Raw genomic sequence first — 128,213 nt, forward strand, 5'->3', positions numbered from 1 at the left:
AAATGAAACTCTCTTTTGTTATTTTTTTTTTTTTTAAGATTTTGCAAATTATACCGTTTATCGAAAAAAAAGAATGAGATTATATAATTTAAAACTAACATTTTACTTGTTATAAAGTTAACTTACGTGAGTTGAAAATTTGTAATTTAACTTATGTAATTAATTCAGATAGAGATTATTATTATTAAGTTATGAATTATTTAGATCGGTTAATATCTAAGTTCATACGATAACCTGAAAAAATATTAATTCTTAAGTAGATATTCATAGAATGGGAATTTAATAATGTAGAATCCCCGTTTTACACTTAATTAATTGATTCTATCGCTAACGAGTTTCCGTAAATCGAATTCTTGTTTCCTGTAGGTTTTGTTATAAATTGAAGTTTTATTCTTAGAAATAACAAAAATTTGCGACATTTTATGAATCATAGCAGAAAATTATATACAGTAAGCGTCAAAGTTCGTACGTACGTACGAATTTTGGAAAATTATAGAAAAATAGCAAAAACTATTCGATATGCGAAAGTAAAAGGGAAAGGAAATAAATCAGTTGTAAGATTATTACAATATTTACATAATAGCAAAAATTTTAAATAATTTTTATATTTTTAAAATATCTATGGTGTGTAAATTCTTGTTGCATTGGGAGTATTTTGACGCATAAATTAATTTGTTATAACACCAGCGTTAAACAATATAATTTCGTGCGTATTAACGCGATATTAGCGTATAATTATGCAAACGAGCTGCTGCTTGATATGCGTCGTCATGAAGAAGCTTTCCAATGAGAAGAAACTCCGTATTGTGGAAAAGTTTTTCTGTTGAGAAAACAGCATTAGAAATTGATGTTGGGAGTTAGAGTGTAGTCAGAATAAAAAATTGTGAGCTATATCACGAAAATTTAAGAGCTGGCAGGAAGAAAACGTTGAGCACCAAAACAGAAACGTTTGATAACGAATGGACGTTGCAATACATCATCACAAGTAAAGAGGGAATTGAAACTTGGCTTAAGAACAGAGGTAAATACTTCGACTAAAACGTAACAATTTGAAAGCCCAAGAAGCCTAAACTTACCAAATTACATAAATAGAAACATCTTAATTTTGTCAAACGCAAATGAATTCAAAATGAATGTACAAATGAATCCAAAATTAATAGAGTTGGTTCAGATGAGCGAAAACGAGTATGGACTAAATAGATGAAGTCTACAACGGAGAGAGAAGCATAAATAACATTGAAATTTGCTAGTGGTAGTCTTATGGTCTGGGGCTATTTTGGGCCGGGAATGCTCTGTTTTATACCTAATAGAATAGATAGCGTTATTTACACTGAGATACTTGGCAATTATTTGTTACAATCTGTTGATTATTACCACATTGATAGCTCTTTTATTTATCGGCAAGATAATGATCCAAAATATACATATAAGAGGGCAATGTCATGGCTTCGGGATCAGAATATTAGCCTGCTTGAGTAGCCATCTGAATCTCCTGATCTCAACCCGAGTGAACACATCTCGTCCCTTTAACGTCGCTTGTCTGGCTGTGCAGTTTCGCCCGAAAGCATCCACCAATTATGGGAACGCGTACAGGATGAGTGGAACAAAATAACATTGCACGATTGCAGGAATATTATTAATCCTATGCCCTATCGCATTAGGAAGGTTTTAAAGGCCAGAGGAAGTTATACCGATTATTGAAGTGAACTTTTTCCACAAATATGATACAGATTTTTGTCTGCGTCAAAATCCTCCCAATGCATGTTCTTTGTATTTTACTATTATTAATAAAATAATTACGTTGTTCAGATAATTATATTATAATTACATACGTAAACATATAAATATGTATTAGAAGATGCAAAATGTCTTGTATTTGTCTCATTATTTTAAGAATTTGTAAAGAGATAAATATTATAATAATGTCTTGATTTCATTGAATAGTCCTATAAATAAACCTTAATGAAATTCGTTCATGTAATATATAAATTTTTAAAGCGAATTAATTTGTCCGTAGACACATCTAGTTCAAGTTACAAATATATACAATTATTGTTAGAAAACTAATTTATATCATCAAATCTTACTTAAAGTATTAATTAATAAGGTGATTGAGGTAAAACCTGTCACTTACCGTATTTTACGGATTATAAGACGCACCTTTTTCTTCGAAAAATTGCCTCCAAAATTAAGGTGCGTCTTATAGTCCGTAAAATACGGTATTTGACGATCAACATCTAAACAAGTTTAAATCGTCCGCACATTCTGCACGCACATTTCTTTACTATATTACATCATTTTCACTTTCACTTTGAATCGGGTAAATTTGGCCGAGAACGCTTTGTTTCTCCGCATATAGGAAATAATATGTGAAAGCAGTTCGGCCATGTTTTCATTCACTCGGCGCACGTTAAATTTGGCCGAAGTGGCTAAGTTTAAACTTATAACAGAAAGAATTAATCAACTGAAAACCGTTTAGAAGTTGGAACAACTTCTAATCATTTAAGATTATATTTAATCTGAAAGAAAATCAATTGATGAAAGACGAACGTTAACTTAGGTATTCCAGCAATTGTTTTTTTTTTTAACAAAATTTCATATAATGTCTGTTAAACCAAGCCAAACCAAGTTTACCTGAAAGTAGAACCAGGCCAATTCAAATCCACCCATGAACTAAACACTAAATTCTCACAAATACTTTCAGAATTTAAGAATTAAATGATGATGTTTTCTTGGTTCCCGAAACATTAAGTAACGCAAATTATTTGTACATAACGACGTAGTTCTTATTTCACATTTGGAGCTTTTCTATCTGTTTTTTCTGCTTTCTCCCTTATCAAAATCGCACTTTTCGTGAGTGGTTTGCCAAACTTAGTGCGAAATGTTTTCACGTAATTTACTGGCAATCGTTAAATGAAGCGCTATTAGTAAGGGGCTGCAAGGGCGTAATAGAAAGTGTTAACTTTACCAGCATATCATTATACTAAAGCGTGTTAACCTTAAGTGGCCAGGTTTTACATCAATTACCTTAAATATATTTTATCTGAATTTTTTTATAATTAGATAACGAAATTATTTAGTTAATATTTTTTTCTTTTCTTTTTACTTCGAGACGATAATATCAAATTCTATTAGGTAATTTTTAAATGAAGAAACAGAATTATATATTTTTGTTCTGATATATTTAATAAAATCTACACATTTATTTTTAATAAAATATTTTATTAGATAAATAATGCAAATTATACATAGGCCTACCCAAATACTTGTTCCCGAATTGATTTCGATATTAAGTTTTCATTAAAAATTGTAATGCGGTGACCGAAATGAAATTAAATGAACTTTGTACAAAATCTGATAAAATTGCTATCATTAATTAGAGTCTATTTTAATTAAAATATTCATTTACAGATGAAAATTTATTCTGAAAATTAGAAGAGTCGATCGCATACACTCTCTTCAAACTTATCTTCATTTGAATGAAATTTTGATGATTTATTTATGATCAGTTCGTATTAATATCTTTTTTTTATTGACGTTGTTTTGTCGGATAATAAATAAAACTAATTTCAGTATCCAACAACGTTGCACCATTATCGTATTTTGTGATTGAGCCATTCAATGATTAGTTACAAAAATTCCTTGTAAAATTAATAATAATACATTTTGTCTTCGGATTCGTTTAATAGTTAACGACGTCGATTTTCTTGTTTATTTTATGATAAATACGTCTTGATTTTTCCTTGTGATATGCTATACGTTTATATGATATATTGAGGATCTAAATTGTTATTGCCGATCCTCATCTTTTATAATAATTTAAATGATTATTGTCTTCGTTAATCAGTTAACGTAATATATCAAAGTAATGCAATTTCATCTTAAAAATAGAATATATCATTTAACGAAATTATTCTACAATAATTAACCGACTATTTATACATTTATTTAACAATGAGCGTGCATTGCGATATGCATTTTGTCCGTGATATTATTTATAATGATATTAAATAGCCATTTCACTGGCTGCGTAACTTCTCTCATTGCACACAAATGGGTGTCTCTCCAACCCACTGTCTGTCTTGACAGTATAGTTTATTGATTCTTTCATTTTGAAATCTGTAACCATAATTGCATTTATATCGCACTGACATATAAAAACTGTCGGAAGATGATGAATGTTTGTGAGTTTCGTATTTCCAAACAATAGAATTGGGTAACATAGGTGCTCGTAGTGGGTAAGTAATACCGTGCGAAGATTCGTGACAAGTGCTATCGAAAGCGGAAGTTCTAGGATCGAATGATCGCAATTTGTGATGATCGTATGGTGCGTTAGGCGGTTTGTACGGACGAGATTTTCTTTCCACAACAGAATCTGCAAAATAGTAGTAACAACAATTAGTTTTTCCATAGTCACAAATTAAACTCTAATTTTATTATACTCGTATATAGGATACAATTTCCTTACCTGTAATTATTCCCCGATCGGTATTGGCGTTGATTTTAATTTCCGGTTTGTGACGTAATTCTTGAATATGTTTTTTGTTCTTTTGCCTATTACGATTTTTATTACGATTTTTATTTCGTTTTTTCTGCCTTTCTTTGAATAAGCCTGGTTTAGTGAGTTCGGCTGGAGCCGGAGGAAGAACGACTACATCGATTGAGCCATGATAACGACCATTCACTGATTTTTGAGTATCACTTTGAGGATACGTTGTGTAACCATAGCGTTTATTTTTTACTTCTTCTAACTGTTTCTGCCTGAGCTCTGCAATTTGCTTTTCTTTCTCAATCAACTCTTCCACGCTATTATCGGTTCTAGTTGTCGTTCCAATAGAAAGAATGTTTTCTGGTTTTCGAGAAGGTGCCCAAATTCCATTGATTAACGGTAGTCTGTTTTCTCTGTCACCGTAGGGAGGATAATGAGGTTTATCTTCCCAGTGGAACAAAGGTCTTTCGGTTGATGTTCTGTCTTTTAAATGAGATTCTTTGATACCGGGTCTTATGGTATAAGTCGTTGCTCCTCTGAATTCTTCATATCCTGTTTTATAATAAAGAAAAACCTTTATAAATCGTTTAAAAGTTATTATTTATAATTTAAAATGTCTACTTATACTAGAAATATTTCCTTTTAAGAGAGAAATACGAGATTTAAACAGAGCACTGTTATATTAAATATTATTTCTTAATTATTGCTGATCACAGAAATATTATCATCTTAAAATAACTGTTTATTATTATGGAAAACTAATAAATTATTTTTATCTTCTCGGAAGAATGAAAAAAATTTCCGATAAAATTTCGAAAATTGCATTTTAATGCGATGCTTAAATATATCAAATGTCACTATCACAGCTTTTATCGAAATTGAAAGTTCCAGATCTTATGAAATGTAAAGATGATATTTAACTGGATAGAAATAAGATATTTTTATTCAATGAATGCATTATACAAAGAATTGACTCGATTTCGTCTCATGTTTATATAAAATGAAATGTCTCGATATAACAAAGCAAAGACGTTTTTCCAAGATAAAGTTTATTTTGCTGATAACGACTTTTTGATTTTGTCGTAAACGTCAAAGTCAAAAAGTGGAAGAAATCATGTGTTAATATACTCGAATATCTCAGAAAAAATAAACAAAAGAAAAATAACATTATGAAGACATTGAATGTATAAGTTTAGTAGTTACGTAATTATAATAAAAACAGGTTCGGAAACGTTCATTGGAGAGAAACATGCGTATGTTTCTCTCGATTATCTGATACTATTCTTTATAACCAGATGGTCATATCTCTCTACGCGATAATAAATATTAAAAATCATAAAACGATTTAATTAGTATCAATTATATTAAAACCATGCAGTCGATAGTTTTTATTAACTCTTTACTGCTATATTATTCTTCGGTTTTCTTTTGTTATTCTGTTAAGAAAGATTTATTTCAACATAACAATATACATTGAGCTAAATTGATTTATTATTTTTTAATTACAAAGTTCATTTTATTAACTTTAACTCGACTGTCGAATTAACGATATCTTTTGCTAATATGATACTTTATGACAAATTGGACACAACTGTTTGTTTTTAAGACATTATTATTTTATTTTCAATTATCTGTTTAATATGTATATATATATATAGATAATAAGAAAAAGTTTATTTTTAAATTTATAAACAATAACTTGATATTATGAAAAGAATACATACTATTGAAGTGAAAGTACAATAACACATGTTTTGAGAATTGAAACAATGCGAAGAATAAATTAAAAGAACTTAACAATGGAAATATGAGAATACAAAATGTAAAATATAATAAAAATCCTCTTATAACAAGCGTAATTAATTTCTCTTCGTGAAATAAAATGCAGGTTATTCTATAAGCAAGCTAAGCGCTTGCTTATGATCTAAATCTTAAGGATCCTCTAATAGAAATACTTGTATACTAAATTCATTTTATAAATATTAAAGGGAATATTCAAAGAATGCCAAAATTAGATGATGTTCAGGACTTCCAAATATGTTAGTTTGCCATTGAGAAATATAGGCTAATTTTGTCTCTTTATGAAGCGTTTAAATATTTTGTTATTTATGATTATATACCATGTAGTGGACCTATACAGTATATTCTACATAGTCTATTATCTACACGAATTAAACTAAAAGCAATAAAATTATTAATTAAAATTATAATATAAGTACTAATTTTATCCATTTAAAGTTTTAAAATTAATTTCCAGACATTTTATTTTTTCAATTTTTAGTCAAGTTTTTAATGTAGGTAGCCAAAGTTTACAATTAGCAGACACGGTTTACCGTTGTCATTATAACTAACTTCCATTTCAATTTAAATCTTTGAATGAATCTTAATTTAATTTTAGCAGAGGATAAAACATGTCGAAATGTAAATTATTTTCTCTAAGAAATGCTTACTACATTATATTGGCAATGTGACTAAAATGCAAGAATGGAGCTCATTAGTTATTGGCAGGAGTCTCGAGAGATAAAATTGCTTTCAAACGATCCAGAAAAATAAGATAGCTTTCACATTAAACTAAAGGTTTTAAAAGATTGAAAACAACTTCTGCTTTTAAAAATAAGCCCGGAGCTAAATCGCATAATGATTCTTCGTTTCGAAAGAAATTCCAATGATATGTGGTAAGAATAATTTTATTTGGATTTGGATTTTTCAATCTTATTTAACGTTAATATTAAAGAGTATCTACTAGAAACGTTTTTATCGTGAATAAAGACAATCTTGTACAGATATTTAAATAATAAAATTATGTACCATTTTTGTTTGGTACATATTTCTGTCATAATAACATGTAAATATATTTTTTAAATTAATTTCAATTAACTTCTATATATTAATAATAATGATATTCAAATAGGAAATAACCTAAATCGAAGATGCTGTACACACCACCGGAACATTAATTTATAATTTTTTAAACTAAATATTCCAGAATAAAGATTAGAATAAAATAAAAACCAAATAAATTAACTTAAAATTTTATGCAGCTAAATCCTATAACGTAAGATCTACAGGATTTAAATTCATAATAATTTTTGGCTATGAATTATTTTACAAAACTATAAACTTTATAATATATTACATAAATACAAATTTTACAATTATCATAATTATTTCGATTAAATGTTAATTATTAAATTAAAAGAAAAATAACTGTATAATAAAATATAACATTATTTGTTTGCTTATTAAAAATTACGTACAAATTAACCTAAAATTTAAGAAAATATGCAGTAATTTATTTAATTAATCTGCCAGTAAAATTTCTTGTCTGTGGGACTTAGTAGTAAAATTTTCATTTAAAATTATAAATTTGCTTGATATTGGGTTTAATTATATAATTCAAAATACATTGGAAAAAATAATAATATGCTGATTTCTTTTTAGTCAGTAACATACCTTTATATGCTAACATTTTTCAAATACAGTAATTTTTCGCTGTAGACCAATCAAGATTCTATAACCCATTAACAATTTAATGCATGTAACTTTAATGCGTGTTTCAATATTCTTTGGAAACCTGAGAAGCGTAATTTCGTGTTAATTAGACTAAGTTTTAATCGTATTAATTAAGTACATTTAGAACCCTGTCTAGAAACACATAAACAATATCTGAGAACGTGTTTTTCGAGTATAAGAGCAACTGTAATAAAGTGTTAAAATTTTAAAATAAAATCATAAAAATGTAAATGTTTAATCTAAAAATATATTAATTAAATTAGTTTCAATTTAGATATTATATTTAATTCATTTGAAACTAATACTTGATTTTAAATATTTCTAGCATGAAAAATAGAAGCGAATAACTTTTAATAATTGATTTTTGGCAGATAAATTTGTAAATCAAAATATCAATAAATATAATAAAACCTGTTAACTTATTTTATTATTATTATTTTGCTGGCTTTCTTATCATAAAATTTGAAACTAATTTCTACTCAAGTTCGTTTATCATTTTATCTCGGTAGATTTCTATTCTGTGTATAATCTCAATTTCTATTCGTTATGAATTCGTCTCACGCAGTCGCAAATCTATCAAAAGTTTGGTTTAAATTCATATTTTAAGTTATTCAGAGTTTTATGGCATAATGCATTATAAATGTTTTAAAATTTTGAATAATGGAAACATTGTTTCATATCGTACTACTTTATCTTGCTAAAATTTGAATATTTTGCAACAAAACCTAAACATTTTTTCATTCTGTATTTTATTTAAAACAAAATACGGTACAAAACTAAAAATATAACCCAATAGAGAAAATAAAAAGTCTGTTTAGTATTGATATAATGGTCATTCCACTTAATCTAGTAACAAAAAGTACATTACGATTAAATTTATTAGCTTGTCCTTGTTAAACATGTGCTGAAATATTTGTGTTTTTATATGTTTAACGAGATTAAAATGACGTGTCTATACAGATTTTTCTTATTCTTCTTAATGTAAGTAGTCCTTCATTTCGCTCAAAAGAATTCCAAAGCATCCGACTGGTATTAATATTACTCTAGCAATTCGACTCAGTTTTCAATACTTTCCAAAGACAAGATGAATAACCGAAAAATATTCTTTGATTATTATTCTCTCGACTTTCAATCATATCCTTAATAGGATACTACACTGTACTTTTAAATTAGTTTAAAAACATCACCACCTGTATATTTAAACGGGAATACATATTAATTATTAAAATCGTATTATCATATGTATAGCGCTTAATCGAATAAGGAATTATAACTTTAGTCTTTCTAGTGAAGTCGTTAAATCCCCTAAGGAAAAGCGAGAATTTACACAAGACGGATTGTATGCAAGAAAACAAATATGATGAAGCGTCGGCGGCTCTTGATTTTTTACGACTTCATAAATGTCAAGAACAAATGTGGTGTTGGCCGCAAGTGTGAAAGCGGCTCCATTTGAAACTGTCGTTACTGCATTCCCAAGACATAGACTAACTGCAAATGCAATTTTCCGGAACTAACAATAACTATAAGATAACATACCAATTTTTTAAATATATATAACGCAATTTTTAAACAATATTAACGACTATTTACCCAAAAAAAAGGGTTTAAATATAAATATTTTGAAGGATTTAAATTTATTACAGTTAGAATATTTTTAATAAAATTTCATTTAAAGTAATTAAAATAATCCACAGTATTTGCCGATTTATTTTTAGATGACATATTTCTTTTTGATATAATGATAACTTAGTCAAAAAGGGGAAGTTTTTTTATTTTTATTTTTTGCTGTATATCTGGTGATGTTATTGTAAGAAACCACTGGCAGAGAATATCGAATTGCCGATAAAATAAAAAAGAAAAAGAAAAAACATTTGAGTCAAAATTATTCTACGACCTCCGGCAAATTACAAATAATAATCATTTGATAATGCTAAGGGTTGTTTAGAGGTTGTTATCTGATAAAAGACACTTAAATAAATGCTTTCTCGGTGCTTAATAAAATAATTTCCTTTCAGGTCTGACCAAAATTCTTTTACAGTTCTTTAAAAAAGAAATAGGTCTTGCGCATGCTGATTATTAACTTAATGACCGAAATCCAAAACTTAATTAATAAAACAGTCGAATCAAACATCAAGAGGCCAATTGCGATAAAGGTAATAGCAAAACTTAATGAGTTTTCCTATTTAATTGTATTAATACGATAGGATTTTCCCCGTACGAACAAAACAAAGATGGATAAAAAATGTGAAAAAAAAAATAAATTCGATATAATAGTTTAATGATATTTCCCTCGATAAAGAAGCGAATTACACGAAAGAAAACTTTTATAATTGCAACTAGCAATTGCTTAGAAAGAGATAATTTTTAAAGGACAGATTAATGTTGTATAAGTGAGGTCGGAAGCGAATGCAAATGACGTCTTTCCTTAACGAGTGACGACAGTAAGAATTTATTAACGGGCATCGTAACTAGCTTCCTGGAATATTTCGACCAAACGTGTATCAACATACATTTAAATGAATCGAAGGAATCTGTCTAGCAAAATAATGGCATTTCTGCCAAGATATTTTTTATTTTTTTTCTTTCACAAAGACGCTCTCTACATCGTTTTTATCTTTACGATGCGATCTATTATGTAACGACATAATGTTATTGTTACAGGCAAGGACGAGGTAAGCGTCCACCGTGCCGTTTCAAGGACAACGGTATTTTACGATCTCTTAAAAGGAAATCGTTTCCTTATAACGTCTTTTAAAATTTTTGCTCTACGGTTTAATTTAATGTCGACGTCTCACGTTACCAAAAACGCACAGTCGAAACAGATGTGATTATACCTACCGTTATTGGGCACGCAACGAGGAGTGTTGCTATTCCATCTATTGTTGACGCAATAAGCGTAGTGTCTTCCTATCATCTTATAGCCCGGGTGGCACGTGTATTGGACTACCTCTCCGTCTCTAAAGATGAAACTGAGTCCATTGACGGGGACCTCGGAGCTGGACAATGATGATTCCTCCAACTTGCTTTTCCCACTGAAAACAAAATATTTCCATTTTCGTATTTATCTCATAAAATAGTAAAAAAAATCGAGTCAAATTATAAAATTTCAATTGATTTATAACGTATAAAATTTGTTTTTTCTCCCTACTTAAAAATATTTTATATTCTCTCTATTCAAAATCTAGTTTAAGAAACTCGTCTGTTGTTCTCGAAGAATAAATTTCTAATATGTTTATTCATTTTTTTAAATTCTGTATCTTCGTAAATCTGGCTTTCAGTTTCATATTAATTAATTCAAGGTTCAAATCGTTAAATTATAAACGTATATCACCAACTAAAATAGATAAATTCCACTTGTAAAAGAACAAGTGAATTACTGAATCAACAGATGTGTTTTGGCTTTTCAAGGAGAGTTCCATTATTTGTATGATTAATGGAGTCCAAACACCTCGGTGCATTTCGAGGTACGTATCCGCCCGAGAGAACCTTGAAATAGTGAAAAATCGAATCAGAACTCGATTGCACGTTCACGGGTTGTTTATGTATAAGAAATGGCACTAGTTGGGTCAGAGAACTGTGACGTCACGAAACCAGTTCAATAAGCAATTATTTTTGGTTAAAAAAATATGCACAAACATTCTTGTGACGGTAAGAATCGATCGCACGACAGCGACGACTCTTCTTGTAAATTAAACCGATCATTCGCGACTCCGGACGTCACACTCCGAAAGGTGACATTGACACCACTTTAAACAGATCCACCCAACTCACGCAAAATGCAGCCCTTTCGAAGGAAGGGGAGATTTCGATACGAAGGAAACGAATAAACAATCTGGTTTTAACTAAATTCTTATAAGCCTACACGAGTGACATTCCGTCCACCGTCGAGACGAGTCTGCCGACATTCTAAATAGTTGTTGCCTAGATGTTAAAGGTTAAAATAGGGAGATCTATTCTAAATACAAGTAGTTATCATCGGCAACACCGACTCTTACAAGGCGAAAATTAAATCTAAAACGAGTTTGTCCCGAATTCAATAAATACTTGGAATATCTATCTATTATTAGACCTTTTCTTTTTCTAGGAAGAGAATGCGCTTTTTGTATCCGATAAAAAGATAAGCCTACAATAGTTAAATGGCGTGTAGTGTCTTTTATAAATCACCGTAATAAAGCTGAAGCTAAATAACTAAATACTTTATTTCCCTAACTTACTGTAGATCATTGATTTGAAATTTTATCGAAGATCGTTTTTGGGGCACGAACCTCGTATCATATTTCGGGAAACGATTACAAGTATAGAGGAATTTTATTAACTTTCGGCCTTTGTATAACGTAAGAACTACAATGAAACGACTTTTACTAATCCCGTTGCTCAACTAAATAAACGTTGCCCTCTCGTCTTTGAACTTTCGAACGAAAGAAAAATTTTGTTATGGCCAAGAGAAACGAAAGAACAAGTTATTTAATGAGTCAGACGCTACACAGGAAGTGGTATATATAAGAAAAATAAATTTGCCGTCATTTTCTTCGAGACGAACTCCTTAAACCACTTACGACCGCTACTATAAAAAGAGAGACGGAAATAGGTCAAGATCCCGCTTATTTTGTTTAATTATTACGTTTGTACCAGCATCCGGTAACGGTCGAGTACTCGCTCGATCTTTCACATTCTTATCAAGTGATTCGAGGTACTGTACCTCATCCCGTTTCTACAACCGGGTCCAGTTACGTTCCATACCGAATTTACAATCCGTGGGCGAAAACGCGCAACAGTCGCGTCCGGTCATCTTCCACGTTAAAATATTTGCTTTCTAACGTCATCCCGACTCCGACTAGTTTAAAAGTAGAAATAAATACTAACAAAAAATAATAGACATCGCTCATCACCTCTCGATAATTTAAAGATTAATCAAATCGGGTCAACGAGTCCTTCCCGTTGACCGAATTTTGTCAGTTGATCCCGTGTTTCCTTTAAATTTCTGCCGACCGACTTACAACACAAAAGAAACCTTGGAAACGATAAGATATTAAAAAATAAAATAAAATAAAAAAGTAAACGAGAAGGCTAAAGGAAAGCGCGAAGAAAGAACGGAAGCGGAGGAGAGAATAATGGGTAAGCTACCATCACGTGTAGTAAATGACTTACCCGTCATCCGGCAGGCAGATAGCAGCAGTATTCCCAAAGCGGTCCACATCGCCGAGTCGTCTGTGCCTCGACAGACGTGACACCTCTATATAGAGCACGAGGGCGCTGGGGTGGACCGACCACTGCCCACACTCTCACACCGCCCATACAATCGATTAAAGGTGAGTTTTGACAAAGGCCGAGCTGACACTTATCCTCTTCCCCATTGGATGCTTACTTTTTCTATTGCGCGCTTCATCACAAAATAAATGTGCCAAAATAGAATAAACGCTACTCGTCGACCATGTTTACCGATGCGCGATAATAACGAATTTTGACGATTTTTAGAAGGAAAGTCGAGTTTTGATAAATCCCGTTTTATGAACGACGAACAAATAATTTTTATCCTGTACGCCAGGAAAAAACACTCTTATACATATATATATATATTTTAAACTATATCGAAAACACTTCGATCAGTATTCAATTTTTAAATGAAAGGTACTGTACTTTTAATTAATAAGCAGTTTGCATTTTAAGTTTAAACAATGGATGCAAGAAAGAGAATTATTTAAGTAATTATTTACGGAATGAGTGCGAAGAAAAATGAATAGTTTAGAAGTTTTCTGATGAAGATTTTAACGGGCAAGCTTCATAATAGATTTAGATTTAGTAGGTTTGTAAGTGGCGATGGTCCATTTACCAATGACCGGTCGACGTGTGCGAAGTGGCAAAGGTCGAATTGGGCAGGAACCACACTCGCTATGCTGTTGTGCAAGCAATAAAAAGCTGTTGTTTTGTAATCGGAGAATGACAACTGCTCTCTTTTGTAAATGGTTTCGGTATGTTATGAAAGAGTGGAACGTCACGACCGAATACTTTATTGTAGGAAACAGATGAAAATTGTATTATTCCATTGTTGCGCATCAGTTCTTACCTATAATTATACATCTTTCTTGCAAAACTTTTGTTTTACTCGACCTATAAACCAAGGAATTAAAGTAACTATTTATTATGCATCTCTCGAATCTATGCTATAAGTTCGATTTTTAATGGAAATCTTTTAGATGTTTCGTATTCTTCAGTCGGTAAATGATTTTTGATGACTGTTGTTACAAATTCTTTTATGGAGATAAACTTTTTTGACAATTCTGTCACGTTTCGCACCAAATAAACCAAGTATCTAATGTTATAATTTAATAACGGAATTATATCTATTCTTTTTCGCGCTGCGTCATTCTCTGCAATTGAAATTATTATCGGAATGGCATACGAGACTTTATTCTATGAATAAACCATTCTTTACAAATACTTTCAAAGTCATTGCCACGTTTTCTATCGAACTCGAATAGTCCATTATGCGACGTGACAACGCAACTATTGCGTGTTAGGCGACAACGCGCCGATCAGGCTTTACACTCCTCGCATTTCTTTCGAGCTTATACTCTTGGTTCTAAGTTCTTATCTGTAAAAGTACTTACGAATCTCTTAATGGAGTCACGCAAAGCATTTTAATAACTTAGCTAATAAAGAACGTTAACCAGACATTTAAGTTTCGAGCGTACTAAATATTTTATCTTCGTTTAATCACAAAATCGTTGTATAAAGAACAACTGTTTATAAAATTAAGTAGCCAATATGGTAATTAAATGTCGAGAATAATAATTAATCCCGTGTGAATCTCTTAATGAATTTTAGTAGTAGATCAAGTAGATTCTCGTAGGAAAGAGATTTTTATTCGATATCTTTAATAAGTGTTACAAAAACGCATTTATCAATAGTGTTTTTGTTATTTGAGGATAAATACGTTTAGGGCAGATCTAATAAATTTCGAATTGAAATGCAAATGGAAAAAAGGGCCGTATCTCAGTAGAGCAAACGAGTGGGCGAAGGTTCTACCGTTTGCAAAACGGAACCTTGAGCGCTGTTTTGACAACCTTCGCAATTTGCCCGAATTGTGTGGTAGTCAATCTCTTTCTTTTGGCTCATTACCTGGCTGAATTCTTTTCGAATATCTTCTGTACGAGTCTTCATCGACCGATTCTAGTTTAACTGGTCGAATCTTATAAATTTAAAAGAACTCGTTATATGACTTTCGATAAAGGTGGGAGTATTGATATTTGTGTTTGTTTTGCTTATTATCATTTTTTTTCTACCGAGTGAACTTTCGTATGCAAACTTTAACGTGTTACAATCTCTTCTGATCGCTCCAAAAACAAGCCCAACGGATTTCGCAAAAGAATGAAAACGAAATAATTTATTCATTTAAATTACAGTTGAGCTCGGAACAAATGCCGATGAGATATTGAGCGAAACGTGGATTTCGTAATTAAATTGACCAATAAAATGATTTATTAAAACCTACGTGATTTTTGTATCCTAATACATTTAAAACACAAATCATATTTACATAAATAGTCTTCAAATGACTTAAGTCATTGCCAATTTTTATGTAGAGGATTTGTTAAAACATCACGGTTCTTATTATTATGGCTATCCTGATGGAATTAAGAATGATTAAAAGTCCTTTACGTCAATTTATTATTGTAAAATTTTCGAATTTTTCCGAATGTTTTCTTAATGGAAAACTTTCAGTTTTAGGATAATTTCTCTGTAATAAAAAAAAATGAAAGTTTCTTTTCAAGCAAAAATACGACATGTCGATTCGAAATTGTATAGTGGAAAGAAGGAAATAAATTAAATTATTCTGTGAAATAACTTTTATTAAAGAAAACTGACAAACAGATATGACGCAAAATTTTACATTCATTTTCCCAGTTTAAATTTAATTCAATTTAAGAAATTTTTGTGTTACTGAAACAAGGAAGCTGTTTTTGAAACGAATAAAATGAGTCGGAATAAATCAAGTAAAAAAAAAAAAAAACAAGTATTTATCCAGATTTATTTGGCCTGATTTTAGATAATTTGAAGAATTCCGATTTAACGGCTGGTAAATAGAAAAAGAAAAGGTAGAGAATACTTAAGATACTCTTTATTTTTTCGAATAAGAAGTTTAAAAAATGACGAATTAGTAATAGGAAAAAATGCATTATTATTCCATTAATCAAGATTTGCAATTGATTAAAAAACAACAACAGAATTGCACGTATTGAATATCGGCGATTTCTTTGAGAGAAATTCGATATCTTGTAGACAGTAGTTTCGTTTTACATTTCTCTGACATAGTTTTGATATTAATCTTACAATTTACGGTTCATTGTCAGCTTTGGCCCTAATTTGCATTCGTTCGAATTGGGTTGGTAATCCCGATATCATCTATCAGATATTGCATATAACTCGGGCCTCCTTTCCTCGGTGACTTTCAATACGATCTCGATGTTATACAATCGAGATTTCGCTTTATTATTCTATAAAATAACATTTTGACCCGTTTGACGTAAAGTTGCTTTCGTTAAAAAAAATTGTATATAGGCTAAGTCAGTTTATTTTTGACGGATTCGATATAGGAATGATGGATGACCTAAATGTTAACTAAGTCCATTATATTTCAAACCTTCAATCGGTGAATTAACTAACCAAAATGTAACAAAAACATATTTCGGAATCGCAAATATGAAATGGTCACTTTCATTTTATTTTTTAAGTTAGTTACCAAATAATCTAAGACCAAATTTCACTGATAAATTAAAAATTTACGTGACCTTTAGGCCTATATTCAATGAAACGTTTTTACATAAAATACCGAAGATATAATAATTAATCAACATTTTATACTGATTTTAAATTATCTTCTTAATATTTCAAAAGTATATTTTGCTATGATAATATATATATAAAGCTTATCGTTAAAAACATATTCATATTTTTTTTTACGATAGTCTTTATATAGACGATAGTTGATTTATTTTATAAAAGGCCTAAAAGCTTGGTTTATTGATTTGTGTTTTTAATTTTAAGAAGTAATTAAAGTTAGGGAGTAATGACTATCTTTTATAGCGGTTAACAGCTTTTTGAAAAACTCACAAAAAGCGTGTTTTAAGCTTTAAAAGTTAAGTTAACGTTTTTAATTGAAATATAGTAGAAAAAAGTTGAGAGAAAAATGTTAAAACACGCTTCTATCTTATCATGTCCGCTTCATTACATTCATATATTTACAATCGAAGTTTATTTATAAAATAAAATTCATCGTATCTTTTATTTTTAGAAATTGATATTGTATCTGTTGATTGAAGCATTGCATTTTATAAAGAAACGGCGCGATATTGTTTCGGCCGCAATGACGCAGAGTGATTAGTGACATAAACATTCTTGACCTCGACTCTCGCACCAATTATTAATAGATAAAACTTGTTCTTGCCCGACAAAATAGGAAGTGCTTAGTTTTTCAATTAGAAATGCGTGAGAACTCGATAAAACACAAACCCGTATTTTCCAGCAATTAATCAAAAAATTCTGTTTATCTACGTGAACGGAATGAATTTATTATTATTATTATTATTATTATTATTATTACATTTATAGGATTATTTTATTTATAGACTCTACTAATTATCTGACTTTTCGTTTAAATCAAAAATGTAATTACAATCCTCGTAATAAGATCTGTTCAAAGTGCAACAACTTTTTATAATTTATGTTATATTTCTCGCCGGCAATAAAAATAAGTTTTAATTTCGTATAAATCAAATTTAATTGTAGACCTGACATTTATTTCTGTGTAAATATTCGAAGATTTTAGTAGAAATTCTTTTGGAATTAATTAGTTTTGACAACTCGAATCGGAATTCCTGTTGCGATGTTTTTTTTTACAAGTAAAACATATTGAAAACATACATTTCTCTTCTTTACAATAAAATCTCGTAAACAAGACGAAGTGATCAAATTTGTCGTAGGATCGACTTGCAGTAGATATAAATACAAATTAGTTCCATCTGTGGAACAATTAACCTTACGCAATTCACCACTTGACGTCTTTTCGAGCGATTTCTAAATAGCTTCTTAGTAAACATTAGAGAATGGATGTCTTCATTAACTATTCATAAAGTCGATAATTAAAATCTCCTATGTACTGCACAGTACATATATCGATTTCCTGGGAAATGCAAGGAAGTGCGTAGCTTCGACTGTCGCAGTTTCTATACAAAGCGATACGATTCGGCTTATTTATTCAAAAGAATAGGCGCTACTGCAACAGACGTAATATAATCCAAAGAATCGATTAACACAAGCTATCACTGCTTCTGTTTTTTTTCCTTGAACGACGATTAAATAATGGTTTTGTCGAGTAGAAACGATAAGGTAGACCTTGACTCTAGTGTAATAAATGGACTGACTGGGCTCTTAATGTAGATAACTTATAGATTGAGGGGGTTCGCTAATATCATTATCGTTAGAATGTCATAAAAAATAAAGAGAAGAGTTATTGCTCTTCTTTCAAATTGTTTTATGTTCTATATGAAGAATGTGATTGATAGCGTGCTAGCAAACATCAAATTTTAATTAATTTTGTCATTCTCTTAGGATGTTCAGAATCTGACAAAAATATGCAGAAAAATTTGTATAGATTTGCAGAAAAATACATTACAACTGGCCAAATAGTGAGAACTTTTAGCTAATGAAAATCCCACGGTTAAAATTTGACGATTTTAAAGAAATAAATAAGTTATTAATCATCTTTTCAGAGTAACTATAAAAGGGATTTCAATAGGAATAATCGAAAGTGATTAATTTTTTTTTATGACAAGAATATAAATGCAGAATATAGTATTTTCCATATTATCAATTCAGTTAACAAGCTATTATTGAATTGTCACCATTAATAGATGGCATTTCAGCTATTTATGAAACCAGAACGATTTTAATATCGAGCAGCAGATTCGTGTGATTTAATACGGTAATTATTGAAGAGTATTCGTACGTAAGTTTCGTTGTATCCATTTAAGACGTGGTATATCATGAAATGCATGGATGTTTGTCATTTTTGTACATAGTTTAGTATCCATGCAACGAAAGGCACGTTATTTGCTTGGCAAGAAGCCCAGGCTACGATACTAATCGTCAGATTAAATTCCAAGTAGTATTGAGAAATTTTCGCGTAATTAAAAGTTCGCTCGCTCGGATTTATTTGGTTTCAATCAATGACCAAACTTGGATAAAGAATTCGAATATGATTGCGCGTCTAAAATTAACATTATACACAATTCTACTACATATTTTAGACTTTTTAAGATATAGAATATAATTTAAGAGATATTAGAATAAAATCGCACTCTAAATTGTCTCTTAAATAATTAAATATTCTAGATAAATACTATCCAATGGTATGTATTTCAGAAAAGAATTAAGATGTCGCTGGTAAAAAGAGGAATTTTATAGTCATTTTCAAGCAGTAAGGTATTGTAAAGTAACTACATCTACTTCTTTAGTATTAACTGACTGAATCGAAATTCCATTGATGAACAGGGTATAAAGTGCAACGAATAGTAGTCGAATGAAAATGCAAATACAAAAATTGGACTTTGAAATTATTCAGCGAATGTTTTATGAAGATTATTCGGATAGGTATCATTTTCTGTTCATTTTATAAATATTGTTTAAAAAAAAGAAAAGAATTTTCGTTACATAAAAGCAAAGGATAGGATTTAATATAGAAATTTAAACTAATATTATGTTCATAAATAACAATAAATGATATTTAAGTCGAATAAGTAACATTTTACGACATGATTTATGTTTCAGGGAAATTTATTTTTATTTAGCCAATGAAAATAATGAAATTATTGACAAATGGTTTTCTATTTTTATTCTCTTAAAATCAATTCATATTATTTTAATTCCGCTAGTAGAGATAGATGCTGGAAGTCAACAGATGTCAAGGTTGAACTTGGCATTGTACCTCGTCCGGCTGCGCATTATCATTGGTGTGCAGTAAGGTCAGTTGGCTGCAAGAAACGATTTGCCAGACAAAGATCGCACTAATTAGGATGCAGAATCATTAAGCTACAACATTTTATCCTGGGAACTAATCGTCTTTCTTAATACTCGAAACTTAGCCTACGTCCTTTACGACTTTATGTTTCGTTTAAGGAGATGGTGGGTGGTGCATTAAAAAATGATTTTAAAGTAGTCGCCAATGGTTATGTAACAAACGTGATGCATATCGAGAAGAATAAACTAAATATAATGTAAATAATATATTTAAAATCGCGTCGTCTAGCAATACAACACGTAATTTGTTTTTTAAATAGATAACACGTCCTTGCAACTACTTCCGCCTGTTAGGAACAGTACAAATTCCCGATCTATCGAAGTATTTATCCTTTTTTAGTCATAATAACGATGTATTGTGAAAGTTTGCTTACTAATTAAGTGAAGCCATCTGGATGTTTTTCCGGTCTGGGTCTGATTGCACCAGATAGGAGACCACCTCCGTGCACCCTTTAGTCATCTGCGTAGCAAAACTAAAATAGAATGTGAATAATCTACAATAAAATGCGTACTACACACCTTACTCTACCGCAGAGACTAACTTTTCCGGAGAGTTATTCTCAAATTCTCATTAAAGCGACTGCGTTTTCTACGGCGTAGAATATACGAAACGATAACAATAATTGAAACAGTTTAAATAACTGTAGGTAGACCGTGTGCCAGAGATTGTTATCGAAACCAAACAATGTTCTGAATTAGGAAAACAAAGTAGCTGAACAAGTTTAAAAATCATCAATCATGCTACGGCTAATTGTATGGGCTTTACGCTTTTACAATATCAAGTTGATTTTCTGGGATAATCTCATTATTATTGATTTAACAATAAACACGATACATAATAAAAAAGACAAGTCTTGAACTAAATAAAATGACGCTAAACGAACGCGTAATTATTTCGGAATTTTGTATTTAAAAACAAAAAACATCAGCATTTAAAACGGATGACGAATAAGAATGACACGATGACGTAGTGTCGTAAAAGTCGGTCTGATGATTCACGTAAATTCAACGGGCTATTTCTGCGAATTCGAAATTCAAAGTCAATGTCAAACTCATCAAAGTTTTAAATTAAAGAAAAAAGAATTCGCGCCCATACAAATTCTAATTCGAATTTAATTATAATCTCTAAAGTCTGTATGAAGTGGAAATTCAATTTTAATTCTTGCAAAATTTTGCGGGGAGGGAAGAGGCGAGACTTATTAACGCGTGAGAGTGTCACGTGTTCATAATAAATACAATTGACGAGGCCAGCTTTTGTCAGCTGCTAAAGAAACGTCAATTCTTCGATTGCCATCAATGATAACTATTGTGTAAATGCAGCTGTTAACACACTTCGAACATTAAGAATTGTAAAAAATGTACCGTATATCATTCGATCTACGGGCGATGACCCCGAAAGGCCTTCACTTCACTTCACGTATCGAATTTCTTTTTTGTAGAGTCATTGATAGTTACAAGGTCACAATTTTTGCGCTAAAACCGAGTGGCTAAATGCTAAGGATCCGATTAATTTTCGAAATAACGTTGCTTTGCCCGCCGGATAATGGAATTTTGGAAGAACTTAACTCGTCTATTGTGTTTTTTAACTCTGAAATTTTACACATTTTTCTTTCAGCTCAGAAATGAATAAGCGCATTAAGAGTTTAAAAACCTCATTAGTTTCAAAGAAGAGAGTTTGTTCGTTTAATTAATGAAATATGAGTCCAAGTTTAATCTTTAAACATTGGAATATGAATCAAGAGGTGAGATTAACGACTTTTGTATCACTAAATGATGGCAAGAAACTGACTTTTGGTTTAGAATAACTAATTTATTACACAGAAAAAGGTTAGTCTCGCGTAAATGACAAAGTGTTTAGGATATGCTGACAACGAGTATAACTGGTTTTCTTTTCATTATTATCAAACCATAAAACTCTCTAGAATTGCCTTAAGTTGCATTATAACAAGTTAATATGTCAAAAAATCGTGAAAATAAATTAATGAATTGTAAAGATAATTTACTTATGACCGACTAAACGATATTTTATATTCGATATCTCTATCCTGTTAAAATTATCTTTAAATAATAAAAATTATTTTTTTTTTTACCGTAATCTGCTATTAGCTATTTTTTCCTTCGCATTCCTGTTTTAAAAAGTAATAAACTTGGACTTAATGGATTCGTTCTCCATAAAAAAAATTGGAATTGCCTTCCTAAAAAGGAATACAGGTACGATCTAGTCCCTAACATTATACGTTTTTTATTACATAACTTAAAATATAGCCTATTAGAACTAATGTATTAATTGCCTACAGGAAGATTTACCAGGAAATAACTGTTAATATTTATTAAATACTAATATTTATACTTATTATCTTAACGCATGATTTCTTATCTTGTAAAAAACCAGAATAAATTCCAAAATCACACTATAAAAATCGGAAAATTGATTGAAAACGGCTCATCAGTTAAGCGAATGATTTAGTTTATCGTTTAAAGTTTCATAAATATATCATACCATTGTTTTAATTTATTTGGAGTATTATTAATCAACCGAACGAACTTATTATTATTATTGTTTTTTTGGTGAATTTAATTATTTGAAATGCAACCGCACGAAATCGGGAATTTAAAAATAAAATCGCATTCTCTACTAAACTATACTAAACAGAAATTAGGTTTTTTAGTCCGAAGCAAAATGGGCATTACGAAAATTGGTCAGACGATGTCAGGAGTCTCACCGAGAGAGAAGCTTCAATTAGGATAATTTTGTATTTTGTATTCTCGGGTTCCGCTATGTTGAAGAATGCGGACAGTACGCTCCTTCGTGCTCTTTTCATAAATTCAGGTTCTGATTTGGATTAATTTTTCAGGACAATGTAAGTCGCCCGACGTTCTGGCGTCTTCACTGCTTAATTTGTGACGTTTCTAAACAAGAATCGACCTTGAATTAGCTGAAAATCCTGCTTTTTCTAAACGAGCGGATTTCCTGTTTTCGAATATTTAAAAAACTAGAGCTTATATTTAAGTTTTTAGTTAAATATATCAATTTAAAAGCGTGTTCTTTAGATTCTAAGTTTTGACTTTATCCTCAGTACTATACGCTTAAGTTTCATTATTATCCTACAGTTCATTGGCTAAAACTGAAGCTCACTGTTTGATATAAGATCTTTAGGTGAAATTCGACAATATCCTAATCCGAAGTCAACGCTCCTTGCCCTGTAAGAAGAATCGATGAAAACTGTAAACAACTTACGTCATTCAACTGGGTCACGATTATTCTTCCGATAGTCAAAACCTGAGATTGTTAATCCGTTAACTCTGTCAAAACAACTTTCAAGATTATATTTTACAAATTTAAAAATAGTTGTGTAACATACAGTAATGTATATCTGTTATGATTGAATGACATTCTAATTACTGAAAAACTCAGTTTTATCTGGAATAAAAAATAAATTTATCACGTGTTATTTAAATCTCGATATATATAATAATATCTTAATCTTAAGCAAATTTTCAAGGAATGTTTTTAAGTAAACAATAAGGTAATTTTAAAAACTTAGATGTAAAAGTAGATAACATTCTGTGTTTTGAGTTACAAGCCTACATATGTTAGTGTCAATGACCCGTGTAACAAACACAGAAAATATATAACTGATGTGATAATTCAATAAATACCAATAAATGAGTAGGAATTTAAAAAAAAAATTAACGTTTTGTACGTGTAATCGATAATTAAATGATAAGTACAAAATGTAGTTCGAAATTAATCATTGTTAGCCTATTCATACAAATGTTAAATGTTGCAATGTATAGGCCTACTAAAATGTTATTGTAACAACTGAAAAAAATTGATCTAGATTGTTGATATTTTAATAAACAGGTAGCATTCAAAGTGTGAAGCTTAATGTATAAACCGCATATTTATGAAAAACAGAAGAGAAGAGGAAGAAAGTTTAAGCTAACTCTGGCTCAGTTTGTTTGTGGCAACGCAACACTTGGGCGATCTGCCTTGGGGGATGCCTTCCGGGAGGTCTTTTTAAGGGTAACTGGCCCCTATTCAGGCGTTACAGATGTGGAGAAAACCCAGAAAACTCCACGTGGCTAGCTCGTCCAGTGTTCAAGGAACAGAACCGCTTGGCCACTGGAGGACCCTTGTTGGTAGTAAATTTGAGAATTCACTCTCATCTTCAGTCATGTTAAATGATTCCCACTGCAATTCAGATCTGCCCATAATAAATTCGTAATGCCCATAAGTTCGGGCCATTACGAATTTGGTCTATAGTAAAAAATTGGATATTTTGAATAATATATCCAATTAAATATAATCTTTAGTTAAATCAAATTTTATAATTATTTTAAAATTTATTATCCACTTTCAGATGTTATTAAAATGAAATGAAATGATCATTTAGCCTTTTCAATTAGTGCACAATTATAAAATTTTAATAATATATAATCTGACAAGATGTTATGATATGTATTTATTAATTTATTATACTTTATCCATGCATCATTACGTGATTGAAGTTTTAAATGGAGTAGGCCCATTATGACGATCGATGAGTAATATTCAGATATTAAAGTTATTAAGTGTCTTCATAAAAGCTCTATAATTACTGTTTTAAAAGATATAATGTTGTTTATATTATAATATAAATATTATTTATAATGTAACTAATATAATGCTCTTCATATTATCAATAAAATTGATTATTTTGCAAAATATTTCTTTAACAAATTCTTTGTTTAGTTTTAATTAAATGACACTTATTATACTCGTATCTATATCGTTTAATTAAAAAAACATTGGGAGCGGCTTTAATACAGTAGGGCAAGCGAGTCAATGATAGTTGCATTTGTACTCTCTTAATTTGCCGCATTAAAGTTACTTTTACCAGTTCAAGCCAATTTATTATGACAATTCGTATAATAAACCAATATGCCAATCGTGTCAACGAAATAACAAATACTTATTTTGTTATCGCGGGTTTTGTATTTTTAATCGTAAAAAAATGATATATATTCTAAAATAAAATAATAAAAGCTGATAATATTTCTATATTATCAGCTAACAATATTTTAATTATTATATAATTGGAATGTCCAGATTTAAAAAAAACTGCAAAAAAGAATATATAAAAAGAAAACAAGTGTTATTGATTTCTCTTTTTATCCTCATTAAACTTAGACATAGGCCTCTATGATGTTATGAGCGGGGCATTCCACCCAGTAAGGGTGGTTTGAAAATTATAAAGGACAATTGCCCTTTCTACCTCCGCTCTCTATGTCATAGAATGCATTGACATGGGAGTAACACACAATTCTGCACGGATCGTACAACATCCAACCAGAAAACAACTCGTAATTGTACAATATCCGTTTTAAAGTATTTATTTATTTTGAATTTTAATGTGTATGTAAAATTATCAATTCTGTTATGCGACTGCAAGTTAGAGTTATTTCTATTTTGGAAGAATATCACTTTAGTTTGATAATAGCGAAGAATTAAAACTTTTTGTTTACTCATTTGACTATTGTACGGATGAAATACAGTAATAGGCCTATATAAAAATTATCTTAACAATTCTTTCAACAAACGAAAATATTCTTAATGATAAAACAATACAAAAAAAGAAGAAAATATTAAGATGAATATATTTTATTAAAATGTATATATTAAGGAACAATAACAAAGCAAATTACGATATCCAAAATGTTAAAACTATTTGAAAATAAGAGAATATATAATAATATTAAGATTATAAGAAGCAATATAAAAATATAATTTTCTTCTTTGAAACGAAAGGGAATTTTATATATTTAAAGGCAAGTTTAGAGGAAATTGTCTACGTAAAAAGTAAATACATATATTTATTTTATTTAAAAAAATAAACAATTTTGTCTATTTTGTATAGCGGTTAAATCGAATGACTTTACTTAGTTTTAACAAAATCTAAATACATTTCATTAAAATCTTTTAGTTTATTCAATTAAAAATTTATCGCAAAAACTCGTTTTTCTAACTTCTATTTCAGTTGTATTACATAAATTAATATTTTAGACTTCAACAACTTTAACATAATATTTGTTTGATCCAAGCTCGACTACTGTCCGAACCCATCAGTGTTCTCTTTATCTCAAATTATAGTTCTTACGATTGAAAAATAAAACAAAACATTTGTTACAGCAAGTAAAAAATACCACATTAAGTCACATTCAACATCAAAAATGATTTGCTGGGATAATGACATATCAAGATCCATGTATTTAAATATAGCCTATTATGTAAATTACATCGGTCTAAATTTAATTTTTTTGAGATTCCTAAGAATCAATTAAAGTCGCATTTCTTCTGAAATGTAATATTACGACTCGCGGGCAACATTAACTAACACATTAATTCAAGATCCAGCAGGCTCTCTTCTTTCAGTGCATTGCTGCTAGCAATTATTTAGGATACATAATGATCTAGTGAAAGGTTAATGCTTTTGCTACATTTGTTTCTTTCTGATAATTTACTACGCGTAGACTACAATGCAATTATGTTCAGAGGAAATACGATAATTACTGTTGTAAACAATTGACAGTGTCATTATGATTGAATTGTTATTAGTGACATTATCTACAAATATTTTTATATATTAATATTCTTGGTTTATTTTTATCATTGTTACCCAAATCCAAAGACAGTCAAACATATTTTTAGTCTGATGTTGATTCAACAATTTTATTTAAATATGCATGATTCATGGATCACGTGGAGTCTTCATTAATTATTACGCAATGCTTACTTATGTAATAATGCATTAAATTTATATTACCACAAAGTATCAAAGGAATGAAATGGGAGGTGTCCGGGTTTCGTAGTAGCCTATATTTCCCACATAGATCAAAGGGTTTAGAAGCGTGTAGGGAGCATACAACAGACATTCTATTATAGCCTATATCTTTGATATGTAAATTGACTGCATTTTCTTAATTTTGTTACGATGCCGTAAACATTGTAACGGCGTAACATTGTGAACATTTTCATTCTTTAGCATCATTGTCTCGAAATAATAATTTATTTTCAGAAAGTCCTATTTATCCGTTTATAATGGATTGTTATTATTAACTAACAGCTTCTCTCTCTTTGTTTATTCAAATGCCATAAAATCTGCTATTTATATAGTCTAATAAAAAAGGTGAAAGAAAATGCCAAAAATTATATAGAAAACATAAAACGTTCTGCTAGACAGTATTCATTTCATTGACTCCATAAAACTATGTTTATAGAGCCAACGTAAAACACGATCTAATAAACAAACTCTTAGGAGTTTAAAAAAAAAATTATATATTTAAAATGAAACGTAATTTACTATATCCTAATTAATAAAATTAGCGAAATAGATGTCTTTTGAAGTAATTAATTTCTATTTGAACCTTACAAAGTGTTTATTATAAAATAAAATCCTAATTTTTTTTATCTTCTATTCATAGAAGTTATTAAGATAATAAAAGTTATATAACCATATTATGCTGGAACTGAATGTCAGAAAATAATATTTCATCAACAACAATTATTGCATAAAGTTATCGAAAAACATTCGATTTTATTTGATTTGTAAATCTCTAAATTTCTATTTATGTTCATTAAATTCCTTTCTAAAAGTTATCTAAATAAATAAATATATATATATAATGTACGTTTTTTCTTGGACTCTTTCAACCTATGGGCACTAAGGCATACTCATTATGAGTTCGGTCAAGCCCACATTGAAGGCGGCCGGTTGGTGAGGGAAGGAATTCGATATATCCGAGATAGACAACATTCCGAAAAATTTATAGGGTTATTCGATCCACCGGATTTGATTCCAGATCCCCAGAGCGATGCTGATTAACCGAGCCAGCCATCCGGCCGGCCGATATATAACGTATTGTAATTTCGAGCCGTATAACTCGCAATAGCTTATACTTCGCAAAAATTGCTAAAATGTAAAGAAAAATCTTCGAATAATCCACAATGCCTATACTCTGCACATCCAAAAGGACCTCTGAAAACGTTATACATTACTAATCACTACACAGTTTACAAGATATAAAATAAACGGGAGAAAAGAGCCAAATAAATATACCACATTTCCTCGATTAAACTCAGAGATTCAAGTAAATCCCAGGGAATAATAGTGCTGTTAAAAATAAACCCTAGGTTGAAAGCATGGAAGAAATGTTGAATGTACAGCACCGTGTAGGAAAATGTAATTCACAGTGGTAGGTGAGGAGTTTAACTAAAATTCTACTCTTCAAATTGTTTAGAGTAGGACAAACCTTCTACTCCAAGGTTCCTTCCTGGCTGATATATATAACAGAAGGAAAGAACGGCGATTGGTAAAAAAAAACGATCCTTCAGATTTTTACATTTTTTGGATTCAGGAGACTTTGAAGCGTCGAGAAATGCAAAAAACTCGGGGATGGTAGTGTGTGTGTGGGTGAGGGGAGCACGGTTCTGTTCACCCCTATTTGAAGCTTAATAACTCCTGTGCTTTTTGTTGGAAATTTTTGAAATTTTGCAGGGAGATTTGTTTATGAGGGGGATTGATGCTATTAAATTTGGTGATTAAAGGTCCCGAGAGTGGGAAGATAAAAGGGGTCGTGTGTATCTCCAGTAGGTGGGACTTAATAATGATTTTACTCGTTATTACCATTTACAATTTTTTATAAAATTCATTCCTACTCTAAAAATTAAGCTTTTTGCCGTTTTATAATGGATAAAATATAAAAAGTTTTTCAATAAAATAGCGTAACAGATGGCACCACCAAATGTTGCCGGGAAAGTTAAGCAACTCGTTGCTTCATTTTTTGTATTAAAATTACAGTTATGGAATATTGAGCATGAGAAAGTCGCGATGAAATTCATAAGTTGAGGGGTAATCAGGGAAGCTCGAATTAGAAAGAGATAGTGAGTTTAACCAGATGGTAATCGAGATTGTGATTCCTACAACGACATAGAAGCAGACACGAATAGAAACTTAATAAACGAATTGAAAGACAACGAATCGTGTACTGTAATTATTTCAATTGTTGAAGCTGTAACCCACAAATACAGCCAATAAATGATAGTTCGGAATACGCTGTATAAATAATATATATATTTATTTTCAGTATACCAAGCTCAATCTCTATATAAAAGTCTAAATGCAATTTACATTCAACGCTTGAGAATAAAAAATGATTTAGACTTGGTTATATAAATCACTTTATTTATTATTCTGTTTATTACATAGGAAATACAGTCAATAAATAACAGCTGATCGCGGATCAACCTCTTTTATAAACTAAATAATGTGTGTTAACACGTTATTTACTTTATAAAAAAGTAAATAAAACACGCTTCTCCATCGATTTGCAGTATCAATTATATCTCAAAAAATCGAATAATTATTCAATATCAAGTTTTACATCGGAGTATCGGAAGACGATATTTATTTAATTATTTTTCTTTATATTTTTAAAAAGTGGAATAAAATTACTTGTATGCATTTCTATAAGTTAATATACGTTATTTAAATTTTTCTGTCAAGGATCACTTCGTGACTTGTTTGTTTACATACCCTTATAAAAGAATTTAGATGTTTAATAATAAAATAACTCATAGCAAAAACCGGTGCGAATGTCATTACTCATATTTTGTTTTTAAGGAATTCATTTTCTAGAATATAGGTCTCATTAAAATGCAGTTTAAACACAATTATTTTAAGTTTAAAAATGAAATTTATGGAAACAGTGGGTCCCCACTGTTTCCTCGCTTCTGTATGCTAGAGTCAGAGAAACTTTTTGTTGTTAGTAGCAAATATCATTCAATAACAAATCTTAACAACAGGAGCTGGTAGCTAAATATCTATTTGAAAGTCAATTCAAATCTGTTGTTTGTACGAAAAAGAAACATCCAATTCATTTTCAAAAATCTGTCACGGAAAAACTCGAAGATAAACTAAAATTAAAATACGTATTTATAATGAACGAATTTCGAGACGTCGAAGAAAATCAAAACTCGTTGCAATACAAATGGAGATTCGAATATTCGAGTTTTTCATTTATTACACGAATTGAAGAATTGTAGATTACATTTAAATAAATTTTCTTTTCATTAAAAAAGAAAGTTTTATAAAATATTTTATTCTCAAAATAACGTAAATTGAATTGCTACAAATAAATAAATATTGATCGAGTATATAAAGAATTTCATTTAAACTACGTAAAAATAAATAACATTCGTAGGATATCGTGACTTATAAAATTGATTATTTCGTTTCTTTTATATTCTACCTTTATTTAAAGAGTTTCATTAATAAGAAAAATGTAATCTGAAAAGATTTTTGTAATACTTACTTTCTTTAGAAGCTTAGTAATTATAATATAAATTATCATCGATATTTCTTAATTAAAAGACATTTTAAAAATAAGATAAACTATTCGCCGTGTTTACGAATAAAGGAATACGACGATAAAGGTTAGCAAATTCAAATTACAATGTTTTTAAACCGCGCCAAAAATATAATCTTGGATTCATTGTCGGATTAAACAGAGAAAACAGCTGATTTGTATGGCTATCTCCCTTCGGCAATATAGATGAGCTAACAGATTTTTCTTACAAGTTTATAAATAATCTGTTTATTGGCCGTACAACCTTATCCTGGTATCAAATATTTAAGAAAAAATATAGCAACTTCAGCACTTTGTAGCGTGCCATCCGGTATTTACGTATCAACAGTAGGTCTACCAATTGTGTAATCAATCAAATCAACCCACGCAAAATATAAACATGTTTTAATATTGTCAGAAACGTAATAATTATTTACAACACCGAAAACTAATTTTCTTATATTGATATCAAATAGATGCATTTAATAAATTTCAGATACGGTACAAGATTGATGAATGAAGCCCGAAAACAATACTTTTCGTGAATAGTGTCAAAATAGATGTTTTGGTTAGACCGGGATAAATATTTTATAAGTCAACAGATGGGAAAAGGCGCCAGTCGGCCGTGTTGATGGACCACATATGGTGTCTATAAAGACAAGTTGACGCCTTTTGTCAAATCTATTCTTTCTCTTGCGTAATATAACATCTATGAAATATTTACATCCGAGCAATGCTCTCTTCGCACACATTGTATAGCATTTAATCCGACTTTTATTCATTGAACAGGATTATTCCAGTAAAACACCTAAATTCTATAAATATTAATAAACGATTCGCAATAGTTACGTTACAGTCTTTCCGGGATAAAACACGAAGTTTTGTTGTTACAATAAATAAATAAATAAATAAATACGAGCTTCATCACACGCATAAATATAAGAAATTTAAAAAATAAAAAACTTATATTTTAAATAATATTTTTATAAAATCTAATTTATTATTATTATTATTATTAAAAAGCATTTAATTACAAATTAAATAATTAGTATTTAATTATTCCTTAAATAGACTTTTTTTCCGGTTTTATAACGCTACTATATCATATGAAGTTACAAATGAAGTCGTCTTTCTACAAGACGAAGACGTGAGTGTTGAAACCAAGATCAAGTTTTATTCGTTAAACATGATATTTTTAAATACAATTTGAAAAAGTATAAGCATTTTCACGTATAGTTTATAACAGATATTAATGTAATTAACCGATTATTCTCATTTTAATAAAAATACCGAACACTTTAAACCTTATTTCTCATTTAGACATTCTTTAATCCTGAGATTTAAAAAAGAAAAATTTACTTTAAATCATAATCAAATCATAATTTACTGTAAATAGTTCTTGCACAAAATTACAAATCTTATCTTCTTATAACAGTGTTAATATATTGGCCAGAACAAAACTACTGGAAGAAGGAAAATTAAATCAACTTATTTACATTTCGTCTGTATATTTGGTGATGTTCTCAGATTTTCTCGTCGATAAATTATTGGCAGTGGAGAAAATCGATATTTGGGATATTATTTCTCATTTTTCAATCGAAATCCTCACGGAAATCAAAATTTTTACGAGTCGAACTTCCCGATTTTCGAAAACCGGGTCAAACAGTCAAGGAAAATAGATAAGAAAAATTATCCAAAGAAATATTCGATTTTTTTTCTTTCTTTTTAATTCGAGGATACAATTTTAAACCAAATAAATAAACTGCGATTAATTATATACAGATAATATTGACACGCTGTGATAAAATTTTAAGGTAACGTTCTGTTCAATTTATTTATTCAGGTTATTGCTAATTGGAAACGAATATATAAAACGATTGTTAAATATCATTAAAATTGTTTATTTTCAAATATAATTTATTAATTTCTTAAATATCAAATATATATATAACTATTAATAAAGCAGTCCGAATTGATCTATCTTATACATTTATGTAATAAGGTTTTACCCCTAAATAAACTTTTAAACTAACTTTTCTCTAATAATTTTCTCAGAATAGAGATTAGAATTTGCTTTTTCTGTTAGTTCTATTCTAATAGAACAGGTTAGAGTTTAAAATATAAAAAAACTGTTTTTTATTTGTACACCTCCGCTTAAAAGCTAACTTTGTGACATTTTTTCCTGGTGTTTGTAACACCTTTTTGTTGTTTCTCCAGTGAAACTCAAATTTCTGGATTGAATTTAGGCCTGTATTAAAACGGGTTTTAGAAAAGACTTCTTTCCTTTATAATCTAATAAACTTCTAACATTTTTTTAATTAAAAATTTAATTATTATTATTATTTGTTGAACTAAAGAGCGTTTAAGATTTCATAATGAAACTGTGTACAAGTTCTATTATGAAAACTGGACAAATTTAAAGCGGAAAATTTCTATATATTCTGATTAGTTATATAATCTATATGTAATATACAGAGAATAATGACAAAAAGTCAAAAGTAAATAAATTAGATAAAGATATAATTATATAAATCTTTAATTATATTTCCAATAGTAAATAAATACATAAAAAAATGGAAACGTTCATAGAATTCTCAATAGCAAGAGATAGATAAACAAATAAAAAGAATCTGTTTTAGTACAATTAGGAACATGTTTTAAAACCATCACATAATGATTTATTTTTGCCGGCAATCAAGTGGGTGACATCGTCTTCCTCATTTGTCTTTTTCAACTGCCATCGACATCTAAGTGGTCTCGAATGTGTCTGTTCCTACGACGATTTTTTCCACTTTTTTTTGTCTTACAGTTGGAAACTTCCTAACGATATTTGTGTCAACGACAATGTTAATAAATACGCAGCTAGATTTAGTGCCCTAAAAGCGCACTAAATATAGGACTTCGATATTAATGTAAAAAGATAGAAACAAACAACACCTACCATCTTACGATGATAAAACAAGAACTGAATTGTCATTGAAATAAAAATAAGTAAAGAGTAACTTATTAGTAGCTGTTTAAATATGATTTATGGTAAAATATTTACAGTATTTAATGGTGTCTAAACAGTTGATAAATCCGATTATGGAGGATCTTCAGAATAAAAAAGAAGAATGATTATTTCGAGTCGTTTCGTGTTCTACTATAAAGTTGACGACATTTTGGATTAGAAAACAATTTGAACTACGAAATTAGAATCTGTATGCTAACAAGAAGATATTAATAAGTGCATTTTTAAATTTTGCAGTAGAATTAATAAAATATTTAGAAATATCGCTGTAAATCTCTTAATGGAATTAACGGTTACAATTATAATTCAATGTTATGTAAATTTAAGTTATTCAATGTTTTTTTTTTAAATATTAGATTATGTAATGAAACTTTCAGTAAGAATTAGTCGGGCGGATAGTTAAACAATAATGATATATCAATGGTCTGTGCTGACTTCGAGTCTAATTTTAACGCTCGTTATTTCTCGTAAACGGGTCAGCCGAGAGGTCGCACTCCGTCTTTATCAATAACAACTTACGCTATTACGGATTAGACCACCCATAAGCACCAAAATTTAAGTCGACACATGTTACAGAAAGAGTTCAACCTATTTTCTTGTTAATCTCTGTATAAAAATTAAGTGGAATTTGGAAAGTTTTAAATAATAGAAGAAATATTTTTTCAATCGTAGGCGTTTTCGGAGCGAGGTGGAGGGCATCTCTTCCTTTAACTAAAAAGCATAAGTCTTTGTAATCTACTTACAAAAGAGTTTATGCACAAATCTGTTTCCGGTGACCTCTTTACAATTATGTTCTCAATGAGAGGGAAAAACACGTGATTAAATTTGCTAATTAAAAAAATAATTTCATTTTAATTATTTTTTTTTTATTTGATGAATATTTCTTCTTTTGCTTACCCAATTAATATACGTATTTACAAACTTACAAACTGATATTGGTACACTAAAATTATTTAAAACGATAGAATAACCGTGCAATTATATTGTAAATATTTATGGAAACGTAGAAAAATCATTTTCTTAATTTAAAAATATGTAGACACATTCTAGTTCCTAAGTTTTAAATTTATACTAACTTTATGTTTCAACAACTATAAAAACTAATCGTTATTTGGAAACTCCGGGAAGAATTTATCGATTAATTAAACTATAGAAAATCGATTTTGTAGTTATTGCTCATTTAAACGAATTAATGACGAAATTATATATAAAAAAAGTAAATGCATTTCAGTCAATGATCAGTTAACGTCAAGGTTAGAGATCAAAATTCCTGCTGATAACCACACAATTGGGACATGCCCTTTTCTGTGTTTGTAAATGAAACAGCATGCTGGAAGGATACTACACACGTGCCTGTGAGCAATAAACATGTGCGAGTTGCGCAGTGACCAACATCGTGCATACTGTTTACACGTGTATCTAAATGAACACGTATTTCTGAACGGGTCATTAATTTAAATTGACAAAAATGGTCCAAGAATGGAACAGCGGTTATCAGCGAAACGATTGTATTTTAAAGTAATACAGTTATTTCTTTTCACAAAATAAACTAATTTAGAATTGTTGATTAGATAAATATAAACTTTTACTTGTTAATTAATAAAAAATGCTTAAAAAAACGAAAGAAGACCAACATTGTGTTTTCTATCTATAACAAGTAAAGTAAAAGAATTTACCATCAGTCGCAGTTAGTAACCAAGCCTAAGTGTTGTATATTGAAAAATTAAAGTTAATAATCTTTATAGTACGACCTTCAAAAATTTACTTTAAATTTTACAGTTAAGTTTAATAACAGTATTTAAAGTACAGCATATAATGACTAAATTTGTTTTTACAATTTGGATATTTAATACAGTAGACTAATTACGAAAGAACTTACGACTTAAATGCCTTTTGTAACGTTATATAATAAAAAAAAGGTAGAAAATGTCTTTAAAAAAGTAAAATGAATGAAGATAATCCGCGAATCTGTAAGACTTAAACCGTTCAAGGTCAATTTCAAGTATCTCGTATCGCCTTTCGCAACCTATTACGATTTCTAATTAGAAGTTCTTTAAAGAGCAAAAAAATGAAAAATGATGTTTAAAACTTTAATATGATTACACGACGTTTTGTAGCTATTAAGTTTAATGGTTACAGTTTAGAAAACGATTTATCATATTTCGAGCGTTAGAACATTTTCTTAGAACGCCAGACAATAAAAAAATATTTATAGAAATTATTTTAAAAAAATCATTTTTAAATGTATTAAATAATTTCGAATAACATGTTTATTTATCTCTTTTATATTATTGTTATTTTCAAAATTTTAAGGAAACTTTTATGGGTTTATTCAAGGCTAACAAGTTCCTAGAAATCAATCCGAAAACAGTCAGAGAGAAGAATTAAATAAATTCGATAACAAAACGTAAAAATGTCTTAAAATTTGATTATATTTTTATAAATTGTTACTTTAGTTTTAAAAAAAGTAATCATCATCAATCATGTACAAAATATATCATCATCAATTCTCATTACGTAGTATTATATTATTTGGGTCGACGCGATCACAATTATTTAATTTTTCTTTTTTTTTGGAAAATATGTCAGAGTGCCCTTTATAAATATAAATAACACTCCTTCTCTAATATACTATTATTTTTAAGTCTAGATTATTATTTTACATTCAAAATATAGAAAAAAGACTGCACGTTCTAATCATTCGTTTAATAACCATAATTTTGATAATTTTTATTCGGTGTAAGTTAGACAACATTGCGACAGGTAAATCTAATTTTGACTATGAAACAATCAAGTTGTTATTCTTATCATTGTAGAATTTTAAAATCAAGCATTCATTAAAACTTGTTTCTCATAATTGCATTAAAATCTCAATGATATAAGAATGCCCATAAATGTTCTTTCCCAATTTTTATAGAGTTAAACTTTCCAAATTTAATAATATAATATTTTATTGAAATATATAAAAAGTATAGTAAATAAATCTTTTTTATTTGTTATATGCCTAAATATCATTTTCATTTATTAATGAAAAATAATTGTTTTTAATTTATTATAATTTTTTTCAGCTCTATTTAGAAACTACACAAAATTAAGATATTTCTTTATTTCAGAATTATTTTCTTCAATTTAAAATATTAATAAGTAAACCTATCAGAAATAGAAATGAACTTTCTGGACACCAGATACAGTAGATGCCGTTTATTTTAGTCACTTTTGGACTGATAACAATAACCGAATGATAACACTATGCGGTGAATATAATTCGATCACAATTAGTGGAAATTCTGGTTTTATTGAATAAGATAATTTAAACACGTTGAAACATTTAAAAACGTTTAGAAATAAATTTAAAGAACAACTTGAAAGTTTAATTATAAAAATAATTGCTCGAATTGTCCGAAATCCATCTGAATATTTCTCGTATAAAACGTTCATATTCGTGTTTTCGAAACCCAACACATCTGCACTGTACTCCAAGACGAAGTATTCGAGGAGCTTCTCGCATCTAAATATTTGACTGTCTTCGTGTTGATTTTTTTCTTCAATTTCATCAAATAATTCATCAGAGCTCTCTTCATTAACAATTTCTCGTATTTTTGATGATGGATCGTATCAGAGAGAAATTTTCTTGTCAATTGCCAACTATTTAAACTTTTCTTTGACATATCTCCTGGAGTATTATTTACGATCCCTTCAACAGACGGTTTCATTTTCATATCTCTCTTGCCTATTTTTTTTTTTTTTTTTTTTTTTTTTTTTTTTTAACAATTCTCAGCGCCCTTCTCAGACACTTGATCCCGCGACATTGCCAAAAGATGTAGTGCGTCAAGTAGGAAAATTCTTTTAGCAATAGCGGTCATTCAGTTCGTGCTTGATTATCATCTAGCTTCTAAAATTTTTGTATACATTTCACTTCTGTAGTGTACCTTTTAAAGAACTAGATATGATTTCTTGACTGAATCAGTGATGTATTCGCAGAAATATTATTTTAATGATAATATTGTTAAAACATGGACGTGCTGTACAATTGTCTACAGTACCAAGAAAATAATCCTTCGTTTTAAAGTTTATTTGAACAGTAATCCACTTGTATATAGTTAAATATTTTACACCCTTAAAACGTCTAGAATTTTTGTTTTTTCCAATTACTAAGTCTTTATTTCTGGTCTTACATATTAACGTAACAAAATACAATATGGTTCCTTCAGCACTTTCATGTTTAAACATACAGGCTATGTAAGTTCAGGCATCGAGCGAAAATAAAATAATGTTTCGTATGTGGTATAGATATTCCTCGATGAATATTTAGCAATAATTTTTGGCCATTCTATCTTTATCCACAATTCAGCTGACAAAGAAACAGAACTTTTCCTCTCACCACCAACACGTTCTCTCGTTTTGTTTACTGATTCAATCAAATCTTTCTTTTCCATATTTTTTGTGAATTCTTCTTTACGACTATTAACCCGAGCATTTTTCACAAGCATCATTAAACTTCAAAGCTAATTCAACTTCCCTATTCTTTCCGATTCGATTTCTCTTGAGAATCAGGTTTTCATATCTTTCTGTTGACATTTCCATATTAACTGTTTTTCAATTTTTTTTAAACCCTACAAAAGCATTGTGCTGATTCATTTTAGCAACTTAATCATAGCATCACAGCATTCTAAACTTTCAAGTTCATCTTTGACAGAAAAATAAATTTATTTGCTTCTTCCATTATGCTAAGAGTTATATAAAACAGTACTGTACTTTAAGCAGTAATGAAGACCAAATTTTTCAACAGCAAAGAGCTAGCGTATATATGAAGTATTAAGTGCCAACAAAAACCCGAAATTTAAACTACACTACTGTATAGTCAATGCCATAACTAAGCACATACAACCAGTGGACACGCACAAGGCCTTATGTGGAGGGCCTAAGATGGGGGTATCAAAAGTGATCAGTATTATGTTTTTATCTTCAGATTTCAAATTTTGTCGCCAAAGGAAGATTCCATAACGTTTTTGGTTCAAGTTAAAAAGTAACCGACCATCTCTATATAATGCAAATATTTATTGACATGGTCACAATGCTGGGCTGCAATTTTTAATCATATTTTTTAATTTAAAATATATGCTTTCCACCTCAAATTAATTGTCTCGTCCCTGTATATCTTACAATACTTTTCCTATTACAATAGTCATGTTGGTCATCTAATACTTTACAGGGGAAAATTTTTGAATTGAAATAACGTGACTTCCGGCTTGCATAGAAAGTTCGTATATAGTTAATCGGGGCCTCCTGTCCCGATTAACTATATACTATGTATGTAACTCCCGATTAACTGTATATTATGTTTTATCTATGTAACTCCGTTGTCGAGATTAAGCAAAGACAGACGGACGACAGCGGGAATTTATAAGTCTAGAATTTTTTCAAATTGCAGCCCAATAAAATGTATTACACATTGTAATACAGTATAATTATATTTTATAAAATTTATTTTTATGTTATATATAAATAATTTATAGAATTTTCATTTATATTATTAAATAAATAATATATTTCTTTCTGAAATAAATTTATAAATAATACCTAAGAATAAAAGTTAAACTTTACAAAAAATGCAAAATTTATTTTCATAACAAATTATTTAAAATACATATTGATTAATTAACAATATAAATATTTTACAATAATTTTCAAATATTGAAAATTAAGTTTGGTCAAGACAACTCCATATCTGACATATTTTCTGCTAAGTTATCATTTACATTTTCGTTTAAAGCCGCTTGTTTCTCTTGAAGACGTCCCATAGATATTATATATTCTAATGAATACTTGTTGTAATCACATCTAGAATAAAAATTTTTTTTAAATTAGCATAATTTAACAACCTGTTATGTTTTGTCAAATAAATGAATAAATAAATTAAATAAGTTAATGTTATAGTATAAAATAATATATATTTCCTTTAATATTTCCCAGTTTTCAAAATATTTCTGTCTTCTATTAGTTGAAATCTCAAAACGCAAGATTGAAAGTAGAAACATACTGCTATTGAGTGTGTCATTTAAATTTAAATTATAAGACTAAATCAATAGGGAAAATCAGAAAAAATTATCATCAAAAACTAAAAAAATGTTACAAATAACGTATACATAAAAAACATTTTTAATTCACTAGTAAATATACATTAAATTTTTAAGTTTTTACTTATCAGTTTAACATCCAGGAATGATGGAATTTATCACTAATTAATTAATTATTTAATTAACGTTTATGTAGAATAATATAAATTTAATTTAATTTTGTGTAATATATTTTTCTAAAATAAAGTATATTTACTTAGTTTTTCTACGAAATATAACAAATATAAAGAAAATCTGAACAAGGTCATATAAATCTGCTAAAACAATTATAAAACTGTCTTAATTATTTATCAAATAAACACAAAATAACATTTACCTTCCTATCAAATGTGTAATCATAATGATTAATTGAATGTTTCCTGATAAACATTAAAATATTCAAATAATTGAATATTCAAATTAGATAAGATTTCATGACATATACATCATAAAGAAAAAAAAAATAGAACTAACTATTTAACAAACAACAAATTTCAGATTGATTAATGGCTCTAAAAATTATATTCATAAAATAAAATCTTATCGGATTAAATTTTTGGCATTTTTTAAATGAATAACAGCTTATTAAGTATCTGAACAATGTATGTGGCATGATATTGTCATGCCTGGTATTTAACATTACTAACTGTTACATGAAATAATTTCTATACTCAGGTAAAGGTACAGTACAGTACATTTAAGAAGGCTAGATTTACACACAAGCTAAACAAGTTACTACTTATAGTAGTAGCACTCACATATCTAATGAAGCTTCATTAACTGCAGAGCATTCAATTTTTGGAATTTATTGTTATTTAGTAAAAAAAACAGGACCTCTTATATGTTAGTTTAAAATCAAGTCTAAATCCAACCTTGTGTCTAAGATATTAATAATGTGAAAATAAATATCATGAAATATAAATTTTTCAATATAGCTTTCACAAAATTAATGATAAATATTCTTTTAATTACTTAAGTTAAATTAAGTCTAATATTTTAAAAATATTTTTGTACAGAATTAAATTACTTTTAATTATTATTACATTTTAAAGGTACTGTATATAAAGTTGACTTGATGTGAACTGAGAAGGTGACAAGTTATCAAAAATGAAGTTTTATGGCATAATGATGATGCTACTCTAAATAGCAGAATATTATACGTACAAATTCATATAAGTATCAACTATGTACCAATATTTTTCATTTTCAACTATGTTATTTTCATTTGCAGTTAAATTTTAATTAAAAAAACTATTCACTATTTGGTGGCTACTTTCAAGCTTGACATTTGCATCATGGCATTTTGCATAACATCTTGGAAAAAGGGCTATATTCTTTGTTAACACATGGAATTGATGCTATTATTGAGTTTTACTAGTGAAGAATGATAACTTATCTGATCCTAGTGTTAAGTTATAGAAGTAAAAATTAGATTACATGTATTTTTTTCTTTCAAATGACACAAGTTTACAGAATGTTGAGTTATCAAGAGTTGACTTTCTGGGACTCTTCTGTATTAAAATCAAATTATCTGATTTTTTCACTACTATTATTTTTTATACTGATTAAAACTAGACTATACTTCTCAAAGTTAAACGTGAAAGGAAATAAATATGTGACTTTAGAAGAATATAGGAGTAACAAAGTTTTAAAAAGTATCACAGTTTTTGGGGGGGGAAAAAAACAATATATGCTATAAAATCTAAAGTAATTACTAAAAATAAAATTAATTTGATATATGTAAAAGTTATCAAACACTTTTACTCTTCCCTATTAATTAGACAAAAGAAGCAACAAATGGCAAAATTCTTAGAACTAGACAAAATTTAGCAATGCACTATCAAGAACAACAATTAATTTCTAAAAACAAACTACATGTACTTTTTAAATAAAAAGTGAAAAGTTTACTGTTAGTGTAAGTTAACAAGTGTTTAGTGAATTAGTTGGTTAGCAAGTGGTACTGTACATCCTTGAGAAAAGGACAATTTAAAACACATTCTGTAGGTACTGAGTATTTACACATTTTTCCCTCCAAGTACTATATACACATTTCAGTGTTTTCTACGTCTTCAAAGCATAAAACACTTAAATTGAATGAGATATGTTGGAGGACTCTTATGTTAATGGATAACCATTTCTAAAAATGAATTGTAAAATTATTTCTTTTTTTTTATATTAATAAAAACAATCTTCTATAAAATGGAAACCTGCCAAATTGGAAAATTCCAGACACGTTTTTATTGTGATAATATTTAAGAATATTTCTATGATTTAAATTTTTGCTTATTTTTTGTATTTTTATTAAAACAGCCTTCTTCTGTTGTTTTCAATTCAAATTTAGCAAAGGTTTACATAGTTTACAATTACTTATCGGCTTATCACAGTTTTTTCCTATTATAATTAAAAATATTTCTTATAAATATTATTTGCAATGATGTACTAATGCTATAACAACCTAAGGGCAGTGGAAAGTAACTAGGCATTGAGAAATTGCTATAATTTCTATATTTCTAATGCAATGATGATGAAATTTACTTGATATGTACCAGTACCTTACTAAATGGAAATACAGATGTGTACCTTAAAATTTAATGTAGGTACGTACAGGTGCCATCCGTCAACAACACATTTTCTTCAGAATGTTTAAATTGTGATATGGATGAAAGACCACTTCTGCAACTGAACCTGTGGCGATTTTAGTTTCAAATGACAATTCTGACTGTTTATGGATGGAGTATAGCATGATGTCCCTTCACCTTAAACCACCATCTCTGTGCAGCAACCACTGATTTCCACACTTCATAGTGTGCAGTAATCTGCATTTGCTCCTGAACAGACAAGCAGTCAGTATCTTTTTTGCAACTGTGCATGCAGCCTGTCTCAGTCACTGACCACACCACAAATGGGAGATTTTAAAATTTCATTGATTGGTGTACATGCACACACACATTTTATAATGATTGCATTATTATTACAAAAATAATGGTGATTTCTCAATGCCTAGTTACTTTCTACCCATTGTGTATACAATTTATACCGGGGTTTAAAAAATTTAGTATTTATATGGTAGAAACTACATACCATATTGAGTAAAATGAACTTTAGTAAACATAAGCCAAAACTCAATGTTTTTCTGAGATATTAAGAATTTTGTATGTTAGTAATATTACTGGTGGACTTATTGGTTTCTAACTTATATGTTGCATGTGACATGAAAAGAAAGTAATCTAGCCAAATCTTTACCTCAATATTTACAGGTATTCCATATGTACTCATTCTATTTTCATGCTCTTTTGGCATCATTTAACAAAATCACAAACTCTTTCAAAAATTCCATGTCTTTGTTGGATTATTTATTTCAAACAGTTGAGTGATGAATTTCCATTAGAAAGCCATTAAAAAGGAACATTATTTAAAATTCGAATATGTTTATCTGATGATGTCTTATTAGGCATGCGCACTATAGAAGGTAGCTACTGACAATAATTTATAGTTCTTTATCCATTACCACTTGCCATGCTATGGACAGATTTAATTCTTTGTGGTTAATACAGTTGTTGTTAAGGCTGTATTTGTAAATATATATGGCCTCCAACCATCTTAGATGTTCTATGTGTGGTGAGGTGAGGATAATTCTTGCCTGGTTAAAATCCGGCTCTATGTCGGGGTCACTGGCGTAAGTGGCAAGAGCAGTGGTGTTCCTCGCGTGCTATATGTCCGCTATGTGCTCTTTTATTCTTATCCCCAAGAAGCGCTTTGTAGAGCCGATGTAAACGAGTTCTCTATTGCATCTGTGATCTTTAATTTGGATGTTGTAGATTCCTGGGAGTCTGTCCCGGTTAGGAATGTCCTTTCCATTACGAAGGATGTCAAAAATGGTTGGACATCTGTTTGCAATGCAAATGTGGCACTTCTTAGCTATCTCCATATATATTGAGTTGAGATATGGGTTGTAAGTGACTGGGATCCTTTCATCATCATCAGGTCAGGCTTCATCATGGGATGTTGGAATGTTTCTCAGGAGCAGTGAAACCTGTCGATTAGTTTATGGGTGAGCTTGGGGTATGCATGGTCCATAGCTATGAGATGAGTATGTCTCAGTTTGGCATGAAGAGCTTGCTGCGTGGATGAGTGAGCATGCACTTTTCTAATTAAGGCATTATAAGCTGCAATTTTATATCAATGTGGATCAAAATATATACTATACTAAAATCCAGAATTATCTGACAATTATGGCCAAAGTACAGTATATAAAATTATAATCTTAATTAATAAATTGTCTATGAGTGTTTCAGATTTTAAGAAATAATTATAGAACAAATATAAAAATGTTTAATAATACACGTCATTGGGGTTTATACAAAACCTGACTTTTTAAAAAACCGGGTTTCGAATCTCAACTTTTCTACGAAACCGGTTTTCAAATTTTTATCCTGAGAAATGGAGATAAGGGATATTTACAACTTATTTTAAAACTTTTTAACTTGTTTAATATTTATAAAATTTCAAAAATATAACAAAATAAAATCAACCATCAACACACACACACAAAAAAAAAATTTAGATTATCACATTAAACTATAAATTTACTCCATAGAAAACCATAAAGAAAAACGAGCAACAATGAATGTCTATAAAATATTATTTTATTTCTTATTTTTCAAGAAAATATGACTTTAGAAAGCAAAGAACGTCTATAGATATATTGCTCAACCGTGTCTTTATTTTGCACACAAAATTGCCAGAAATAGAAAAAAACTCTCTAACTTCCTAGTGAGCTTGGTTTAATTGTTTTTAAAGCACTAAATAATAAATCTAAACTTTTTGTTCTTCTATTTGTACCCTCTGATACTAAAAACTGTTTCATTAGTGTCTTAGGGCTGGACAAAGTCACTTTTTCAGGTTCTTGAAGATATTTATGTATCGATTTTTCTATAGCAATTTTAAAGCTATGGCTTGATTTTCTTCTTTGCCACTTTTTTCATCATCATAGTCATCTTCTGTAGATTAATTCGAATATAATCTCGATAATATTTGTCCAGATAACTTCATGATATCAGATTTTATAGCTAGTGGAAGAAATACGCTAGATGACTTTGTCCAAACGTTTTGTGAATTTTGTAAATAAAGAAGTGTTACTGATCCCATTTGCCTTTTCTCTCGAATTTGTATATCTACAGCATGTAACAACTTGGAATTAATTTCAGTTTTCAAATTTTTCAATTCACATAACAGAAATTCAAATATGCCTTCACTTGTTAATAAATAGGATGACGACAACAAGATTTGCATCTTGTCGTCCTAAGGCATCAGCTGCTAAACGTATTGGTCCTAAAACTTTAAGGAGCTCTACAATTTTACAATACTCTGCTTCATTCCACATGTGAGAAGCACCAATGTCATTCAAAGCTAAAACAGCGCATTCTTTTAAGTGTACAAATCTTTCTACTGTTTTCCTGTTGTTGCAAGATTTCTCCCTATTGTAATGAGAATTGAACACTTTTTAGACATGGGAGATTTTTAAAATTTTTGTAGTTAGTTTTATAAAACTTAGTGTTTAACAACAATGCCATTTTATGCCAGAGACAATTTTGAGTCAAAATGTTGATGTTTTTAATGGAATAATTAATTAATTTTTATGTTTAAATCTAGACTCAAAAACTGGTTTTATTAGTTGGGAAATCCTGGTTTTCAAATAACTGTACAGTGAAAAATAATCCTTGCTTTTAATTGTTAAGGTTTTGATAGCTTAAAAACAGATTCAGATGTCACAAGCAAAGCAAATTTCTTTATCTTCAGTTTTTCAAACAAAATTATTGTAATTTCATGTAAAGATCCAAAGATACAATTTTATGCAATACCTATAGTAGTACAAACCAGTGTTTTGGAGCAGCGTGTGGAGCTGGAACCTGGAACACTGAACAATGGATTTTTGCCTAGAGCTAGAGCACAGATAATTTTAAAGCTACATTGCTCCAGCCTTTTTTTATTAATATTTTTTATTTGACATTTAGTGTGTTATAATGCAATGATCGTTAATTATTTGTGCAATGACTGCTAATTTGACATCTGGTAACATTCTGGCCTGTTTTTGTCTTTGCACCAGGTCTTGGTGTTTCATTGCTATTTGTGTAGCAACCAGTAATTTGAAACACAGTTAATTTTTCCTTTGTTGATGATGATGCCATAATTGAATTCACTCGTGTTGACTATAACAATGAATACAAATAAAAACCTAACATGTTATCCACACACATATAACATACCTAGTTATAATATAAATGGATTTATATTCTTATTAAATATTCCACTTTTTATGACATTCTGTGAGTATGTGACTGTGAACAATCACATGCAGGTTGTTGAGGATTCTTGCCTCATACTACTAACTTAGCTGGTTAAAGATGATTTGAAATCAAAAATCAAGGTGATGTGATGCGACATACCTACATTTCAATTGCAATCTGGGATGGCTTAACCTATCCCATGTTGAAATTTTTCTCCGTTGCATGTGGTCGCCATGTTGAATTTTTGTCGATGTTAAGCCTAACGAAAATTTTAAGTTTTTAAAAAATTAGCATGGCCGTTGTATTGTCCGAAATTATTTTTTTATTTTTCACAAACAAAATAGATATATTAATAAATATAAAAACAAAAAAAAATTATATTTTGGAAGTTAGTTTTAATATAAAAATTATAATGACTAGTGACATCTAGTTCCAAAAACATACCGATACTCTAATGAGATATCTCAAGTCAAATGCTCGAGATCAGAAGTCATGACCCCGAGAATTGTCGGGAATAACACAGGACAGGTTAAAGAAAGAACATGCAAAAAACTTTGTTGAAAAATTTGAAGTTGCTGTCAAATTACAAACAACAAATATTTGCAGTATTTTACTTGCATTATATGGATTAACTCAACTACTGGACACTAACTGATTATATATCACATATAAAATAATTGAATAGTTTATTGTTTTTCAATCTTATTGTGAACAAATAGCTGCTTCTGAAACAAGAGAACTGAAGTTAAGCAGAGCTGAATGGGAGGAGATGATGTACTTGAAAAATTTCTTGGCAAAGCCAAACCACATAACAATCACACTTCAAGCTACTGATGTAACTCCCAGATGTTTCATGAAAGAGTGGCATGAACTCACTAAAAGTTTCTGAGATAATGCAGGAGAAGATGCAATGAGAATTTCATCTTCCATGAAAAAACACAAGGAGAAACACTTTGAAAATGTATATTTTTCTGCTGGAGTTTATGTCAATCCATGCTAAAAGATTTTACTGAGTCTACAGCAAATAAGAAAATAACTTTATTAATATATAACTTTATTAATAAATAAGAAAAGCAAAATAACTCTTAGATACAGCCCAATGACTTAAAAAACAAAAGATTTTTCAACATTTCAGTACAACACAAATGAATGAAGGATTCAAATTTTCAACAGAAGCATCCTAGATAAGTTTTCAAATATCACAGCAAGAATACGACACTTCAAAAAGCACTTAATAACATAAGATGATGATTTCAAAAAAGAAGACTTCAAACAACATTTTTGTGAATACTGCAGTACAATGGAGAGTATGGGCAAGCTCAAAATAAAATTGGTATTTGAGGTGATTCAAAATTACTCAAAGCGTATTCAAGCTGCTTATTGTATTGCATTGTGTATGACCAATACTAGAGTGTTGAGTGATTATTTTCTGCTGTAAAATTAATATTAAATGATGACTGACTAAAAATGAAAGATGATTTACTTTCTGCTATTTTATTTTATAGAATGAATAATGACATTGTATTACTATAAAATAAAGTTTATTAATTTTTTTAATTTTTGATGTTAAGTGTTTCTTTTAAAAAGTTTTTCTTTGGAGAACAGATCGGATATTTTAATGCCAGAGCAGAGCAATAAAACAACTGAAATGTTTCAAATGTATGGTACAAACTATTATTTTGAACTACTCTGAATATTACATTTCTTCACTTTAGTTAGTTATAGGTTTTGATTTATTTAAATTTAAATCACATTATATAATTAGTAATTACAATAGGGTCTTGTTTTATGCAGGATTAATGTATACAGAATTTGTCTTTACAGATAATGAATGGTTAAATTAACTGTTTGATGCACAGGAGTAATTCTTACTATTTTTATCATGAAATTCAGTACATATAGCAAAAACATTAGTAAAATGTTTTAAAGAAATTTTACAATTTTTCTGTTAATTGTAAATGATTACATAAGCAATCATCTGGGATTACCTTCAGTAAAGTACAAATTTATGAATTTCATTTTATGTAGTACTGATATGCAGTCCTCACATAAAACCAAGACCATACTGTAAATTTATTAAATAATACAGTTAAATATCTTGTATGAATATGAATAAATAAACTATGTTCTTCATATTCACATTTCAAAATTGATATAAAAATGACTTTTTATTAGTTACAGAAAAACTTACATTTTTCCCAGATCTTCAATATATTGCATACATATTTTTTGTAAGGTACAAAATGTAGATGACATTTGGGATGATCTTTCTTTCAACAAGATTCCATGAGAAGTGAGAAGTTCTTTCACCCATGTCAAATAGAATTCAATATGTTTTGTTTTATCCAAATGATCAGCAAGAAAGTTTAATAATCTTTCAACATATATATGAGGCATGTATTTAGCTATGACTTCCACTATAAAAGTAATAAAAGAAAAATTTTAAAACTAATCTACAGTAATATTAAGAAATAAAATAACAAACTTACTGACCATTATTCACAGGAATAGTTTCCATAACTTCAATTATTATTGAAGATTTATTCAATCGAAGTGCATTTATAAAGGCATCAGAAAAATTTTCCTCTTGTAACAATTGTCGTATTGAGGAAGGGGTAATATCTTCTTCAAGGTTAAATGGTTCAAATACAAGAGTACAATCAAGAGAATATATCAAAAGACCCTCTGTTGTAGTAGCTGCCCATGAACGACCTAAAAATATAATATAAATAATCTAATAAAAATCTTTTTTTCTGTTTTAAAATTAAATTTTTGACACAACTTGCTATTTATAAATTATAAAATTAATTTCTAATTTATAATATATAAAGACTACAGCAAAAAGAAATATTCAACCTGTTCCTTTTTAATTAAAATATTGATTCAAATTTTAAAATTTAGTTGTATCTTAACATATTATCTTTTAACTAGAAGAGAACTTAAAATTTGAATCATAGTTCTAATTAGAAAGAAATGACCAGAAATGAAATAAAAATGAAAAGTTTCAAAAATATCCAATCTCTTTTAATCAAAAATAATAATTCTTGCAAATTTATGAAGATTAATTTAATAATATTTTTGATTTAAGTCATTTCTATCATTTTCAATATTTATAAACAACTAATACCATTTAAATACACTCCATTTCCTTACAATAAATAAAATAAAAATTACTCTAGTGTTGAAGCCTTAATAATTTTAAATAAATTGATATCATCATCATGAAATACAAGACTATACAACAAAAGTTGCACAGGGATTTCATGTACTTTTATTATAGCAATTATTATAGCTATAATTATTTGTAAAAATCTAGATTCTGTGAAAATATTATATCAAAATCAAAAAAGTTTATTAGAAGTATTTACATTCTATGAAACTATAAAAATGATAAACAATGGAAAACAGTTTATATCTCTCAAGGTAATAAATCAAAAATATGTATTCTTATAATAAAAATTTAAATCAAGATGCACCACAAGATGACAAAACTAATAATTTTTATAACATATTCACAAAATCACAGCTTTTGATGATTATTTTAATATTTATTATAATAAAATATAAAGTAAAAGAAAAGTTAAAACTACTTGTATCTTAAAGACACATTGGTCAATAGTTAAATAGACATAATTTATGTGCCTGATTAATAGAAATAAATTCCAAAATGATTTTCATCTATTCAAGACTCAAGTGCCATTGCTAACAGATGTTATATTGCTTTCTACAATTTTTTATATTTTAGAATATCCATCAAGAACAGTTAAGCAATTTGTACAGTATAAGTTCCACATTTATGCAAGTTACATACATACATTTTATTATTTGCAAATCATTTTCCATATTCACAAATCTAAGATTTGCTTATTAGCAAAAAAATTAACAAAAGTAATAACTGCTAATTGGTATTGTTAACTATTAGACTTCATTATTGGATACGATCTTGTATTTCTTGCATTATTTTAACTTGTTTACTTAAGCAAATTATAAACAATATATTTTATATTGATATGCATTATAAATGTCAACATCATGTTTTACTTGTAGATTTTACTTTTGGTTTTTTAATCTGTACATAGCAACAATGCAGGCCTAGGAGTGCTATTTCCCCTTTGATAAAGTGAGAAAAGTGAGTTGAAATACAGAAAAAAGTGAATAAAAAGTGAGTGCAATAGTGACAAAACAAAGTGAAAACACAGAAGGAAAACTCATCAAAATAGCGGTAAAAATTGTTATTTTCTTTTTATTCTGTTATGGTTAAACACATTTTAAAAATTTCTGTATATACTGTAATATAGTAGCCACTCGTTATATCGCGTTTTTTTGGTCCCCCAAATTTTAAAAGCATTTGAGTCAATTAATTTTAAATTACCAATTGCCACTGAATTTCTATTTGCAACGAAATACGAGAAAGAGCTAAATATGCAGAACAGGTGGATAGATCGATTGTCATTTGTTTCCTTTTGATATAAAAGTTGTTTATTTATTAGTTTTAAGTACAGTCTCCTCATTTACAAGTTTCTGTGAATTCGAAATTTCATACCTTTATGTGAATTAACGGTATTGCGTCAATTCACATAAAGGTGTAAAATTTCGAATTCACTGCATAATGTGTAAGGAAACGATCTCTCTAATTCTGAACGAAAACTTTAAAATTTTTATACAGTAGTAACTTTATTTTGCTTTTTAGAGAATTTTTACTCTAATTTTATAAGTTTTGATGTTCTATTATATATTCAATATTTATTTTTTTAAATTTTCAATTACAGCATTTATAATTTTTATTGAAAAATATAAACCACACGAATTTCTAATAAGCGATTTATATAGTACTGTATAATAAAATCGCAATTGATGTTTTGTTTTTATATCGACAGTATTTGTCTTTCAATGTCATTGTTAAAGAAACAATAATGCTAAATGGGCGTTCATGGTTTCGATGTTTACGTAAACGTCAATTAATTCGATATAACCTACGAATAAAATTCAGGATTGAAAAACTAGGCTTATTTTATATCAGAAACACTTGCTGACGAAAGAATAGCGATTCCATAGCATGTATAATCTGTTCAGTAAAAGCCCAGAATTTTTATTACTCGGTTATATCGCGTTTTTTTTTCTGTCTCCCGATAACCAGTGGCTTCTGTATTTCAAGTAAAACATGAATACTTGAAAAGTCTTTGGCTTCTGTAAATAATCAGTCATGAAAGATGATGTTCTTTTATTAAGATTATTCTGCATGTTATCAGCTTCCTTCTTTTTCGCTTCCTCTTGCTTTTGAACACTTAACACTAATAAGCATCACACGTGCTGCTTGTACTTCATTTATGTTCTTGCTGTTAATAGCCTTCTCCAGTGTTTTTGTTTGCTGCTTCTAACAAAACTTGGCCTGTTGCATGTATTTCATTTTCTTCTACATTTTTCTGGTTTAAACTCAGCTGCAGTTCCGTAATCTTCATGTTACAAATAGCTTTCTTTTGTTGTTCTTCAAAACATTTCTGTGCTCTTTTTTCCGTTTCTCTTATTCTTTTAACTTCTTTTCATTTTCCAATCGTTCTTGATAATTTCTATGCACCGAGGAAGCTAATTTCAGTCGTCCTTTGTAATAGGTACAAGGTGTGGGCTTTGGTCATACATGTTCAGTCCCTCCTTAACAATCAAAAGTGAATTAAGCATTCTTTCCAACACCGATGCTCTATCAAGAGAAAGTGCCCGGCATAAAATTGATCCTCTCTTTCATGGGAACGGGATTTTCGATGCTGATTTCACTAATTTGGCTATTCTCGGATATTTATCATTATCAGAAACTGTTTATTTTTTAATGCTTCGAGATGTGTAAATATTGATTTCAAAATAAAATAATAAATCTGAAATAAATATACAGTACTCCAAATAATATAAGTAAAATAATATTTTATTAATGGTTTCATAAATAACAAGGAACTTTTTCCTGCAGATGAATAAAAACCAACATCGTTGCAAAGTTGTTAACCTTTGGGAAGCGTATGAAAATCTTTCTCACAAGCAATTACGTGTTGTACTTTTTACAACACTTCGAATATTTTAGGCTAATTTATTTGGTAAATTTTATATGTAAATATGAATTTACATTTTCGTTTACTTTTTTAGTTTCTCAATTAATGCACAATTATAATCGGCATAAGAGAAGATTAAAAAATGGATATTTCACAAGGAAAGTAATCACACATTTTATGAAAATAACACTTACTATATGGAATAATTATACTTGTAGTCAATTTAAACATACATTTATGGGAAGATGTAGATGTGATTTAACGTTAACAATATGCTATGAAATCATTAAAGTAATTTTATTAAACTCAAGTTTATGAAATTATTTAAAGATAAATCAAGTAAAAAAATATTTTTGTAAACGACAACTCCATAACCCGATTGTTAATTAAAACCAAATAATCTACCAAATTATTGGGCTATAACCAGAATAACTAAATGGTCAGAAACGAAATCTTGTTTAGTGGTAGGAGGTTACGCTACTATCTCGTGTTAATTTTAATAATTATATATTTTGAATTTAAAAGCGGCAGCAGTGTTGTCAGCTTGAGAGATTAATCCCTCTGCGTAATGTGTTTTCCGCTGCAAAAGGACTTTAGTGATTTTCTTAGAAAACAGCCAAAACCGCAGGGATGCTTAGAATACTTATTTTTAAACTCTGTAGAAGGAAATGCAATTCGGATAAGGTAGATTTTGGCGAATAATGAAAATATGGCATGAATACATAAGTTTACTCAACACTGGCTTCTGAATTTGTAATGAGAGGGATTTTTTAAGTGCATAAAAGATTTTTTTAAATACGTTAAATAAATTTTTGTTTCCTATAACCTAACGACACTGAGCGGGCAGTTGCAATTTTGAGTCTGCTCAGGGCCGCGTATTTTCTTCTAAAAAATTCTATTCCGATAGTCTGATAATTCGGCAATTCGTTTGGCTTTAAAATTATTTTTGGTTTGTCCCACATCTTAATTAAGCACGTGAAAATGACCAAAAAAGTGAGAAAAGTGAGAAAATGACCTGAAAAGTGAGAAAAGTGAGGATACTTCAGAAAAGTGAGTACAAGTGAGAAAAGTGAGCGACTCCGAGGCCTGCAATGTCATGTTTTACCATTAGTCTTCTTGTTCACATCAAAGAATGTGATGATCTTTGAAGATAAACTAGATCACTTTTAGGGAGAAAATTCAGCAACTATGGTTGTTTGCATTTTCTTCATAAACATACCATAAAAAAAAAATAAATAAGAGATAGAGATCAGAAATGTAATAGAACTTTTCTTCATTTTGTTGATCATTTTGTTTTTTCTTCACAGAAGTCAGTATACTTATATGTCTAGAGCCAGGTATTTATAACTCAGCTGCTCCTAACATGGAGAATGGAGAACAAATGCTGAACAACATTTGTTCCCCATGTTAGGGGCAGCTGAGTTATGAAATACAAATGAAGGCAAATAAAGTAATGTCTGACATTACTTGTAGGTATCACTGTTTCATAGACTTTATAGCACAAATGGTTCTGGAAGCTTGTGCTACCACCAGCATGGCATTAGAATTCATTGAAACTATTGAGCTCTCTCATCTTGACAAAATTATAATTATTGGCAGAGTTATTATTTCTGATGATTAATGCAGTTTTCTGTCTTAAATATTCTGTTTTCTTTTTTCCATTTTGTTGACATTACAATTACATCAATATTTAGTAATTAATTTAGAAGTTTCTGAAAAAAAAAAGGATCAATGGAGTATAGTGATAGCCAGCTGAATGACATAGTGGGAGTTACAGGTAATGGGTGCTGGAGTTGTCTGCAGTTGTTGTCATGAGAAACCAGTATGGTTTTTTTTTTAAACTCCTTCCGCCCTATGGACACTAAGAGGGCCTCTTTTCAGCAGGCTCATTATGGGTTTAGCCAAGCCCACAATGAAGCGACTGGGTGGTGAGGGGTGGGACCCGACATATCCGAATGGACCACCTCCAAAAAATTCCAGGGGATTTTTTGACCCATCTGGATTTGATCCCGGGTCTGTCAGAGTGGTAGGCTGCCACCTTGACCACTTGGCCATCCGACCGTCTACCAGTATGGTTATATCTAATTAATAGTTATGGAAGTGAAGATTGGATAGAGGTTTGGGTAGTGTAACTGGCAATACATCTGCAGGGCAAGCAGAAGTTGTGGGTTTTAGTCCTGCTTCAGGCTAATTATAATTACATCTATAATGATTACTAATGGGGGGGGAAAAAAAGGAATAGGCAATTCTTCTTTTACATTTAATTATTATGCCTTTGTGTCCTTTCTATTATTTAAATTTAATTTGTATACTAGTACTTTTTTGTGAACTACATAAAAAACATTATTTTTAATCTGTAAGACTAAATATATGCATCCATATTTTCCAGTATAATAAGTCCTGTTCATATATAAAAAGTACTAGTATGCAAATTAAATTTAAAATCTTCTTTTACATCTTCTAATGCATATAGATTAAGAAAAACGTTTTCAACAACAGAATCAAAGATGCACAATATACAACAGTGTGAGTTATATGATGATTTTGTTTTTGTTTTAGCAATTTTCGTGTGCTGTATGCCAATGCAGATTATATGCTGGAAATTGTAGTATTCAAATTTTATTTGTTTGTTTTGTATTAGTTTTGATTTTTATTTTAATATCTAATGTTTGTTCGTTTTTTATTGATTTCTTTGCAAATTATAAAATTCAAAACTTTACCAGTTGGAGAAAATTGAATTCCTGAAACTTTTATTTCTGGTTTAAATGCTCTTGCAGCCATATCTCCTTTTCTCACACCTGGAAGACTTATTGCAACATTTGATTCATCATCTCTTTCTTCTATCAGAGCCTTATTTCCAAATTCTGTCATCTTTCTTTGACTGATAAAAGACTAATCGAACAGAAAAGTATAAAGTTAAGAGATTAAATAATTAAACGAAAACTTAGAAACAGTTTATAATACTTACTTCAATACCATCAAAAGAATGGTTACCAGTTATTTCAAATTTTTTTAATAAAATCTGTTCCTTAACATGATATATACAAACATTTTTAGATTTTCCAGCAGCCAATAAATAATTACCATCTCTTGTATAACACAAAGTTGTAAAAAAACTAAAATATTAAAAACAAATTAATAATAAATTTCTGTAAAACAGTTATATATAGTAGTTCCTAAAGCTAATTAAACTCAGAAAGCATAAAAATCATAGATATTATTTTAAAATCTGATTCTCTAATATTTATTCAATATCTTTAAATTTGTATCAACTGAAAAATTAAATAGCATGTCATTTTACTCCATAATAAAAAAATAAAATACAGTACTTTACACAACACAAATTTACATGAAATACTCTGTTAAATATAACAACATATATACATTTAATGTTTAGTTCTTTGGTTCAATACTTACGCTGCTGCTTGTAATTTTTTTGCAGTAATCAAATCAAAATCCTTGCGGCCAACCTCTAAATCTCTACTGTCAATACTACCAACTTGAGTATTGGATTCAGTATTAAAAAATGAAATTTGACCATTAATTGTTGCTGCAGCAAACTCTTGGCCATCTGGTCTAAATTCAACTGCTAAAACTAACAAAGGAATAAAATGTTAGAGTAAATTTATTAAGATTTTACTAGTTGAATTAAATTAATATTCATAACATTGAAAAATATGTTTATTTATATTTTCATATAGACAGACAAATCAATATATCTTTACTTCTACAATCAATTATTCAACTAAATTTCTTTTTTTCATTCTTGTAAATAAAATTGAATTTATCTCTTTACTGAAATTATTATTGATAATTCTTAATTATAAAAACTATTTTATAACCAAAATTAGATAAGTGCTATTAAAATCAAAATTAATATTAAAATTTCACGGATTTATCATCAAAGTTAATAAATAGCATTAGCCATTCACAAGATATTAATCAGGTGATTCTACATGTTTGAATTGAATCAATATTTATTTTTCTGTTTGAATTTATCCATAGAGAAAAACTACAAATATTCTGATCAGTAGACCATATAAATACATTAATTACAGATTAATAACATTATGTATTCAAAAAACAATAAAAAATTTTATTTGCATAAGAAATAATTTATTTATATTTTCATAAAAATGTATTAAAAAATATCAAGAAAAACAAGAAGTTTATATTAGTACATTGTTTAACTACAGTATATAATAATATTTATTGGTTTAAATGAACAGGAAAACTTAGGATATATCAATATGTTTAACTAAATTTTTAAAAATTTAGATGCTAATATAATTAAAGGTTTTCTTTTTTCTAAACATATCAACAGCATCTATGAAAAAATAAAATGAAAAATCCTTTATGTACTACCACATCTGCCTTTGTGATTTTTCTGGAAAGCAAACATTTACTTATGTCCTCTCCTGTTTTCTGTACTTCAACTGTCACTTTAATTAATATTATTGGACACTTACTTAAATTTCTATCTTGAAGGTTGATAAATTTATAGTGATTCTCATTTTCTATATAACAACTCTCAGAGAACTGTTTAAAAGTTAATTGTCACTTTAGTTTATATTAGAGGTCTACAGTGAATAAGAATTAAACAATTGATTCTCAAATTGATATTGTAGAGTCAGTGTGAAAATTATTTTATTTATCCTCATTTACCACTTATTTATCTCATAAGGCAATCATTTTTGCCAATACTAGCCATTCGTTTTGAGCCAGATGACTCTTCAAGCATCCACTATATTACAGACATTACTACTTTTAAATATTTTTCTATTTAATTTTTTTGAATGTTATTTCAGTATTTCTTACTACTCATCATTACTTGTCAAGTAAGTAATTTGGCCTAATGGCTACCTCTAGCCCAAATTACTTGACATTTAATTATTAATAGCAATATTAATATAGCCTGATATAATCCAGTAATCATTCATTGTAATCATCATTATATATTATTATTATTATTTAATGAATAAAACCAAAATAAAATGAAACAATAAAAAGTTTTATTGTTTGGTAACCATTTTCTATTTTCAGCACTTAATATAGCTCAAATATTGTTTTTTCCAATTCACTTATTTTATAATTACATCTAAAATATATATTACAGATGGAAATAAAATAAAAAATGAGATTAGTGGAAAATTTGAGACAATACTTTCTAAATTGCATACTAGTTACAGGGTTCATACTCAAATTTTTGTTTTAAATTCCATGATTTGCCCTGACCCTCATATCTCTTACAGTATGGCACATTGACAAAATAAGACAGTATTTGACTTACTATGCACATATGCTATTGAGTCTCCAACATTTTAATCAGTTAATTTTTCTAATTAACAGTTATATATTTTTTATAATTGCTGAATTATTATAACTAAAATAAAATGTTTTACTAAATTATAGTAGTTCATTCTGTTATTAATCCATAACCATAAATCTACATGGCTTTGAAAATAAGAAAAAAAAAGCAATTATTTATTTATTATTTATTAATAAATCCTGTATAATCTATGTATAAAAGTATATATTTATTCCTAATAAATTTCCCAAACTATAAAATATTAATAAATTGGAAAAAGTCAAAAATTGTTTTGTTATACAATCAAAATTATTAAACTAAAAAATGATAAATAATACCATTTAAATTAAAATATTTATCATTTTTTTGTACTTTGTAAATTTTTGGGGAAATTTTGTGTATTGTTGGGAGAAATTTTGGGTTCTGAAAATATTCTGCACCCCTTTTCATAAATTGTATTGCACCACACTTCTTCATGCTGGCTGTAGACAGCTACACTTAGTCAAGCATATTGTCAGCAAAAAATCAACAATTTAAATTATAAAAAATGTTTAGAATTTATTAATATATAGAATTTCTTCACTTTTAATATAGCTTTCGTAAAAATGTATTCACTTAGATTTTTTTACTCCCAGTTTTTAATAAATTATGAAGATGTTATGATCTAAAATTGTTAAACAATTATTAACTACAATCATTATACATTTATTTACATAAAAATTAATTAAGATATATAATTACCATCACATAACATTGTAATTGCCTCTTGTCTTCCTTTTCTTTCAAAAATATCCCATATACGAATAGTGTTATCTAAAGAACCACTTATCATAATAGATTGATTTGGACTAAAAGATAGTGAACTGATTGGTGCTTCATGACTTGCCAAAATCTGTAATTGAGTTAGAAATTAATTTACAGTTAAGTATGTTAGATATACCAAAAACTAAACCCATACATTTATATGTACTACTTATATGTAGAAAATTCAAAGAATGCATTTACCCATTTAACAAATTGGTAATAAGTTGATAAAAAGTATACCCAAAATTAAAAGAAAATTTCCAATTTGAACAGAAACTGAAAATATTATTTTAATCTAATCATTTATATATAGATGTTTTGATAAAGTTCATTTAATCTTGAAAATTTTTTTTTATAATTTCCTATTACTCATAATAGAATTAATATTTATTAATTGCAAAAAAATGAGAAACTTTAAACTAATTTGGCTTCTTGTACAATTCAAAGCCATTTTATAACAACAGTAAATAAGAAAAATAACTAATAACAGTAATAAATGTACTTACATCTAATAAATGACCATTCTTTACAGACCACACAAAAATTTCAAATGAATCTTTTGAACCAGCACATATTATTTCACCAAGTGGATCTACAGCAAGACACACAAATTGATTTGATTTGGGTGATGTACATGTTCGAAAATTACGATACCTAAAATTAAAAAATGCTATTTTAAAATATTTTATTTAATGTCAAAAAACTGTAATTATGGAAAGTATGTTAGATGATCAGAATATATGCAATTTTAACCCAAAAAATATCAATATTTTGATATCAATAAAATGTTCTCAAATTTCTCAGAAAAAATTAATTGTAGTATTCCATGCTACAATTATTATAGTTTGTTTTCCAGAAAAAATAATTTTCTCCTTTTTCTGGAACTAATTAAGTAAGAAAAAGCATGATTAAGTAATCATGTAAAACACGTACAAAATTCAACACCATTTTTAAATGTACAGTTGATCTATGAGTTTATTAAATACAGTAGAGCATCAATTATCCAAACACTGATCAACCAAAACATTGGTTAATCGAAAGTGTACCAGTCAGACTGTGTCATGGTGAATCAAATGTTTTTGATACTAGATTAACTTTTAAAGTATAATTTTTTTTTGTTTTTATATTTTTCAATATATTTATTTTGTTTGTACAAAATGAAGAAATAATTTTTACGATACAATAGCCACGATTATTATTATAAAAATTTTTGTTAGGCTTAACATCGACGAAAATTCAATGCAAAGCGACACGCAATGGAGAAAAATTTCAACATGGGATATATTAATATACTATTATTGAGATACACTAATATACTAATTACATGGGTTATACTAATATACTGTATTAATAATGTATTTTTTCATACATAATCGAAAAATCAATTTTCCAAGCAACCCCAGTCCCCAATTGATTCGCATAATCGATGCTCTACTGTACATCAAAATCTTTCATTACTCTAAAAATGTTTTCAGCCTTTATTAGACTATCATCAGCTACTGATACATTTGAATCTCAAAATGAAACAAGATGGAATATTCTATTTTGTTTCATTCTAAAGAGTCGATAAAGACTGCATTTCTAGATTAATGAATCGTTTCAGTATCTTTAATAAGCAGATGAGTTCTCTTTATATTTAATACGACCCATTTTTACTTTCAAAAGATAAGTCTAACATTATAACTATTTTATTCCATGGGTATTTTTCTTTTACTAAAAATTTTAATTTTAATTATTTTTAAAATTAATTATAAATAATTTATCTTAAAACAGTTTTTTATGAATTTTGATGGCAAATTTCTATAAAATTATTTCTAATCTCCATAAATATAAAATTTAAATCATCAATACTAACATCTGTACTAAGAGTTAAAATAATTATTGTGAAGAGCAATTCCAGAATATTTTTGTTTCTTCGATTGAAAAATCATGGTATTTATCTAAAAAAGCTACTGATATAAAACTCAAAGAGTAAAACCTAGTTCTCACTGGTGTAACAATGTGAATAATGTCACTTCAGGCATAGAAGCGACACTCAGCATACTGCTTGACACGTAAAAAGTAGAACACTTGTCAACTTCAACATTGACATCAAACATTGCTTCTGTGTTGGAAATGACAACATTCATGAACATTTTTATCATTTTTTACACTAGTGAGAACCAGACGGCTGGACGGCCGAGTGGTTAAGGTGGCAGCCCACTGCTCTGGGGACCAGGGTTTGAATCCAAACGGGGTCGAAAAATCTCCAGGAATATTTCAGAAAGTGGTCCGTCCAGATATATCAAGCCCCATCCCTCCCACCAGGCTGCCCCATTGTGGGCCTGGCTGAACCCATAATGGACTTGCTAAAAGAAGCCTTCTTAGTGCCCATAGGGCAGAAAGAGTTATAGGGGGAAAGCGAGAACCAGCCTTAACTTTGAAAAAGCTATAACTATTTTCTGTAGATTTATTTTTAAAAATTACCTATTTTATCCTACTTGATTCTACTATAATAATATGCTGTAATCTAAATGATATAATGAAGGTAATTGTCATTAATTAATTTCCCAAATTAAAATAAACTTTTCAAGCCTCTTTTAGTTAATTATGAATTATGATAAATAATTATAAGTGGTTAAATAAATTACCTGTGCAAATCAAATAATCTCACTGTTCCATCCAGTGAAGCTGATACTATTGTTGTACTTTTATTTGTGAATGTAATACCTGTGATTCCACTTGTATGTTCAGTAAAAGTTACAAAACAAAATCCACTGGACACATTCCAAACTTTAATCTAAAAAATAGGGATCAGTGTTAAAATATATTAAATAACAAACAACTTTTTAGTATAAAAATATAATTTAGTTATCAGTAGCATTCTAAATTATAAATATACTTTATTTCTTTTTCTTCAGTTTATTGTTAATGGTAGATCTTTCTTTTTCTTTCTTAATTCTAAATAATTACATTAATTTATTTCTAAACAAGAGTATTAGGACATACACATTCATATAATATATTCTATTTAAATATTAATATATTTGTTATTTATTTATATTATTATATTATTATTATTATTTAGTAGTGAATTTTGTTGATATATTTTTATTAAATTATTTTGATATTTTTAAAATATGGTAAATTAAAATTTATATAAGAAATAATTTACCTTTCCATCTTCTCCACCTGTAGCTATATACTGACCATTTGGTGAATAAGATAAACAATTCAAATTATTAAAGTGATTTTGCTGTTTTAGAACAAAAGATTCACTTTGCCATTCCCATATAACAAGCTGACCCAAATCACTACATCCTATTGCTAACCAATCACCCGTACAATTGAAAGCAAGAGAAGAAATAGCTTGGTCTGATACACTGTAAAAAAATAATAATAAACTTTCTTTATAAACAAAAACAATTTGAACTTAAAAATTAAATTAATAAGAGAAAATATATGTTTATTAAATAAAATTTTGAATACAAAATTTTTTAAAAAAGTAAAAAATAACTATCATCATAAATTTTTTAATAAAATAAATATCTTAACAAAGTAACTGAAGCAAGCAAATATTTTTCATTTTTGTGATCTTGAAAGCATTATCAAACATTTATCTACTTATACAAGCCATTGATCCCACTGTTTGTATATCTGTCATCTGTCACAGAATGCCCTAGCGATGATTTTCAGCTATTATTTAAATTAATGATATATATTTTATTTATAACAGTATAATTTGTTTATTACCAGTATATATTATTATTTTTATTTGTAATAGGAATTTATTACTTATATAAATTTTATTATTTATATCACGGAATGACACAGCTGCAGAACGTCCAGTAGGGGGCATCCCAGGCTAATAGTATTCTAGAAATTTTGCCATATATCCTTTTCTTCTTAAACCTACCACTTGTTTTACTTAAGAAATAAATAAATAAAAATGCTTCTAATTCATCTATTGAAATTCTATGTCTTCTATTCTCAAAACTGAAGGGGTTTTGTAAGAATTCAACAGTTCCTACTATACTCTGGATCTCTGTTTGCTATTCACTACTACTTATATCTACTATTCAGATAAATAATGAATATCCTTTGAGCAATGTAATCAAGATAAACTGTTGATTGAATAACCAAAGAGATCAGTTAAAATAAAATAAAATTATAAATAAGTATTCATAATGATTCAAAAAATGTATTTAATACAAAATATGTCTAGAAGACTACTGCTTTTATGAATTTTCTGGTTCTTGAAAAATCATTGTTAAGTAAGCTGTCATACTTATGTCACTTAATATCATAGAGTGAGATTACATTCATTCCTACTCTGTAATTCATTTTTTCTTAGGGATTCCCATAAATAACAATGTTGTGTCATTACCTTTTTAAGGCAAAACTGTTTTAATTGATTTTTATCTTTTTTTTATCTAACTGGTTGCTAATCAAGATAGAATTAAATTGTAATAAATGTCTTCAAACTTATCACCCCTTAAAACTCAATAACAACCCACAAGGGGAAATATCACCCAGGTTGAGAAATGCTGGTTTACATTCTTTTCCTTCCTTGCACGCCATCATCTTAATTCATTTCTTTCCTGTTTTTCAGATGTCTTACCTGCACCTTTGTCTACCACCAGTATGTACTATTGATATTATTTTCATTAATTTATCAATTTTCTTCTTACCAAAGAGTACATGACTGATTAATGCAATCATCTTCCAACAAATCATTCACCTTTCTTGCCACATTGAAAAGAGCTACTGATTTACTTTAGCAGAATGGAATTGTAACCTTAGTAACTTTATTTGAATATTATCTGTATGGGTTGCTTCATTTACTTAATATAATCATTGTTAGAAGATATATAGATTGTCTCTCTCTCTTAGAGGAAATAGTAATACAGTTGATTCCGTTTAATTGGGCGCTTTATTGGGCCAAATCTCAAAAAATGACAAGTAAAACGGCAAAGCCATTCTTGGGATGAGACTATGTCTCAGAGAGCGTGAGCAATGCATGCAAAAATCTCACACTTGCACCTGTTTGTAGAAACAGTCTCAGCATTTTGTATTTTATTTTAACCAAGTTCTCGGTCCCCTGACTACCTACAAGTCTGGTTTATTTTGTGTGTGCATGATTTGGGCACCAAATACTCTGTGCCAAATTGCAACTCTTGACATGTACTCCTTCATACTTCTAAGGTGTGCAGCCATTGACAGCAGTGTGATTTTAGAGATGAGACATAGTCTCGTCAAAAACCAAACTAATTAATTAATATATAACTTAAACGTTTCATTAGGACAATAGCAGAAAAAGAATTTAGTAAGTTTTGATATATTTTAGGGATCTTCCGAAAATATGACAACACTACTTACACTAATGTCATGTAGGCCTAGCAATTGGTAGAGACAAAGCAATTTTGTTTTTCACTCAAGTGAATCGGTTTTTCTGGAGGGGGTCAACATAGTGGGACATATCACACCAGGATCCCATTTGAGGCAAACCAGAATGAAAGCTATTGACCCTGCTCTGGATTGGACAAAACGTGCCCCTTAAAAGCAAAGGGACAAAGACCCCTCTTGACAATTTTTCAAGGTTTCTTGACCAAGTTGGAAGACAAAGAAAGTTCCCTTGGAAGACATGTGCATGATTACATCTAGACTCAGACAGCAGCCATCCGATCGTTGGGGCCAGCATCTGGATTCTGCAGACACTCTCACCAAAGTGGCCCATCTACAAGTAAAGAAAACCGTGCTCAAAGAAAGGCCATAAGGTGACTTTTGGACAAACCTGGACATGTTCTAACTAAAAAGGGAGAAAGGAAAGATCGTTCAATCAGAAAATCAGGAACTGATTGAACGACCAACCCTTGTGTACGTCACAACTAATATTTGGCAACACTAGCGTGATGCAAATCAGTTATCTATTGACACAAGTTTGGAAAATTTATAGTACAAATATTTTCTGCATTTTGGTTTAATAAAGCATTAAAATAGGTACCTAATTATTATTTTTTTACCTACTTATTTATTTATTCACACATTACATACTTTATTTTAGAATTTATTATTAATTTGTTTAATTGGGCCAAAATGGATTAGTCCCAACATGTCCCAATTAAGTGGAATTGACAGTATTAATCAAAACTAACAAAAATTTAGAAATTCTTAAATGCAAAAGGAAGGTTCATTACCAATATTAAAACTATTTTAATAATTAAACAAATTAATAATTATTTTTGACATGGATAATGATAATATTTTATTATTGCAATATATTTTAAGTAAAAAATTTGATATTTAAGCACAGTTTAGAAAAAAATACAAAGTAATACATTTTTTTACAGTATTATGAAAATATAAGTAAATTTATTTGTTATTTTTGTAAATGAAAAAAAGAAATATAATATATACATACTTAAGAGAATGAATTAAATTACACTGTGGCATTTCAAGAAGAATGAAGCTGCCCACAGAAAATCCTACTACTAAAATATGAGATTTTTTATGATAGGCAGCAGATGAAAGTGTCACATAACCAGTAGCCTTTAAGTTGTCTTTCAAGTTATATCTAAAATAATAAGTAAACAAATCACAAAATGAGAGTTTATAAAAATTTATACACTAAAAAATTAGTTAAAAATACAACTAATTACTATATAAAATATCTGTTCTTGTCACTTATGTAATATTTTTTTTTTTATTTACAACAAATTTTTACAAAGAGATAATGGAATATGGACAAACTTTAAAAAAGAAAAATAGAATAAATTTTCAGAATTTCATTTATGTTTGAGTTTCAAAATCATACTAAAACATATTTTATTCATAAATGACTAATAATTCTTATCACAATTCTTACAACTTAATTTAAATAGTTTTTGTTCTTCATACATCTTTCTTTTATTAAATTTCATAATAAATTGATAAATTCAACAGTATTCTATAAATTGTGGATCATAGCAAATTATCTTAGTGGTACCTTATACTTTGAACATTCCAGAGTTTGAATGCTAAATTTTAGAAGAGAGAAATTCCATCCAGAGTTCAACTGATGCTTCTATTCAATAGATTTAAACAGCACATACAGTGAAAAAAATGTGTTGATTGTGTAAACACTGTCTGTTATGTGTCCAAGTTGTCTCTTGCTCTTGCTCTGAAAGCATCACTTGTATTATGCTCATGTGTTTTCAGTCTTTTCCCACTTTACTTTTGATGTGTTTGGTTATATACTGTATAATAAACCCTACCTATTAACCATGATATCCATGAAGAGTGTGGAATCAACAAAATCTAAGAAAAAGGTTGCAGTATTGATAATTGAGGTATAAAAGAAACTTATCGTGAGCATGAAAGTAGTACATGTATGGTGGATCTGGCAGCCATGTCTAAGATGCTGAAGTCAACAGTATGCTCCATTTTTAAAAATAAGGAAGCAATAAAAGCAGCAAATGTGGCTAAAGGTGTGACAACATTGTCCTCCAGGAGGTCACATGTTATTGAAGAAATGAAAAGATTCCTCCTAGTGTGAATAAGTGAGAAGTAATTGGATAGTGATATCATCTCTGAGAAGATTATATGTGAGAAAGCCAAGCATGTTGCATAGTGACCTTTAGAAATGGAATATCACCACTCCTCACTAAGGTACAGTAAATGCAATTTTCATTTTATTATACAGTATTTACATATTTTATTTATTGTTTTCATGATTTGATTTATTATTTAGGGCATTTAATTGTTATTTCTTCCTTAAATTATGCATATTTGTTGCTTAAGTTTGTCAAAATGGGTATTGTTCAGGGTCTGGAAACAGATTAAAAGTCAAAGTAATACAGTGGAACTTTGCTTAACGAGCAAAACAAATTGTAAAAAATGACTCACTTAACGAGTGATGTCTCGCATAACAAGTGATGAGGAGTGGGGAAGTGCTGGATTGTGTGCATGCTCCATCAGTGTGTGTTTAGTATTCATTCCACTAGCATCTTAGTGTCGCTTGTGATCACACATTTTTCCAAACTTGTGTTCACACATATTATGTATAAACATCAACAACCATAGCCCATTATATAATAAACAGGCCAAACCTTATGCCAAATTCTTGGGCTATGTAAAGGCTATAATTAAATATTAGAAATTAATTAATTTGACTAGAGGTAGGCAGTTATGCTGCCATCTCATATTAAATTTAATGACCAATTCCAAATTAAAATTTAGAAATGTCTAAATTAAAAATTAATTATTTACAATTATTAAATTTAATACAAAATGGCAGCATAACTTCCTACCTTTAGTCAATTTTTTATACAGGTAACCCCTGTATAACATGGGAGTTATGTTCCAAAAAATTGCTGTGTTATGCGAATCCGTGTTATACAAAACAAAGAACTAGTATGAAAAGGGGGTTAGGTTCCAAAAATTAAAAAACATGCTATTATATTTTCATAAATAAGATAAATATCTTTATTAAAATTTTCTTAAGAAGTGATACATATTAATATAAATTAAACAATGTTTTTTTTGTCATCACTAAGCACTATTAACTGAAATTTTCTTATCTACGTAGCCAAAAATGAGACACAATTAAAGTCTTAAAGTATACTTGTAAAGGTGTGAATTGTCCCAACGGTTGGAGACGCGGTTCAATGCCTAAAAACCGGTGATTAAATAAAGCAAGTATGGAATAAGGGAAAAACATCTGGCAACTTCAAAAGCAGAAGCGTCGAGATCTGGCAACACTGAAACAAGTTTCAAGAAGGACCACGTGTATCAACAGAAGGTGGGAAAAGAAAATTTACATACTGTACTTAAGTACTAATAGTTCACAAAAATTATGCAGGAAAATCTGATAGTATATACATGCTCAAATGAAAAATGTCAAATGAGGTATCTTTCGCATTTAAAAGCTTTATCACATTTATTGAACTGTTGTATGGGAATTTCCTATTTTCAAATTAGATAAAGTTTTCTTTTAATAGTTTTTATTACATTTCATGTTGTACGAGGGTTTTACCCAATTCTCAAACCATGTTAGAGTGAATCCGTGCTATAAAAGCACTGTGTTATACAGGGAAGTTTCCAATTCTCGAACCATGTTAGGAGTGAATCCATGCTATAGAAGTGCCGTATTATACGGGGGTTACCTGTATTTAATTATAGCCTTTACATAGCCCAAGAATTTGGCACAACGTTTGCCCTGTTTATCAGACATTATCTGTGATTTTTTTTGTTTCCTGCAAATCAAATTCACATTCCAGGTAGGTTCACACTCCATGCTAGAAGAAAAGATGATGATGATTCATGCTCCTTAACAATGTATACTGTATATTTTTCTTTGAATAAATATTAAACATAAAATATTTGAGTATTTTTTCAGTATGGAACACATTATCGTATTTTACATTAATTTATATTGGAAAAATTATTTTGCTTAATGACCATTTTGCATTACAAATAAGATTCTAGAACGAATTATGCTCGTTAAACAAGGTTCCACTGTATTTAGAAAATGCTATTAGTATTTTACTGATTGAATCCTAATCAGATAGTGATGAGCAAAACATAACTCAAATCATATTAAGGATCAAGTGATAAATGTTATATTATTTAAAACAGTTTTAATTGTCATAAGACTGCTCTATATTTCATCAAAATATATCAAGAAAGATAGCTAACATTTTTCTCAGCTCTTCAGTTTGGAATCAATTCAACTTTCAAAAGGAAAGGAAGGTCAAAAAAGGAAAAAAAGGAAGTTCAACAAGGAAAGAAAATAAATTTTGTTTTCAAAAGATTTTGTGAAGGACTAATAAATTCTTTTTGAAGTTATTTTTGTAATATTAAAGTCAAATAGTTTCCTATGTGATTTTTTCTAAAATTAACTCTTGGTAGTAAATATTAATTTATCTAAAAGGAGAATTTTTCTTAGCTGTTTCAGAAAAACAACTTCAAAATTTCCTGAAGATGTATAAAAAAATATCTTTTAAGTTGTGTTCAATTTTAAATGTGCTATAATCTTGTTTTTTGCTATTTCTTACTCCTGAAATTTTTCAGAAAGCAGAAATTTTCTCAGTGATATAAATACGATAACATATTACATTTAAATGCAATTTAAACTATTTATATTTAATAATACATGAAAAATCTAGGTAATAATCAAATATGAAAATTTTGACATATGTTTTTACTTTATTTCTATTGTAACAGCAATAAAGATCAATAAAAAATCTACTAATTAATAGAAAATACATATATTTCTTTGTAAAATACCTTTAAGAAATAAATTCTTTAAATACTATTCTGAGCACAAAAACTAATTAACTAACATTACATTTAACTAATAAATAATTAACATTAAATATAATTTACCTTGCAAGGCGTTTATAATATACTTTCTCAGACGATTCCATTGATTCATCTTGCTTTTCTGAATGTTCTAAAAAAATATATATATGAAATCAAATCAAATAATTTTGATTAATATTAATTAATATTTTCATTCCTTAAGCCTCATCTAATCCAAACTTAAATAAATTCTTTTATTGTATAAAATAATAAAAATGCAAATTTAATTATAATACATATATAAAATTACCGTATTCCCTCAATTCTATGATGTATCATAACTTTAAATCTTAAAATTTGATTTTTTTTATGAAGAGAAAAATTTAAATTATCAATTTTATTGTGTTTTAATAAGTAACAAGTAAAAACAATACAAATGCCATGAAGTAGGTAATGTTTGGTAGCTCTATTTCCATGCTCTTCTATACAATAACTAAACTCTGTTCAAAAAATAAGCATAATCATCCAATTCACAGATAGGAGTCCAAGTACAGTCTACAAAATGATTGTTATTGGATAAGACTCTGAAATGAGTAAGAAAATGATACAGTCCCATGAACATAATGGAAGTTAGAGGTAGTGGTATCATGGTTTGGGACATCATGCTTAACACCTGACTGAATCCATGTTTTTGTGAAGCATGGTATTACTGCAAGGTATGCAGATGAGGCTTTGAAACCTATGAGAGACTTTTTCAAGATGCTGTGGCACTGATTTCATTTATATGAAGAATAATGCCTGCACACACAAGAGTGTTCTTGTCAATGACTTTCTTGACAATAAAGACATTAATCACAAGGAATGGGCAGTGAGAATTTCAGACCTAAATCCCACATAATATGTGTGAAATACTCTAGGGAGACAAGCTGCATCCTACCAGCCTCAATCAAGAACAATCCAGAAACTTCAAGTATGAGCTTTTCTCTTGTTACCGGCTAAGCTCATTTGAACTAACTTGATTGTTTAACAGTATAACAAAAAATGTCTATTAGAGGTACATAATATATCATAATATATCTTGCAATTATCACTATTTTGGATTATGGATGTAAGACATCATTGATTCTAGGGTGCAATTTTACTTCAGTACAAATGGGTAAAAGAACTTTATCTTGGAATTGAGGAAATATAGTATACTAATATGTATTTTATGGTAAAATATTTGATTAAAAAATAATTTATATTATAAATGTTATAAAGTTTATTGAAAGATTGAATTATTAATATACACTACAAACCATGGATACTGTTGTCAGAATTATGAAGTCTCAAACAATGCAAGTTAAAATATACTGAGAAAAACCTCTCATTATAATTAGAATTTCAGTTCATTCAATTATTGTCTTCTGACAAGTAGGCATTATTTAAGCTGTCTTTTTGTGCTATGAACATACAATTGTTACCATTAACATTAACCAGTGCTTTAAATGTTATTTGGTTTAAATCATTATTTGTTTGCAGTATAACAATTTAAATTGCTGACATTCTTACTTTAATTATACACTGGATAAATTATTATTAATTAATAACAATAATTGCAATTAATAAATCTTTAAGTTATACATTTCATAACTGTTTAGTACATTTCTTTTTAATGTCAGAGACAATAAAACAATTTCCATTAATAGTCGTCTTATTCATTTTATCTTGCTTAATGTTATTGGTCAATTATCATCAACAGTATAAGTCTCAAAGAGTTTGCAATAAGCATATACTACTGTGTCTGTAAGTGTTTATAGATATACACTACATATATAAATTAATAACAAAAATTAATTTAATGAAAAGTTACCATCATTATCTGTTTCTAATTCTTCTATCTTCTGTATTTTTCCTTCTTTTTTACTTGGTATAAGACCATCTAAATCAATGCTACATTCCCAAACACAGAGTTGATCATTCCGACTTAGAGTATATAACTTGTATAAGTAAAGGAAAACAAATTTTAAGATGGGCTATTTTTACACACATATATTGAGCTGTTTGCAATGATCTTGCTTATTTAAAAATTACATTAAAAGTTTTCATGTAATTTTTAAATCAGTTTCTGTTACCTTTAATTTTTTAAATTTCAAATTCTGTTGTAAAGTTTAAAAATTCTTTTTAAAGTTTGAACAGTTACCTTTAGAATTTGATTTAAAATATTTTGTTTATTAAAAAAACATTTTGGTTTACATTTTAAATGAACTGTTGATCTGATGATGAGTATGCAGATTTGTTCAGTATTTTTAGGACAAAATATTAGCATTTGACATAACTTGAGCTTCTGATCACTGCTTCAAATCTATGTTCCATTGTCTAGCACTGATTGGAAAATCTCATACCGTGCTTTTTGGATGGCAGACCACAATTAATCTGGATCCAAGTATGCTGGCTGGTGTATATGACACTTAACTTCATTCCAAAGATTCTCTATGGGATTTAGGTGATTAGGGTGGCCATGTCATAAGATTCACCTTTTTCTGTCAAAACCATTGCTTTATCAAATTTGCTGCATGTTTCAGGTCATTGTCCTGTTGGAAGATCTATCCCCTTGGCATTATTCCATTAATTCTATGAATTGGACCAATTCCCTTTGCAGAGAAACATCCCCATACCATTATGCAGTCACCACCATGCTTTATTATAGGAACTGTGTATTTTGGATCATATCTCATGTTCACTAATTGTCTGACATATTGTATACCATCACTAGAGAAGACATTGAATTTAGATTCATCACTCCATAACACCTTGGACCATTTTTATTTGGTCCAAGTGATATGTTCATGTGCAAATTCTAATCTCAACTTTGTTTTTTGCTGAACAAATGGTTTCTTTGCTGGTCATCTCCCATGTAATCCAAAACTAGTCAAATGTCTTCGTACAGTCCTTAAGCTTATATCTAGGTTACCCACTTCACGTTTAATATATAAAGCAGTCAAACAAGAGTTGACTGCACTCATATGCCTGATCAAATGATCCAACTGTGGTGTTGTTTTTCATAATCTACCTGACTTTTTGCAGAAACAATGGTTCCATATATTTGAAAATGCTTCACCACTTTCATGCACATTACAGAGTTTACTAATTTCAGTAAAGGTCTTTTTTTTCCTTCAAACACATATCTACCATTCTTTGTTTGATATTATTTGATAATTGTACACCTCGAGACAACTTAGTTGATTCAATGGAACACAGATGTGATGCAGTGATCAGAAGCTCTGGTTATGCCACAAATACTAACATTTGGTCCTAAAAATACTGGACAAATCTGCATACTTCCTTTGGTAGCTCTATTTTTGTCACAGAGTAAAATATAAAAACTTCATTTTTTTGTTTTGTGAATCAGATTCAAAATAAAATCTGTTTGATTCAATTGAGTATTTTGACCCTTTTTTTGTGCTCTTTTCAACTATCACAATATTAATTATGTAGTAGGTGGTAAACAAAATAGAGATCACATTTTTAAAACATATGTCAAGGGTAGCTCTACTTTTGGCCACTACTGTAAATAAGAATAGTATATAACTGATAAAATATTAATTGTAAATTATTATGCCTTTGTGTCCTTAATTATAGCTTAAATTTATCTTTGTATACTAAGTACATTTATCAATTAACAGGACTTATTATACTGGAAAATTATGGATGCAGATATTTAGTCTTACTGATCAGAAATAATATTTTTTATTTAGTTCACCTGTACACATACACTTTAAGCTTGTGTTTCGGACTTGTTTGTCCCTCCTCAGCAGGCATTCAAAAAGCACTTTCTACAAATTAACAGTTAAAATGATTTTTGTTACAATTATAAAATTCAAAATTAAAAATATACACATTATTGCACCGACAATAAAATAATAAAAGTTCTTACAGTTTCTGTATCTCCCGACATCTTTAAAGATTTTATTATACTTGTAATACATATTAACCAAATAACACGAACCGTACACCTATTTTTTATACATTATAAATTATTAGATGTAATTTTAAATCATGTTTAACTTCTACATTGACTACTTACATTGTAAATTCTTTCATACTTAAGCTTTATTTACAATTTATTTTCAATCTCTTCTTTTTATGCTTTCACTTCCCTCCCCCTTCTATAATGCTTCTCCAGGATTGGTGGATTTCCCTTCCGGTATTATTGTTTATTCTTTCTGTTTGTCTGATTATATTTATATGTTCATATAATTGGCGTTTAAAATTATTTTCTTCTTTTTCCTTATTTTAACAGTGTTTAAATCTATTTGACAACCTTCCTTATTGCAATGTTCTGCCACTGCTGAATTTGCATAATTTCCTTTTATTGCTCTATTATACTCGCTTAGTCTAATTTTTAATTTTCTTTTTGTTTCTCCTATGTATGTTTTCTTTGGGTTACAATTGCAATTAAATGAATATACAACACCTTTTTCCTCAGTTATATCGTAATTTTCCTCTTTTCTATAACACAAATATTTTTTAGTTGAATTTATTTTTTCCGGTATTAAATTAATTCTACTTTTTACAACTTTCTTAATTCTTTCAAATAATTTTGGTACATACCTTAATTTAACAAATTTTTTCTCTTTATCCATTGGTTTTGATTGATTGTCATTACGTAATTTTTCATTCCATTTATTTAGTAAACATTTTGGATAGTCATTTAACATAAACATTTTAATTATTTCTTCCTCCTCTTGTTTTTGCATTTCTATTTCACTTGTTCTTTGTCTTATTTTATTCATATACATTTTAAATATATTATATTTCATACTAACAGGTATAACAGATTTATAATTAATTACTTTAGGTATTTGTATAGGTTTAGCATATTTCTTATAAATTAATCTATCATTTTTTCTTTCTATAGTTAGATCTAGGTAATTTAAACTATTCTGTTTTTCTTTTTCTAATTCAAATTTAATATTTTCTTTGATTTTGTTGGCCCTATTTACAATTACATTCTCGTTTGTTTTCGTTTTATCAAAAATTATTATACAATCATCCACATACCTGCTATAAAATTCTATACCTTCTATATTTTTAATCTTTTCATCTATTTGCATCATTGATATTTCGGCCAATTTTGGACCTATACACGTGCCCATAGGTATTCCTTCAGTTTGGGTGTAGAATTCCTTATCAAACTGAAAATAGTTATTTTTAATTACTGTTAAACATAGTTTAATTATCCAATTTGGTGTTTGGATGTTTATTAACGAATTTTCTATGTCTTCTATTGTAATGCTAGGATACATGTTGACAACATCTAGTGATATTAACTTCAAATTTTCATTTATAGTTATATTTTTTAATCTACTTAATAATTCATCCACATTTTTTATACTGTACTTAGATACTTCTAATAAATTTAACTTATCCTTTAAATATTTTTCTAAAATTATAATATATGTAATTTTTTACGTCTATTAGAGGTCTATATTTAATAGGATTTTTATGTGTCTTTACCCTTATGTTAAATTTCGGTGTTCTGTTGTCTTCTCTTTTTATGTATTTGATGTCTTCTTCTGTTATGTGTTGTTGTATTTTTAAATTCTTTAGTTCCTTGTCTAAAGCTTTTATTAGACCATTCACTGGATCTTTGTTGAGTTGTTCATAACTTCCTTCTTTGATTAATTCTTTGATGACTTCGATTTTCTTGTCTTTTTCCATTATTATTATTTGTTTGGTTTTATCACCTTGAAGTATTTCCAAATTATTATTTATTAAAAATTCTTTAACATTATTTAGATTACATTTATAATTTTTAATTTTATTTTTTGTTTTTTTAATTTAATTTTTTATTTTTAATTATGTTTTGCATACCTATTCTTTCATACTTAAGCTTTAGCAAAAGCTTAAGTATGAAAGAATTTACAATGTAAGTAGTCAATGTAGAAGTTAAACATGATTTAAAATTACATCTAATAATTTATAATGTATAAAAAATAGGTGTACGGTTCGTGTTATTTGGTTAATATGTATTACAAGTATAATGGAATCTTTAAAGATGTCGGGAGATACAGAAACTGTAAGAACTTTTATTATTTTATTGTCGGTGCAATAATGTGTATATTTTTAATTTTGAATTTTATAATTGTAACAAAAATCATTTTAACTGTTAATTTGTAGAAAGTGCTTTTTGAATGCCCGCTGAGGAGGGACAAACAAGTCCGAAACACAAGCTTAAAGTGTATGTGTACAGGTGAACTAAATAAAAAATATTATTTCTGATCAGTAAGACTAAATATCTGCATCCATAATTTTCCAGTATAATAAGTCCTGTTAATTGATAAATGTACTTAGTATACAAAGATAAATTTAAGCTATTAATTGTAAATGTTATATGACTTAAGTATTGTACACTTTCCATCAAAATAATAAAAACAACTAAGCAATTTTTATTCTTTATGTAACATAATGAAAATGCCCCTCCCTCATTTCTCAATAGAAACAAACTAACAGGTTAAACTGATAAGTTAGTATGTTATTTCAAATATAGATTTATCACAAATTTTCTGACACCTCTTTTAATCTGGACAGAATTACGTGGAAATTTAAAATTCTCAGTACTGCCAGACTCATTCACTAAATGTCTACAAATGGTATCATTTGTAGTATACGTTCACCAGGGTTGTCTATATTATAACTGTTGATAATTCCTTTATTCTCTGCAAATTTCAGCTCATTTTACTTAATTTGATTTTAGTTATGGCTTACAAAAAATGTAAGTCTCAGTGCTATCAATACTCAGTCCAGATTTAAAATATGTTTAATTTAAGTTTAAGGCCATCCATAATAATTTAGAAACAAGAAAAACATAATTACTGGTTCAGGATGTATGGTTGAGTTATTGACTGATTGATCTGGCAAGATTTTAGAATCAAGGTGGTTGATGTGTATTTTCTGTTATATTTAAATGAGTAGTTATTAAGACTACTAATATGTAGTTATTATCTACGGGAATATCCTATTCATAAATTATTGCTTTTTGTTTCCATTTACTGTTTCAATTGAAACTATTAAAAATAATTTAAATTATATTCTAAAAATATTTATTATAATTACAATAAACTTTTACATTCATAAAAACATAAATAAAATAAAATTATACGAACATTAAATTATATTTTAAATAATTCAAAGGATACATCTAATGAATTTTCTTCAAAGAAACAACTTATCACAGTATCCTTATGACTTCCTAATGTATACACAGATAAATTAGAAAATTTATTTACTGCATAAATTTTTGTTGTCAAATCTTTGCTGCCAACAGCAAGAACTCTGAAAATATTTTAAATATAAGTAATATTAATACAATATTTTTAATATATGGTTAAAAAGTTTTAAAAGTATTGCAGTCATAAAAATTATATAATTCCCTTTGAGGCAACTGAAGATGGTTCAAAATGAGCCAAAACATTTTTAAAATAAAGAACATTTGTTTGGTAACCTTAATAAGCAATATAATTAATTTTCCTAGGAAATACAATGAAATAAATAAAAGAGTAATCTATATATATATAGTCATGCCTGTCCGTCTGAATATCATGTGAGATCAGCTGAACCAATTTATATAAAACTTTGTACATATATTCAGGATAGTTCCAGGAAAAACACTGGTTTTGGAAATGGAAAGTAGCTTTCAATTTTATAAGCTTAAATAGAATTATATTATTATTTGCTAGAGTAAATAGTTCTTGTTAGGTCACATCAGGTCTTTTCTATGAATAGGAAGTTTTACCTAAAGGCCAGTGGATGTGAAGTAAACCATAAAATTTGAATACAACAGGCTAATGCCATGATCATTAACAGGTAAAAGTATACAAACTGATCAAATAAAATTTAATTGGTCAGCCAGGTATTTGAATAAACCACTTGAAGTACTGAATTTATGACCATTGCTATTTTTCTCTCTATCAGACTGTCAGCAAGTTCTTAGAATTTCTTTTGATGTTCTTTTGAATTTCTTCTTTTTGGTCTATCTACTATAAGTACAGTACACATTCTTTTTCTTATACACATTTTTATAGTACATTAACTTTATTTAATATCATTTTCTGGTTAAATTTATCTATGGTGAACAAAATGGCGGCACTTCTAGTAATCTCGAATTATAGCATTTTTAGCGATGAGGTTAATAGTGGGAGCTGTCTAATAACGTGTTTCGATTTATGTAAATTTATCAATCTGACCGTGGAATTGTTCATGTGTTAATATGCAAATTAATAAGGATGATGTAATTAGTGAAGTATTGTCGTGGAAATAGTGTGACCTTTATGGAAGTGTTCTTTACAATTATCTTACAACCAAGTAATATAAGTGAAATTTATTTATAATTTTTTGTTAAACAATACATTCATTGTTAAGTTAAGGGTTTGGTTAATAATAATAAGCTAATGAATTATGTCAATATTAATTCTGACGATTTTTGGTCCAGATGCACCACCTGTAAATTTTACCAATTACTGGAATTTATTTGTCAAGTAAATGATAGATCTGAAAACACGCTTAATTGGGTGATATCTAAATTTGTAAAATCTGGTAGTCTAGTTTTAACTGATAAATGGAAAGGATATAACCACATACTCAAAAAAAGATTATGGGGTTATCTAAAAAATAAAAAAAATTTGCTAAAGCATTACACAGAAGAGCTTTCGGACCTGTACATGTATTCCTTCACATATAAAAAGTTCATGAAATGGCCAGCAAAAAAGCCTGGAGAAGAGTTTAAAATTTTCACGAAACATTTAAGTATGATATATCCAGGTTCCAGAAGGATACCGAAATAGAAAGAACCGGAGACTGTGCCTGCTGCTCCTGTTTCTAATATTAAGAAGAAAGAAAAAAAGGAAAAAGAAAAAATAAGGCAACAAAACTGAGAAAGTGAATAATGATAGGAAAAAAGATCATCAACATGTACTATGGAGTCAACTTCAGTAGGACACAAACGTTGGAAAAAAGAAAATGATGATCAATAATGTAAGTAATTTTCATATTTCATATAAAAACACATTTTTAATATTAAAAAAAATCTAAATTCAAGTTATTGTAACTTTAGTACATCGCGGACCAGTATTTCGGTTACTACACAGTCTCAAATTGTGTTCAAAATGGTGACCGGAAGTGCCGCCATTTTGGCCACCATAGGTAAATTTAACCCATTTTCCTAATCAAAGAGATCCAGTCCAAATTATTGGAAAATCATTATTACTTGAATTTCATCTTTAATAATTTATAAACCTTCAAATAAAATTTTATTTTGTATCTAATAAAGACTTACTCAATTTGCAAGTAATTTAGAAAACAAATTCACTCAGTTTATTTAAAACTTTTTCCTAACAAAAAATTATTATGTTAATCAATTACTAAATTATCCAATGTCATAAAATTATGTAATATTTTTCTTTTTCAAACATTTTTAATAGTAATGCTATTATTACGTTTCAATAAAATCAATATCATTTACTTAAATAACAAAATAATGAATTTTTGATGTAAAAGTGATTTTGCTAATAAAAATTAATAGTTAGCTTACTGATCATTTCATCTATTAATTTTTTTGCGTATAATTTTAAAATATATTATTAAGTACTATAAATTTTTCTAGTTTCCAATAAAAGTTAAATCTTGTTACACATTTTATCATCTAGCTCTCTTATTTTTTTAAACATAAATTTCAAAGTATTGTATAATTTTGTATAATCCACTATTTTAAATTCAGTACAGATGAATTTATTAAGGTCATCTATTAATATTTATTTAAACTTTCATAAAATAAAATATTTTTTAATGCAGTTCCATTTTATAAATATTACTGATGAAAGTTATAGGTATATTATATGTTTAAATAAATAAAAACAGTCCACTTAGAATTTCAAATAGAAAAGTATTTAATAAATTCTATAAATGTAAATATATAATTCAACAAATAAGTTGTTTAATGTTACTCAAGTTTTAAACATGAAATTTCAAGTTATATTGCAGATCTGAAATGTTATAATTTACTCAGTAAGTAAGTAAATATCTGCTTTTTTAACGCACATTTAACAACAGCAAAAAACATTAATTTGAAGTAAGGAACTTATGCATAAAAAATTGTTCTGTATAAATATATATATATGTATGTATAGAGATTATAAGAAATTTAAAATTAATAATCAAAAAATATTTTTATTAATCAGTTCTATCAAACTTACATTATTTAATTATTTAACGTAGTGATTATGCAATTAAACAGAAAGAGCATTTCTAACTTAATATATGGGATAAAGTGGTAATATGGAACCCTTCAATACTTGAACAATTTACTGCACTCTAGTAGTGACAGCTAGAGCTTGTCTATTAGGTCATCCTGACTGACAGTCATAGAAAGGCTGTAGTTGCTAGTTTTGTAGTGGTGGTTGAGGAAGAAGCATTTTTGACTTTTTGTCTATTTCAAATGTTTGAAAGGTATATAAAATCATGTTTGTTTTTAATTGGTCATGATTAACAGATAACTTCTAGAACCAAACACTTTACCTAAATGTTGTCATCTAACATCTTCATGTGTTTGAACATATTTGGTCCTGTTTATTTTCTTGTGGGCTTTAGTGTTTTTCAAAAAATGGCAATGCTTATAATATGGAATCCTATAGTACTGGTATTATTGACCTGGCTTCCGTACTATGTAAAATGGCTTACCAATGGTATACATGGCATCCAGATCCTTCATTTCTATAAAGACAAGCTTCCAGAGAAAATATGTTGTATATGTGACTTTTGCAACTTTACAGTCTACTAAAAAACAAAAATTGTATAAGTCTAAGTTTACTGTAATAACTTTTTAATATAAAATGCTGAATAAGTATTTTATATGCGTTTGTTTAAATTTCCTATACTTCAAAAAAGAATGGAGTCTATATTGCCAGCATCTTGTGACTCCTGACTGAATTGTATTTTTTTCAATTTAGGAATGAGTAGCCAATAAAACAGAAAAGCTAAGCCATATAAGAAATTAAAAAATTGAGCTTACAGTTTGTAACAGATTGCTCAAGAACAAAGTGGGGTTCCGTATACCTTCTCCTACATATATATTTATTTATTAGAAATATGCATGCAAAAAATCATTATTTTCAAAATTTTAATATTAGAAAAAAATTGTCAATATTGTAAAGGTATATTCAAAACATATTTTGCTTACTGTGAATCTGATGACCAATCTAAACACATTGTATCATCACAAGATGCAGAAAATACTCTATCTAAAATAAATGGATTATATTCTTTTGTGTTGAAAGTTGGAATTTTATATAGAAATACAATATTTTCCTTCGTAACAGCAATATACCTATAAAAATATAAAATTAATAAAATTAAAAAACTCTAAAGTTAAACACAAATTTTATAATATATTCAAATAATTATTACTAATTTAGAAAAGTTTTAATACAGTTTTTTAAAATTAGCAATCAAAATTTATAAATTACATTCACAAAAAATTACTAGGATTCTATCCTGACCACCTTCAGTATTCCAATATTTTGCATCACTTTCTATATCATTGTTTCAATTTATAATCATTTTTTATATAAACAATATACATTGATTAAATAATTGTAAATAATATAAAAAATTTTAATAAAGACTAATCAATGATAACACAAAAGAAAACAGTGTAATTTAAAATAATGTAAACCAAATTCATAATAAATAACTTTAAAAACAGCATATGGTACTTTGTTTAATTAATTAATTTATTACATTAAATTTGGCAATGTCTCATGGCCAATATTTGCCACCCCAATTACAACAATCCCAATTAGTTAAAAAAAAAATATGCAGTAAAACCAAAGTGAAAAAAAATGATGCAAGAATAACAAAACAACAATAAAATAAATATTTAAAAAATTATTTGGAGTAAAGTATCTTTTTACAAATGGTTTTAATTAAATGCATAAACATTTTGGCATTCTATAAGACATTAAGAATTAAACTTTGACACCTTATATGGTATAAAGTATTTTTAATTTCAGATTTTTCTGGTAATATACTTAATATCCATTTTCAAACAATTATTTTGTTTTTTTTAAATAAGACATTTATTTTTACTCAAACATTTCAAGCTAGTGTATCAATGAGTAAGCAAGTTAGTGATGCTAAGGTAACTTTATATCATCAGATACTTTCAGCATTGGATAGTCTGTTTTTTAACATTTATTACGGATAAAGCATTATCTTCAACTTTATAAAATAATTTTACTAAAATAAAAATTTAACATTTATTCTTAAAGTAGCTAATCTTCAAAAAGCCAACTTTGGTCCGAATTTTACACATATGAAGTCCAAGGAGCCATTTGCATACAAGATGCCAACTTTCTGCAGCATGGTTTGAAGAACTACTATTTCCTGCCAATAATAAAGCTTGGGATAAAATGTTACTAATTAAAGAACTGATTAGAGATTTCAGTCACAGACCCAAGTTAATGGCAATACACTTTGTTTGGCATTGACCAAGATAAAAGATTACAGTAAAGAATCAAACAGAATGGAATATAAGAGACAGTGAAAGATGATCTGCAGGGTAGTTGTCAAGTTTTCACCAGATTAATGTCCTCTAAGTTACTTAAATGACACACCAATCAAAATTTTCTTCTAATAACAATGTGATAACCTTCAGTTTACAACCTCATTACACATAAAATGTGAATACAAATGATAACTCACAGACACCTCCTGTATGTATTCCAGCAGGTATATTTATAGAGAAAACAAATGTTTTTGATCATTTTCAGAGACATTCCTCAAGTTATTATATGTTTCCATAAATCTAATTGAAAATTTTTAAAAAGGTATATTCCATACAAAATGTGACAATATTAAAATTCAAATATGACATAATAAAAATTACAATGTATGTAAAAAAATAACAATAATAATAAAATTAAATTGACATACATAATGATGAAATATAACATAATAAAAAATGTTAAACTATGTACATAGCTTTCTGTAATATAACTGAATTAGACTAGAGAAATTAAATGTTGAAACATGCACATTAATAACTAGAGATTATGGTGATAATATTTACAATGCTAAAGTTCACCCATGTTAGAGGTAACACATTATTGTTTGCCAGATTTATGGAAACATAATAACTTGAGGAAGGTCTCTGAAAGTGATTGGAAGCATTCATTTTTTCCAATAAACATACCTGTGGAATAAGTATTTTCCAGCTTTTAGCAGTGCTTCAATACAAATGAATAAGGCAGAATACACAAAGCTTTACTGAGAGAGATTTGAAGACATACAATCCAATTTTACATAGCTAGCACATTCTGTTCTCTTGATACATAGCTGAAAAAATACATGAATAATATTAAATGTAAAAATTTGTGCTAGCTCAGCAAGCAATAAACAAAGATGAAAAAGTCAAATGGAAAGACGCATTGATCATTTTACCCAATTCAAACTTACATTCACTCCATACATCAGAATTAGTAATTGCAACATTAAAAAACACTTTGTTAAATATCAAAAAGAAAGTTCTGACCTAGACCTTTCATTTGGGTGTTAAGAGCCTAAAGTTTGTTTTTGTTTAATGGACTGTAATGGGTTATGATTTCATCAAGTATGGTCAACACTGTTTATATGACGTTTTTTGTTTTCACTTGGAAATTATTTATGTAGTGGAACCTGGTTAACTCGAACTGGAATAACTCAAAAGTCATTTTCTTTTCCCAACTGTCTAGCATAGAGATTTATATGTTAAATCAAACTAGTTAACTTGAATGGAGTTTTGACACAGTATTTTCATAAACACTCTGAAATTTTAATTTAAGTAAAATAATTAACATTTATCAAATAAATTAATAATAAACTTTCAATAAAGTGTAGGAACTAAGTATGACTAAATTAAACATTGTGTAATGTGATGGCAGGTGGGGTGATAGCTTCCAGACAGCATGCATGACCTAGATACTATAACTGCCATTCAAACCTGCTTTTTATTTTGAACGTCTTATTTGATTGTTGATGGATTTCTCCAACTAGCTCAGTGGTCACCAACCTTTCTAACTTCACAGACCACTAAACTCACAATTTTGAATCCCACAGACCACTATCATGAATTTTTAAATTATACAAATGTCTATAGAATAATAATCATTAAATCATATGTCAACTCTCAGATGCCTCATATATAATGAAACTACAAAGTCAGGTCAGTAGGATCACACGCAATGGCCTTGTGGTGGCACTGGGCCTTGCAACACATGTTACTCAGCTCCCTGGACGCTCCCACCTTTGCCAAAATGCACAAACCTGGTCAACAATTATGTTCTGTAATCAGCAAAGCCAGATCCCCTATGTTCTTATTGGAACAACGGATCCAACACCTGTTAAAATGCCACCTTCAATCATATACATATACGATCTCCGATTCAGGTACACTTCTCTCCAAACTTGCGACTATCAATTTAAAAGGGAACGAATATCTCACAATGTTCAATTTTGTTTCCATGTTTCCATCTATTCATTTAGAATCATGTTTTTGTGCATTAAGAGATTTCTTTCTAAGCTCTACTCCTGATGCACAGTCGTTCCACTCACAGATATTAGAGCTTATGCACTTATTGTGCTATTCGTCCTGTTTTTATTTTGACAACATATGTATATCCAAAAAAGGGAATAACTATGAGTAGCCCCATTTCAGGCGATCTCTGTGAACTTGTCTTGTGACAATTGGAAGAGCGGTCCTTAATAAACATCAAACATAATATCCTTATTTACACCAGATACATTGATGACATTTTAATTGTATGGAGAAGTAGACCGGATATTGGGGATGTGTTACAGGTGTGTAATAATAATAGAGAGACTGGACTTGATGAAAAGTTGGAGAGAAAATTCATTTTTCATCTTTCGAAAGTTTTTCAATTTTATCCAGAGGATGACCGAAGCTCTCTCCCTGGAGTCATTTCCTTTCCCAGGGAACTCATCAAATGTATCACTGAGAACTAATAGCAAAAATTCATGATTGGTGAAAAAAGGATAACGTGATTTGGAGTATAGAAAGAAGTGATTCAAGGACAAGGGGTCGTTGAGAGTTTGCGAGTGCATCAAAAAAAGTGCCCTGAAAAAAGAGGAAAGTATTGTTGTCATCCAGGCTATAAAGGATTTCATACTGTGTTTTTTTGATACCTTTGAACTCCCCAGATTATTATATCCAGTTCTCCAGTTATTTGTTATTATATCCGACTGCCATCAAGAAAAAGGGAAAATTTACGCTTTCCCAACCGCTCCAACTGACCAACCAAAAGTCAGAGATCCCAAAAATCTGCACAATTAAGTACATCAAAGGTAGATATACCAACTCGCAGTTTTTGTAAACACTCTCTCTCTCAACCGTTATTCAATAGCATAAAGCTATGTATTCCTTTTTGTTGAATCAAATCGCTTATTTTAGTTGTTAATCTTGTATCCGAGTGATTCACTTCTGATTCATCTCTCAACCCTCCTCCATTCCGAATCCAATCGCCCATGCACATGACCGCTCACGCAAATTCCAAATTTGCGGACATTAAGGTTTCTGTGTCTATCCTAGAAAACACACTGGTGTCAGTCCTGATGAGGCACTAAAGAGGTGCTGACCCTCTGGTCACAATAACAACTACAGATTAATGTAAGTTCAACACCACAATTTACCACAAACCTACTTATGTCCCCCTTTTCATACCGGCCAATTCAGCTGACCCATGGTCATATAAAGCAGCTGCCTTTTACACACTGGTAGTGAGAGCCTATTTGCATTCTACGGAGATGTCAGATACCAGCAAGGAACTAGAACATCTGAAACAAATTGCGTCCAACCATGGATACAGCCACATATTTATCAACACTCTATCATTCAAACATCTCACTATGTCACCAACACCAATACCAGTGTTAACAAAACAGAAGCTAATTGGGTAGTCCTAAGCTACAAACCGTCTCTCCCTCACTTAAGAATTGCAAAAGATTTAAACATACATGTAATGTACAAAAGGAAATACAATGTTTCCTGCCTTCTGTCTAACACTAAGGATGGCACTGAAAACACTAAAACACCGGGAGTACACCGCATCCCACTACAGGATGATAGGTTCCACGGAATGGCAACATATGTAGCAGAGGTGGGCAAGCAAGATTTCAATGGGAGCCGAAATGTAGGTTTTGCAAAATGCATGGGAGTCGCAGTTCTGTACTGTCGTGGCAGATAGTATGGTAAGGCAGGGAAGGATAGAGTGTCCCCCATCTGAGTCGAGAACTTGTTTTAAAAGAATAGATTTGAAATGTCAATTTAATTTATTGCACCAACTTGGAAATAAATTACTAAATATTACATGTATATAATTACATATTTTCAAAAAATTGTGGAAATAAAATTGTAAAAATAATAATAAAAAGCAGAAATTAACACTTTCGGCAAGAGCTGCATGTAACTCAAAAAGAGCTGCATTTACCCATGTCTGGTATATAGGATCCAAGTACAGATCGCTGCAGGCCAGGTTAAAGGATCACAAATATAACATAAAAAAAGGAAACATTAATACAGCTCTGGCACATTATGCCAGTGAACCAGGGATTTCCCTCTGTTGGGACCAAGCTACCGTAATACACAGGGTCTTCGACTGGCAAAACATTAGAATGTTAGAAGCTCTAGAGATCTACAAGGCAGACAGTAGTGGAGCTTGCATCAATGCTGATGCCATTATGTGCCAAATGCATGGAAATATTATCTAGACTCATAATATATAGCCTTTATTCAAACATATTTGAAACTTTTAAAAATAGAACACAACAGCATTCTATTTATAGAACGGTTTTTCCATTCTACATGTCCTGAAGAGGGCTGATGAAATAGCGGCTGTAAACGTTTGAATATTGAATTTTTGCCGGAAATTTTGCAATGAAGTATAATTCTTATCCGCATGTACAGTTCCAGTTTTCTGGTACAGTTGAAGTTTATTGTAATAATCATTAAAGTTCTGTTTTACTTTATTAATATGAAATTTACTTGTTTAATTATAACAAATTAGTATGAAGTTTGTTGCTGCTTGTTTGAAATAAGTTTATGGATTCTTGGCTCTTTTCTTTGAAGGATGAAATTGCATTCACATTATTTATTGATAACAGTCATTTCATGTTTGGTTCTAGATTTGAATAAAAAATTCCCAATGAGTAAGAAGAAGCAACCAAGCATTTTGTATTTCTTTTGTAATACTTCATGTAATCTTGAGTTGATCAATGTTGAAATTTCTCATAAACCATCAGTGGTCCATATACCACCAGTTGGTGACTGCTGAACTAGCTGGTATATTAACCGCTTGCTATCTGTTCTGAGGAGATATGAAACTTCCAAAGACTAATAAGCTAAACACTCAATTTTCAGAGGTCTGTTTTTCACAAATGCTTGAGAAGTGGTCCTATTATTTAGACCACTTTATCTGTTTGTATTTAGGGTTATGTGTTCACCAAGTTTTGTTCAAATTGGAGACCTGAATGTCTGACCCTCTCCTTGTTAAGAGTAATAGTGAAATGAATAAATAGTAAAACAGAAAATTCAAGCGTTATTACTGTAACTATCAATTAAAGTATTTAATTAAAATTAATTGAAAATATCATACCTGCCATTAGGACTAAACTGCACATCTTTTACTGGTCTCTTAAAATGGTGTCGATAAAATAATATTTTTTTCGTTAAACTAAATAGATATCCTTCACCAACTGAAATTTATAAAATATTTATAAATATAAAAACAAATTAAAATATACAGAGAAATCCACTTATTGTAATCGCTTTAGGACTTGCCTGTACTGATTCTAATGACTGACTAATAACATTAAGTAAGTGATAACTGAAATTAGTGGAAATTCTGATTTTATTAACTCAGACATTAAAAAACATAAAAGCAGTTATAATATATATAACTCAAGTATTTATTAAGTATAATCATTGTTATTAATTGACAGTAATTCATCAAGTATATAATTGAAGTAAGGGATGCCAACATTTTAAATTACTGTACTGCAACTGTACAGAGTTAAGACCACACGTTATTTTTAATTTCTGGGTTTTCATTTTGTCATCTTTCTTATTATTTTTACTTGAGTTTACCTTTGTCTTAGAAAATATTTGGAAAAGTGACCTGTTTCTCCACAACTGTAACATTGAACAGAAGATCATAAAAACTGTTGAGTGGACTTACTAATTCTGAGGTTTGTGGACTGGGAGCAGTCACCGTAACTGGATATCAATCTATTGTCTAGCACAATGGTGGGCAACCCCCAGCCCGCGGGCCAGCTACGGCCCATGAAAAGTTTCTATCCGGCCCGCGAGATCTTTAATAGATTATTAAATTAGAAAAATAACTAATTAATAGTTATTTTTCCAATTCTTTGTAATTTTCGAAAATGATAAGAGAAATAAATGTAGTAATTAACTTCTTTTTTTATTTATTTCATATTTGTAGACTAAAAAATTACAGGTCACAAGGCGGCGTCAATTAACTACTATGGCCCGCAGAAAAAACGTAAAATTTATTCTGGCCCATGTTATAAAAAAGGTTGCCCACCCTTGGTCTAGCATCAAAATTTGTACTTCTTAGCAGTTTGTACTAATTTGTTTAAGGAGTAACATATTGAGGTTGATAATTCAAAAACTAACTTAAAAATGCCTATTTATCTAAAGACTATGACAGCAATAACCAAACTTTGATTACAATAAGCAAAGTTTTTAAAGTGTATTTTAACTTACAAGTTTTAGGATTTGCTAATTCTGATATTATTCAGCTGACAACAATATCTATGATTACAATAAGCAGAGTCTATTGTATTTTAAAAATAATTAAACAAGCATAATGTAATTTTTAAAATAACTGGAATTCAAAGGAACAAATAGCTAATTATTTGTTACAATTAAGATTAATAAACCATTACCTTCATTTACAGTAAATAATAAATATCCATTAGGAGAAAGAGCAATAGTTGTGAAATTATATCTGCTTTCAATTTGTAATGTTTCAGATTTGTTGCTGAAATTTTAAAAATACTCATTAATTGTTAACATTACAGTAATTTACAAAAATAATAATAATAATAAATATAATTAATATTTTTGTTTTTATTTGTATAATTTTATAAAATTTTGCAAATTTAATAATAAATATATTCAAAAGAGACAATAGTTCAATCAACATTTTGTAACAGGAATATTCATAACAAGCAGCTTTCCACAATATACTGACTTACAGTGTTCTTAAAATTTACAAGTGATGATTTTCTTGATGTTTGCTAGCACATATTATGACAAAAGTTAAAGGCTTAATAAGAAGGCTGTCTTAGAGCACAATTTGCTGTCAAAGTTAATCAACAGAGGGATTAGTCATATTCCTCTGTCAGATCATCATATTTGTAATTTACAAAATCACACTAAGCAATTATATAAAGACAACAGTGAGGTTGAGGCCGAAGTTTTAAACACGAAAACGTGTACGTCAGATGTTCAGCGCCGCTTTCCTGTAAGCCTAGAAGTTTGACAATAGTGTTTGGAAAGTCAGTGGAATCATGCTCGACATTCCAAATGTCATTGTCAAACTTGTAGACTTACAGGTAAGTGGTGCTGAACATTCGGCGTACACATTTTTGCGTTTTAAACTTTGGCCTCAACCTCACTAGTGATGATTAAAGCTAGATGATCTGTGGCTAAAATAAGGATAAGTTAATAATTAGATAGGAAGTAATTTGTCTACAGGTAGGCAGTTAGGCCTCCATCTCATAACAAGATGGAGACCTACCTGTAAACAAATTACTTCCTTATTCACAGCTTTATTATATCCTGATAATTAAGCAAATTGTCTGGCTTTAATTAAGGTGATTGGGTTCTTGGAGTTGTTTGTCTATAAGACGAAGGTGTTAAACAATAAAAAATAAAATCTGCAATATTTTCATTGATAATTTCAAAAAGTTTAAGATTTATTTTCAAACATCAAATTTAAAAACTGGATCTTTCTTCTAAATATTATTATCTATTACAGCAACATATAAGATGTTTGTTAATAATTTTTTGATGATTATCTAAACACTGATTATTCATAAACTTTATTACTGTGCTTAATTCCAGAGAAGATAAATTTTCTTTCATTCCTTTGTAGCAAGTTAATGCAATCATTCAGTCACTATTTGTTCCTGTTTTAGTCAGTAGATGACATTACTACTTTCTTGAAATCATTTGGTTCATATGCTTGCTCATCATGGGTGGTGCCAGGGTGGGGTGAGGAGATTTTAGAGTGGGATCAGGTAGCAAGAAGAAATCATCTCATCCACCTGTCCCATCTGCCTAGCCTGAAATAATTTATTAAAGTCTATCTATACTGATTATTATTGAAGGATCCTTTAAATATGGATTGATTGTACACCAAGTAATCACGTACCATTTAGTGGTAAAACTATAGATGCTTACCATTATGCATTTTCTTTTAATTTTTTTAAAAATGCATATTTGATAGACATTTCCAAAACATAGAATTTTGTTGCAAACCCATATAAAAAATGCTGTAAACAAAAAAAATATCATAAGACTACCCTATTGATTCTGCAGTGTTTGAGCTGCTCTGGCACGCAAAGGGTAAGCTTGCTTCCTTCATGGAGTTTCATATTGGATAGCAGACATGTACAAGCCCTGTTACATAACTTGACTTCAATGTCACTTGGTCATGTGACTACTTTGAAACACCACTCACAACATCTCTGATGTATTTCCCAAAACTTTCTTTTTGTGAAAGACTGTTCTTTTGGCTGAACTTTAAAGACACCACATGATACAGTAGTAATGTCATATTTCTTAACAGACAATTCACCTATTTTTGGACTTCAAAGAGTCTGCAGACCACAGTTTGATAAATGTTGTATTAGTTATATTTCTGCTAACACTAACAATTTACAACAAAACTCACCAAGCTAAGATTTGACAACAATGATTTATTTTTCAAGATTACTATCATAAAAAATAAACTCACTAATGACATTAATTCCATTAAATAATATAGATTATAATGATAAGCATTCTCAGATGCAACAAAAGATGTCAAATGTCTTGATGTAAATCAGCAATTTTCAACCAATGTGCTATGAAAATTTTTATTAAGATTATTAAATAAATTATTTTTGAAAGAAGCCCAAAGAACAATAAATGTACATGTCAAAATTAAAACCTCATTAAATTGATTATTAGAGTTTTTCTTTGTTATCTATATGTATAAATGAGGATGTTTTTAATCTGGTCTCTTTCTCTTATGATTTCCATGTCTGGTCTCGACTTTCATCTATCTAACTCTGTTCTCAAGATTAAGGAAGGACAGAGATGGACAGACAACAGTAGAATTTATAGGTACTCTCCAGTAACAGAGTGGATAAAACCACCTAAAACCAGTAGTTGGTCATGGGTTTGAATAGCCAACTGGCCATGTGGCTAGCATAAATATCTTTACATAAATATCTTTCCAGGATGCATCCTCTTTGCCAGATTGTTCATGTGTTGTGTTACAGTAACCAAATAAACTAATTGATATGAGCAATTATTTATCGTGACATTGTCACAATGCCAGGCTGCAACTTTTCGTCACAATGTTCTCAATTCTTTTAATGGTGGTCTTGCACCTATACATCATTCTGTCCTATTATGCAATAGAGTCATGTCGGTCATCTATCTAATTCCGTTTGAAAGAAAAGTTTGAACTGAAGTAATGTTACTTCCATTCCAAACCAGAAGTTCATTTACAGTTAATCTATGCCTCCTGCCCTAAGCCTTCCACATCTGGTCTCAACTTTCATCTATCTAACTCTGTTCTTGAGATTAAGGAAAGACAGATGGATGAACGACAGTGGGAATTTATAGGTCTACAATTTTTTCAAATTGTAGCCCAATTATCATTCAACCTTTAAATACAAATTAAGACTTCATGTTAATTGCTTTTCTTATGTAAATGACAATTATTAATTTATATAACTATTGTTGTAACCTGCTGTTATTTTAAGGAACAACAATACTGTTTTATTTAATTGAAAAAAAATATAGACAAAAAGAATTAGATTAAGTGGCAAGTAATATGGTAATAGAATGTTTACAAACACCACTTTAAATCACTTGATTTTTTCCACAGAAATTTAATTAAAGGTTTGAGTGTGTCGTGAGATAAAAAAAAGCTGAAAAACACTGATGTAAATAAATATAACATAACTCAGTTTTGGTAAATTAAGACAAATGTAAAAGGGAGTATATCATTTAAAAGCATAGTAGAATTATTAGTTATTTATCAAATTATCACAAATTGTTATATAATTTGATTTTAATTTATATTTAAGATAGAGTAATGTTTAAATATGTTTCTGATAGCTTTTAACAATCATTACAAAATTTGGAGTCTGAAAAGAGGTGAATCACATGTTAAAAAAATATCACATCACAGCTCTATCATATAATTCCTCCAAAGTTCAGCCCAAAAGAATGAAGCCTTCCAGAAGCAAGTTCTTGAGAAATGTGTAAGAGATGTCACATGGCTGAGGTGAGTAATGTTTTGAGGTACTCACATGACTGAGTGACTTCGAGTAGGGTCATGTGACACACTTTATACTCCTCTGCCATCCATCATAATACTCCATGACAGAAACAAGTTTAAACAATGGCAGCCCAAATGCTGCAGAGTTGTAAGTACTCTTATGGTCATTTTGTTTATAGTGTTCTTTATACAGATTGACAACAAAAAATTCTGTTTTGGAAATGTCTGTCAAATATGTGTCTTTAAAAAAAAATTTAAAAAAATGCATAATGGTAAGATTCTATTGCTTTTACCAAAATCAGAATTATTTAAGCCATTAACAACCTATTATAGTACGAGGGCTATTTTTTAAATAAGGTCCATTTGTGAATGAGAGTGAGAATAATGCGCAATCATGGCAGTACGCATGCGCTTCTGCTCCAAGCAAGCTTGGCGCGCGTTTTGATGCCATCTGAAGCCATATCATCTGTCTGTATGCTGAGCTGTAGAAGTTTAAAATGTTTAAGAAAATTGAGTCTCCCGCCGACTGTGAGATACGATCTGTTATTCGATTCTTGAGTGCAAGAAACTTGGCAGCAGCAGAAATTCACCGTCAGATTTGTGAAGTTTACGGTGATAATGCTATGAGTGACAGTAAAGTTTGAAAATGGGTAAGAATGTTCAAGGATGGGCGAGTTAATGTGCATGATGAACCATGCCCTGGCAGACCTTCTCTGATTTCTGAAGATTTGGTTTGTGATGTGGATAACAAAATTTGAGAGGACCGACGATTCACGATTTCAACGTTATCAATTGAATTTCCACAGATTTCAAGATCAGTTTTGTACACCATTGTTTCGGATAAACTGAATTATCGAAAATTGTGTTCTTGGTGGGTTCCAAGATTGCTTTCTGATGATCACAAAACAAAAAGATTGGACAGTGCTTTATCGTTTTTGACTCGATAAGATCATCCACATAGTCCAGACCTTGCACCCAGTGATTTTCACTTGTTTCGATACTTAAAGGAGTTCCTTGGTGGTCAATGGTTCAACGACGATGAAGAAGTGAAAACTGCAGTCATGGATTGGGCTTCTTCACAGGCGGCAGATTTCTTTGAAGTCGGAATTCAAAAAATTGTTGACCAGTATGACAAATGTTTAAACAAAAATGGAAATTATGTAGAAAAGTAGATAAAAGTATGTAGAATATGGAAAAAAAAATATTTTAATGATATTTACAGTATTTTTCTTCTTATTAAAAAACGGACCTTATTTAAAAAATAGCCTTCATATATTATATAATGATGATACTTGCTCAAAATGATACTTTTTGCCGAATTTGTCCAACAACACATTATTTTTAAACAAAACTTACTTTTTTAAATCAAAAATTGAAATCCTATTTCCCACTGGACTGATAACGTTATTTCCATCAGCAGTAAATAAAAGATTTCCTTTTCTATATACACATCCTAATAAATTTGTAAACTGAAAAAATAATCAGAATTATTAATCATTCATAAATATTTTAAATAATCATTAAATTATCTTATAATATAATCGAGATAGGTTAATAATGATACTGATAATAATAAGTGCAGAGCCCAAACAGTTATGAGTTGAAAGTTAAAATTTGGTACACAGTTAGGGTATGTCACAAGAATGTACACTAAGAAGGGATTTTTCAAAATTCCCCCCACAGGGGAAGGGAGAGAATTAAGGCTTAACCTGAAGAACGGTTTCTACTGTACTATTTTAGATGCAATTTTTTATTTTTAACTGTGTTTTAGTAAGGTACATCATGAGAATGCACACTAAAAAGGAATTTTTGGAAATTCCAACTCCCCTTGAAGGAAGAGGAGTTAGTTTTAGTCAGTATAAAGTGTAAATAATAAAGAAGGAAAGTAAATAGTGGCACATATAGTTTACATTTTAGCAATTATATAATAGATATTTTAATCATTTCCACTTTTTGAGTAACCCAAAAACAATAAATCCAAAATAAACAAATTGAACGAGCATTCGAATTCATTCCAAATTCGAAATATTGAATTGAAAACAAAGTTCCAAACAAGTTTATCCTGACGAAGACCAAGTTTTTGGTCGAAAACGTTAGTTTTTATCTAAAGCTGTTTGTACTGGGACACAAAAAAAGGTTTTTAGTGTGTTGATTTATCCTTCCCAGGGATTGTGCAAGAAGTGTTCCAAACAAGTTTTTTTAGATTTTAGAATTTAAAATCAATCATATAATTCAAGTAAAGTTATCATCAAGTAAGTTAATTCTCCATTATAATGAAAAATTTTCTGATTTTTTTTTATTTTATAGGTTATTTAAATAAAAAATCTTTTTGAATACTAAAGATTTATTCAGTTAAAATTCAATAATGATTTTAATAATTTTTTTTTGCGTTTTTGACTGTTTTAGTAGGATATGCCCAAGAATGCACACTAAGAAGGGATTTTTTGGAAATTATCCCCGTGGAGGAGAGGGAGAGGGTTAAGGATTATTTTAAAAAACTCGGCTTTACCATACTATTTTAGATGCGGTTTTTTGCGTTTTTGCAGAAAATCAAAGATATTTTTAGACCGTGTAAAAATTCTCTAATTAGTCTCAGAAGAGAGAAACCTAATTCTTGCAACTAGTGAAAACGGATAAGATTGGCTATAATCTAATAATCTTAATCTTTGCTATTGCTACTTTTTGCTTGAGCAACACCGGGCTCATCTGCTAGTTATAAAATAATCAAACAGGTTCACAAATAATAGCAATACAGAAAATATGCTTTGAAAAACTATAAAATGTTTTAGTCCACTGAAAAATCTTTCATAGATATTCTTTGTGTGGCTCTTAGATACCAGAAAATTTTAGCACATTGAGTACCCAAATATCTCATCAAAGAAAACAAAACTGTAATTACATTTAAAATCAAACCTAATATTCAACATATGTTAATACTCAAATGGTTAAGCTACCATTTCATATTAAATTTAATCATTACAAATAAATAAATTTAATTTAGAATGTATTCTGGGTTCAAGTCCCACTCTACTGATCTTTTCGTCCATTCTAACCAGCAATTCTAAATTGAATTTATTCATTTTAGAACTGAACATTACTAAAATAACATAGATCAATATGAATAGATTTTACATTAAATTATATATAATTATTGTAAATTCAAATTTACCTTATAAGAAAAACTCATTTTTATAAAATATTTATATCTAGTAAACAAATTTCATCTCTCAACCAAATTCAAACACGTGGGATATTTCTAGTAGCTGACAGGTTGCCAGATAAAAGTATACTATAGGCAAAATTAAATTATTTTAAATATTGTTTTAAAATTTGAAATTCAAAACTGTTAGAAAATATTTATATTACATTTGAAAAAATACTCGAATATTATCATGTTAAAATATTTTAAATATTATTTTGTTTTACTCCTAGTTTTATTCGCATTATATGAGATAGCACTTTACCTGTCTAGACCTTCCAGCTATCTTATGCGACGGCCGGATGGCCGAGCGGTCAAGGTTGCAGCCTACCGCTCTGGGGGACCCGGGATCGAATCCGGACGGGTCGAGAAATCCCCAGGAATTTTTCGGGGGGGTGGTCCGTCTGGATATGTCGGTCCCCGTCCCTCACCACCCGGCCGCCTCATTGTGGGCCTGGCCGAACCCATAATGGGCTTACTATAAGAGGCCCTCTTAGTGCCCACTGGGCGAAAAGAGTTACAAAAAAAAAAAAAAAAAAAAAAAGACCTTCCAGCTATCTTATGCATTAATATTTCATAAATTATTTAATTAATTTAGTCTATTTTAGTTTTAAAATTAATCTTTAATTGATTAATTCAATAAAATATTAAAAAGTCGTCAGCTTCCGCTCTGAAGGACCCGGACTCAAATCTTACAGGAAACCCCTAGAATTTTTAACGAGTGGTCTGTTTTGCATGTGTGGGCATTGTCCCTCACTACCCGATCTTTCCTGTTGTCGGTTAGGTTTGGTGCAACGCTACACTGCGATCTGCTCTATTTACGTGTTAGACACCTGAAGAAACCCCAAAAAACTCTACCTTGTTAACGGACGGCTGGATAGCCGAGTGGTTAAAGCAGACCCAGGATCGAATCCAGACGGGTTAAGCCTTCAAACTAACTTAGCGTTTTAAAACCATTTTTTAATTAAAAGTATTGATATTAAAATTTTTAGCGGTTTTTTACTTCCCGCTCTTTATGTATACCAAACAAGGGAAATATTGGAATCGTATCAAATTTGACACGTGGATTTGTGTCTCTGTGTGTGTTGGCGTCTATTTCGTTTCATATCTCAGGATGGGGTAATGACGAAGAAACGAAATTTGGCATTAAACTTCGGTATTTAATTAAAGACGAGTGGATCATGACAGCACGTTTGTTACTTTCGCACCATCTGTTAAAACTTTTAGTCAATTGAAGCTAATTTGTTTTCTTTCCTTCTCCCATGAAACTAGCAGAAACTGAAATTTCGGCATTTTGAATAATTTTGGTCTTGGATGTGATCAATGTTATTTTCCTGCTAATTTCAGTTTAAAATTAATCTTGTTCATTGAAATTGGTTATAAAATAAATGTCAAAGTAGAAGAATTTCAAAGAAATCCCAGCAATAAATTTCGCTGAAGCAAACTGTATGCGAAATTCACATAGAATAGAATTTTATAATGTAAATTTAATGTTATTTACATTTAAAGCCTATTAACAAAGATTACGACAACTTTTAACTGAATTTGGAAACTTTTAATAAAAAATAATGATTCCAGGTTCGTTGCCGCATAAATCAAAAAACAGTCAAGATTTTGCACACCGACGACTTGAGTTGATTGATCAAATCTTTAGAACAGAAACTTTTGATAATCTGTACATTTTTAGATATTTGAAAGCACAGATCTGTAGTTAATTGAAATTTATTTATTTATTTTTTTGTGCATTTTGAACTATTCTCTATAGTTAAAAACATTAAGCTTTTACAGTAAGTCACGAATTATAAACAACGATATATTTACCGTAATATCGGGAGAGATGATTATTTAATGGCACTTAAATTACCATTTCTAGAAATGATTGTATATAATTATAAAACAAAGGTGAACTGCGCTTGCAATTGTAACGTGGACCTGATGAATGACATCCGCCGAATAACTATTTAGTCGGCAACTTCAATATTAATTAATCTGATGCTTAATGTCACCAGGAAAGTCGTGCTAAAATTCCGTTAGTTTTTATGTGCTGAATTTAATACAAAATCAGCTGAACATTTGTCAAGTTGTGGCCAGTCATTACTTCAGCCAATGAAAATACACAAGCGTCTAGACCCCGAGCGACTATCAGTTCTAAATTGTGCCGCTGCGTAAAATAGCGCTAGCCGGACTCGTTTTGTGGTATTTTCTGGTGGTAATTACAAATTGCGAATGCTTTATTCGTAATTACTATTAGTTAAAAATGAAAGCAAGTTAAATCTTTAGATAGACCGAATGATTTCTCTGTAAAAAATTATACAGTAATGTTTAGAACGGAATGCTCGTAAGGTATAACTGGTAAGCGGCCGGATGGCCGAGCGGTCAAGGTTAGCAGCCTACCGCCCTGGGGTACCCGGGATCGAATCCGGACGGGTCGAGAAATCCCCAGGAATTTTTCGGGGGTGGTCTGTCCGGATATGTCGGTCCCCGTCCCTCACCACCCGGCCGCCCCATTGTGGGCCTGGCCGAACCCATAATGGGCTTGCTATAAGAGGCCCTCTTAGTGCCCACTGGGCGGAAAGAGTTACAAAAAAAAAAAAAAAAAAAAAAAAAGGTATAACTGGTAAGATAACAGGAAGATATTCGGTATTCCGAAATTTATGACGTCATTTGTGATCTTTACAACTTTGCTGCGGCTTAAATGTAATTGTTTATAAATTATTTATAGAAAAAAGCGAGCGTTCGAAAAATTACAGCTATTAACTATTACAAAAAAGACAAATCCCTATGTCGATTTTTATTAGTGTCTGAGATCGTAAATATTCGAATGTAAAAATACCGAATAGATTTCCCACCCCTCGAAGTGGCTAGCAAATGTCTTTCGTAATTCGACATTCGTACTTTCGCCGCCTAAACCAGTGCTTCTGCAACTGTTTTTTGAATTTCCGCCCTCTTGGTTGTGTCTGTTAGTAGTAACGCCCCCTGTTCTGTGTACACAGGGAGTGCGTTCGTTAATAGCGGTCTTTCTGCGTCTCCGCTACTACGAGAGTGCGCTGTCGTTTGTAGGCATTTGGGAACGACGGTGAAAGAAAGAAATATGGCGGCGTCCGCACTATCGATAGTAGCGTGATGGAGGAATCTATAATTCTAAAATATGAGCTCTTAATATCAAAAGAAAGGCCCCAATTGTAAAATTTAACCATAAGATGGATTATTTGTTGAAAGAGCATTCAAAATAGTCACGAAAAAAATTAGAATGTCGGCTATCATTCGAAAAAAATTCGAAAGGACACTTACATCACCGCGTGCACTAACTTGCACTTTCATAACTTCTAAATTTTCATTCATAAAACCGTATAACGGACACCGAAACGAAACTATTTGAGCCACGGAGGACGCCATGTTGCTTCCCACCGTAAACTATTGCTACAAGCGGTCGTTTTTGCCGTTCGACGGCGCCCACTCTGACCGGAATTTAGGAACGCATTCCGCAAAAATTTTTTAACGGATGTCGCTGGCGCGGAGTAACGCGCAGAAATAAAAGAACGCACCCAGGGATCCTCCTATCATTCCTAACGCCCCCTTGGATGATTTAAACGCCCCCCATCGCCCACTTTAATATTTTTATACCAAGTGGGGCGAAGAGAATCAACCACATAAAAACAATAATTGCATTGTCTAACATACAAATCCTATTATTCTATTTGAAATACGTGCTCATTTATTCCCATTTCTGGTTAACAAATCGAAACGTTCCCGTTGACTCGAATGTAAAACTAAATGATTCGCTTGCATTGGCAAATGCCGTGCCACACAATTCGAGGCTTTCTCTTACCACCCGATGTAAAAACCAACGGTTAATTTAGTCGATTAAACCCAGTCGGAAACAATTTAAAAAGTGACAATTTCTAGTGATTTTGAAATAACTCGATGCCAATTCACACGAGCGACTTTATTACAGAAATAAAATAGTTTACAGTAAAAATTCAATTGTTACGACGTTTCTTGGTAATTACATTTATATTATGCACCAATTAACATTCATACAAAAACGATAAATTTGAAAATTCTCGAATTGATCCGACTCCAAGCTTTGCCACAGAATATCTTGTAGAAATCCTAAATTGATATCAATTCCTCTGCAACTGTGTTGCTTCTGTGTTTAATTCGATTAATTCAGAATCTGTTTTATGTAAATTACAATTCTGTCGAGTTGTTGAAAGTCCAAATTCGAGTACAGACACGATTCGGGAGTCAAATTCGAGTGTAGACATAATTCGGGAGAGTCCAAATTCGTGTACAGACATGATTCAGGAGTCAAATTCGAGTGTAGACATAATTCGGGAGAGTCCAAATAATTCATTAGAAGATAATAATTAGACACAGCCGGGACAAAGTCAAAATCGGGAAGTCACAATCGAAATTGGTATTGACGCAATCGGGATGTCAAAATCGGGAGAAGTCATTGATAATTTTCAGAACGTAGAGATGAAAATCCCTAAATTTCTTCCGAATTCTGTGAAAATAAAAAGAAAATAATCAAGATTTTCTAATAAAATATTCAACTATTCAATTAATTTTTACATTAATAACATTATTCCTTCCTAACTTATATCAAATATGTCATTGTTAATTCGATTATTTTAGCACGTCCTCGTCCTCGTCCTCGTAATCACGTAAGATTACTGGATAATTTAATTTCTACAATCATTTATACTATTGCTTTCTCTGTGTCTCGCGAGACACAGAGAAAGCAATAGTATAAATCATTGTTTAAATGAAATGGTATAAATGATAAATGATTTACTGTTGTCCGCCATTAATTGCGAGTTAGTATGAAATCGTGTTAATTTATAAACTGAGACCGTAAAATCTCCTAAGTGTTTGGTGTAAAATACAATAAAGTTGCCATAGACACTTACCCAAAGCGAACTCGGCCCAAATCCAGCAAATAAGTTATAGCGAATTATAGAGTAGATCTTATTGTCGATGGAAAGATGGAAACCAAGAGATCCTCACTCGAACTGAACGTACTCGCATTCTCCGCCTTTGGCCATTTTACACACTCTCTGCACGGATCTAAATGAAGAAAATCAAGTATAATTATTCATAGAAAACGTCTAACTCGATTTGAATTTCATTAAAAGATATTGCGGCGCTATATCGAGGTTCCGCCGTATTTCTATCGATTAGCCTACAATCAGTGAAACTAAGATAATGAAATCTTCTACTAATTCCTTGGTTCGGTGATGTTTAAAATTCAATTTTTCAATTTTATCTTAACTTTTCATTGCATTAGTAATGACAGGGGCGTGGCAGACGAATATGCCGCCAATTCTCGATACAGCGCCGTACAACACCGGAAAGATACGCGATTCTCAAACATTTCTAACTCGAATTTGTGTTCAGATTTTAATACTATAAAAATTTTTGGTGTAATCGATACTTGGGCTGAGCACCGCACTCGATTTACTGCCAATTTCAGAGCTGAGGCTAAATCGCGTACAAAATCTTACCTCTTAACGGGTTTCCACATGCTCTTAAAGAACGACCCGACCTTCTTCAATGTATTTCTATCCCGATATTCACGGCCAGGATTATCTTGCCCGCAATCTTCGTGCTCTGCCGGGTCTTCGTTTCGCGGAGCAACCGCGCTCTCTCTATTGTACACTTCTTCATCCTCCACATCTTCGACCAATCTCTCACTAAACAAAAAAAGAAAGAACTTGTAATAAAATAAATATATAATCTTGAAATTGAATTACGAAACTTTAACCACGAATGTTAAAGAGAAATTATAACACTTGGAAAACATTCGATTTAATGCCATTCACACAAAGTAACACTACATCGAAGTTTGATTATATATACGAGTATGCGCCGCTTACATACGAATCCAATAAGATCATGATGGAGGATTACAACGGAACCAAAAAATTGGCAGCATTTCTACGTTTAGATGTGAGTAGATACACAACTACTTATTACCATTGCGTTACGCATGGCTAACGTATACGTAAAGCCCTACACAAATGAAACTTATATAAAGTACCGTATTTTACGGACTATAAGACGCTACAGACTATAAGACGCACTTTAATTTTTAAGCATTTTTAAGCATTTTTTTTTTTAAATACCTATAAGATGCTACGGACTATAAGACGCACCTGAATTTTGGAGGCAATTTTTCGAAGAAAAAAATGCGTCTTATAGTCCGTAAAATACGGTATATAAAATTTGCATAACTACACTCTACGATGATTCCTTTACGCCGTGTATCTCAGAACGTTAAGCGGCTCGTAGTCCGTTTTATGTTATAATATACATAAGTTTATTATATACAAACAGTAATGTAATTTACCTGTTAAAACGTTGGCAGGCCGTCTGACAGATTGGTCGAACCTTCATCAAAACTTGTCTATAAGCGGGCTTGATGTTATTTTCAAAAACGCCCAAACCTTCAAAAGCACCGGTCGACGGTTCGAACTGCTTCAAGAGGCCTTTCTTCATCTTGCTGCCTCGAAATTTAAAACCATCCAAATTGTGTGGACTGACGAATCTTCGCACGTCTACGTGTTTATCCGATCCCTCCCTAAATATGCAAAGACAATAACTATTTAATTCTACTCTCAATGCTTTTAAATTTATTCGCGACAGGGGATAAGCCTTTTATAAATTGTAGCAAAACACTCGACTAGTCTAAATCTTCTTCTGTTCTTTTAAAACAACGCGTATTAAAATTTAAAAAGTTATAGTTTATATTTATTAAACGAAATTCCGATTAGAATTTTAGTAAATTTCGTCATATTCCGTACCGGAGTTAGACACGAATCTGTAATATAAAAGAGGCCCGATTACTCGTTTAAATAACTGTGTCTTATAAAGCCCCGTATTACAGGAAGACACAAAAATCGTAAAGTCTGCTTCGGATATAAACCAGAGTCGGAATCTTTACATTTCATTTAATTAGGCCTAACTATATATTGTAGATGGGAGTTTTTCTATAAAGCTTTTAATCTCTAAAACGAATTTCTTATCCGAATAAATAATAATAAAATGTAAAACGTCTCATACCCAGGGGGATGGGGCAGGGGGCGATACTCTCCACCATCAAAAAACATCTTCGAATCGCTTTCCAAATCGCACTCTTCCTAACAAGAGCAAAACGCAACAACAACAAGTTCAATTGTTGAATTCGTTTGTTACGCGTTAAACCGAGAAGAAGGGAATTTTTATCAACAATTTTTTATTTATTTTATTTTTTAATTATAATTTCAGAATCTGATGCGTGTATAATGACGATTAAAAAGAAACACCGGTGTGGGGCTAGGAGTTAGAATAGGGCCGGTTCCATAAATACACATGGTAGTGCTGACGTGAAATACGAACATGTAAATATAAACATTTCGCGTTAACCAAGACCGTACACGGGAATATAAAACGAAATTAATTTAATTCCGCTTAAAAGCAAAGAATGTTGGCCAACATTGATAAAAGGAACTTTTTAAAATGTACTATGTGGTTATGATTACGTTTAATATAGTAAAAGTATAAAGTAATATTTTTTATATTATTAATTGACATTAAAAAATCGGCAAGACTTAGATGAACAGCCATAAAACTGTAACTCTGAAGTAGATGATGCTTTGATTAAGTAATTTATAATTTTCGTATTCGTTTAATTAATTAAAATAAATAAAATCGTATAAGAACGTATATTGTAATATAATAAAAATTTATAAATTTAAAGGTTTTTTTTGATAAAACTGTGTTTTTCTTCTATAATACTTCTACAAATTTTTTATTTTTGTAGAAGTATGTTAAAGTCTGACTGATTCGGTCTACTCTAATAAAAACAACTGATTTATTTGGTTGTCCTAAACATTCTACTATTTGGATGTTTACCATCGGTTGTGCCCAACACTAATAAACACGAGATTTAGAAAGCTCGAACAAAAGACACTGAGGTAAGGTGCCCAGATCCACTCGTGTTTAGAGTGGGGGAGAAGAGGAAGGCCACGTGTCATATCTCAAGTGTAGGGTTTCTGAAACGGGATCCCGGGAACCCGGGATTTTATTCATTATTAGCATTTACAATTTTTTTAAAAATAAAACTCATCTCTAACCTCAAAATTAAGTCTTTTATCATTTTATAATAATAAATACAGTAATAATATAAAGTTTTATAACAGAATCTCGTAACAAATGGCGACACACGCAATTTTATTTATTATGTTTAATGATATAAAAGTTAGTTTTAGTACTCTCTTGACAAGAAAGTTACGCGACTCGTTGCTGGATTTTTAATTCTTGTTATCTTCATAGCCTAATATTTATTAAATAGTATTAAATTATTGAAATTTAATAGAAAAAATACAATATATATATAATATATATATATAAGCATTGTCAAATGTTAATTTTTATTAATTTACTACTATTAATAAAAATTGAGCATTAAAAATCAAAACAAAAAAAGCAAAATATTTTAATAATTTTAAATAAAAAAATAGTACAAAAACATTAAATTATTGCTGAATTATTAATAAAAAGAAAATTTTATTTATGAATTAGTTCAACACAGGCTGCGGTTAATTAAAAAATGGAATGGGAAATGTCACGAATGACATTTATCCAACGGAAACATTTCATATAAGCTTATGAACAAAAATTAATTACTTGTCCTTTTATATTTACTGTAATAGGATATGATTGATTATACTCATAATTTTTGATAAAAAATCGTTTTCTATTAACACTGTTAATTTTTTTTTTTAAGATATCGAGATCATTAGGTCATTTACTCATATATGTAATGATAGTTTTGTTATTATTATATCTTACTAAAATATTACATTTAAAAAAACGGTCAATCATGATGAATTACAGTTATCTTTTAAAAGATAAGGAGGAAAAGAGGAAAGAAAAAAAAATATTTTGAAAATTTCACAGGGGGCGCAAAATCGAGAACAAATTTAAATTTGTTATAGTCACGTGTATTTAAATCTTCAGTATGTATATTACAAGACAAGACGGCCCGGTGAAAGTTTGTAATTGGACCTATTTGTTTAAAGAACATGTACTGAATGATTGTATTAAATTAAAAATTTTAGTAACAGTATTTTTATATAACTACATAATAATTAATAACTATTTAATCTTGTACATTATTATTATTATTATTAGGTTATTAATATTTAATTTAAATAACTTTCGATTTGTTTCAAAACTAGGAAATTTTTATGACTAGGAGGTGACTGAGTAAATAGAGATAAGTTCCACGTGATCTAAAATTGATATCGGACTCGTGATTTCATCCTTCGTTCCATTTTGCCTTGGTTTTACGAAACGCCTCATTTCTGAAGCACCGCTTTCAATTTCAAGATGCCTGACGATTCACCAATTTACAGCTCATTTTTTGGCGTTATGGGATCCACATCAGCTATGGTTTTCAGTGGTAAGTGAAATATTATCAGTCATCTCTTTAATTATTAATATTAATTAAAATTGTGATTTCTTTAAAAAATCAGGGATTAAGAAATTAAAATAAGATTTAAAAAAGCGATAATGACTCAAAAAAGTAATATAATTTCAAGAGTTAATATAGAATTTAATTTAGAATCAATTATAAAAAAGTATTTCAAGTTTTGTGAATATTAATTAATTTATAATAATTAAAATTTTAATAATAAATAACCCAATTTTTAACTCAATATCATAACACTGTTTTAATACAATAGATAAATTATTAAAAATTAATCAGTTTATTTGACTAAGATAATAAAATAGAAACATTATCAGGCTAATCCACTAAGTGTTTCTTGGACTTTCTAATTTTTCATTATACATATTTATAATAATTACTAAATATTCGTTTAATTATTATAAATATTAAAACGTTCATAGTTCAAATCATCAAAATGCATATGCTTTCTAATAAGAATTTTGTAAAAAGTTTCTGAAGAATTTTTTGGATGAAGTAACCTTTCTCAAAATATATGCCTTATATTTATTGATTAACAGGTTGAAGTGTAAGAATTTACTTTGAATGTGTAGCAATTTTAATTTTTTTAATTGGTTTTTATATTTTGAGGAAAAGCATTTCAAGCTGTATGATTACTCTTTAATAGCCAATGTGAATGATGCTATTGGGCCTTAACAGAGCTGTAAAGCATGCACATAGGAACAAAAACATTGAACTGTACCTCCAAATGTGACCCTTGGTGAGATATAACCCCTCTGAAATTAGCCTAAAGTCTACTTCTGGGAGCTATAGGAAGTCTCACTGCATGCTTTGCTAAGCCTGTTTGTGTGTCTAACAGTCAATACAGCATGGTGATCAGACATTCTAACGATATCTTGCTTTATTCTTTGCTGATAAATATTTTCCTCCAAATGTGGAATCCAATGGTTGCCATCTTGTTTGTGGACAACATGCTTGCAAGCAAGTTATGTTACAGGCATGGTGATCAGTGCCTATAACAAATAATAAATGCATTAACTTCTACTGACTGAAAACAGTTTTTACCTTGAACCAATACTACTGCCTATTCTCCATGCCCTGCATTGTCAAGGTAAGCGATAGGAAGCCTTAACTGATGCTCCACATATAGTCGTGCATTTTGGTACTTGCTATCACTCACAGTGCCTGGGCAAGCCCCTACACCCACCTAAAACTATATAACATTTAGTTATATAGTTCAATTACTCCATGAACAGTCAAGTGGGTTACTTGAAGCCAGCATTATCACATGTGCTAAATAGTTAAACATGATAGTCTTAGCTGCGTGTGCAGTGCATGGCACGACTCATGATTGTGTGCAGCTGATTTCGGGGGGGGGTATATTTCATAAAGGGTCACATTTACAGGTATGGTTTCTTTTGACCTTTTTGCTCCTATGGGCATAGAATCATGAGGATATTAGCTTGAAATTTACAGGTTACAGGGTACATCTGCAATTGTACCCTTTAATATGTGTGTATAATATTGCATATTATTTTTTATGCTTTTGACTTCTTGTTATTGATTTAAAGGCATTAGACATAACCTTAGTTTCTTAAAAAGTTTTTCCATTTTTAATATAATTCATAAACTGTAGCTGGCCATGTCAAAAGCATATTTGTTTTTGTATTTTTAAATGTTTAGTCTGTTAAGTAAAACTAGCAATAAGCATTTTCATGTAAAATTATAAATTATTTTATATTTTTAATAATAATGCAATAATTTTATATTTTTATAATGTACAATGTAATCCATTTTATTCAGTCCAGTGGAAAAATTCAAAAAATACAAATCCTGCAAAAAACCACTGAGTCAAAAATATTACTTTTTAGGGGCCACAAGATGTGACTGTTAGTTTTTTTGTAGATGATGATACAATCATTGAAAAGGAGTCAACTTCATTTTCTTAAACAAGAACCCTCTATTTTGGTTTTATTGCATATTCTGATTCTACATCAAAAAGAAAATAAATTTTATCTAAAAGATTGATTGTTTGAAAGATTCACTTATCAGAAGTTATGAGCATTTGAAGTTTTATGCAGTTATCATACCATGCACACACAAATCAGTGAAGTTCGTTAAAAAAAAAATGAAGAAAAATACTAAAAAATGATCAGGAAACTTAATGTTTGGTGCAATCAAGATCAACTTATCTTGATTGTGAAAAAGAATAGTTAACTATTCTTTTTCACTAAATTATAAGTTTTCATCAAATAATAATAGTTCTTTTTCCTAACAATTTTTTTTTTTTTTCCAGTGAATGTCACATATCCATAGATTTGTTTGCATAGTGTGGCAGGCATGTAAAACTTCAAACTCATGTCTTCTGATAAGTGTATTTTTCAAAAAAAATATTCTAGATAAAAGTTTATATACTCTGATTCTATCAATATATCAAAAACAATGTATTTATATTTACATGTATAATTTTGTTCTTTTAATTGCTTTAATTTAAAAGTTTTTAGAATCTGTTATCAATAATTCAGTATTATTGTTGCATGAGATTAGAATATTTTTAGGTCATGTAAACTTAAGGAAACTTAGTTTCTTTAATAAGATTTGGGTGTATATACATACAGGGAAAGTCAAGAATTTTCATTAGAGTTCAGAAAAAGTCAGGGAATTTGCTTCTTTGGTTAGCACAAGATGAAAACAGATACACACTGTGTAAAAAGAGACTGGGAAGCATTGATTGTTAGTTATGTATGCAATAAAAAATTTTCCATATTTTTCAATTTTATTTGAATGTCAATTATGCCATTTACAATGGGGGTCATGAAAATTGCAATGCCATGAAAGAATCATGAGGATATTAGCTTGAAATTTACAGGTTACAGGGTATGGTATGCAAATGATCAAAATTGTCTAGATGTGCAATTACTCTTCAGTCAGTAGTGTCCTCTTAGATGTTAAGTTTGGGGTATACATACAGAACTGTTTAGGAGCCACACGTCATGGATACACCTGTAAAAGTGTTTCCAGGACTCACTATTCCTCATCAATAATGAAGGATGGAATCAATATTAACACGATTGGTTTGCATGAAGGTGAATTTTCATTTTGCAATATTTCTACTTGTACAGGGCTTAATTCCACAACATTGGTGCTTGTTGTGAGGCAATTGATTAAGAAAACTTGGTGTGTTGAATTTAGCAGTGGACCAAAAAATGTGGTGATACCATGGGATGACACTGTTCTGTGTCACTGCAAGTGTTAGCAGAGCAGTAGAGCACTGTAACAGGTGTGACATTATCTGCCAACCCAGTTTAATACTGTGCTTCAAATACTGTGCTTACCAGTTGCATATAACACTTTGCAGTGCTACCCTTGACCCTAAACTATTGATGCCTCAGGCTACAATGGGGTCATGAATATCAACACACTATTGTTTGTATTCATGAACTCATTATGTTTTCAAATGACTACCAATTTAACTTGAACCATAATAATGGCTGGAAAACACATTAGAAGGTATCATTGTGACCCACCATCCTCCAGCATGCATTTTAATGTGTCATACTTGTCAAATACAGAGTATGATGGTGAGGCATCATTAGATACCATTTATGATCTTGCCTTGCTACAACAGGGAAGTTGTAGAAGCAGAAGTCGTATCCTTTCTTCAGAGCACTCCTGGTAACATATTCCAGCAAGAGATGATGCCTAACCACATGTTGCCAAGAATGCTCATGACCTCTTTGAGACATGACAGATACCACTTCTTCTCTGGCCTGTCCATTCATCAGATATGTTGTCTACTGAACATGTCTGGGATATGGTCACTCAGCAACTGACCTGTTAAAATCTTACAGCAGTCATTTATCAATGAACTGACATACATACATACATACAAGCCACCATACAAGCAGTTCTTCAGGATACCATTCAAAGCCTTTTTAATTTAGAGGCATGATGTATAGCAGCTCTTATTGGCTTTACAAGATACTAATTTTATCAAGTAGTAATTGTTGTATTATGAAGATTTAATCACTAATGTACAATCATATTAGTAAGGTACAGAGCTGCAAGAAGACAGCATGTAAATCTCAAAAAGATTGTAAACTCAGAAAATGACCAACAAGAAACAGTACAGCATGTAACAGCAATGTCAAAGAATGTAATGTAGCTGGGATCCAAGCTGGCCATGACCTGTAAATCTTGTTATTGAGGATGCGGAGGCAATGCAAATCAGAAAGAGAAAAGTATTGTTAAGCATAAAGATAACACAATTTACACCACACAGGAAAAACATTACAATAAAAATGTCCTTATGCAGCATTTACAAAATTGAAAAATTAATTTTCTTAAATCCAACATTCTCCCTTTTGATTTTGGTGGGTAACAAAATCAAGCATTTACATAGTGAATAAAAGTTCACAAACCTTAATTTGGGGGTTAGCCAGCACAAGATCTTTTTTTTCATCTTGACTGTAGAATCAGATCATTGCTAGATGGAACTTCTAAAGGATACATCTTCAAGAATGGATGGATAATAATTCCACCTTTTGGTTTTAAGTTTGGTCACTCTCATCTGATCTACCCAGTAGGATATATATTTTTTTCTTTGTCAGAATCAATCAATTCTCTTTTGATTATCAAACCCCATGAGCACTACATCCTCGACTTTGAGCCTTTCATTTTTTGCACTTCCTGCCAGTATTAGCTGTCCCAGGTATTTTTTTTGGAACAGATTCTTTAACTCTTTGCAAAGCTCTTGGCAATTGTTGTCTCAACTGAAGTATTTTGCAGTTGATAGCATCCAGGTCAAGAACTCCAAACTCTGTTGCATATTTGGATTAACTGTCCCACCATCCACCCCACTAAATGGCAATTGGAGGAATGAATTTCCATTTTATTGGATGGAGACTTTCATTAGACAAACCTGCTCCTAAAGCATCTTTGGCATTAATAAAGTTTTTTGCATCATCAGAATAAATCATGGAAGGCCTTCCTCTCCTAGCAACAAACCTATAAAGTGCTTGCATGAAGACTTCAGTGCTCAATACCATAACTACATCCAAATGAATTATTGCTCTGTATACAGCACAAGTGAAAAGACAATCCATGCTTTACTTGTGTTTCTGAGCAAGAGGTGATCACATAAATCCACTCCAATTATCTCAAAAGCTTTTACATCTCTGACACGGTCTAATACTAAGTATATTAGAGCTGTTGCTTGAATCCAAACAGTATATCTTTTGTAACTAATGCATTTTGTCACAATGCTACAGATAATGCATGTGCTGGAGATAATTTAATATTTTTTCCTCATTCATTAATTTAGCAGTAATTATCTGAATGCCTGCATGGCAATTGGCTGGATGAGTCTCCAATCAAGCGACTATGTTGTGTTTAGTAGGCAACAAGATGGGTTATTTGAACAAAAATTCATCATCTCTCTCAATAATTTTTGTTTTTACTTAAATCACACCTGCCTTATCTTCCATCACTGCTATGCCTTTGATTAAACAACCTTTGATTCCCAATTTGGTATAGGGAAACTCTCACTTTGCACCAGATGCCAAAGACCATTTTCTGCTTCTTCCAGCTCTTCTGTGGCCAGAATTTTTCCTGCAAAGCATACTCCCTTTGAACATTATTTCTGAATATCTGTATCTAAGCTAACACTCAAATGTTAAGTTTTTGAAAAGTTTGAGTCTTTCATATCACTTGGGAATTTCAGTGTTGACAGTCAGACTTGCTAATGACAATTCTGAGGATCTTCACTCCAGGCCATCTCACCATCTAGTTTGCCTGAACTGTTGGACTGAAACTTCTAAGGGGTGTCAGCAGGATTCAGTAATCAGGGTGCATGCCTCCATTGGTTGGAGTCAGTGAGTCTGCAAATTTCTCAACTCTATTTCCAACAAAGGTTCTCCATTGATAATTGTGTTTTATCCATGTAAGTAATATCATTGTGAATCTGTCCAAAAGTGTATACAAATTTTTGAAATCTCCAAAGTTTCTATAATAAATTTTGCAAGTTGTGATCCAATAATAAATACTATTTGGGGAATTGTAATTTCTTTTAATGGTGCAAGGTGAGACTTTGCTTCCAGAAGCTGAACACTGACTTAGTCATCATCTTCTCAATGTAGGTATACTGCAGTGGTATAGGTTTTTTGGTTGGCATCACAAAACATGAATAGACCAGCTACCTTGATCTCCATAACTCACTTATTGGGGAATCTTGAGGTTCTTCAGTTTGCTCAGCTTATTGTATTACTTTCTGAAGCTGTTTCAAATCTCTTCTGGTAAAGGTCTGGACTTGGTTATCTAAGCTTGTTATATCAACAGCTTTACTGGCAACACAATAGATGCTAATACTCCAATGGAATCAAATATGTCCTGAATTATGGAGAAAATTTTTCTCTTGGAAGGGCTTTCCTTTTCTAACTGTAATCTAAGATTAAATGTGGGACAAAGGAAGACAGTCTCACAAGAGACTTAGTACTGATATCATTGTGATCTACTTTTCCTTAGGTAATGCCTGGCCAGAAAAAAAATATTGATTCAGTTCTTGTCCACTGGGCTGAATTCCCATTATATCAACTCTATTTTAGCTTCTGTGAAACTATTGATTTAGTGATGGATTCTAAGATTTTTTCACTTTCCACTAACTTAACACAGTTATCAATACAAAAAGATTTGATAAAAATTTGCTTCTCATCAGTCTTTTGAAATTCAGTGAATTGTAAAAGAAATTGAAACCTGAAAAGCATCTACTTTAAACTGAAGATGACTATAAATGAATCCATTTAATAAAGTAGAACAGCCAAAAAGGTCTCTTGGTGTCCAAGTGAAATCAATTTTTTTTAAGAGTGTTGTCTTCTAACTAGAACTCAATATAGCTTGAAAAGCATTAAAATAAAAATATTTGGGAAGCTTAGTTGCTACTGGTCTTGTCTCTTTTGAGACATGAAGTGAATGGAACAATATAACTGCTGCAATAAGAATAGATTAATTGTGATCTCAAATACCACTGACTTGTGGTGGAGTACTTTAATTTTTTGATCATTCTCACACTAAAAATACTTAGTCTCAGTCTTTGTTTATTTCAGTTTGTAAAAAGGCTTGTCTTTATGTTCATTGTCACTTCTATCTGTTTTTCCTAAGTCTCAATAGGATTGCTGGTGTTTGTTTGATAATGTTTAAACTTTCATTAAAGTCATTGGTTTATAAAAGGTTTGGATGGAGACTTTCATTAGACAAACCTGTTTCTAAAGCATCTTTGGCACTAATAAAGTTTGTTGTATCATCGGAATATATCATGGAAGGCCTTCCTCTTCTAACAATAAATCTACAAAGTGCTTGCATGAAAGACTTCAGTGCTCAATACTATAATGACCTCCAAATGAATTGGTTTATTATTGGTTTTACAAAAAAAAAGTGAAATGAAACTGAGAATTATTGAAGTATGAAAAAATTTCACATGCAGTGAAAGTACTGGCCTTGAAATTCATGCAGTAATGGCAACAGTAGCCATTCCATCAATTCCTGTAATTTTATACCAGCATAATCTGCTTCACATTGCAGCAAATGAGTGCACTGGCATCCAACAGGTCCAAGCATCAGTCTTTTGTACTGTAAAACATGGGAAAGCTGATGCTATCTTTCAAAATCCATGAGAAGAGTGTTGAAAAATGTTTAGCAGGTATCCCAGTAAGAGAAATTGGGTGAAAACTTTCCAGTCCTCAGTCCAGTTGTTCCTTAAACACCATGATGCCACTGAATCCATTGTGTCGAAGAGAAGATACAAAAGACTAAATTGGATAGAGAAGATCACATGCTTATCATATACAAGGCTAGGTGATCACGATCATATACAGTGCCTGCAGCATTATGGAAAAAGATTGGTAGGTCAGTTTTGATCAAAATGACCACATATTGTACAAAGCCAAGTGTAAATCATTGCTAACACTTTGAAAGATCTAGGAAAAGATATGATACTGTGGCTAAGGATAATCTGCATTGGATAGATCAGGATTGGCATAAAATAGTATGGTCTGATGAGTTGCCTTTAAAGATTTATATGGAAATAATGGATGCAGAGTTGTCAGAATGACAAACAAAAGCCTGAAGAAAAGCTGCATCAAACAGCCAATTAAGTTTCTACATAAGATGCACATATGGGATGTTTTAGCATTGCAAGCATAGGTGATATGGTTCCTTAAGAATCAATGTTAAAGGCTACTAGTAGAGACTGTTAAACAACACTATCCTTTAGTCTCTCAACCAATTGGCTTCCTGTTTCAATAGGATGGTGCTAAAGCTCATACTGTGGCTTCCATGGCTGCATGGTTAAGAAACTGCAACATTTCAATTATTAACTGGCTGCCCAATTCTCCATACATGAACCTTATAGAAGATTCATGGCTATTCCTCAAGAAACAAGCAAAGGGGCAAGAAAACCAAGAGACAAAAATTAGTTAATGACCATTTTAACAATGGCTGTGAATCCTGCAACTTATGTGCCAGTATCTGTCTGTTCTACCCTTTCATGTCAGAGATTTGTATTCTGCACAAAGAGTTACATAATGGTGAGAAAGTCACAAAAGCCTTGAACATTCCTCTGCAAACTTCAAAGACACTGAGTCTGGATCTTTTTTTACAATTTTGGTAACATGTACCATATTTCCAACTTTTTCTACAAGTTGGGAATAAAAGGAAATAAAATTCAATCAGAAATATTTTTAAAATACCTAATATTAATTTTAATTTTTTTAATAGATTTCTTATTTAAAATTATCTTATACTCTTTGATTTATTATAAATTAACCTAATTAAATTCATATCAAAATGAAAAATTAAATTGTATATTCATATTTTTCAAACTTATAAATATTTTGTAAAAGATAGTTTCAGACAGATAATGGACATTTTATTTTCAACTTATTTTAACTTTATCTTAAATTGATTTCAAAAATAAAAATTTTAAAATTTATCTGATTTAAAATAATATATATAAATCATTATTTAAAAAATTTGATTGTTTGAAATTGAAATGATGTTTAACTGTAAATTATATCAAGATGATATAAAATTATGATACTTGTATACGAGAATAATGGTAGTTGAAAGTACAGTGATAATGTTATCAAAGTGATTTTAGTACTTTAGCCATTTGTCCTTGAAAACAACATTATATTGAAACTAATCATTTTTGTTGATAGCAAATTCAAAGAAGTTTTATTTTTATGGTTTTTATATTTAAATTTAAATAAATCTTGTTTGCTTGTAATATTTTTGATAAAAGATAGGCTACATTATAAATAATATATCTTTGAATAACACAAGAATGTACCGGTATAGTAGTGTCTGCTTATAATGAACCTATACGGATGTCAGAACTGGTTTGTTATATCCAATGTTCATTATATTGGATAAAAAATAAAATATAGTCAAATTTTGAAAAACTAAACTTTAATGTCTCAAAGATAAAATGTAACAAATTACTACATAGGAAGTTGTCCATTAAAACATCAATATAAATGTGCATGGCTACTTAAACTGTTATTTTTGTTTGTCAAACTTCTAGGCTTACAGGATGGCAACATTTGATGTTCATGTTTTATAGATAAACTTCAGCCGCAACCTCTCTATTAGTATTTTGCAAAAGTTCAGAAATTGGCATTGTTGGAATGTCGACACTGTCTGTTATGCTGTACAGGTACTCCTCACTTTACGACCTACCTGCTTAATGACCACTCGCACTTACGACCAATCGAGTTTCGACCTGCAATTTGGGGAATCCCCTTTCTCAGCTTGAGTGTCGGTCAATGGCAAATGGTGACATGCGCACTAAGCGTACTGTAATAGGCTTGCGCATACTATAATAGTCTTTTTATGAATAAATTTGAAGTTTGTTGCATAATTTGTATAATTTTACAATGATCCTATATTCCTGGCGCAAGCTCCTTGCTTATCGACCAATTTGCTTAACGACGTAGTCGTTGGAACGGAACTCTGTCATAAAGTGAGGAGTACCTGTATTGTCATCTTTATCTTCACTAATCTTGTTAATTTTGGAAGACAAGGAAGCTATAATATCATCGGTCAAAAGTTCCCTAATAACACTGTCATCAATCCTGACATATTTTTCAAAATCATAGTCAGAAAATGCTTCTGGTACACCTTTTGTACATACTTCGTGAACACCTTTTTGTATCATCATTTCATAAGTTTACTTTTCAAAAGTTTGTTGATAAAAATGCCATCTAAATCAAACTGTCTTCTATTACTTTGTAGCAAGCCGACACGTCAAAAACAATTTGCTATTTTTTGCATTGATACATTTTGTCATGCCATATGGACAAGGTTTATTGCATCAAGAAGATATATAGAAAACAATTCTTTGCTATTATCTATAGAAGTTTCCATTTTTGAAAGAATTTGCTAATAGCTGCTCTTTAAGCTCTGTAACCTCTTGATCCTAAAAGCTGTAGTTTTGAACTTGTATTGGGTGGCATGAACACCAGTGTAGTGTGCAACATAAATTCTTGATGTCAGTATGCAGCAGTCAGTTGTCAATCAATAAAAAATTTTTTTTTCTTCTCAGTTCTTCATCCCATTCTTGCAGTTCTAGGAAAATGGAGATCATCCAAGCTGTTTGGTTAGATTTGTAGTTTACCAGTAGTTTATCTGTAATGTAAGTCATTTATATTACAGATAAAATACAGATAAATATGAAATTATTAAAAGGTTGGAAAGCAGTGTAAAACAAAGCAAATTATGTAAATAAATGAATATAACTAAATCAACAATTGTGCCATTTGGAAGGAAAAAGACAAAATACAGTAAGACCCCGCTTAATGTGGGAGATGCATTCTTAGATGACAAAACACTAAGCGAAACGGCGTTAAACGAGGTCATTTTAACAGAGTAAATAGGGAAGGGGAACACGTGACAAAAAATAAGCAAATTTTACTATAATTTTAAGTTATATTATTATGCAAATTAATATAAAAATAAGTTAAATAACACAAATTTGCACAGAAATGTAAAGTTGATTTTTGGTGATGAAGGTCCTGGATTTTCTGAAATTCTTGTTTTTTGCAATAAAGTTGTTTAGTTTCATTTGTCGCTTTTTTTTTCTTTCCTTAAGCAAATGTCTGTAGCAAGAGATTGCATCCAAAATGCCTGATTTTTGCTTTTGCACTCCTTTCAAAATTTGGATGATTCGCTACAATTTGATCAACAATTTTGGTTATTGTTACCAAACTATTATTAAAGAAATCTATAGCAAGTTCTTTGGGTTCTTCGTTTTCAGAATCACTATTTTCCAGTTCTACATGAACTCCTTCTTCTGCCAGTTCTTGAAGGTTGTTGTTGGTAAGGCTCTCACCAGAAACCTGCAGTAACTCCTCAATATCCTGTTTGTCTACATTTAGTCCTGCTGTATTGATTAGGTTGATAATTTGGTCGACCTAACGATACAGCGATAGGCTCTTCTCATTGAGAATTCTTGGATACCTTCAGCCATAACTTCGTTCATGCATTCATCAATTAATTCTTGTCGAGAGTCAATATTGTCTATGGCATTCATGATGTTATATTTTTTCCAAACTTGCACCAAACAAAAATAGATTTAAGGGAAGTTCAGTACTGCAATGAATTGCCATCTTTTGCTGATTGGTTCATGTTTGGGAATAATCGTATTATATATGAATCAATGAAATGCTGTGATAATTTGAATCTTCATAAATTTTGAGCATTTTTTTTATTGCAGCATTAAGCAAGGTCTTACTGTACTTGCAATTTTCATACATGATAATCCAAATGCTAAAAAGCTCAGAAAATCAGTGCATGATGAATTAGATCAAGTATTGTTAAAATTGTTTTCTTAACAGACTTAAAAACAAGACTTTTAGTGGTGCTATATTGCAGTCATAAGTAGAAGAGTTAGGAAGCAAATTGGAAAAGAGTATAGAGTTTAAATAAAGTAGAAGTTGGATTGAGAGATTTAAAAAAGGATAGTATTAGAAGCTGAAAAATTATTGAAGAAGCAGCTGCAATAAACATGAATATGATAGAAGACTGGTTGCAAAATAAGTAGCCAAAAATTAGAGAAAGTACTCATATGATTTAGAATTTTTAATAAGTAATGAATGCTGAGTTTAAATATTTGGTCCATTTCTCATGAAATTTGATTTGTTCGGAGATCACTATTTCATATTCGGCTGCGAATAAAAGTTTGTTAGTGCTAACATTTAAAAACTTTAAGTTGTTGTTTTTTTCTTTTAAGATATATTTTCAATTGGTATCTACTTGACCAATGAAATTGTGCCCTTTAGTACCATGTGATTATCGTGATAAAAATTACATTGGTAAGCTAAAAAAACCAAACTCTTTATATGGTTTCCATTTTAACATTTGTTATATCATAGTATTTGATTGATATAACTACAAATGTTATCTTACATAAGGGTTTATCACACCAAGTGACCAATCTAACACATTTTAAAAATTTTCTTCCTCTACAGTACACAATTTAAAGAATTTTAAAATGTGTTAGATTGATGTGATAAACCTTTATGTAAGACAATGTTTATAGTTATATAAATCAAATACTATAATATAATAGAAGGGTTAGAAGTAAGAAATAATCTTAATGTTTGTTCTTATTTTTTGCCAGGATAATGCCAGGCTTACCTGCTACATTATAAATATAAATTAATATAAAGAAAATTTAAAATTAAAAATTAAAAAAATTGATTTTTTTAGAATTTTATTTATTCTTTTATATTGTTTTTGTATGTATCTAATGCTGTTTTTTGTTATTCTTCAGGTAAATTTAAAGCTATATCATATATAATCTATATTTCAAAAATAGATTTATATAGATATCTAATAATAATTATAAATCACTATTTGATAATTTTACAGCTTTGGGAGCAGCATATGGGACAGCAAAGTCAGGAACTGGAATTTCTGCTATGGCTATTATGAGACCAGAACTTATTATGAAATCAATCATTCCAGTAGTTATGGCTGGTATCATTGCTATTTATGGTTTAGTTGTTGCAGTTCTTATTGCTAACAACTTAGCTCCAGACTTATCATTGTACAAGTAAGTTTTTTTTATTTATTTTAGTGCTATAGATATTAATGATTAATCTTATTTGTTTAAATCTTGATTTTCTTCAGCATTTAAAAAATCATTGTTTTTTTGTTTTGATTTTTTTAAGGTTAATTTATGAATGTACTCTTAATAAAACATACTAAATTAACTAACATTCTGATAGAAGTATAGATATTTTAAAGAACTTAAAAAGGAATTTTCTCCATTTAGGCAGGTTAATAATACGTCGGATGCAATAAAAAAGTTTAAAAACAATTAATTCTTAATAATAATAATAATGCAGCACTGGAGAACAACACTACATCTCAGGGTTAGTAACACTTCCATACAAACAAACCAAATTTTTTATTAGGTCGAGGAATTTTTCAAGGCGATTCTTTGAGTCCTCTCTGGTTCTGCTTAGCCCTGAACCATTATCCAACATGTTAAACAACATGCAATATGGTTACAATATCAGACACGAAAAAACAACACAGTTTACACTGTCACATCTCACGTACATGGATGACATAAAACTTTATGCATCCACACAAAAACAACTTCATCAACGCCTACAAATCACACATTATACACCAAGGACATACAAATGGAATTTGGCCTAGATAAATGCAAAACACTTCACATAGAAAAAGGAATCCTGAAGAAAAGAAGATTTTGCACTTGGAAATTGAGACGTTATTAAATCCACAGAAGAAAGTGAGTTCTACAAGTATTTAGGATTCCAACAGGCCAAACTAACAGAACATGCACAAATAATAAAGCAAAGATTAATTAAAGAATACCAAAGTAGGTTAAATGTTATTCTCAGAACAGAGTTAAATGCAAAACACACAGTTAAAGCAATAAACACATATGTCATCCCAGTACTCACATATTCTTTTGGAGTTATACATTGGACTCACACAGATCTGGAGCAACTCCAAAGGAAAACAAGAACAACACTTACTAAGCATAAACATCATCATCCTAAATCTGCCACAGAAAGATTAACCCTTCCATGTAAAGATGGCGGACATGGCCTGATTGACATAGTTAACCTTCACTACAAACAAATACAGTCACTGCGAGAGTTTTTCTACAAAAAACAAGAAACATCACAATTACATAAAGCAGTAACTCTAGCAGACTCAAATAACACACCATTAAACTTACACTCACATCATATGGACACAACACAACATATAAAAAGCATAGACACTATTAAGCAATCGTGGGCTCGAAAGGCACTCCATGGCAGGCATCCTTACGATCTGGCCCAGGATTTTGTTGACAAAACTGCATCAAACAGCTGGTTAGCTCGGGGATTCCTCTTTGGGGAGATGGAAGGATTCATGATTGCCATACGGGATCAGGTCATAAATACTAAAAACTACAGAAAACACATACTCAAAGATACAACACTTGCAAATGACACATGCAGAAAATGTCACATCGTGCCAGAAACTATACAACACATCACCTCTGGTTGCAAGCTCTTGGCACAGATGGATTATTTACAGACATAATCAAGTAGAAAATATAATACACCAAGAGCTTGCAAAGAAACACAAATTAGTAGACATCCACAAACCATACACTCAAACCTGTTTTTGTGCGGTCTTTTTTTTGTGTGATTTTTTTTTTATACGTACAATGTGTTTTGTGCAATTATTTTTGTGCAGTATACCAATTTGATTGAAATTCATATACCGCGCACAAAAAATCGCACAAAACAAATCACACAAATAAAAAATCGCACAAAAATAGACCGCACAAAAAGAGGTTTGAGTGTACTACAAATATCAGGTCAGTCCATAAGTCCATGTGCATTTTTATGACCTTCAGAAAAATTTTGTTTTGCTGTTAAAAATGTCAGTCTAATGTGATAATTTTTACACTGAAGTGTTAAATTGGATCTTATTCATATAATACTGTTCAGAATTGTTAACATTTCAGTTGTTTATTTTCGTTAAAATGGAAGTAACTGATGAATATAAAAGACATGTTTTATACTTTTTATTTTTAAGTGGTGAGAATGCTACAAATGCAGCCAAAAAAATAAATACTGTACATAATCTACTACTACTACTACTACTACTACTACTACTACTACTACTACTACTACTACTAAATTAAAAATTTATATACTTCTCACTTTTCCCACTTGAGAGTGTAAAATTTTCCACAAAATTTCTGTTTCTATTTGTAATTAAAATAAATAAAATTGTCCAAGGACAATAAATTTCTACTCTTCAAACCAACAAAAATTAGTTAATATCTCTTTTCTGTTTTTCCTCCCTGGTTGACTGAAAAAGTCCCCATCTTGGGGAAATTCCAATTTGGCAACTCTTTAAGCACCTCTGGTTTAATTTGACACAAGAAAAGAAACAGACTAGATCATGAACATGTTTGAATGCAGTTAATAAAAATCTGCAGTCAGGGAAAATGAAAATAAACATCAATAATGCCTGCAATTTAAATAATACAAAATACATTTTCCCCTTCAGATTGGCATCATATTATAAGAAATAAAAATGTACACTACTATTTTCAGTTAGCCAAAATTATATAATAAAATGTTTGTTTTATAATAAAATTTTTGGCTGTATGGAAAAAGTAGTTATGGTTCTTTCTTGCGTAATTTTGAAGAAAATAATAATCATTTTCCAGTAAGAAAGTTTATTTGCATTAATAATTGCAAATAGTAAGTGTGTTAATCTAATCATCTTTAAAATCATAAATTAAGTTATTCTGTATTTGATTTATAGTAGTTTTTTCTTGAATTTTAGAAAATTACAAATGTTTTGTACAAAATAAAATATGCTAAACATTACTGTACAAAAGTAAACTAATGCAATCATAAAATGTTGCTGCCCCCTGGTTTGATCTCTGTGGTTAGATATTAACTACATTTATGAAAGATAATCATTCTAGTTCATACTGTGAAATATTTTTTACATGTTAGCATTTATAATGAAAATAATCTAATATTTTGTGCTTTTGATACTTAGATCATTTCTTCAGTTTGGTGCCGGACTCAGTGTGGGACTAAGTGGACTTGCAGCTGGATTTGCTATTGGAATTGTTGGTGATGCTGGAGTCAGAGGAACTGCGCAACAGCCGCGTCTCTTTGTAGGGATGATTCTTATATTGATATTTGCTGAAGTATTGGGTCTTTATGGTTTGATTGTTGCCCTAATTTTAACCACACATTTTTTTTTTTTTTTTTTTTTTTTTGACAATATATCAAAATTCATTAACTCCTGTGTTTTCAGCCATTGCTCGGTTTTGTTAAAATGAGATGTCATTTTACAGTTAAGGAGATGATCAAGTCATAAGCAAAAGTTTATTGTCCAAGGAGTTTCATTTCATAAATTATGCAATGTGTATAAATTGAAGATTTAAACATTATAATTAAGATAATTTTTTTTTTTTATATATATAATTCTTGAAATTATTACAAAAATGATTTTTTTTTTTTCCTTACACTATTTCCATAAAATTTATATATTATTGCAAGCTATTTTATTTAACTGATAAAAGAAAAAAATAACTATTTTCTTGAGATATTTATAAATATATATAGTTATACAATATTTGCAAAACAAATTATTGCTACTTGTGTAAAAATTCAATATTTTATTAAATAGACAATTTTATAACACAGAATACAAATGAAGTTAAAATATATTTTTGATAAAAAAAAATTGTTTTGTATATTAATAATAATAATAATAATAATAATTTTATACTCACTTGATGTATTTAAAACTATAAAAATACAAATGAAGTGTATTAAAGCAATTTATCATGAAGTCTAAAATTTCATAAATTTTGTAATTTTACACGATAAATAACATTTGAAATTATAATCATTAATAGGAACTTGATAGTTCAATTAATGTTAACTCACTCAAAATTAAAATTTGTAAAACGTTTTAAAAAGCAAGCAAATTTATAGAACAAAAATTAACAAAATTACTAAAAAAATAAATTTAAATTTGATTTATTTTTGTGCAAAACAACACTAAAACAATTTCTATAGTTATGTTGCAAGAGCAAAGAGTTACAATTAATTTAAAAAAATTATAATTAAGGATTCAAAAATGCAGGCAAAATTAAATAAATAATAATGAATTAATATATATTAAAAATAATCATAAAAACTAAATTAAACTTATTATTTATGATTTTAATTAATTTTTAACATAATTAAAACTCTGGCCTTGAAACCGAAACCAAAATAAAATCAAACTAATTAAAATCAAATCAATTGAAAATTTAAAACATTTTTAAAAACTAAAGTACTTATTGAAATTTTCAAATTGTAAATAAAGTTAATTTTTATTAAATTTACATTATTTTTTTTGTGTGGTGATGACAGAAGATTTTGTTTTTAATATATATAAATTATTAAAAGTAATATACATATTTAGTTTGTTTTTATATCTGTATTTTGTATATAACCAAAGGTTACTATTCAAAAATCAAACTTAAAGAACAGGAGCAAAAGAATAGCAGTCTCTTCACTTTTGGCTCAGACTTGGAGTTGAAGTCTTTTGGAGTTTCCTATTTCTATGCAACGACCTTCCTTTCCCTTGTTAACCCTTTCCACGAATTCATGCAGAGTCCACGGGATGTTAATGGGTGGTCCTTTTGAGGAATGAACTGTAGACCCTATTTGCAATGCGATATGACCTACTTATACCCTTCTTCTTTGTAGTGTTGATTTCAGTTTTCGTATGGATGGAACATTTTGCTTTTAATATATATTGAATACAATTTCATATCTAAGATGATGGTTAAATATGACTTATGCATTTAACACAAAATACTAAAATAAGATTGACTACGTTTATTATTATCAAGTGTCAAATTGAAATATAAGATATAAAAATTTCTGAAAATGGATAAGTAACCAAATAAAATACATATGTTGAATAACTCCAGTAATAAATTTTAATGGACCAAAAATGTTTTTGACCTACTTATAAAATTGTTCATTAGTTGGAACAACAAAAAATTAGATTGTTTTTGTGTTCTTTCATTTCTAAGTAAAATTGAACATGTGTAAAATTTAAACTCAACAAAAATACATTGTTTGCTAATTTTTTTTCTTTTATAAAAATAAAAGATGAAGACCCATATAATCAGGTTGAAACTGCTTTTTGTCCTTTAAAATTTATTCTTGGAGTTATTCAAGATATGTTTATTTCATTCAAGTATTAAATGATAGTTTAGATAAAGTATGAGAAAGAAAGAATTAAAAAGAGAAATCGTATAGAAGGAATGTCAAGTAAATTTTAAATTTTGAAAGTTGCAATGTGTTCCTGAATCTAAAATTTGTCATAAAAATACAAGATTTTGGTTAATTTTGGAATTTATATTGTGTAAATTAAAGTTTTTTAATAAGAAATCTGAAAAAATTTTAAATATAAATTTATTATGAGAGAAGTTAAATTGAAAATAAAGCTCTGCATTTATTCTGTCACAATAAATTCCATACAACTACTGTTTTATTAATTTCTTAATTATTTTTATAAAAACTTCCTGTTAAATATGATACTCCAACTGTCTGGTGATTTGACTGTTTTATGATTGTACAATGGCTGAGATGGTAGAATCAGCCTACTGTTCTATTTGTCTTCTGAATTTGTAAGTGGATACGTTAGATTTTGTCCCATCATCTAGCTGCTGTGTTGTGAGCTGACAAAATCAATGATGAGTATGGATAAAAGTCATCTTAGTAGCATGAGAGTTAAAAAAAATTAATAGGAACTATGAATACAAAGTAAATACAAAATTTTTAAATATTAAATATTGGCCAATAAAGGTTTAGCTAAAACTTTTATTTAAAATCAATGCTTCATAAAAAAAAAATGTTTGATATTAAACCGTAATATAATTAGGTCAATAATTATGTTTAGGGATTTGTAGTATAATCGATGCCCTATTTTCATTAATTTATCGGTTATTGGCTTACCAACAATCGGAAAAAACTAATCCTATTGACTGAAATTTACGAACGTCATCTGTGAAGTGGAACCTGGTTAACTCGAATCGGTCGGGAAAAAATTCAGGTTTTGAGTTAGTTTGTTGGCTAAAAATCAAGATTGTGCATCGGTATATCTGTGACAATATTAAAACTATCCATACAATGTTTTCGCGGGTCTTATTACGTAGAATTACGTGTTAATGTAAACTTCGTGTCTCCCAGAAACTCGGTTCCCTTAACCATTCAATTAAGGGAACTGCGGGGTGCCCCTGACACTTGGAACTACTAACCAATCAAGCACATCAAGAGTCACGGCAGTGACTCCCCTCCAAGTATATAAGTGTATATATACTTGGAGTATATATAACATATATACGTTACTGTAAAAGCCCGTATATTGGTAAATCCTAGGTTTTACTTGTAAATCTTTGGATCTACCAACATGAGTTGGTAAATGTAAAGATTTTTATAAAGTGAGATGATTTTCCGGGCTTTTACCATTAGAATTTGGTACATGCTAGGTTTTACTAAAGACTGTTAGTAAATGTTGGTTTTGGAAATACAGTAGAGCATCGATTATCCGACCCCCGATCAACCGTCACATCGGTTAACAGACCGCGTTCAGTCGGCAAATTCAAATGTCCGCTAGTGACTGTGGCGCTACAATATTTGGCTATGTCTTGGCTACTTTAATATTATTTTTGTTAAATTTTGCGTGTTTTAGCTGGAAACACTGGCTCGACCATGAAAGGGAGGCCAGTACTTAAACCAGGCTTAATTTTCTATTTTTCTTTATTTTGTATTTATTTTGTGCAAAATAAAAAATAATTTAACGATGATTATTATTTTTTTTTAATTTTGTTAGGCTTAACATCGATGAAAATTCAACGCGAAGTAGGTTAATAGCGATATACTAATATGCTTATTACATGGATATACTAATATACTAATACACTATACTGATAACTGTATTTTTCATACTTTTCGGTTATCTGTTGTTTCACTTATCCGACCAACCTGAGTCCCCAATTGAGTCGGATAATTGATGCTCTACTGTAAAACTATAAGTATTTTATAATTTAATTGCAATAATTATTAAACAGTCAACTTACTAAGTCCTATTTATTAATAACTAGTGAAACAGTTTAAAAATACTTTCTTAACATAACAACAATTAAATTATCTTGTCAAAAATAATAGCTTAGGTTGGCTAAGCTAATCAGTAATCATAGTATTTTTTCTAATCATTTGGTATTCGCTGTCATTTAATGAAAGTAAAAAAAAAAGAAAAAAAGGATTTTACTTGTTACAACACTGAGAGCTACATTGCACCATTTTAATTTGTCCTCCTTGTATATAAAAATAATACCTCCATTTTACCCCATGAGTGGGGCAAAATCATGCATTTACATATAATTTTAAAATATTAAATTTTCTTGTTTTTAAAAACATTTTTCAAAAATTAAATTTGTATTGTATATTACCAAATGTTGTTGTTGCTGAGAATAAAAAAAATTATTGTTCTTATTAAAGTGGTTGCCATCTTATGACTTTTCAAACCTTAACGTCCTCATCCTTCCCCACCTTCCCCTATTTACAGTGGCATGATGTGATTTTCACAGAAATGCACAGAATATTTTGTTTATAACAAATTTTAATACCAGATTAGTTACATTTCTGACCACCGGATGGCTCCTCAGTTGATTGTTTAGTTGTATAACATCAAAGAAATAATTACAAATTTTCAATGTTGTGTCCGTCATTCATAAGCACCTGTCATCAGACGCTATGCACAGCATTAGCGAATATTTTAGTTGATGGAACATGATGACCAATAGAATCTTTCAACGCAGCCAATGAAACTGGCCGAACAATATATATTTTTGATTTCAAGTAGCCACATAACCAAAGCTAAACCTTGCAGGCCATTCTTGTGGAAAGGAGTTACTTAGGACAAGATTCTCTGCAAATGTTTGCTTCTTCGTCACGCAACTCTTAAGGTAATGTGCAGAATAGTTCATCTTATGAAAAATATCAGATAAACTATCAATATTATAGTAATGATGATTTTAATAAAAATCATTATTATTAAGTCATTAACGATCATAATTTTTATTAAAAATGATTGTAATAAATTGCTAACCTTACGTTGGAACAGATAAATTACAAATTATGTAGCAATTTTCTACATAATTACATCTGCGTAAAAAAGAAAATATTTTCTTGTTCGGGGATGCAGGAAAAGACCTGTAATTTCTGATTTATGAAGAAAAAGAATGAAAGCCTATCCTTTAGAAACACAGGCCTGGCAATATCTAAAATTTACACAAATACAGTCAAACCTTTTTATCCGTTTTTATTTATAACGAAAGTTTTCCAAGTTTACAAATTGCATTTTACTGCTTGAATACGAATGCAAAACTGATAGGACTATAAGTAAATGAAATAAGTTAGAAATTCTACGTTATCATTTTGGAGTAAACAAAATTTTTCATTGTTTGATGTCATAGTTATCGCAGTCGTTCACATAAACAAAAATTTGTCCAGCATCTTGTCAATAGATGCAAATTTATTACATTAAGATGTTAGTGACATATTTTTGACATCACCGTATGCAAACTTCTGATATTATAAAATAGAGTATTAACTTTTCACTCAATTATTAAAAAATATGTTAACGACAAATAAACTGCTAATTAACTACACTTCGTGAATTTTTATGTCAACATCTTGGTGTTTTTCAAATTTTAATGGTTTAATTCTTATAAAACTTTTAGAAGATAATTTATAATTAATCGTATTCCATCAACAAATATTTCAAGAATTGCAAAAATTCTCACTCTTTTTATTGTTTGGAATTTTACACGGGCCTGTTTTGGGTTTAAAATACTGTACCTTACATATAGCATAATTATATAATCTAAAACTTATAATTGTTTTAGATATTTGTGAATTCAAACAGTATTAATGAGAAACATGATTATAACAGAGAAAGAAACTCATGGAAGTTGAAACAAAAAATAATCCAAGTAAAATTTTAAAACTAAACATTTTCAAAATAAAGCTTAAATATTAAACTAAAAGCTGTTTTCTGTTTTATTATTTTATAGATATAAATCATATTTTCAAAGTATGATTTATATTTATAAAATGTAAAATGCTATAAAATGTTTTCATGTTGTATTTCAAAATCATTTAAAAATTTTCTTTTTTAAAATAGTTCTGTTCACAAATGTATTTGTTCTCAAAGAAATTATTTTGCAATAATAAATGTACTTGAAATATAGAAGTTTGTTTAATCTAGCATCTACAGGACCAGCATGATGTTGGATTATTAAAACTCTGGATTACCAGATGATTTTGTATTTTTACAAAATTCAATAAAAAGAATGATTCCCAAATGACTGGCATTATTATGGAGAGAAGCTTTATTTATAGATGATGTCAAACAGACACGGTGAGGATCGAATTCGTATCAAAAGCTGCAGTCATCATCAGGTGATGCTTTTATAAAACCCAGACGAGTGCTATAAATACAGACGGAAATATTTGCAATAATAAATATAAATATTTTGAATTAATTATTATTTGTTTTCGATCATTACAGGACCCGTATAGACGTCCAATGAATATCGGGGAACACAAGTATTTCCATTTTACACAAGTATTGATATTACAATTTTAAATGAATGTGACATTCAAAATTTTATTTTACGAAAGCAAACAATTGATTCTTTCTTATTTCAGACTTGCTTTTGAACAGAAGAAATTGCAGAAGTTTTTGAATAAGGAATTTCTTTACTTTTATTTGGCTTTAATTTGGCTAAAGTTTTCGCATTTAATTTTAACTGTAAATAAATTATTGTAAATAAAAATTAATTGCTTTAAATGAATTTTTGTAAATAAAATTTATTTTAAAAACAGAAATATTTCATTTATTGTTGTTTTATTAGTTTACTAGCAAATGAGCCCGGCGTTGCTTGGGCAAACTTGGGTGATTTGGTAAATATTGTACGTTTGGAAATTAAGTTATTACTATCAACGGTAATCTTCAACAACCATAGTAATTGTTATATAATACATACCCCTCATTGCTGAGAATCATTTTACAGCTTCAAACGAACGTTTTCAACCTCATCAATTTTCTGGAACGTTTACAATCGTTCTATAATCGATCCAATATGCAATAACAAATTCGAATTTAAAACGGTTCGAACATTTGGGTAAAAAATCAAAATATATAAAAATATTTATAACAATGTCTGAAATGTTATCAATTTAATACACCTAAGTACTCAATGAAGACTAAACGTAGTTAAAAACAAAGAAATGGCATCTAAAACAGTACAGTAGAAGCCTCAATCCTCAATCCTCGAGCGTTTTTCAGGTTAAGCCTCAATTCTCTTCCTCTCCCCCCCGCGGGGAAATTTCGAAAAATCCCTTCTTAGTGTGCGTTTTCATGACGTACCCTAACTGTTTACCAAATTTCACCACTTTCGGTTCAGCGGTTTGCTCTGGGCGATGATGAATCAATTACTGTCAGTCAGTCAGTCAGTCAGGACAAGTAATTTCATATATTTAGATTAAATATTGCACGATGAGTATTAACGCTGTAGCGATGCCATGTTCAAAGAAAATTGAATACACGCCCGCCATTTTCCTTTTAGTATGAGTGTGCGGAAATGGCCAAGATAGACCAAAAAATAAATAAATAAATTTTAAATTTTATTTTATTTTAATTGCCTCTAGATTTTTATTGGATGAATTTATCTATTGCTATTATTAAACCGATCATTTCATGTTTATTTTCAGGAAAACATGGCAGAATTATAATTTAAGTAATTTAATTAATAAAGATTTATGCGTTTTACTAGGTCTATTTGTAATATAAACCTTATCTTTATTGAATTTATTTTCATATATTTGAGGGAAAGCTTTCGAGTGCATAAAACTCATTGTTTTTTCTCTATCTTCATTAAACGTTTACGATTAGCTTCACGTTTCTAATTTAATGCGCAATTTGAAACATTATATTTTAATTTTATGTGTTGATTTTTTAAAATTGATTTTTAAATATTTTAAAATTTAAATTATTATTTATTAATTATATTTTTTTATAAATTGAATATTTGAAATTGTTAAATGATGTTAAAGTTATTATAAAAATAATAATACCAAAAACAAGAATAAAACATTTTATATTTATTTACAACTATTTTCTTACAGACATTTTCTCATAAACATGACACTTATAATGAGTATAAAAATAATTCTTTACAGCGATATAATTTCATAAATGTTTATATTCTCACACATATTTTCTTCTTTACAATTTCTGTTTACCTTTTATTTATAATAGACGTTTTAAATTTCATATTAAAACAATATATATATATATAATAAATTGTTTAACATTTTAAATTATTTTTGTACAAACTGAATTGCAGATATTCTTACTAATTGTTGGATAATATTGAAATTTATTTTTCTGATAACATAATAAATAAAATTTCATCAATAAAATCTTTGACCCTAAATCATTTAGGTTGACCCGAACTGCTGAAAATTTT

The 128,213-nt window shown here is 29.6% G+C and overlaps 3 protein-coding genes and 2 long non-coding RNA genes across 5 annotated transcripts; 2 read left to right on the forward strand and 3 right to left on the reverse strand.

The window, feature by feature from the left end:
* Window positions 1–3,201: 3,201 nt before the first annotated feature.
* LOC136985820 (uncharacterized) lies at window positions 3,202–13,301 on the reverse strand. The gene is made up of 4 exons (XM_067283181.1): window positions 13,151–13,301; window positions 10,841–11,034; window positions 4,469–5,041; window positions 3,202–4,375 (listed from the first exon to the last, which is right to left on the reverse strand). Exons 2-4 carry the CDS (start codon window positions 10,914–10,916, stop codon window positions 4,041–4,043), a joined length of 984 nt encoding a protein of 327 aa, XP_067139282.1. The 5' UTR covers window positions 10,917–11,034; window positions 13,151–13,301; the 3' UTR covers window positions 3,202–4,040.
* Window positions 13,253–23,954, forward strand: LOC136985821 (uncharacterized). The gene is made up of 2 exons (XR_010882396.1): window positions 13,253–13,311; window positions 23,189–23,954. It is a non-coding gene; the product is annotated as an uncharacterized lncRNA (long non-coding RNA).
* Window positions 19,817–20,756, reverse strand: LOC136985792 (uncharacterized). The gene is made up of 2 exons (XR_010882392.1): window positions 20,620–20,756; window positions 19,817–20,550 (listed from the first exon to the last, which is right to left on the reverse strand). It is a non-coding gene; the product is annotated as an uncharacterized lncRNA (long non-coding RNA).
* Window positions 23,955–39,072: 15,118 nt separating the features above from the next.
* On the reverse strand, window positions 39,073–94,163 carry LOC136985837 (periodic tryptophan protein 2 homolog). The gene is made up of 19 exons (XM_067283206.1): window positions 94,063–94,163; window positions 92,250–92,362; window positions 87,277–87,371; window positions 85,965–86,064; window positions 79,499–79,645; window positions 75,465–75,600; window positions 70,136–70,262; window positions 68,368–68,434; window positions 64,424–64,576; window positions 61,178–61,385; window positions 60,654–60,802; window positions 58,530–58,677; window positions 57,961–58,111; window positions 55,329–55,506; window positions 54,880–55,027; window positions 54,632–54,803; window positions 48,370–48,588; window positions 48,068–48,293; window positions 39,073–39,314 (listed from the first exon to the last, which is right to left on the reverse strand). The coding sequence occupies exons 1-19, from the start codon at window positions 94,078–94,080 to the stop codon at window positions 39,185–39,187; spliced, it is 2,685 nt and encodes an 894-aa protein (XP_067139307.1). The 5' UTR covers window positions 94,081–94,163; the 3' UTR covers window positions 39,073–39,184.
* Window positions 94,164–103,300: 9,137 nt separating this feature from the next.
* Window positions 103,301–120,098, forward strand: LOC136985783 (V-type proton ATPase 16 kDa proteolipid subunit c). The gene is made up of 3 exons (XM_067283141.1): window positions 103,301–103,543; window positions 116,474–116,657; window positions 119,660–120,098. Exons 1-3 carry the CDS (start codon window positions 103,471–103,473, stop codon window positions 119,946–119,948), a joined length of 546 nt encoding a protein of 181 aa, XP_067139242.1. The 5' UTR covers window positions 103,301–103,470; the 3' UTR covers window positions 119,949–120,098.
* Window positions 120,099–128,213: the final 8,115 nt, after the last annotated feature.

The sequence above is a fragment of the Centruroides vittatus genome, unplaced genomic scaffold (assembly GCF_030686945.1).
Source record: "Centruroides vittatus isolate TY-2023 unplaced genomic scaffold, ASM3068694v2 contig_979, whole genome shotgun sequence".
NCBI classification, from domain to species: Eukaryota; Metazoa; Arthropoda; class Arachnida; order Scorpiones; family Buthidae; genus Centruroides; species Centruroides vittatus.

What these genes read in the sequence shown, in the direction of transcription:
- LOC136985820 (XM_067283181.1), bottom strand. Translation starts at nt 10,916, where the DNA reads ATGATAGGAAGACACTACGCTTATTGCGTCAACAATAGATGGAATAGC. An exon ending in TCGTTGCGTGCCCAATAACG is followed by an intron (nt 5,042 to 10,840) that starts GTAGGTATAATC and finishes ATTATAAAACAG; the next exon opens with GATATGAAGAATTCAGAGGA. An exon ending in CGATCGGGGAATAATTACAG is followed by an intron (nt 4,376 to 4,468) that starts GTAAGGAAATTG and finishes ACTATTTTGCAG; the next exon opens with ATTCTGTTGTGGAAAGAAAA.
- LOC136985837 (XM_067283206.1), bottom strand. An exon ending in ATTATTTACTGTAAATGAAG is followed by an intron (nt 86,065 to 87,276) that starts GTAATGGTTTAT and finishes TATAAATTTCAG; the next exon opens with TTGGTGAAGGATATCTATTT. An exon ending in TATTATAAACGCCTTGCAAG is followed by an intron (nt 64,577 to 68,367) that starts GTAAATTATATT and finishes TTATTATTTTAG; the next exon opens with ATATAACTTGAAAGACAACT.
- LOC136985783 (XM_067283141.1), top strand. Translation starts at nt 103,471, where the DNA reads ATGCCTGACGATTCACCAATTTACAGCTCATTTTTTGGCGTTATGGGA. An exon ending in ATCAGCTATGGTTTTCAGTG is followed by an intron (nt 103,544 to 116,473) that starts GTAAGTGAAATA and finishes ATAATTTTACAG; the next exon opens with CTTTGGGAGCAGCATATGGG. An exon ending in CCAGACTTATCATTGTACAA is followed by an intron (nt 116,658 to 119,659) that starts GTAAGTTTTTTT and finishes TTTGATACTTAG; the next exon opens with ATCATTTCTTCAGTTTGGTG.